Consider the following 143307-nt stretch of genomic DNA (forward strand, 5'->3'; position numbering starts at 1 on the left):
TAGCATCATGGTTCACGGGCAGAATCGCACTGGACCCAGATTCTATATACCGCGTGTGCGCGATCGCGAAGCACACGACTAATATTAGAATAGTCTTCATCCTGGAAGAGTCGACACCTGTCTGAATGAAATGACACTGTATGCTAGTACTTAAGTGACCATTGACTGGCGTTTTGTTCGTCAATACGCATTCTTTCCGGGAACACGTAAGCCTGGTTGAAATGGGGTTGACGTATGCAGAGGAGGTGATAGACTAAAAGGTGACCAAAAGGAATTATGGAGTTAAAATTTTTACATAATAACGAAATTCTTAAATGTCCGCATGAATATGTTGTAAATACTTCGTGGTTTGGCCATATTTTAATTTTAAATTATCATCAGTCTATATTATGTTTCCACTGCAGAGACAGAGATACCACAAAAAGAGATTTCAGACTTAAATCATAAATCAGTTCCTGGTCTTTTATAATGTACACATAACATACCATATTTTGAGATATCGTATCTATACTAATATTATAAAGCTGAAGAGTTTGTTTGCTTCAACGCACTACTCACAGGAACCACGGGCATAGAACATAATATACTGCTACGGATCCGATTGTAAAAATTGAAAAAAAAAAAAAAAAATGAAAATATATTTATTTAAAAACCATATGTTTTTACACAGATACACTTTGATTGACGTTGCACACTTTACACATATTGGCTTAATCTAGGTTTATTAAAAAAGGATTACCTATAGTACCCACACTAGGCAAGCCTGTATCGTGGGCACTGAGACGTTTTACCAAAAAAACAAAATTAGATGTCCTCGGTATGATCAACGCTTATATCTTACACGTACAAACTACAAAGGCATTTTATCACTTATAAGCTACAGGATAATAAATACTGAAGATACTAAATAATACAATTAACATAATATTTTATAAAATAAATAAATATATTTATATATTATACATATATATATATATATATAGATAATGTTTATATAACAATAAATATAATAAAATATATGAAAAAATATAGGTGCCGATTATACTCAAATTAAAATTAAAATAATGATGCAAGAAGATTTTCTGTTGATACGTAGTTCAGAGAATTAAGGTAATTAGTTACGATGATCTTTGCTTTTCTAGAAGTACAGTTTTTAATATTACAATTGGAGCTAATTTTATTATAAATAAATATACCAACAAATGGATTGAAACGCTTAGCAAAAGAAGTATTTACACGAACATTTGAAATTGAATTATTATGTTAATTTATCGATGAAGGCTATAGGGCCTATAGTTATAGCACAGATTAGAGAATAGTTACTGGTTATAGGCTGTAATATATCATCATGCTTAGATCAATGGGAGCGGAGCAATGCGTGTAAAACCAAAGCACAGCTAGTATTTTTGATAAACGTCAGGATAATAAGAAGAGAATGTCATGAGGTAACTGAAATGTCCAAGTTTAACGAAAAGCTCAATGATATAATATGTTACGCTGTAAGATGTTAATAATCTCTCTTGAGTCTTGAAATTGCAAGCTGTCGAATTTAAGAACCGTTACATTTGCATGCAATTTATTGAACCATTTTTCATTTATATTTAGAACTAGTTTTTTGCCCGCAGCTTAGCGAAGTCAAAGGAAAACCCGCATAGTTCTGGTACCCGTGGAATTTTTAGGATAAAATTATCCTATATTTTAATCTGAGTTAGTTACTCTCTATGTGATTGCCAAATTTTATGAAACTCGGTTCATCAGTATTTGCGTAAAGGTGTAACAAACAAACATACAAACTTTCGTATGTATAATATTAGTAGGATTTACTTTTCCCAAACGTTCTGATGCTTGCGTCAGTCATGATGCGTCCCAAATGCTGGTTAAGTTGACGAAGGTCAACTTTGCGAAGCTATTATCTACGCCTGTATAGTTTTTAAGTCGAACCTAATCCAACCATCTCATGATGGAATGCTCATTTTACAATTTAACGATTTCACATTGATAGAAAAATTATATTTGTATATGTACTTATTTGAAAAATAATGCGTTATATTGTCTAAAGTTACGTATCACAAATTTTGGACAGTTATTACTTGTATCTATTTCCACTATTTTTTGTGATTTCCAGTCGAAAATGAAGACAACAAGCTTGAATATCAATGGAATTATACTGAGAAAAATTTCATCGAAATCAAGTTATTTTTTTTTATGAAGTGCGGACAAAATACCAACGGATGAGTATCCTGCTGATGTCAACAACGAAAAGATAATAAGTTTATTCTCTAATGTAATATTACTAACTGTGCCACGCAACTTCGTCTGTTCTCAAAAGTAATATTTTTCTTTTTTTGCACTTTTTCCTGACTACTCCAGTCCTATTATTTGAGTGGTGCTACATCAATCAATCCTAGGGAAGGAACAGGTCCCCTTAATACAGGTTATACCTAGTAAGGGGGCCTGAACCCCAATCTAATGTGACAAATTAATGTATCAATTCAAATAAAGGTTTTATTTATTATTTATCTATATTTATTGTGTAGTATAACTTTCCTGTATGAATGAACATTACGTATTTAGTTAAATAAGGAAACTCTTTAGCTCCATAAGATTATAAAGGATTTCAGAATAAAAATACTCCAATCAGTTTCACTGTATATTTATTTCAAATCTACCACGAAATAATTAATTTTATAAATACGTAGTTTTGTATTAAGGTTAGTTATAACATCTTAACATAACACAATAAATTAACTAGATAATTCATAAATATAATATCACAATTCTTCATTATTGTAATGAATAACATTAATTTCTAAGAAAGTTAGTTATCAAATACTTTAATTATTTAGAACTAGCTCATGTACGCATCTTCACTCCGAAGCGACGTGAAAAATAGACATTTTCACGAATTTTTTACTATACAAGTATGCAGGCTTCATTCGGCACCGTATGCGCATACTTTATAAGTACTGTAATATTTCTCCTTATTGTAATAATACTTCTTCAGGTTTGATCACCGTCGTCATATTAAATAAGTTGACTAGAAGGGTTTGCGTTGCTCGTGGTTTCTGAAAAAAAAGTAAAAGCCCTAATATAATAATGCAGACTTCAAAATATTAAAATTTGAATCACATTTATTTTGCCATAAGTAATTAAAGTTTAAAACTATTTTTGAAGTGAAAACTTCTTTAGCGGCGTTGAGCACTTTTTCTGTAATGGGTATAAAATCTTAAACTCGCGTCAGGACACGTGACCTGATGGAAAAAGCGTAAGACGGATGGATATCAAACATGCTCAACGATAATAATCAAGTTTTCACTTCTGCCATCACTCCCGGAGTGCAACCCGTCTTTTTTGTAAATTAGTTTTAGATCACAAAATATAACGTGGTAAAATTTAACAAACATGGAAGAAAATTTCAATTAAATAAACAAAATTTAGGTACTTTAAAATTTAATGGGGTTTTCGAGTAAATTATACTTACATTACAATCTAATGCACATTATCTTGTACTTTGTATAACCTTTTGGGCAGGGATTGCTTCCACTATTAATTATCTGTCTCCTAACTCTCACAGCACTGGTCAGTCGTACACTTGCACTAACATCGTTGTCCACGGGAATCGCACTGGACCAAGAATCTATATACCGCGCGTGTGCGATCGCGAAACACACGACCAATATTAGAATAGTCTTCATCGTGCGAGAGTCAACACGTGAATGAATGAAAACTCAATTCATTCAAATATTTATACGATCATTGACTCACTACACATGCAAATACAAACTACTAATACGTAATCTGGCGTAGCACGGGGATAAAATCTTTGAGGAAAATTCAAAAGCGTGCCCGTACATGCATGTTATTCAATCACTTAAACGTATGCATATTTTAAGACTATGTTAGGACCAATATAACGATATTATTAAATGTGGTTATGATAGGTCAAGATTTTTCTTTCTTAATTTTTAAGAATTGGAATGCCTTATACTGTGAAAATAACTAAAAACAACAGGTATAAAAAATATATTTATCCAATAAATTGTGAAAGATACTTGTTAGAAGAAAAGATATAACTTTATTAGATACTCTTTTATAATATTTACTTCAAGTTTTATTATTTTGGTACAAAATTTTTTGTGCCGTATGTAGAGATAAAACGCAGATAGACAATTTTCCACAGGAAAAATTAAAAAATTCTCAAAGCAGCAATAACAATCAAATAATAGAGGAGAGTGGTTTCCTCTCGATGAAAACTATAGACATGAAATACATTTTATAAGTTTAAATTGGGAATTACCGTACTATCGTACGGTGGCTTCCACTAGTTATGTGCGTAAAATATTTACGGAAAAAAAAAACTTAATATTCATTAACTTCGTGTAGGTGCTTTAAAATAATCAATAAAATAATGTTGGTGCTCCAGTAGTATGTACGACGAATGAAAACTGTGTGTGCCAAACCATGGGCTTGAGTTTTGATTTTCAAGAAAAACAGGATTCTTATTCAGAGGAAAATTAACATAGTATAGAACAAAGTCGCTTGCTTTGTAAATTATAGATTTTGATAGTGATTTTTTTTAATAGATAGAGTGGTTCTTGAGGAAGGTTTTAGTATATCATTTGTTGCGTTTATTTTCTAGGTAACTATGAAGTTTGAAAGCTTGATATTATGTAGAAAATAAACGACGAAAATCCTTTTATATGAAATGGTTGGTTGAAGGTTTACTATAGTTAAGTATCAAAACTGAGTTACTTAATACCTGAATGTGTGTATAGATAATTGTAACATATAGATTCTCATATTGATCTTTAAGTCAACGTAAGATTTTATGTTATCGACAAGTGAACATTTTGAATAATGGCGAGCATTATCGGACCAATGATTAATTATTATTTAAATATCATTATTTTCCATAATATACAGCTTTTAAGGATTACTATTACAATCATTGCAAAATTTGGTTATAAAGCTTTCAGCATTGTTTTTAGTGCAAAAACAGATAAGTTAAAAGTAAAGTGACGAACGTGTTAGGCTATCTGTGAACCTGACAATAGATATATGTAATAATTATTTTAGCAACCAGAATCGACTCTAGGGCATTTCTCACTCAAACGGAAACATACTATGATTAGAAAGAGATGTGGAAACAAACTATGAGTAGACAAATGTTGTGTTTAAACATGGACCAATATTGGTCCACCAATATTGGACCAATATTGGTCCACCAATATTAGACCAATATTGGTTTAATCCATCAGGCCCCGGAATCACAGACACAATAGAAAATCTATTGTGTCGCGGTCGGATCTGGCCGCTCGGTGGTTGAGAGGTTAATGTAGTTATGTGTTTGTATAAGGAATACATAATTGCATTTTTATTTAAGGCTTATTGACAAATATAAAGAGAATTATAATTATTAAACTTGCTTTTTATTACTGTGCCCAGTAGGCGTAGTAGAAAATATTATGTATAATTTAATTACTTGAATATTTTTTTATGAATCTGTCATCTCACATTGATCATTTTTCACAAAGCTTGGGCAGCATGTATTATAAGACATTTATCACTTGGTCCATGATATAAATAGGTTTCAATAGCAATCACCAATTATTCTTATATATTTTAGGAATGTTTTATAAATAAAGACAAAAAAGTAAACTCACATATTTTTATTTCAAATAAATAAATATTGTTGTATTATTACTACCTATAACATTTGTTTTGGAATCGTTAAAACTTATCAACTCTTTCTATTAACAATTTAATACCGATTTCCTATATTTAATATCACAATACTTAATTCTATTAATAAATAATTTACACACTTGTAGGAATTTCTTAGAAATATCCCCGTAATATTTACACATTATATTATTTACTTAAATGATAGCCTTTTAATTACTTTATACTTAGTTTTACTACAGTTTTACCTAGCTACTTATTTATTACAAAATAAATAATAAATAACTTAACAATCCATTACAGCATAGTCAATTCAATATTAAAAAGTGAAGTCCCGTGTCCCCTAGCGGGGTAAGGGGCAGATGCTCTATGCATACATCTGTTTCACTGATCGATTTTCTTTGGGGGCAAGTAGGTGATCAGCCTTCTGTATCCTACCAGACCGAAACTTTTTTTTTTTCGTCTCCACCGGGTATCGAACCCAGGACCCCTCGGTTCTACGCTCACGCGTCAACCGCTGTACCAAGAAGGCGGTCCAATTAAATATTAACAATAATTACTAGGTATCTTGTAAACAAATCACATTTGCATTTATAGAAATCTAAATAGTACATACATTTAGCGTTTGTATCAAACTAGCATTACACAAAGTAAAGAAAAAACAATCTTATAATACTTCCGATTACTTCATCACCCGTCTATGATTATAATAAATAACTTAAATAATAAAATAAAAAAATAACAAAGTAATTGACTAGACGAAAAGATTTCATCGGCATTGGATCACTGGGCGCAGCAATATTCCAGAAGATATTTTTTTATCGTCGCATTAATTGTATAAATATAATAAACATATTCATAGTACCTAAACCTTCCGTTTGACGATGATAAATCATGACACAATCTTAAAAATTTGTGTGTAAAAAAACCTTAAAGGTCGGGATTTATTTGAATACGCGGAGGTGGTGCTAAGATTCTCTTGTTGTTTTTTCTGGTACCTGGAAGAAGAAACGCACCAATGAATATATATATATATATATATATAGAACATCAAATTTGTAATACCTTCATATAAAAAGAACATGGCACTTAAATTCTTACTAAGCCATCAAAGAACTAAAGTACTAAACGAACGAAGCAATAATAATAAAATCTGTCATGGAAAATAATGTTCCGTAATCGAATCTAAAGTTATTGCCATTTGACTATTTTTACGTAACTATCTAAAAACACATAAGTTAGGTTTATGAAATATTTTGATTGCAATATTGAAAGTATTGTCAATAAGAAAAGCTACTTACAATTTACACGCATCTAATTTTGTACCACACCTGTCCTTTGGGACAGGGATTTCCTCCATTAGTTATTATTCCTCTCTTCATTCTCACACTAGATAGTCGTATACTTGCACTAACATTATGGTCCACGAAAATCGCACTGGACCCAGAATTACCAGAATCTATATACCGCGTGTGTGCGATCGCAACGCACACGACCAATATTAGAATACACGTCTTCATCGTGCAAGAGCCGGCGCTTGAATGAAGTATGAACGAAATTTCAATTGATTGAGTAAATTTAAATCAGCGTTGACTCATGTGCAGGAGTCACTTATAGCGACATATATTAGGTTTGTACTGTTGTAATACTACGATTGATGACGTATTTTGAGGAAAGCCCAAATAAGTACGTACATAGCTAAATTTGAGTATTGAATGAAAATATTCATTAATATTGATAAACATATTACGTTAAACTTCTGTTGTTTGATTTTTGCTTGCTTCGATTTTAAACCTTATATTTTATATTAGAGAATCTTGACATAAAATTTTATAGTATCTTCACCGAGTGTGATGCGCTTAAATGGGCAATGTTATTTTATTAAATAACATTCGACGTATGGGATGACGTCGGTACAGTGTCATAATAAATAAGATACAGGAGAATACGAGGAAAGAATTCAGCTCGTGGTCAAACTAGTATAACTGGTAAAAAGATAGGAATTTATTGCAATTATATGCGTATAACTAGCTTTCCGCCCGCGGCTTTGCCCGCGTTTTCAAAGAAAAACCCGCATAGTTCCCGTCCCCGTGGGATTTCCGGAATAAAACCTATCCAGTATCCTATGTGTTAATCCAAGTTACCCTCTAGGTATATGTGTGCTTGATTTCGTTGTAATCGGTTCAGTATTATTTGCGCAAAAGAGTAACAAACACACACATACACATCCTCACAAACTTTCGCATTTATAATCTTAGTAGGACAAGCTATACCATGTGGTTTCAGGGAAGAATCAAGTATTTCTATTGAACATATTGTGATATTCTGATGTATAACGTATATTACTGTAAAGTTTCATCCAAAACTCTACAGTTGCTTTTTCGTGAAAGAGTTACAAACATACATAGGTGATAGGTACATCTATCTAACGTCACTTACTTTCGCACTTTGTAACAATATTCAATTTGCATATGTAATTATTTCAATAGTAGATAAGTATCTAATAAATAATAATCTAACATAATGTGATCTATATTATGCTCCAATTCATTATTATTGTACCTATTTGTAAAATTTAAAAAACCATATTATGCAATTCTATGAATAAATAATATCTAGACACGCGGCAGCGTGTCAAGCCAAGTTCAAGCGAAGAGAACTGGCGAGCAGCAGCCGTGTGTAATTTTACACGAACCATTTGGAGCCACTTTTCACCCCCTTATAACTCGAAAACTATTTAACTTAAACAAACCAAATTTGGTACATATAAAGAGGACTCTGAAGATGAATCTGTCATCTCATATTGCTCATATTTCACAGGGCTTAGGCAGCATGTATTATGAATTTATGAGTTATTTATCACTTTGTCCATGATGTAAATAAGTACCAATAGCAATGCCAATTACTACAAAAACTTACATTAATTACTATTATAATAAATATTATAGGAATGTAGGCATTAGAAATAAAGACAAAAAAGTAAATTCAAATATTTTTATTTCAAATAAATAAATAATTATTTTTGTATGGTTTCTACCTATAACATTTGTTTATTAATCGTTAAAACTTATCAACTATATCTATTAACAATTTAATACCGATTTCCTATATTTAATATCACAATACTTAATTCTATTCATAAATAATTTACACACTTGTAGGAATTTCTTAGAAATTCCCCCGTAATATTTACACATTATATTATTTACTTAAATAATAATCAAGCATTTTCATCACTATATACGAATACTTAGTTTTACTACAGTTTTACCTAGCTACTTATTTATTACAAAATAATATATAATATAATATAATAATAATAATGCATTAATGCACAGTCAATTAAATATTAAGTAACAATAATTAGTAAGTATCTTGTAAACAAATCACATTTGCATTTATAGAAATCTAAATAGTACATACATTTAGCGTTTGTATCAAACTAGCCTTACACAAAGTAAAGAAAAAACAATCTTATAATAATTCTTCCGATTACTTCATCACCCGTCTATGATTATAATAAATAAATTAAATAATAAAATAAATAAGTTACAAAGTAATTGACTAGACGAAAAGATTTCATCGGCATTGGATACCTGGGCGCAGCAATATTCCAGAAGATATTTTTTTATCGTCGCATTAATTGTATAAATATAATAAACATATTCATAGTACCTAAACCTTCCGTTTGACGATGATAAATCATGACACAATCTTAAAAATTTGTGTGTAAAAAAACCTTAAAGGTCGGGATTTATTTGAATACGCGGAGGTGGTGCTAAGGTTCTCTTGTTGTTTTTTCTGGTACCTGGAAGAAGAAAGGCACCAATGAATATATATATAGAACATCAAATTTGTAATACCTTCATATAAAAAGAACATGACACTTAAATTCTTACTAAGCCATCAAAGAACTAAACGAACGAAGCAATAATAATAAAATCTGTCATGGAAAACAATGTTCCATAATCGAATCTAAAGTTATTGGCATTTGAATATTTTTACGTAACTATCTAAAAACATATAAGTTAGGTTTATGAAATATTTTGATTGCAATATTGAAAGTATTGTCAATAAGAAAAACTACTTACAATTTACACGCATCTAATTTTGTACCACACCTGTCCTTTGGGACAGGGATTTCCTCCATTAGTTATTATTGCTCTCTTCATTCTCAAACTAGATAGTCGTACACTTGCACTAACATTATGGTCCACGAAAATCGCTCTGGACCCAGAATTAACAGAATCTAAATACCGCGTGTGTGCGATCGCGACGCACACGACCAATATCAGAATACACGTCTTCATCGTGCAAGAGCCGGCGCTTGAATGAAGTATGAACGAAATTTCAATTGATTGAGATTTGAGTAGGTATTTAAATCAGCGTTGACTCTTGTGCAGGAGTCACTTATAGCGACATATATTAGAACTTGTACTGTTGTAATACTACGATTGATGACGTATTTTGGGGAAAGCCCATATAAGTACGTACATAGCTAAATTTGAGTATTGAATGAAAATGTTCATTAATATTGATAAACATAATATTACGTAAAACTTCTGTTGTTTGATTTTTGCTTGCTTCTATTTTAAGCATCAATTTATGCCTTATAAAGCCAAATGACTTCTATTTAATTAAAACAGCCTCATTATACTAGGTATTTAATAAGATTTTCTACAAAGGAAGGAAGGCGCTCTATATTTTGCTTCTTAGATAATTTACCTTCTTATTTTTTCTCAAACTAATATAACAATTAAACAACCTATTTAATCAAACTTATAAAATGAGTGGAAACTGAAAGATTCACTATACTTTAATACCTTATATAATGGCACTAGTGTATTTTTTTATGTAAAATTATTGTTATAAAACACTAGCAATGCCCTGCGGTTTCACCCGCATAGATAGTGATATCGTGACAGTGAAAAGTCTACTATAGGTTGGACTATAGGTTTAATTTTTAATCACATGAAAATCACCTTTACCCCCTCCCGCACTACGGCGCGGCCTGCTCATTGTATTGAACAGTATACCTACTATTTTCTCCAGATTGACACTTTTAAAAATTCGTTAGGTATATCTTTTGAATGGAATATGCAATTTGTTTTCATTTAAAAAGTATTTTGCTGGTATTGAAACAGTCTATAATAAAAAAAAATGCAGGGACAAATTGAGGGCAAAAGATCACGGGGCCGCTCACCTACACGTTGGACCGACCTTATCGGTAAAACGACCCAGTCCAGCCTTGTAGAATGTGCTCGTAATGCTACCGATCGTCAGAAATGGAGACGTATTGTTGGACAGGGAGCGAACAAAGAAGTGACCACATCTAACAGGAATAGAGCACCATCACCATAACCACGACCACTCTGTCAAGAGTGCACGACTAAGAAGAAGATAATAAAACATCATTTAATGGGATAAGGATTAATATATGTGTATGGATAACATGGTTTGATTACTGTCGGCACTTCTATTTACTTTGAAAACGTAAAAAAGTTGTTGTAGTAATAACTACTGAAGATGGACATATGGTATCGCGGACTTTCTTGTAGATATTGATCCATTCTATGATACCGTAGAACATTTTTTTGTTCTATCTTCAATAGATTCCGAAGCGCACGCGATGACAGAAGTTTTATTGAGGTATTTTTTACACCTTGGGTTACATCGTAGTATATTATTATTAGTCTGTGGTTACATTATTGCATTTCTGGTAAAGAACTCTAATTTTTGTTGAAATTAATATTTATTGTTTTATGGCATTCAAATGTTAAAAAATTTATGGTGTGTCCTTAGACACATAAAACTGAAAGAATAGAATAAATTCGATTGCTCTGGCGGGTCACGAGTGGCTGAATTGGTCAGGCATCCGCCCCGGAATGGCGCGAAAGGATGCGGGTTCGAGTCCCGCCTTGTGATCGAATTTTTTCTATTCTTTATAAATTTATAACTCTAATTTTTTTCAAAATACAATATAGCCTATGTTGCTCAGTGAAGATGCAACTTTCTAATGGTGAAAGAATTTTTGAAATCGGTCCAGTAGTTTATGCGTGAAAACCATACATACATACATAATTACAAAATTTTCCTCTTTATAATATTAGTATAGAATATAGATAATACCTGGATCAAGGTACAGCATCGCCTATGTATCTAAATAAATAAATACCAATTTATGTATTTGTGATAATATTTAAACTAATAATTACACTGTACAATATATGTAACCCCATTTTCAATTATATTTAACGCACAAAATAATTGCACCAATACATCATTTATAATGAAAAACACAGCCAGAACGTCTCCATATTCCCTTTACCCTGAAAATTAACCATTAATAATTAAGGAGGAGCTGGTGTGCCGAGCGCACGTGTCAGAAGTGAAACTTCTTTAGCAAAATTCAAAGATACGTAAATTGTCACCTTACTTCATGACGTGAAGGTATTGTCATGATGCGACCTTGAAATTCTATTCTCAACGTGCCTAAAGAAGTTTCACTTCAAAAAACACGATTAAACTCATGAAATTATTCTATTGTCAACGATCCTTGGTAAAAAAAAAATAAGGTAAGTGTACAAAGTTTCAATTAAATCTGTCCGTTTAAAGTGGGTCATTATCGAGTCTAAAGGAGTCGGTTACATACAAACATATTATATGTGAAACTTCTAAAAGCTTGTTAAAAACGAACGTTTTCTACCTCACCAATGATATTAACCTATACAAAAACAAAAAATTAACAGCAGAAAACATTTTTGTTGCTAAACGCAAAAACTGCTCTATCAATTTTTAAAATGCTTTACCATTTGAAAGCATATAGACTATATTATATACTATATATACTAGCCCCTATTAAGGCCTTAATGTAGTTATGTGTTTGTATTCCTTATTTGCATTTTTATTTAAGGCTTATTGACAAATATAAAGAGAATTATAATTAAACTTGCTTTAATTACTGTGCCCAGTAGGCGTAGTAGATATGTATAATTTAATTACTTGAATATTTTTTTATGAATCTGTCATCTCACATTGATCATTTTTCACAAAGCTTGGGCAACATGTAATAAGAGACATTTATCTCTTGGTCCATGATATAAAATAGGTTTCAATAGCAATCAACAATTACTCTTATATATTTTAGGAATGTTTTATAAATAAAGACAAAAAGTAAACTCACATTTTTATTTCAAATAAATAAATATTGTTGTATTGTTACTACCTATAACATTTGTTTGCGAATCGTTAAAACTTATCAACTCTATCTATTAACAATTTAATACCGATTTCCTATATTTAATATCACAATACTTAATTCTATTAATAAATAATTTACACATTTGTAGGAATTTCTTAGAAATTTCCCCGTAATATTTACACATTATATTATTTACTTAAATGATAGCCTTTTCATTACTTTATACTTAGTTTTACTACAGTTTTACCTAGCTACTTATTTATTACAAAATAAATAATAAATAACTTAACAATCCATTACAGCATAGTCAATTCAATATTAAAAAGTGAAGTCCCGTGTCCCCTAGCGGGGTAAGGGGCAGATGCTCTATGCATACATCTGTTTCACTGATCGATTTTCTTTGGGGGCAAGTAGGTGATCAGCCTTCTGTATCCTACCAGACCGAAACTTTTTTTTTTTTCGTCTCCACCGGGTATCGAACCCAGGACCCCTCGGTTCTACGCTCACGCGTCAACCGCTGTACCAAGAAGGCGGTCCAATTAAATATTAACAATAATTACTAGGTAGGGTAGACTGGGTACGATTGAAACAAAGGACGGTTGAAACAACACGAATATCTCGCAAACCGTTGGTGGGGGGGTTAGGGGTCCAAGGGGAAAATGAAGCGCACAACTGTTCTAAACACGAACCACAATGTTGCGTCGATCTCCGCGCGCTTCAGCTGATTTTATAAGACCCTATTATGTTTTTATGACCAAAAGTAAGTATTTTTGCTTGGAGATTTTTCCAATTATTGGCGTTTCTATTTATGTGACAGTATTAAGTGTGCGTTTTTGTTTGAAGTGAATCTTGTGGAATATGACATTGTGACTAGTTTTTGTGTATCATTGTTGTTACAATTACTAGAACTGTATTTTACCTAAAGTAGGAGTTGGGGACGGTTGAAACATTTTTTTTGGGTACGGTTGAAACATTGTTTTAATTATTTTTTTGTATTTTTAGATGCCGATAGTACGTGTAAGAGAGATTTCGGGAAGATAAATAGACTTATCAAAGTACAAAGACGCATATGAGGAAGTGAAAACCGGAGATCATTGCGAAAAGCGGCAAAGAAGCACAATTAATCGCTTCTAAGGTAAATTCGAATGCGAGATGACTCTGGCGAGCAAGAAAATAAAAGAATTGGATGTAATAGAGGATATAACAATAGAAGGTATAATAATAGAGGGCGAAAACTCAGGAAGTCTACTATTTACATTGACACATCAGATAAGGACTTTTCTTATTGACACATCAGATAAGAAAAGAGCAAGAATTAATATTGAAACGAACAAGAGCTCAGTAAGTGAAGAAGCGATTGGATAGAGGAAAAAGGAAGAAATTTGATGGAAGAAAATGTAAAAGTAACACCGAAGAAGCAAAAAAGAAAAAATACAAGAGGAGATATCATCAGAAGATGAGGAGTAGGTACTTCTGTCTTGATTGTATGTCACCATATTTAGAGAGCAGACCTTATTGTAATAGAGTTACTTAATTATTGTTAGATTTAAAATAAACAATCAATAAAACATATTTTAATACTATATTTTGTATTATTCGCATATTTTTTAACTGACCCCAATCACTGTTTCAACCGCCCCTGGTATGGGGACGGTTGAAACAAATCGGATTCATTTTTTTAATTTGATCTGCTATAAAAAATAATACACATGGAACTAAAATCATAGCTCCTATTAGTAGACAGATACATGCTCTTTTATTTAACATATATTTTTCATCGCTCGGATTATAAAGAGCAAAGTTATGGTCGTTATAAGCGAAATTGTTTCAACCGTACCCAGTCTACCCTATCTTGTAAACAAATCACATTTGCATTTATAGAAATCTAAATAGTACATACATTTAGCGTTTGTATCAAACTAGCATTACACAAAGTAAAGAAAAAACAATCTTATAATACTTCCGATTACTTCATCACCCGTCTATGATTATAATAAATAACTTAAATAATAAAATAAAAAAATAACAAAGTAATTGACTAGACGAAAAGATTTCATCGGCATTGGATCACTGGGCGCAGCAATATTCCAGAAGATATTTTTTTATCGTCGCATTAATTGTATAAATATAATAAACATATTCATAGTACCTAAACCTTCCGTTTGACGATGATAAATCATGACACAATCTTAAAAATTTGTGTGTAAAAAAACCTTAAAGGTCGGCATTTATTTGAATACGCGGAGGTGGTGCTAAGGTTCTCTTGTTGTTTTTTCTGGTACCTGGAAGAAGAAACGCACCAATGAATATATATATATATAGAACATCAAATTTGTAATACCTTCATATAAAAAGAACATGGCACTTAAATTCTTACTAAGCCATCAAAGAACTAAAGTACTAAACGAACGAAGCAATAATAATAAAATCTGTCATGGAAAATAATGTTCCGTAATCGAATCTAAAGTTATTGGCATTTGACTATTTTTACGTAACTATCTAAAAACATATAAGTTAGGTTTATGAAATATTTTGATTGCAATATTGAAAGTATTGTCAATAAGAAAAGCTACTTACAATTTACACGCATCTAATTTTGTACCACACCTGTCCTTTGGGACAGGGATTTCCTCCATTAGTTATTATTCCTCTCTTCATTCTCACACTAGATAGTCGTATACTTGCACTAACATTATGGTCCACGAAAATCGCACTGGACCCAGAATTACCAGAATCTATATACCGCGTGTGTGCGATCGCGACGCACACGACCAATATTAGAATACACGTCTTCATCGTGCAAGAGCCGACGCTTGAATGAAGTATGAACGAAATTTCAATTGATTGAGTAAATTTAAATCAGCGTTGACTCATGTGCAGGAGTCACTTATAGCGACATATATTAGGTTTGTACTGTTGTAATACTACGATTGATGACGTATTTTGAGGAAAGCCCAAATAAGTACGTACATAGCTAAATTTGAGTATTGAATGAAAATATTCATTAATATTGATAAACATATTACGTAAAACTTCTGTTGTTTGATTTTGCTTGCTTCGATTTTAAACCTTATATTTTATATTATAGAATCTTGACATAAAATTTTATAGTATCTTCACCGAGTGTGATGCGCTTAAATGGGCAATGTTATTTTATTAAATAACATTCGACGTATGGGATGACGTCGGTACAGTGTCATAATAAATAAGATACAGGAGAATACGAGGAAAGAATTCAGCTCGTGGTCAAACTAGTATAACTGGTAAAAAGATAGGAATTTATTGCAATTATATGCGTATAACTAGCTTTCCGCCCGCGGCTTTGCCCGCGTTTTCAAAGAAAAACCCGCATAGTTCCCGTCCCCGTGGGATTTCCGGAATAAAACCTATCCAGTATCCTATGTGTTAATCCAAGTTACCCTCTATATGTGTGCTTGATTTCGTTGTAATCGGTTCAGTATTATTTGCGCAAAAGAGTAACAAACACACACATACACATCCTCACAAACTTTCGCATTTATAATCTTAGTAGGACAAGCTATACCGTGTGGTTTCAGGGAAGAATCAAGTATTTCTATTGAACATTTTTTTTTTTTTTTTTTTTTTATGTCAGAGCAAGCAAAGGGGAAGGTGGGCCACCTGATGGTAAGTGGTCACCACCGCCCATAAACACTTGCAACACTAGAAGTGTTGCAGGTGCTTTGCCGGCCTTTTATGGACAAATAAGCTCTTTTCTTGAAGGCCCCAATGTCGTAGTTGTTCGGAAACACCGCAGGTGGCAAATTGTTCCACAGTTTCACCGTACGCGGAAGGAAGTTGCGGGTGAAGCGGACAGTGGTGGAGCGCCAACCATCCAGATGGTGCGGATGGAACAGATTTTTACGGCGTGTGGTCCGGTGGTGGAACTGTGCGGCTGGTAGTAGATGGAACAATTCCTCAGAGCACTCCCCATAGTAGATTCTGTACAGTATACAGAGAGACGCAACGTCTCTTCGCACTGACAGAGGATCGAGCCTATCGGAAAGCCTACGGTCATCGACAATTCGAGCTGCTCGACGTTGGATGCGGTCAAGAGGAAGGAGTTGGTACTGTGGAGCTCCGGCCCAGAGATGAGAACAGTACTCCATATGCGGTCGCACCTGAGCCTTGTACAGCTGAAGTCTATTGAACATATTGTGATATTCTGATGTATAACGTATATTACTGTAAAGTTTCATCCAAAACTCTACAGTTGCTTTTTCGTGAAAGAGTTACAAACATACATAGGTGATAGGTACATCTATCTAACGTCACTTACTTTCGCACTTTGTAACAATATTCAATTTGCATATGTAATTATTTCAATAGTAGATAAGTATCTAATAAATAATAATCTAACATAATGTGATCTATATTATGCTCCAATTCATTATTATTGTACCTATTTGTAAAATTTAAAAAACCATATTATGCAATTCTATGAATAAATAATATCTAGACACGCGGCAGCGTGTCAAGCCAAGTTCAAGCGAAGAGAACTGGCGAGCAGCAGCCGTGTGTAATTTTACACGAACCATTTGGAGCCACTTTTCACCCCCTTATAACTCGAAAACTATTTAACTTAAACAAACCAAATTTGGTACATATAAAGAGGACTCTGAAGATGAATCTGTCATCTCATATTGCTCATATTTCACAGGGCTTAGGCAGCATGTATTATGAATTTATGAGTTATTTATCACTTTGTCCATGATGTAAATAAGTACCAATAGCAATGCCAATTACTACAAAAACTTACATTAATTACTCTTATAATAAATATTATAGGAATGTAGGCATTAGAAATAAAGACAAAAAAGTAAATTCAAATATTTTTATTTCAAATAAATAAATAATTATTTTTGTATGGTTTCTACCTATAACATTTGTTTATTAATCGTTAAAACTTATCAACTATATCTATTAACAATTTAATACCGATTTCCTATATTTAATATCACAATACTTAATTCTATATTACACACCTGTAGGAATTTCTTAGAAATTCCCTCGTAATAGTAACACACTAAATATAGTGTAAATAATAATTTACTTAAATAATAATCAAGCATTTTCATCACTATATACGAATACTTAGTTTTACTACAGTTTTACCTAGCTACTTATTTATTACAAAATAATATATAATATAATATAATAATAATAATGCATTAATGCACAGTCAATTAAATATTAAGTAACAATAATTAGTAAGTATCTTGTAAACAAATCACATTTGCATTTATAGAAATCTAAATAGTACATACATTTAGCGTTTGTATCAAACTAGCCTTACACAAAGTAAAGAAAAAACAATCTTATAATAATTCTTCCGATTACTTCATCACCCGTCTATGATTATAATAAATAAATTAAATAATAAAATAAATAAGTTACAAAGTAATTGACTAGACGAAAAGATTTCATCGGCATTGGATCACTGGGCGCAGCAATATTCCAGAAGATATTTTTTTATCGTCGCATTAATTGTATAAATATAATAAACATATTCAAAGCCAACATAAACCTTCCGTTTGACGATGATAAATCATGACACAATCTTAAAAATTTGTGTGTAAAAAAACCTTAAAGGTCGGCATTTATTTGAATACGCGGAGGTGGTGCTAAGGTTCTCTTGTTGTTTTTTCTGGTACCTGGAAGAAGAAACGCACCAATGAATATATATATATATAGAACATCAAATTTGTAATACCTTCATATAAAAAGAACATGGCACTTAAATTCTTACTAAGCCATCAAAGAACTAAAGTACTAAACGAACGAAGCAATAATAATAAAATCTGTCATGGAAAATAATGTTCCGTAATCGAATCTAAAGTTATTGGCATTTGACTATTTTTACGTAACTATCTAAAAACATATAAGTTAGGTTTATGAAATATTTTGATTGCAATATTGAAAGTATTGTCAATAAGAAAAGCTACTTACAATTTACACGCATCTAATTTTGTACCACACCTGTCCTTTGGGACAGGGATTTCCTCCATTAGTTATTATTCCTCTCTTCATTCTCACACTAGATAGTCGTATACTTGCACTAACATTATGGTCCACGAAAATCGCACTGGACCCAGAATTACCAGAATCTATATACCGCGTGTGTGCGATCGCGACGCACACGACCAATATTAGAATACACGTCTTCATCGTGCAAGAGCCGACGCTTGAATGAAGTATGAACGAAATTTCAATTGATTGAGTAAATTTAAATCAGCGTTGACTCATGGCTGGTTCACACTTTGATTAGTGCGAGTGCAGGTGATGAGTAGTACTACGTGTGGACAGCGACTGTTTAGTGCGAGTGTTTAGTAGGCTGTGTAGTAAAGTGAATAGAAGCGTGTTCTATTTTTTTGCGAGTGGACTGCGAGTAGCCACGTCCCGCGCGCCCTCCCTTCCCCCTCACTCGCAGCGTGCCTGCACTCGCACTAATCACCTGCACTCGCAGTCAATTGGACACTACTCGCACTACACACCTGCACTCGCACTAATCACCTGCACTCGCAGTCAATTGGACACTACTCGCACTACACACCTGCACTCGCACTAATCACCTGCACTCACACTAATCAAAGTGTGAACCAGCCATCATGTGCAGGAGTCACTTATAGCGACATATATTAGGTTTGTACTGTTGTAATACTACGATTGATGACGTATTTTGAGGAAAGCCCAAATAAGTACGTACATAGCTAAATTTGAGTATTGAATGAAAATATTCATTAATATTGATAAACATATTACGTAAAACTTCTGTTGTTTGATTTTGCTTGCTTCGATTTTAAACCTTATATTTTATATTATAGAATCTTGACATAAAATTTTATAGTATCTTCACCGAGTGTGATGCGCTTAAATGGGCAATGTTATTTTATTAAATAACATTCGACGTATGGGATGACGTCGGTACAGTGTCATAATAAATAAGATACAGGAGAATACGAGGAAAGAATTCAGCTCGTGGTCAAACTAGTATAACTGGTAAAAAGATAGGAATTTATTGCAATTATATGCGTATAACTAGCTTTCCGCCCGCGGCTTTGCCCGCGTTTTCAAAGAAAAACCCGCATAGTTCCCGTCCCCGTGGGATTTCCGGAATAAAACCTATCCAGTATCCTATGTGTTAATCCAAGTTACCCTCTATATGTGTGCTTGATTTCGTTGTAATCGGTTCAGTATTATTTGCGCAAAAGAGTAACAAACACACACATACACATCCTCACAAACTTTCGCATTTATAATCTTAGTAGGACAAGCTATACCGTGTGGTTTCAGGGAAGAATCAAGTATTTCTATTGAACATTTTTTTTTTTTTTTTTTTTTTATGTCAGAGCAAGCAAAGGGGAAGGTGGGCCACCTGATGGTAAGTGGTCACCACCGCCCATAAACACTTGCAACACTAGAAGTGTTGCAGGTGCTTTGCCGGCCTTTTATGGACAAATAAGCTCTTTTCTTGAAGGCCCCAATGTCGTAGTTGTTCGGAAACACCGCAGGTGGCAAATTGTTCCACAGTTTCACCGTACGCGGAAGGAAGTTGCGGGTGAAGCGGACAGTGGTGGAGCGCCAACCATCCAGATGGTGCGGATGGAACAGATTTTTACGGCGTGTGGTCCGGTGGTGGAACTGTGCGGCTGGTAGTAGATGGAACAATTCCTCAGAGCACTCCCCATAGTAGATTCTGTACAGTATACAGAGAGACGCAACGTCTCTTCGCACTGACAGAGGATCGAGCCTATCGGAAAGCCTACGGTCATCGACAATTCGAGCTGCTCGACGTTGGATGCGGTCAAGAGGAAGGAGTTGGTACTGTGGAGCTCCGGCCCAGAGATGAGAACAGTACTCCATATGCGGTCGCACCTGAGCCTTGTACAGCTGAAGTCTATTGAACATATTGTGATATTCTGATGTATAACGTATATTACTGTAAAGTTTCATCCAAAACTCTACAGTTGCTTTTTCGTGAAAGAGTTACAAACATACATAGGTGATAGGTACATCTATCTAACGTCACTTACTTTCGCACTTTGTAACAATATTCAATTTGCATATGTAATTATTTCAATAGTAGATAAGTATCTAATAAATAATAATCTAACATAATGTGATCTATATTATGCTCCAATTCATTATTATTGTACCTATTTGTAAAATTTAAAAAACCATATTATGCAATTCTATGAATAAATAATATCTAGACACGCGGCAGCGTGTCAAGCCAAGTTCAAGCGAAGAGAACTGGCGAGCAGCAGCCGTGTGTAATTTTACACGAACCATTTGGAGCCACTTTTCACCCCCTTATAACTCGAAAACTATTTAACTTAAACAAACCAAATTTGGTACATATAAAGAGGACTCTGAAGATGAATCTGTCATCTCATATTGCTCATATTTCACAGGGCTTAGGCAGCATGTATTATGAATTTATGAGTTATTTATCACTTTGTCCATGATGTAAATAAGTACCAATAGCAATGCCAATTACTACAAAAACTTACATTAATTACTCTTATAATAAATATTATAGGAATGTAGGCATTAGAAATAAAGACAAAAAAGTAAATTCAAATATTTTTATTTCAAATAAATAAATAATTATTTTTGTATGGTTTCTACCTATAACATTTGTTTATTAATCGTTAAAACTTATCAACTATATCTATTAACAATTTAATACCGATTTCCTATATTTAATATCACAATACTTAATTCTATATTACACACCTGTAGGAATTTCTTAGAAATTCCCTCGTAATAGTAACACACTAAATATAGTGTAAATAATAATTTACTTAAATAATAATCAAGCATTTTCATCACTATATACGAATACTTAGTTTTACTACAGTTTTACCTAGCTACTTATTTATTACAAAATAATATATAATATAATATAATAATAATAATGCATTAATGCACAGTCAATTAAATATTAAGTAACAATAATTAGTAAGTATCTTGTAAACAAATCACATTTGCATTTATAGAAATCTAAATAGTACATACATTTAGCGTTTGTATCAAACTAGCCTTACACAAAGTAAAGAAAAAACAATCTTATAATAATTCTTCCGATTACTTCATCACCCGTCTATGATTATAATAAATAAATTAAATAATAAAATAAATAAGTTACAAAGTAATTGACTAGACGAAAAGATTTCATCGGCATTGGATCACTGGGCGCAGCAATATTCCAGAAGATATTTTTTTATCGTCGCATTAATTGTATAAATATAATAAACATATTCAAAGCCAACATAAACCTTCCGTTTGACGATGATAAATCATGACACAATCTTAAAAATTTGTGTGTAAAAAAACCTTAAAGGTCGGGATTTATTTGAATACGCGGAGGTGGTGCTAAGGTTCTCTTGTTGTTTTTTCTGGTACCTGGAAGAAGAAAGGCACCAATGAATATATATATAGAACATCAAATTTGTAATACCTCGAACGAAGCAATAATAATAAAATCTGTCATGGAAAACAATGTTCCATAATCGAATCTAAAGTTATTGGCATTTGAATATTTTTACGTAACTATCTAAAAACATATAAGTTAGGTTTACGAAATATTTTGATTGCAATATTGAAAGTATTGTCAATAAGAAAAACTACTTACAATTTACACGCATCTAATTTTGTACCACACCTGTCCTTTGGGACAGGGATTTCCTCCATTAGTTATTATTGCTCTCTTCATTCTCAAACTAGATAGTCGTACACTTGCACTAACATTATGGTCCACGAAAATCGCTCTGGACCCAGAATTAACAGAATCTAAATACCGCGTGTGTGCGATCGCGACGCACACGACCAATATTAGAATACACGTCTTCATCGTGCAAGAGCCGGCGCTTGAATGAAGTATGAACGAAATTTCAATTGATTGAGATTTGAGTAGGTATTTAAATCAGCGTTGACTCTTGTGCAGGAGTCACTTATAGCGACATATTATATTAGAACTTGTACTGTTGTAATACTACGATTGATGACGTATTTTGGGGAAAGCCCATATAAGTACGTACATAGCTAAATTTGAGTATTGAATGAAAATGTTCATTAATATTGATAAACATAATATTACGTAAAACTTCTGTTGTTTGATTTTTGCTTGCTTCTATTTTAAGCATCAATTTATGCCTTATAAAGCCAAATGACTTCTATTTAATTAAAACAGCCTCATTATACTAGGTATTTAATAAGATTTTCTACAAAGGAAGGAAGGCGCTCTATATTTTGCTTCTTAGATAATTTACCTTCTTATTTTTTCTCAGCCTAATATAACAATTAAACACCCTATTTAATCAAACTTATAAAATGAGTGGAAACTGAAAGATTCACTATACTTTAATACCTTATATAATGGCACCAGTGTATTTTTTATGTAAAATTATTGTTATAAAACACTAGCAATGCCCTGCGGTTTCACCCGCATAGATAGTGATATCGTGACAGTGAAAAGTCTACTATAGGTCGGACTATAGGTTTAATTTTTAATCACATGAAAATCACCTTTACCCCCTCCCGCACTACGGCGCGGCCTGCTCATTGTATTGAACAGTATACCTACTATTTTCTCCAGATTGACACTTTTAAAAATTCGTTAGGTATATCTTTTGAATGGAATATGCAATTTGTTTTCATTTAAAAAGTATTTTGCTGGTATTGAAACAGTCTATAATAAAACATCATTTAATGGGATAAGGATTAATATATGTGTATGGATAACATGGTTTGATTACTGTCGGCACTTCTATTTACTTTGAAAACGTAAAAAAGTTGTTGTAGTAACATAACTACTGAAGATGGACATATGGTATCGCGGACTTTCTTGTAGATATTGATCCATTCTATGATACCGTAGAACATTTTTTTGTTCTATCTTCAATAGATTCCGAAGCGCACGCGATGACAGAAGTTTTATTGAGGTATTTTTTACACCTTGGGTTACATCGTAGTATATTATTATTAGTCTGTGGTTACATTATTGCATTTCTGGTAAGGAACTCTAATTTTTGTTGAAATTGATATTTATTGTTTTATGGCATTCAAATGTTAAAAAATTTATGGTGTGTCCTTAGACACATAAAACTGAAAGAATAGAATAAATTCGATTGCTCTGGCGGGTCACGAGTGGCTGAGTTGGTCAGGCATCCGCCCCGGAATGGCGCGAAAGGATGCGGGTTCGAGTCCCGCCTTGTGATCGAATTTTTTCTATTCTTTATAAATTTATAACTCTAATTTTTTTCAAAATACAATATAGCCTATGTTGCTCAGTGAAGATGCAACTTTCTAATGGTGAAAGAATTTTTGAAATCGGTCCAGTAGTTTATGCGTGAAAACCATACATACATACATACATAATTACAAAATTTTCCTCTTTATAATATTAGTATAGATAATACCTGGATCAAGGTACAGCATCGCCTATGTATCTAAATAAATAAATACCAATTTATTTATTTGTGATAATATTTAAACTAATAAGTACACTGTACAATATATGTAACCCCATTTTCAATTATATTTAACGCACAAAATAATTGCACCAATACATCATTTATAATGAAAAACACAGCCAGAACGTCTCCATATTCCCTTTACCCTGAAAATTAACCATTAATAATTAAGGAGGATTTGGTGTACCGAGCGCACGTGTCAGAAGTGAAACTTCTTTAGCAAAATTCAAAGATACGAAATTCGTCACCTTACTTCATGACGTGAAGGTATTGTCATGACGCGACCTTGAAATTCTATTCTCAACGTGCATAAAGAAGTTTCACTTCAAAAAACACGATTAAACTCATGAAATTATTCTATTGTCACCGATCCTTGATAAGTGTACAAAGTTTGAATTAAATCTGTCCGTTTAAAGTGGGTCATTATCGAGTCTAAAGGAGTCGGTTACATACAAACATATTATATGTGAAGCTTCTAAAAGCTTGTTAAAAACGAACGTTTTCTACCTCACCAATGATATTAACCTATACAAAAACAAAAAATTAAGAGCAGAAAACATTTTTGTTGCTAAACGCAAAAACTGCTCTATCAATTTTTAAAATGCTTTACCATTTGAAAGCATATAGACTATACTATAAATACTAGCCCCTATTAAGGCCTTAATGTAGTTATGTGTTTGTATTCCTTATTTGCATTTTTATTTAAGGCTTATTGACAAATATAAAGAGAATTATAATTAAACTTGCTTTAATTACTGTGCCCAGTAGGCGTAGTAGATATGTATAATTTAATTACTTGAATATTTTTTTATGAATCTGTCATCTCACATTGATCATTTTTCACAAAGCTTGGGCAGCATACAGTATTATGAGACATTTATCATTTGTGACTTGGTCCATGATATAAATAGGTTCAAGCAATCACCAATTATCTTAATATATTATATAAATCTCGTGTCGCAATGTTTGTCCTCAATGGACTCCTAAACCACTTAACCGATTATAATAAAATTCGCACACTATGTGCAGTTTGATCCAACTTGAGAGAAGATGACTGGGTGAAGCCGGGGCGGACCGCTAGTTCTTATATATTTTAGGAATGTTTTATAAATAAAGACAAAAAAGTAAACTCATATTTTTATTTCTAATAAATAAATATTGTTGTATTGTTACTACCTATAACATTTGTTTGCGAATCGTTAAAACTTATCAACTCTATCTATTAACAATTTAATACCGATTTCCTATATTTAATATCACAATACTTAATTCTATTAATAAATAATTTACACATTTGTAGGAATTTCTTAGAAATTCCCCCATAATATTAACACATTATATTATTTACTTAAATAATAATCAAGCCTTTTCATTACTTTATACCTACAAATACTTAGTTTTACCAGAGTCTTACCTAGCTACTTATTTATTACAAAATAAATAATAAAAAACACTTAATAATACATTACAGCACCGTGTGTCCCGTGTCCCCTAGTGGGGTAAGGGGCAGATGCTCTATGCATACATGTTTCACTGATCGATTTTCTTTGGGGGCAAGTAGGTGATCAGCCTTCTGTATCCTACCAGACCGAAACATTTTTTTTTCTTCGTCTCCACCGGGAATCGAACCCAGGACCCCTCGGTTCTACGCTCACGCGTCAACCACTGTACCAAGAAGGCGGTCCAATTAAATATTAACAATAATTACTAGGTATCTTGTAAACAAATCACATTTGCATTTATAGAAATCTAAATAGTATTCATACATTTAGCGTTTGTATCAAACTAGCATTACACAAAGTAAAGAAAAAACAATCTTATAATAATACTTCCGATTACTTCATCACCCGTCTATGATTATAATAAATAAATAATAAAATAAAAAAATAACAAAGTAATTGACTAGACGAAAAGATTTCATCGGAATAGGATTTACACTGGTCAGCAATATTCTCGTAGATATTTTTTTATCGTCGCATTAATTATATAAAAATATAATCAACATATTCATAGTACATAAACCTTCCGTTTGACGACGATAGATCATGACACAATCTTAAAAATTTGTCGGAAAAAAACCTTAAAGGTCGGCATGGCATTATTAAAATACGCGGAGGCGGTGCTAAGGTTTTCTTGTTGTTTTTTCTGGTACCTGGAAGAAGAAAGGCACCAATGAATATAATAATATAATATGGAACATCAAATTTGTAATACCTTCATATAAAAAGGACATGGCACTTAAATTCTTATTAAGCCATCTTTATTACGAATGAACTAAACGAACGATAATAACAAAGTCACGGAATAAAATGTTCCGTTATCGAAATCTAAAGTTATTGGCATTTGACTATTTTTACGTAACTATCTAAAAACATATACTTAAGTTAGGTTTATGAAATATTTTGATTGCAATATTGAAAGTATTGTCAATAAGAAAAATAACTTACAATTTACACGCATCTAATTTTGTACCACACCTGTCCTTTGGGACAGGGATTTCCTCCATTATTTATAACTCCTCTCTTCACTCTCACACTAGATAGTCGTTCACTTGCACTAACATCGTGGTCCACGGGAATCACACTGGACACCTCATGACCAGAATCTATATACCGCGTGTGTGCGATCGCGACGCACACGACCAATATTAGAATACACGTCTTCATCGTGCAAGAGCCGGCGCTTGAATGAAGTATGAACTATGAACGAAATTACAATTGATTGAGTATTTAAATCAGCGTTGACTCATGTGCAGGAGTCACATATAGCGACATAATATATTAGGTTTGTACTGTTGTAATACTACGATTGGTGACGTATTTTCGGGAAAGCCCAAATATGTGCATTTGAGTATTGAATGAAAATATTCATTAAAATATTGATAAACATATTACGTAAAACTTCTGATGTTTGATTTTTGCTTGCTTCGATTTAAGCATCAATAAATTATGCCTTATAAGGCCAAATGACTTCTATTTAATTAAAACAGCCTCATTATACTATTCAATAATCTTTTCTACAAAGAAAGGAAGGCGTTTACATTTTGCTTCTTAGACAATTTACCTTCTTATTTTTTCTCAACCTTTATATAACAATTAAACAACCTATTTAATCAAACTTATAAAATGAGTGGAAACTGAAAGATTCACTATACTTTAATACCTTATACAGGGTGGAAGGTTAAGATGGGGCATGAAGGGCAGGTACCTTAACCGTTGTAGCTACATGAAAACGTTCTTAGGAGACTATCCTTAAATTCTTGAGAAATTTTAATCTGCATTCACAGATTTTTGAAAAAATGTACGGTCAGCAAGAAAATCGGCAGTTTTCAAAAAAAATTTTTTTGATGCCAATCGATCCAGTTTCTCATGGGGATCAAAACACTCTAAAAGACCAACTGAGGTATGAGTACTAGAAAAGTCAGAAATCGCGAAAAACTATTTCCACACATTCACTAAGAAAATAAGTGATTCAACAAAAGATGCGCTAATAGAAAACTCATAAAATCATTACCTCTACTAAATTTGCCCCGTAACCATCTGCAAAATGCAACTCTGGGTGCATAGTCCCCAGATTGCAATGCTTGGACTAATCGCCCATGGCGGTAGCATTTGTAGCCGTATTTCTTCTATGTTTTTAAAACTATCCAGTGCAAACAACCAACTTCGACGGCAACTTGTTTTGAAGAAATTTCGGGATATGCTTCCACAATTAGTGCTAAAATTGCTATCACTCATTCACTAAAATTGTATTCTCATTCAATACGCGTGAACGACGCGGACGTGTCATGCTTTTCTTAAATGAGCCACTTTCTGCTAGAATTTTTACAAGATTCGCAATTACCTTTCGCGTCGGTACATGTCGCATTGGGTATTTATTCCTGTACCATTCCAATGCAACTGTTGGGTTTTTGTTATTTAAAAAGTAAGCCTCTAACAGATCTAAACGTTCTAAATTATTTAAGGACATTTTTAGTGAAGACAGAGTGACTTCTGGTAACTTTTGTTTTCTATGTGTTATTGTTTACATAAGCCATAAAAATGTGACGTGTTCGTACGATATTCAAATTTACATAATTTTTTATCTCGTGCACGAGCTGCCAGCCACCGCCCGCTCACGCCCCGCGTCGCTGGCATGTTAAGTTGCTGTGCCTTTGTCTTTATACTTGTTCATGAATGAAAATAGTTTTTCGCGATTTCTGACTTTTCTAGTACTTATACCTCAGTTGGTCTTTTAGAGTGTTTTGATCCCCATGAGAAACTGAATCGATTGGCATCAAAAAAATTTTTTTTGAAAACTGCCGATTTCCTTGCTGACCGTACATTTTTTCAAAAAGCTGTGAATGTAGATTAAAATTTCTCAAGAATTTAAGGATAGTCTCCTAAGAACGTTTTCATGTAGCTACAACGGTTAAGGTACCTGCCCTTCATGCCCCATCTTAACCTTCCACCCTGTATAATGGCACCAGTGTATTTTTTATGTACAATTATTGTTATTAAACATAGTACCTGGATCAAGGTACAGCATTGCCTATGTATCTAAATAAATAAATACCAATTTATTTATTTGTGACTAGATTTCCGCCCGCGGCTTCGCCCGCGTTTTCAAAGGAAAACCCGCATAGATCCCGTTCCCGTGGGATTTCCGGGATAAAACCTATCCTATGTGTTAATCCAAGTTACCCTCTATATGTGTGCTAAATTTCATTGTAATCGGTTCAGTAGTTTTTACGTGAAAGAGTAACAAACATCCATACAAACTTTCGCCTTTATAATAGTATTAAGATAATATTTAAACTACCTAATATAATGTAAGTAAAAAAAATTGTTGCTGCTCACATCGTTCACTGCCACAGTGAACTCTACTCTACTTCCGGTTTCTATTTTGTTGCTGGCTCTGTACACTATGCCAGTGAACGATGTGATGTTTAACTACCGAAAATCGACAGTTAAGCTGACGTGGCCAGTGTTATATTGGCGCTAATGAAAAAAAATCAAAATCTACACTTTTTTTATGCAGCAACAAATTAGCAACAAATTCACCTGTATTTATCCAACGATCCATCCCTTTTTCCGATTTCTTCACGCTACCTTAATGTAAAGCTAGAACTGTTGCTGATTTTCAGCGAACGGGTTGAGCAACAAAATCGTCATTATAGCAACTAATTAAGTTATTGATATAAAGTACCGAATCAAACAGCTGAAATGGAAATGGGTAGGACATTTAACAAGAATTAAGATAGAAAAGTGGACGAGGGAGCTGTGACGGAATGGTGCCCTAGATATAATAAAAGAAGTAAAGGGAGGCAATATAGAAGATGGGAGGATGATATAAAGGAGGTGGCAGGACCATGCTGGACGAGGATAGTAAGAAATAGATCGATGTGGAGAATTCTTGGGGAGGCCTATGCCAAAGAGCAAGACAATCATAAAACCGGTGTCTAATACAAACAATAATATTTTAATTATGTTGCTTTCATAAACTTACATGTTTAATAATACTTAAGTAGTTTTTAAGAAGAAATGTAACATTAGGTTGTTAATAAAGGCTTTATTTATTTATTTAGAATAGAATAGAATAGAAAACACTTTATTGTAAAATGCACACAAAAACAACATTTACAGAAACGATGGGTAACTTAAAATAAATGTACAATTTGGCGGCCTTATCGCTTAAAAGCGATTTCTTCCAGGCAACCTTGGGATGAAGGAAAAATAAATCAGTAAAAAGATAGATAGTGCATAAATACAATAATTTATTTATTTATAACAATAATTACTATGTTTCTTATTATCACATTTGCATTTATATAAATCTAAATAATATTACAGTATTCATACATTTAGCGTTTGTATCAAACTAGCCTTAGACAAAGTAAAGAAAAAACAATCTTATAATAATACTTCCGATTACTTAATCACCCGTCTAAAATTGTAATAAATAACTTAAATAATAAAATAAATAAGTTACACAGTAATTGACTAGACGAAAAGATTTCATCGGCATAGGATTTACACTGGGCAGCAATATTCTCGAATATATTTTTTTATCGTCGCATTAATTACCTATATTAAAATAAAATCAACCTATTCATAACACATAATATATCTTCTGTTGAACGACGATAGATCATGACACAATCTTAAAAATTTGTCGGTAAAAAAACCTTAAAGGTCGGCATTTATTTAAATACGCGGAGGCGGTGCTAACAGCTAAGGTTTTCTAGATCTTGTTGTTTTTTTCTGGTTCCTGGAAGAAGAAATTCACCAATGAATATAATAATTTAATATGGAACATCAAATTTGTAATACCTTCATATAAAAAGGACATGGTACTAAAATTCTTATTAAGCCACCAAATTTTATTATGAATGAACTAAACGAACGAAGCAATAATAATAAAATCATGGAAAACAATGTTCCGTAATCGAATCTAAAGTTATTGGCATTTGACTATTTTTACGTAACTATCTAAAAACATATATAAGTTAGGTTTATGAAATATTTTGATTGCAATATTGAAAGTATTGTCAATAAGAAAAACTACTTACACTGTCCAAGCATATAAATATTATCTTCACCTGTCCTTCGGCACAGCGATTTGTCTCTACTATTGCTCTCTTCATTCTCACACTAGATAGTCGTACACTTGCACTAACATCATGGTCCACGAAAATCGCACTGGACCCAGAATTACCAGAATCTATATACCGCGTGTGTGCGATCGCGACGCACACGACCAATATTAGAATACACGTCTTCATCGTGCAAGAGCAGGCGCTTGAATGAACGAAATTTCAATTGATTGAGTATTTAAATCAGCGTTGACTCATGTGCAATGTGCATGTGCAAATGACAATCACTTATAGCGACATATATTAGGTTTGTACCTACTGTTGTAATATGTACTACGATTGGTGACGTATTTTCGGGAAAGCCCAAATATGTGCATTTGAGTATTGAATTAAAATATTCATTTATATTGTTAAACATATTATGTAAAACTTCTGTTGTTTGATTTTTGCTTGCTTCGATTTTAAGCACTAATAATTTATGCCTTATAAGGCCGAATGACATCTATTTAATTAAAACAACCTCATTATACTATTTAATAAGATTTTCTACAAAGGAAGGAAGGCGCTCTACATATATTTTGCTTCTTAGATAATTTACCTTCTTATTTTTTCTCAACCTAATATAACAATTAAACACCCTATTTAATCAATCTTATAAAATGAGTGGAAACTGAAAGATTCACTATACTTTAATACCTTATACAGGGTGTCCCTCTGTTGGTATACTAAGCTCAAAGGAGGTTATAGTTTTGCATACCCTGAGTACGTAAAAAATACTTATAAAATTCCAGACGCATTTTTTTTTCAAATAGATGAATTCTTAAAACTCTATGTGTACACCCATAACAAGCAACCCGCCTAACTTTGCTACCAGAACGTGAGCTATCGTTTAAGATTATGTTTTGATAGACAAAATGCTCACATTAGAGAAGCGGTATATGCCGGCTGCGCGAAGCTAGAGAAGAAAACATGAATTTTCAGGAAAAATTGAGCAAAAAATTTTTGACGTAATTTTGTTGTTTAAATATTTTTTACGTGATCAGTGTATGCAAAACTACAAATCCCTTCGCGCTTAGTATACCAATAGTGGGACACCCTGTATAATGGCACCAGTGTATTTTTTATACGTACAATTATTGTTATTAAACATAGTACCTGGATCAAGGTACAGCATTGCCTATGTATCTAAATAAATAAATACCAATTTATTTATTTGTGATAATATTTAAACTAATATAATGTAAGTCACCCCATTTTCAATTATATTTAACGCACAAATAATTGCACCAATAAATCATTTATAATGAAAAACACATCGATTTTCAACCTGTTTATTGAAACAAAATCTTAAACTATGACCTAATTAATAATTCTAGAACATTCTGATCATAATCCTGCAACCGCACACATCTGGGGCTCTCAATCTTTTCGTCTGTCCGTCCCACGAGCCAGAACGTCTCCATAATCCCTTTACCCTGAAAATTAACCATTAATAATAATTAAGAAAGAGCTGGTGTGCCGAGCGCACGTGTCAGAAGTGAAACTTCTTTAGCAAAATTCAAAGATACGAAAATCGTCACCTTACTTCATGACGTGAAGGTATTGTCATGACGCGACCTTGAAATTATATTCTCAACGTGCCTAAAGAAGTTTCACTTCAAAAAACACGATTAAACTCATGAAATTATTCTATTGTCAACGATCCTTGATAAGTGTACACAGTTTGAATTAAATCTGTCCGTTTAAAGTGGGTCATTATCGAGTCTAAAGGAGTCGGTTACATACAAACATATTATAGGTGAAGCTCCTAAAATCTTGTTAAAAACGAACGTTTTCTACCTCACCAATGATATTAACCTTTTTGTTGAAAACATTTTTGTTGCTAAACGCAAAAACTGCTCTATCAATTTTTAAAATGCTTTACCATTTGAAAGCTATATCTCTACTGAGTAATATAGACCCAATATATATTGCGTCAATCCAGATAGAACCGGGTAAAACTAAAATTATATAAAAGGCCTCTTTAAGTTGAACTATTTATTTTAAAATTTTTTATTTTAGTAGAAACTTCACGTTAGTAAAATAACGAAGATGATAAACATACCTGAATATCAACAAGACCTCGGGACTCTACAATATAATTTCCTATCGCATCTAATGCTTCTTTGGTCGTTGGTGAAATGTGTATTTTCATTGCTGTAAAATAGAAAATAAAAACTTTAAGCTTTAAATGGCGTAAAAAGTGTATCATCATCATCAATCAATGTATATAATGATATACCTACATTTTTTTCTACATTAAAAAATAATTAGGGGATACTGGCAATTTTAGAATTGTTTTTTTTGCTCCTAACCAATTCCAGTGTATAGGTAAAGTAAGTAAGGTAGGATTGTAAAAAAAAGCTTTATTACAAGCGCTGTATTATGTTTTTAATCAAACGTTGTAAGACGCTCTATATATTTCTTATTCAAACTTTGTAAGAAGAGCTTGTTAAAATCACCCTCTCCCGTGCTCTCCATGCGGCTGGCCGTGTTGATAGCGTCGCCGAACAGACAGTAGCGCGGCATGGTGGTGCCCACCACGCCGGCGACACACGGGCCCGTGTTGACGCCGGCCCGTAGCGCTATTGTGTGTGACTCACCCTCTCCCGTGCTCTCCATGCGGCTGGCCGTGTTGATAGCGTCGCCGAACAGACAGTAGCGCGGCATGGTGGTGCCCACCACGCCGGCGACACACGGGCCCGTGTTGACGCCGGCCCGTAGCGCTATTGTGTGTGACTCACCCTCTCCCGTGCTCTCCATGCGGCTGGCCGTGTTGATAGCGTCGCCGAACAGACAGTAGCGCGGCATGGTGGTGCCCACCACGCCGGCGACACACGGGCCCGTGTTGACGCCGGCCCGTAGCGCTATTGTGTGTGACTCACCCTCTCCCGTGCTCTCCATGCGGCTGGCCGTGTTGATAGCGTCGCCGAACAGACAGTAGCGCGGCATGGTGGTGCCCACCACGCCGGCGACACACGGGCCCGTGTTGACGCCGGCCCGTAGCGCTATTGTGTGTGACTCACCCTCTCCCGTGCTCTCCATGCGGCTGGCCGTGTTGATAGCGTCGCCGAACAGACAGTAGCGCGGCATGGTGGTGCCCACCACGCCGGCGACACACGGGCCCGTGTTGACGCCGGCCCGTAGCGCTATTGTGTGTGACTCACCCTCTCCCGTGCTCTCCATGCGGCTGGCCGTGTTGATAGCGTCACCGAACAGACAGTAGCGCGGCATGGTGGTGCCCACCACGCCGGCGACACACGGGCCCGTGTTGACGCCGGCCCGTATGCGCAGGAACTCGTCGGGCCGGTGCGGCACGCGCGCGCCCTCCAGACTGCGCATGAGCGACAGCGACATGTCCGCTATTTCGGACGCGTGCAGGTTGCCTTGAACGCAATCTTATGTTTACATAATTATTTTGAACACTTTATTGTGCTGCAATTATGAACAAAAGGTAAAACAAAAACACATGTTATTATAAGGTACATACAGCACAGAAGGCGGCCTTGTTACTTACAAATTGCAATATACAATTGTTTTGCCCGTCTGATCTCATATACTTCTAAATTCTGTTCGTATTCTACTAATTTGTCCCAAATATCCTGTTTATAACCAACTTATGTTAAACTTTATATCCTTCTAATATTCTATTAGTATCTTACTAATGTGTCACAAGTGCCCTTAATAATATCCTTCTAAGATGCTATTCATATCCTACTAATATTAGGATTTTGAAATTTTACGGAGCAGGAAATTTAGTACACAATTTATCTATTTCTATACATATGTATTATGTATAAATATACCTACAGATGATAGAGATTCGTTTGATTGTAGATTGATTAAAAATCTAAGAAAAAGTTTCATCCATTTTGTTAAAAAAAATTATTATATCTTAACAAACTTTGTATAGACTCTCGAGACTGTTATAGTTTGTGTACGTAATTTTACGAATGAAAAGCGTTCCAACTGACTTGCCATGATGCACGTTCATGATGGCAAGTTCCAAATAACATATACATAGCTATAAATAACATAAACAAATCAATTTAAAGATTTGACACTAATATTTTCAAAAAATGGATACAAGGCAACATAAATTTGAACAAAACATGAATAAATTAATATCATTCACTATAAATGGGCAATGTTATTTTAGTAACATAACACACGACGGTGGGTATGTGATGACGTCAGAACAGCACCATAATAAAATACAGGAGAATACGAGGAAAGAAATCAGCTCGTGGTCAAACCAGTAAAACTGGCAAAAAGATGGGAATTTATTGCAATTATGTATAACTAAAACCTATCCTATGTGTTAATCCAAGTTACTCTCGATATGTGTGCTAAATTTCATTGTAATCGGTTCAGTAGTATTTGCGTGAAAGAGTAACAAACACACACATACACATCCATCCTCACAAACTTTCGCATTTATAATATTATTAGTAGGACAAGCTATACCGCGTGGTTTCAGGGAAACATCAAGTATTTCTATTGCACATATTGTGATATACTGATGTACAACCTATATTAGTGTAAAGTTTCACACAAAACAGTTGCTTTTTCGTGAAAGAGTTACAAACATACATACATCTATCTAACGTCACAAACTTTCGCATTTTGTAATAATATGCAATTTGGACAATTATTTTAATAGTAGATAAGTATCTAGTAAATAATAATTTAACATAATGTGATCATATTATGCTACAATTCATTATTATTGTACCTATTTCTAAAATTTAAAAAACCATAGGTATTATGCAATTCTATGAATAAATAATATTATGAAAGAGAGTTTTCATTTCACATTATTGCAATGTCATTCGTTCTAAAAAATAAATAATAAATTACCTATTGACTTGAATTACTTAATAATTACTATAGGAAAAACCTGTTTATTGGAGTCATCGCCCATAGTTCAGTGTTAAAAAAAAAACAAAATATGTGAGTAATTAATTTCATGGTAAAATGGACTTTGAAATGTGAAAGTGCTGTTTTTAAAAAATTTCCAGCTTAAATTATTTGTGGTAACGGTTTGAACATAAATGGGCAAAGTACACATTCATTGTCATTCTAAGAACAAATTATTATCCTTCCTGTTCGGAATAGGTAGAAATAAAATATAATTATTATGTCGAGGGTAGCGTGTGACGCGAATGAATATACCTAATATTCATCGGCCGACGGACTCGGCAGTCGTCAAGAAGTCGTCATTCGGTCGCCGTTAGATTTTGCACTGGTAGCAATCACGCGCGGATCGCGATTTATTTAATTTGATACGGATTATCGAAAGCACTTCTCGGGAAGTTTTGGTTGCTTCTAATTGTTTTATATTTAACTAGCGGTCCGCCCCGGCTTCGCCCGTGGTACATATTTCGCAATAAAGGGTAGCCTATGTTCTTTCTCAGGGTCTAAAGATTGTCTGTGCCAAATTTCATCAAAATCGGTTGAGAGGTTTAAGCGGGAAAGCGTAACAGACAGACAGACAGTTACTTTCGCATTTATAATACATATTAGTAGGGCTTTGTTGTAACAATGATACGTCTATAATAAAACATCATTTAATGGGATAAGGATTAATATATTTGTATGGATAACATGGTTTGATTACTGTCGGCACTTCTATTTACTTTGAAAACGTAAAAAAGTTGTTGTAGTAACATAACTACTGAAGATGGACATATGGTATCGCAGACTTTCTTGTAGATATTGATCCATTCTATAATACCGTAGAACATTTTTTTGTTCTATCTTCAATAGATTCCGCAGCGCACGCAATGACAGAATTTTTATTAAGGAATTTTTTACGCCTTGGGTTACATTATTGCATTTTTGGTAAGGATCTCTAATTTTTTTTGAAAATGCAATATAGCCTATGTTGCTCAGTGAAGATGCAGCTTTCTAATGGTGAAAGAATTTTTGAAATCGGTCCAGCAGTTTATGCGTGAAAACCATAACATACAAAAATACATACATAATTACAAACCTTTCCTCTTTATAATATTATTAATAGTATAGATTGTGATATTCATAATAACGCCGCGAATTGTACATATTATCGCGAGAATTGAACGTTATATGAAACAAGTATTTAATGGCGACGCGACGTAGTGTGCCTGATTGTACAACGGTGGTGACGTACATCGTAAATTGTATCCTTTTATATAATAATTTGTTTAATCTATTATTCCCGAAAATTTAGTTTTCCTCACCAAGGGTGCCCTATTGTCTTTAATCTTTATATATTATATTTGATACACATAATATGTACCTGCCTATGTTCTACGCAACGTGGTATCAGGTATGTACCTAGGGTTTGATTTCGGTAATATTTAATTACTAGCTCTCCGCCCGCAGCTTCGCCCGCGTTTTCAACGAAAAACCCGCATAGTTCCCGTTCCCGTGAGATTTCCGGGATAAAACCTATCCTATGTTAATCCAAGTTACCCTCTATATGTGTGTTTAATTTCATTGTAATCGGTTCAGTAGTATTTGCGTGAAAGAGTAACAAGCACACACATACACATCCTCACAAACTTTCGCATTTATAATATTACTAGCTGTCCCGGCGAACTTTGTACCGCCCTGTCAATGAATGTTGTGTTACCTTTTAGCTGAACTAATTTAGGCTTTGATGAATATAATACAATGATACAAAATAAATATTTATATGGATTGATATGTAATAGTATTTTAATTTATTACTTCAAACACGTCTCAGAGAAAAATGATTGAACTGTGCAGCATGGATTAACTCTTTTCATTCTTTAACTGTTATCGACCACGCCATCGTTTCGTTTCACTTTAGTTGTGATAATAATTCTACCATTATCATTAGGCGATCGACGCTGATACAGTGGGTAACCATCGTTGCTTGTGATGGTCTTTGCCATCAATTTTCGTGGATACCTTTTCGTACACTCGCTGTCAAGCATGCATGGTGTTTGTTGGTTGATGGTTTCACACGGTCCATGAATCATATTCGTGATAAAAACGTCATGTCGGTCTGGATCGGTTTTAGGATTAGCAATCCCCACACACTCATATATTTTATTCTTTCGACTAACCAAATTAAAATGTGTGCATGCTGCAAGCCAGATTTTCGTCATTCGATTGAATACATCCATCATTGAATAATCCCAAAGATGTGTTCCTTTAATGTAACTCATCAGTGATCGGATTATTTTCTTGAAAACACGTGTGGTGATGACGTGCCGATCACTTGATATTTGTCCGGGAAGCAACAGTTGAATAATTTCCATCCATTTCGGATTACATATAAATGTATTGAATAGATCTGGCCGACCATAATGACGAACATATTATTATGTCATTGCATCTTGCACATATTCACTTGGGCTACCTGTGTATGTCGCCGGTAAAATAATCAATAGACCAACATTTTCTGCATCTTCTTCTGTGCTTATTGCATGGCGTAAATGGATGCAATCTTCAAAACGCAATTTAACTTGTTTATAGCTACGCAATATTGTTGACGCAGTCGACGAAATCGCAACAAATTATTTTAATTTTTTACATTTTTATTGAATTTTTTTTTAATTTTAATTTTTTCTAGCTGGCCCGGCGAACTTCGTACCGCCCAGTCAATGAATGTCGTGTTACCTTTGGGCTATTGGGCTTGGAACTAATTTAGGCTTTGATGAATGGAATACAATGATACAAAATAAATAAAGATATATAACAGCATTTTATTTCGATGAATAACACATAGGTATAGGAAAAAGAATAAAAAAAAAACAATAATTAGATACTTGATTACTTCATACACGTGCCAGAGAAAAATTATCGAATTAAACTACGTTTTGCAGCCTGGGATGCATTCGGATTAACTCTTTTCATTCTTTAACTGGTGTCGACCACGAAATCGTTTCCTTTCACTTTAGTTATGATAGTTCTACCACTATCATCTTGTTGCCTGTGATAGTTTCTACAGTAAATTTTCGTGGATTCCTTTTGGAACACTCGCTGTCAACCATGCATGGTGATTGGCGGTTGATGGTGCCACACGGTCCATCAATCATATTCGTGATTACCTACAACATAATGTCGGTCTGGATCGATTGAATACATCCATCATTGAATAATCCGAAAGATGTGTTGCTTTAATGTAACTCATTGCTTGAAAACACGTGTGGTAATGTCGAGCCGATCACTTGATAATAATTGTCCGGGACGCAGCAGTAGAATAATTTCCATCCATTTTGGATTTCATGTAAATGTAATGAATAGATCCAGGCCGACCATAATGACGAACATATGTCATTGCATCTTGCGCATATTCATGCGTATGACTTGGCGCCGGTAAAATAGCACCTAAGCACCTAAATAGCCCAATATTTTCTGCATCTTCTTCTCTGTGCTAATTGCATCGCGTAAATGGATGTAATCTTCAAAACGCAATTTAGCTTGGTTCAATCGAATGAGCCAGGGCCTCCGTTTCAATTTTAACGTTATACATAATATTATTTCAACGCAATATTGTTGAAGCAGTCGACGAAATCGCGACAAATAGTTGTCAGAATTTTTACATTTTTAGAGATTTTTTTTTAATAATTAATCGAACTATCCTTCTTGGTTAGTTTCCTCACCGAAAATACCTTATCAATTTCTGAAAGCACGCGTAAACACAAATATTTGAGGAATTTTTATGTATCTGCTTTTGCACTTTTCAATAATTGATTTTAAAAAAATACAGACAATAGTTTATTCACCCTTTTTACTTTTTAATTATTTTACACAAAATACATTTTTGAACGCATGAATGTCAAACAATATTTTGACCGTATTCAACCGTATTTGACAGGATTGACAACTAATGATTGACATCAATTGACATGTACGAAAATCAAAATTATTTTTATATAGTGGCCCGCCCCGGCTTCGGCCGTGGTACATATTTTGCAATAAAAGGTAGCCTATGTCCTTTCTCGGGTATCAAAATATCTCCATACCAAATTTCATGCAAATTGGTTCAGTAGTTTAGGCGTGATTGAGTAACAGACAGACAGACAGACAGAGTTACTTTCGCATTTATAATATTAAGTATGGATTGTTATTTTGGAAAGTGTGTATCAACGGCCGCCGATCCGTTCTTTGCGATACACTTACTTAATATTATAAACAAGAAAAACACTTTCTTCTTTTTGTTTTTCTTCTTTCTCAACGCAACGGAGTGATTATATTGTACTAGTGCCGCCCCGCGCTTTCACCCGCGTGGCTCCGCTCCTGTTGGTCTTAGCGTGATGATATGTTATAGCTAGGGCATGCAGAACCGAGTCCGGTTCCAAGTTTCTGAAACCCGGTTCCAAATCGAGCTCAGAACCGGGTAGAACCGGGTTACCCGGTTCTTTTATAATACCTCGGAAAAAAATACGAAATTAAACAAAAGTAACTGTAAAAGTACCTGATGGGCCTTTTATTTTACGCGGCTTGTGTCTTATTTTATTAAATTAATAAAGAAACAAAATTTCAACACTTCTCTTTATTTATCAGTCTTATAAAAGTACCTTGTTATCATAATATCACATATAAACTTAAACCTTAATTATTAACTGCAAACTGTAAAGAAAAAAACCGGCCAAGTGCGAGTCGGACTCGCGCTCCGAGGGCATCGAACAAACCTATTTTGCACGCCTCATAAGCGAAGCGTTGAGGTGGGTACTACTGTCACTTCGCGCAAAACATCTGATTTTTCAAACTTAAAATGTCTTTATGTTTCATACATTGCACTTGTAAGATAATACATACACACACATATTAAGAAAAAACACTATTTTTAACGTTCATGATATTTTTGATGTCATTTCTGTTATTTAAACTAGTTAAAAAACAGTTTAAAAAAGTTCTGTCTTGGACGTCCGTGTGTCTGTATGTGCGGATCCTTTTTCTTGTTAACACGATAGCGACCGAAATACTTTACTAATCGAGTCTTTTTTTTTTCTGTTACGCTTGAGTATGCTCAGGAATAGAACCCTTTCATTTTTCAGGGTCTGATTCGATGTGGTTTAATTGTTATTAAATAAACAAAAATAATAATTAATAAATATTTATTAAAAAAAAATTATGAGGCGTGCACTTTTGGATTTTCCAATTTTTATAATGTTGTAACTTTAAAATTTATGTTTCTAGCAATTTTTCCTATATCTGTGTTATAAGACGTTACTTTTACCAAATTTAAAGGCTCTGTGTTCATGAGAATTACCCTGTTGGTTTTGAGTCCCATGCGAATGTCGAAATTTGCGAAAATTTTCAGCATTTACGGCTGTATCTTTTGATGCGTTGGCTTGTGAGTTTGACTTTTTCACAGCATCAAGGAACCGAAGACTTGAGTATTCGATATAAATTTCAGCTTGATACCAAAAACAAAAACATGACTGGATCATTATATGAAACAGTAAAATCAACAGCTTTTCAAATTCACGACAAATCTAATAAAAATATTTCTGTAGCCTAATTTGTCATTTTCGAAGCCTAATTTTTTTTTGGTACATACACCCGTAGGAAACTTATTATAGCATCTAAGGTTAGAGAACCAATCAGAGCCACGCTTGAGGCGCGGCACGAAAATTCGCGATGCACGTGAGTCTGACGTTGCCAGATAGAATAAATTTGTTAAAATAATGCAGCAAGATATAAATAATACTTCATATTTTAATATTTTGGTCGGAACCGGGAGAACCGGGTTTCATACTATTCAGACCCGGTTCTCAAGATCATCAAAAAACCCGGGTTTACCCGGGTTTTTCGGAACCGGGTAAACCCGGGTGCATGCCCTAGTTATAGCCTAATCGAACGCGCTAATCTCAGGAACTACTGGTCCGAATTGAAAAATTCTTTCGGTGTTAGACAGCCCATTTATCGAGGAATATATTAAGAACTCGTTTAATCAATAATCACATATACAGTATTGCGAACACTAGATGAATTAAAAAAATTCATGTACATACAATTTAATCCAATTTCTTGTTTTAGTTCAAACACCAACATCATTATTTAGTTCTCGATAACTAATTTAAATTGACATATTTAATTAGTTATTTGGTCATCTGTCTGAATCTAAAAATCTCTCTAATAAATTTCTGATAGGCAATATTGCTGCAATAACGAAGCCTTACATTGCGGTTATACATGGTAAAGATTCTTGCACAGCAACAATTTGGTATATTAGGACGTCATTAAGAAAACGTCATGACGTTGGAATACGTCATATCACCTCTTTTCCTTGAGGAAGGTTGAAATTGTACGTCTTTGACCTAGTGAAGTAGGTATGAAGGGTCAAAGTTCAATGTGGTTACAACATCGTTGTAATTCAATAAACTCACACAAGCAGAACTTTACATAGAATACAAAAAACTCAATACAAAATACTTAAGTCAAAATTTTTTGCAGTGCAGTATATGGAACTGGAATTTACTGTGTATGGAAATATTTTTGCTAAGCTAAATTTTAACTGGGCTGGACACCACAGACAAAAACGTTTTTCAATTTCTATTCCTAGTGTAATATACTTACTTTAACTAAGTACTTAGTAGTAGTATATAAATACGAACTAACCGATTTGTATTTTTAAGTAAATTTTAATAAGAATACAAAATGCCAAAAAAGGAAACACGGCCCTGTACAAAAACTCTAAAATAGAGCACAAAATTGTTGTTATTAGTAAATTCAAGGAAAACAACGAAACGATCCTGTTTTCGACATTCATACACGTGATTGTAATAAGCGCTAGAATTTGTATATATAATTAATATTCTTAGTATTCCGAATGGATGGTATCCGCAAATAATTGCTCGAATTAGATTTAAAAATATGGCTATCATATATTTTTTTTTGTATTCGTTATCGTAACGATTAACGTATAATTTCTCGTAAAATCTTCTGTATAATGCATCAAATATTATATTATACATAAGGCATTAAAGTAAATATTATGAGTTCTTGACACTTGTATAAGCAAGCCGTTATTTATTACGTACTAAGTTCCGTAACCTAGGCATTGTTGCTTGTTATAATCGTCATTCATTTTTTAACGGTTCCAATTTTTTATACACTTGAATTAAACGGTTATTATAAGCAACCTTACCCTAAGAAACTTGGCACAGAACTAAGATTACATAAGGATGTAGTTTAATTTGTTTTAGTTTGTAAAAACAGAAGAAATGCAGTAGCTTACCGTTTCGCTGTGGAAGCCCTGACACAACCATATATGCATCTCCTATTGTCTCCACTTTATATACATTATACTGCATTATTTTGTCATCAAACATTCTGAAATAAAAAATAATATTAATTAAAAAAATTTTGTTCTACATCTATTTATCTACTGCTTTCCGAATCGGTGGTAAATATTATAATTAATATGTAATGACGATTCGAAAGTGCTTTTTAAAGAAGTCTAATTGAATAAATAAATGTTTAAGTTTGATCTACACGACTTGTTATGATGCACAATTTTGGTGAAATAATCACTTGTTATTTATCATGTTAAGGGCCGATTTTTCAATCCTTGGTTAAAATTTATCCGTCCAATAAAGTATTACACGAACATTTTAAAATGTCACCTGTAAACTGTCATATACGGACAATTAGAATAAATTTTTGAAATGGTAGTTTAATACGTTATTCGATGAATAAGTTTTAACCAAGGATTCAAAAATCAGCCCTAAATAGTATATTTTCATATTATCTTTAACACGGAAACATAAAAATAAGTAAATCGATATAAATTTTTAGAGAGTAGAAGAAATTCTATCATGAGGCGGGATTTGAATCCGCGTCTTCTGCCTGGGCACAACGCGTGCATATAGACAAACAGAACACAACAAGCACAGAGACAACAGAGCCAACTCACTTGTACAGCATGTTGAGCATATTGATGACTTCCATGGGTGTGCTATTGGCGGCTATGTTCGTAAATCCCACAATATCACTGAAGTATATAGTGACAGCGTCGAACGCCTCCGCGGGCACGGTGCGCTGCGCGCGGAGCCGCCGCAGCACGGGGAGGGGGAGCATGCGGGAGAGGAGCAAGTCGCTCTTTTGTTTTTCGGCTACTAGCTTTTGGGTACTTATTTCTATTGATTCTGTGAATTTCTGGAACAAGAGTATTAATACGAACGTCAAATATTCAAGCAAATATATAGATAATAATATATTGATAACATTGGAAATAAATAATAGGTAATATCACGGGGAGGGGGAGCATGCGAGAGAGGAGTAGATCGCTCTTCTGTTTTTCTGCTACGAGCTTTTGGGTACTTATTTCTATTGATTCTGTGAATTTCTGGAACAAGAGTATTAATATGAACGTCAAATATTCAAGCAAATATATAATAATACAAAAAAGACGTGTGGCACTCGGGGACTACCGCGGTAAAGCTATTGCATAGCATGCCTTCAAGCCACACCTCCGAGCCCGTCTGAGTGGGGAGCTTGAGGGTTTTTCGTTACGGAATTTCTCGATTCGGTCCCCGCGCTCAAGGCCCGCGATAGAAACTATGCAATAGCTTAATATATTGATAACATTGGAAATAAATAATAGGTAATATCACGGGGAGGGGGAGCACGCGAGGGAGGAGTAGATCACTCTTCTGTTTTTCGGCTACTAACTTTTGGGTACTTATTTCTATTGATTCTGTGAATTTCTGAAAGCAAAATAGGTTTGTTGAATACTTTTGAAGTTAAACTTCTTTAACGGGGTTGGAAAAAAATGTAGTGTAACATTTTTTCGTTACGCGTGACATTTATTCGTTACGCGCCACCTTTTTCTTATCCCTACCACGCGTGATTCGACGTATTTCTGTAAAGTTGCATATAGTAAATAATTTTTTGAAAAATAAGGTCATAAGTTTCACTTCTTACGTGTGTACATGCACACATTTTTTATAGGCATATAATTTGAAAAGGCTCTTTAAAACATCAAAATGGGAAAGGCCATATTGATAACAGTCCAGATAGTTATAGCACGGGTAAGGGGAGTTTTGAGTTTGAGTTTGCGAGAGAGGAACAGGGTCGATTTTTGCTTCCCTGCTACGAGAGGAGGTATGTACTTATTTCTATTGATTCTGTGAATTTCTGGAAAGGAGTAAGTTGGTAAGGGTGGTAAGGTTTAATTAACATCAGCATTAACTTTTGGTATAATTTATATTATATAACCCTCGGGGTTCACTCGCGGAGTCGCCCGCGTAATTAAAAAATACGGTAGTTCTATTATGGAGATTTTTAGTGAATATAGGAACTTAGAAAACTAATAAAATTATTGAACTTAATGAACTCGTACTATAATATAAAAAGAAACTAATAGAAATCTCACCTGTATAGTATTTATAGTATATCTCAACAACAATATTAACAACGGTGAAACAAGAAGAACTAATATAAGAATAACGATCCCAAACACCAGAGTCTGCCTCGCTGACCACACTTCGCGGTTCACTGATGACCTGAAAATGGGAAAAAATAACATTTATATTATTGAACAGGATGATAAAAATAATACCAGTGACTTTGTAGGAACTATTTTGTTATTTCTGATATTATAAAGCCGTGTATGTATGTTTTTTATCAACGCAAAATGAAACAAACTGAACTTTCTACCTAGATAATTAAATTAAAATCTATGTAATGATGATACAAAAATTTCATGATTTTATAGCAGTGCAAAAGAGCTGTAAGTGTGCCCTCATGAAGTTCTTGTATAATAATAATAATAAGGCGTAAATAAGTAAAATGCAATACATTTAATACGACTACATTTAATCTTTTATTTGATCTTATTCGTGGACATCATACAACAAATCAAATAACAGAACTCCTCATTATTTACATTCAATTCCCTTAGTTACAGAATGCCTGACTCAACGAGGATTACATTATATTATGTAACAAGTGAAGTTTCCTTACCGTACGTAAGTCCACAGATCCAACTGAACAGTCCGGAGACGATCTAAGTGGTTCAATGCCGTCTCTAGGTGATACTGCTCTGTGCCCTCTTCGTTAAACTTTAATCCCTCTTGCGATTTATAACTGAAAGTCAATGTGTTTTGTTGTAAGTATTAATTAAAATGGGTATTGTTTGCGAATAACGATAGTATGTATTACGATACAAACTTAACTACGAAATAAAAGAAAAAGCCTGATTACCCGATATAACAATTTATATTAATACTATGCTTGTAAAGAACGAGCGCACTTTAAGAAGGAAACTAAAGAAACACTAATGGTTATGAATAAAGAAATATTTTAAAACTTATATTTGTACTCTTATTCTATAGAAATTACGTATTTGTAAAATGTAGAGTACGCATTTGTAAAATACTTGAAAGTGTAAATTTGACGCGAAGTACAATAAAATTACAAAGTATAATAGTCGTAATTTATGGAGAAAGGACTAAATAAAAGCGCGGGAAACATCTACGCAAAACCAACTACGAAATTGTTGCATCATAGAGAGTTCTCGAAAATTTTCAAACTTCACAAGCTACAATAATTGTTGACAAACGCTATAATAGTGCTTAAAAAGTCTTAAGTTTGTAAGATTTTATTAAAGTAAATATGCACATACAATAACGTAATAGGTACCTATTCAAACAGGAAAACTGTTGCAATTTATGTTTGATATTTCCCTCGCAGGTGCGTTAGTGTCTTCCCAGCGAATGACAATTAGTCACATTTTTAATAATCATACATTTATCTGTCTAGATCTTTAGATTAGATGGAATTTCTAGATTCAAAAATGTAAGCCAAAGTTTGATTCCTTTAGTTTTGACTTACACAGAGAAAATTGGACTTGCAGTTAAAGTTAAGTTTACCTTACTATATAATATGTATTTGCATACGATATGAAACTTCTGTGTCATAGGGTAACCAACCTTCCTCGAAACGGATGGCTTGATCGATTTGTATAAAAAATAGTATCTTCGTTAGTTCGGTAAATACGTCGTAAAGTAAAATTCATTTCAGAACATGATTAAAACGTCAAATGTAAGAAAATAAAATTTGGTTTGTTTGTGATACATTGATAGCTCATAGATACATATTAGATACTCATATCAATTGTTATTATTATTACTTCAAAGTCAGTATCATTATTTATAAATATAGTCAGTGTCACAAGATATAATTATAGATATAGGTAACATTACATAATACTAAATATCGTTAGTGTAGTGATAGGTCAGGCGCATGGGTATTTCCAAACGGAATTCCTTACTAACTAATAGCCTGCGTATAATTTTATTTTATTATTTTGTAAATTCTTAATCTACTCGTTTATTTGCATATTCTGGGTATATTTTATAATCCGTGTTATTCGTGTACTTTACATCTAACTTGCCCTTATTAGTGTCATATTTCGTATTCAATATTTTGAATAACTCAACATTTCGTTTTTCATCTAAATATTAAATCTTTCATCTAAGTTTTAAAATAAATAGCCTATCTATATAATAGCTTTTTAAACCATTTTGTGGTGACACTTTTGTAAGACATGTGTTTAGCACAGGTTTATCTTTTTGTTGTAAGTCTTTTACGCTTCTAAAAGCTTTGTTGTATTTCCAAGTCTATTTAGATATAATGACGTATGTATAATTCAAAAGTATAATTATTCAATAAAATAAAAAATAATCGTAGATATTGAAATATTAACGTGGAATCGAATCTTGAATTTTATTGTTCATCAAATAATAAACAAAAATACAAAGCAACACTATATACTGACCTTAACAACACATCTTCTAACACATCTACATCCAAATTTTCTAACTTAAGGTACTGTTTCGTAGACTCTAAATATTCCATAGATAATTTCAAATGTAACTGTGTCACAAAGTTCTTTGTTTGAGCATCTACCACAATTGGTTGAAGGAACGCCATTGACAGTTCCTCTCTTGTCTTCAGAATCTCGTAACAGGCTGTTAACTGTCTGGAAATTAAATAAAATATTATTAATTATTAAAGAATAAGATTGCATTAATTTAGAATACATATTACTGGGCAATATTTCTATGTTCACTTATCGCTTTCACGTCCTAAATTCAACGAATCTTATGGGACAGTAACTAGAAAATTTACCTTTAAACAATTTTATTCATTCAGTAAATAACATAATTTTATGAATACCAAAACATTACACAACGTTTATTAAATAGCATTTATTTGTATCCAGAATCGAACCGACACTCTCTAGGACTATAAATAATAAATAAATAAAAATCGTTTATTTCGAAACAATACATAAATACAAAAACAAATTAGACACGACGATCGCCTCAACTAGGAACATACCTGTGCTAGAGACGATCGACGCCTTCCTCTCCAGACTTAGCCAGTATTGTTTAGTTAACTTATATACTAGTAGACTTTACATATTTTATAAAGTACAGAATAATAAGAAACAAATTGATTTTTTAAATAAGGTTAATAATAACATTTCGGGCATGCAGTTTGTGTGGGTGTGTGTGTGTGTGTGTGTGTAAGTGTGTGTGTGTGTAAGTGTTGGTGTTTGTGAGTTTGCGTGTGTGTTGTGTATGTTCGGTTATTTGAGAGATTGTGTGAATATGCGGATTCTTTGTATATATTTTATGCGTGATTGGGATTAAACTTTCATAAAATCTTCAGCTTCGCTGTAAGAGAAGGTAAGTAACAAATTGGTAATTTTAATTTTCAATTCTGATAAGGTCAAATTACGAACGTTTAATATTTTATTAATTTTATTATATAGAAGTGGGCTCAAAAAGTCATGGAATCGTTTTGCAGCTGCAGTGCGGACAAATGGTAAGTTGAAAACTTTATCCTTGCGCCTTTTTTCAACTTTTATTTCATGCCAATTTGTCTGCTTATGGAAAGCAATATATACTATAATCAAACTGACAATACATAATGCGAACAGATCATCAAAATTATATCATACAAAGCTGACCATTACTATCATGATTGTAATCTCATTTCCGTCGAATGTTCGAGAAGATTCATTAGGATTTAGTTCGATAGTAAATCCCTTGTTAATTAACATGCCATACATTCTGGGTATTTAGTAACATTGTCTCGTGACCTTTGTAGAAACAGAACAGACATGTTTTGAAGATCTTAACTCTTATATAAATCTCGTGTCACAATGTTTGTCCTCAATGGACTCCTAAGGCGCGGGTCAAACACAAGTGGCGCGGGCGCGGGCGTGCCATAAGCGCACCTCTTGAATCTGTTTTGCACCACGTCCTTCTTATACATTTTGTATGAAAGAATTTTGGACAGGCGTCGAGACGGCACGCCACGGTTGTGCCAAGCTTGCGCCAAGGTTGCGCCTTTCCAAAATTATTTCATACAAAATGCCAATAGCGCACCCGATACACGCCGGCAGCGCGCCCGCGGCGCGCCCGCGGCGCTTGTATATGTCCCGCGCCTTAACCACTGTGCAGGTCGATCCAACTTGAGAGATAGGATAGTTTAAACATGTAGGTACCACGCGAAGCCGGGGCGGACCGCTAGTATATTATATTATAATGCAAGTTAAACGTTGGAAACTTCATCTTCCCGGAATATATAATAGTGTACGTAAATTAAAAATAAAACTAACCTAATATTTGCTACTAATGTAGCCCTCAAGAATCATGTGGAGAAATTAATAATTTGATTTGTCATCGCTTACAATAAAACTATACTAACAATAGAAATAATCAAATAAATCATTGAATAACTACGTGATCCATTATGATCCGTACTATTCGTACAATTTTATCAGAAATCAAATAGTCTTTAGGAAAATAAGTTAAAAAATCTGTCATATGCAATTCAGCATAACAATTTGGTAGAAAGATAGCCAAACGAAATACGATTAAAATTTTCTATTTCAAAAATGTCTTTCTGAATAAAAATAGAGGAATTTGTAATCAGAATAAAGAATTGCATTCAAAGCTCGTTTACAAACGCCACTGGAGTTTCAAACGTAAGCTCAATTTCACTTTAGGTATTCAATTTAAAAATTCTCATTTTCCTAATTTTAGGAAATCTTACTAATATTATAAATGCGAAAGTTTGTGAGGATGTGTGTGTGTGTGTTGTGTATTTATTACTCTTTCACGCAAATACTACTGAACCGATTACAATGAAATTTACTTAGCACACATATAGAGGGAAACTTGGATTAACACATAGTATAGGTTTTATCCCGGAAATCCCACGGGAACGGGAACTATGCGGGTTTTGCCTTTGAAAATGCGGGCGAAGCCGCGGGCTCAAATCTAGTAAGGTTATAATCGAGCATATATCAAAGTGGATCATACATTGGTTGGATAAAAACAGTAAAAGCCTTCAATGGAATAAAACATTAATACCACAATATATCAGTTAAATTCATATTTAATATATTGCAGAATATTCAGCGTCATGATAAATCACATATGGTATTTTTCGCATAAAAGTAAAGATTTTTAAAATATAATTAACATAGCTGTGCTGTTAAACGAAGGTAATTTATAGGTATTACAAAGTGAAGGTCAAATTTCGACCACCGAGTGATCTTATTCTTTAACTTGCTTTGCCGCGCTGTTTTACCAGCATTGCTCCCCTCCTGCTTTTCTCAGCTTGATGACATATAGCCTATAGCCTTCTTCGATAAATGTGCCATCTAACACCGAGAGAATTTTTAAAATCGGACCAGTAGTTTCTGAGATTAGCGCATTCAAACAAACGAACAAATAAACTCTTCAGCTTTACAGTATTATATATAGTAAAGATGATATAGTATAGATAATGCTTTAAATATTATAGCCCTTTTGTTGACTGCTGGTATCTAATTTCGAACGAGCATCCTTTTATATTCCCGTCAACACCACTATTTTATCACCAAGCTGGAGTACATTCTGAACTTTTACAAGTATCTTTAAAGAAATAGTTCAGCACTTACACTTAACCTTAATAGAAATCTTTTGTTCCAAAACACACGAGTTCGTCTCTAATCAAAAACTTTAGTAATTCTGTTACTATTTGTTTGATGAATGGCCCAAATCACTAGCCGTTCATCATTTTGTGACGCAATGCAAAATATACCCTTTGAATGGGCAATAGAATTGATTGTTGCTGAGCTATTGAGGTATTGTGTGAGGTGTCAATGTATGCCTATTTCGGATAAATTACATACCTACTGTGAATAGTTCAGTGCTACAGAAGAGATTGGTGTTCCGATCAAAAGGTAAGGCAGAGTTGAAAAAGTACTTTATTGAGTGTAGGACAAATATAAACCATAGAAGCAAGCTTACTTTTAAAATGTGGAAATATTAAACGCATATTCAATTTTCTTATTTTTCAATTTAGATAATAAAATTGCCGCACATATTTACGATTCTATAATATAAACACACATTACATATATCTAGTCCATTGAATAAAAAGTTCTAGAGTGCGTGAGTTAGTAACGTAAGATGTTTCTTCGGAAACATGTCAAGAGTCCCTAGGTAATAAACATACTAAAACCCCGGGACACTAGGAGGAGCCCCGGAGTGGGGGGAGGGGGGAAATGGGTCCATTTTTTCATTTTTCGCTTAAATCTCAAAAACGGTACATGTTAGAGAAAAACTTTCAAGGAAAAGTTGAAAAGCCATAAAATTATTTACAAGTTGTACCTGAATCATTTTTTCCTATATCCTACCGTTTCTGAGTATAACACAGTAAAACATGATTTTGACTCAAACAATTTCCACATCAATCGATCAAAAAATATTTCTTTCTTCCAAAAAACTAAAATGTGCAACTTGTGACCGGTACTGATAGATTGCTCTTAATTAGGTCTATAATTGGTAAAATAAACACATTCCTCCATGGAAGCCTTTAGGAGGAATCGATTGTCAAAATATTATATTACGGTAGTTTGAGTTACTGAACTTGATCTTTTTATTTTTTTCTTCCAAAAAACTCAAAAGTGCAACTTGTGACCGGTACAGATAAATTGCTCATAATTAGGTCTATAATTGCTAAAAATACCAGATTCAACCACGGAGGCATTTACGGGGAATTGAATTTTATTAGGGTAGTTACGATACTTGAACTTTTTATTTTTTTTCTCCAAAAAAATTCAAAAGTGCAACTTGTGACTGATACTGATAGATTGCTCTTAATTAGGTCTATAATTGGTAAAATAAACACATTCCTCCATGGAAGCCTTTAGGAGGAATCGATTGTCAAAATATTATATTACGGTAGTTTGAGTTACTGAACTTGATCTTTTTATTTTTTTCTTCCAAAAAACTCAAAAGTGCAACTTGTGACCGGTACAGATAAATTGCTCATAATTAGGTCTATAATTGCTAAAAATACCAGATTCAACCACGGAGGCATTTACGGGGAATTGAATTTTATTAGGGTAGTTACGATACTTGAACTTTTTATTTTTTTTCTCCAAAAAAATTCAAAAGTGCAACTTGTGACTGATACTGATAGATTGCTCTTAATTAGGTCTATAATTGGTAAAATAAACACATTCCTCCATGGAAGCCTTTAGGAGGAATCGATTGTCAAAATACTATATAAGGGTAGTTTGAGTTACTGAACTTTATCTTTTTATTTTTTTCTTCCAAAGAACTCAAAAGTGCAACTTGTGACCGGTACTGATAGATTGCTCTTAATTAGGTCTATAATTGGTAAAATAAACACATTCCTCCATGGAAGCCTTTAGGAGGAATCGATTGTCAAAATATTATATTAGGGTAGTTTGAGTTACTGAACTTGATCTTTTTATTTTTTTCTTCCAAAAAACTCAATAGTGCAACTTGTGACCGGTACAGATAGATTGCTCATAATAAGGTCTATCATTGATAAAAATACTAGATTCCACCACGGAGGCGTTTACGGGGAATTGAATTTTATTAGGGTAGATACGATACTTGAACTTTTTATTTTTTTTCTTCCAAAAAAACTCAAAAGTGCAACTTGTGACCGGTACCGATAGATTGCTCATAATTAGGTCTATCATTGATAAAAAAAACCAGATTCCACCATGGAGGCGTTTAGGAGGTATTGAATTTTATTATGGTAGTTACGATACATGAACTTTTTAACTAACTACCCTAATAAAATTCAATTCCCCGTAAACGCCTCCATGGTAGGATCTTGTATTTTTATCAATGATAGACCTAATTATGAGCAATCTATTTGTACCGGTCACAAGTTGCACTTTTGAGCTTTTTGGAAGAAATAAAATAAAAATTTCATGTATCGTAACTACCCTGATAAAATTCAATTCCCCGTAAACGCCTCCGTGGTGGAATCTGGTATTTTTAGCAATGATAGACCTAATTATGATCAATCTATCTGTACCGGTCACAAGTTGCACTTTTGAGTTTTTTGGAAGAAAAAAATAAAAAGATCAAGTTCAGTAACTCAAACTGCCCTAATATAATATTTTGACAATCGATTCCTCCTAAAGGCTTCCATGGAGGAATGTGTTTATTTTACCAATTATAGAACTAATTAAGAGCAATCTATCAGTACTGGTCACAAGTTGCACATTTGAGTTTTTTGGAAGAAAGAAATATTTTTTGATCGATTGATGTGGAAATTGTTTGAGCCAAAATCATGTTTTACTGCGTATAACTCAGAAACGGTAGGATATAGGAAAAAATGATTCAGGTACAACTTGTAGATAATTTTATGGCCTTTCAACTTTTCCTTGAAAGTTTTTCTCTAACATGTACCGTTTTTGAGATTTAAGCGAAAAATGAAAAAATGGACCCATTTCCCCCCTCCCCCCACTCCGGGGCTCCTCCTAGTGGCCCGGGGTTTTAGTATGTTTATTACCTAGGGACTCTTGACATGTTTCCGAAGAAACATCTTACGTTACTAACTCACGCACTCTAGACCCCCCTTGGAGGGACTCATTCAATGGACTAATCTGAAAGATTTAATTTTAATTTATAGGTCAATTGTACCCTCTTAGATCTTCTGATCATAAACTTAAGCTTCTTACTCATAACATACACTCAAGTACATTCCACTAAAAGACCTCACCAATATTTTCTGCTCGCTTCGTATCACAATATGTTAACAAAATAAAGGTCAGATCGCTATCAAAATGTAAGCAATCAGCTGGAATTCGGGATAAGAACCCGAGATTGTTTGGGAAACACAATAGCTCTGTTGAAATTGAAAATAACTATTTTTAATGCAGTCCTTTTTTACCCGACTGCGAAAGGAGGGTTATGTTTTGCGAGTGTATGTGTGTCTGCTTTGGCACGATCTACAGCCCAAACCGCTGAACGCAAATAATTCAACTCCTACGTTAAATAATTATTTTTCAACAAATACTAAGCAGCCTTCATAGGGTCAGAATTGGGCAAAGGCTTAATCAATTGACCCAGTCGAAAGTTTTGAGGTAACAAACCTTAAAAAAGACAGTCTAATAATTGAGAATCTTCTCCTTAAAGTTAGTTCAAAGTGAAGTTCCGCACTTCTTATTTAAATAAAGTCTTTCTTTAACAACCGCGTTAAGTATTTAAAATGAACCATCAGTATTTTATTCAAAGACTCAGTTCCCTCGTTAATTTCTTGTTCAATAGTTTTAAACCAAAGTTCTTGATACTTTGGATGAATTTCTTAATAAACTTTTCCCCGTAGTAACTATAGTTAATGTTGTTTTCCGTCTTTATCGAGTTAATTGAGAATTATGCTCAATTTAGTTTTTATGCCTGTTATCTCTGACATGTTAAATAAATAAAATAATTCATCGCGGTAAAAGTACACTACACACTTGTCCGCGGACTTGTCGCCAGCTACAAATCCAGTGGATGGGCGCGCTTGTGAATGGTGGCCATTACACTCTCCAGTTACAAAAATCACGCTTACAGATAGCTCCGTTTCGACGCGAAAGAAAGACAAACAAACAACATCACTATTGCCTTTCAAATTTGGTTAAACTGTTGGTACGTTATCCTTTACAGTTCTAAAAACTTACATACATACATTTTAAGTGTATACTTTTCCTATTAAAACCACTCTCATAAACATCCTTTGACGTCAAACTTTAGAATAACCTCACGTAGTCAAAATGTGTACAACATGGCTACCTCAAAAGTGAAGTCAAGTGTAAACACATAAATTTGAGAAAAGAGAAAATATCTCATAAAATATTCGGTAGCCGGAACAAAGGCAAGAATCCCCTGAATGTACACAACCGTATAAATTTTGGAAGCGACGAAATGTGCAATTCAGTTTAAAGTTTGCTTGCTATTTTGAACAATTAAAATAATGGTTACCGAAATAGAGTCTGTTTTGTTCTGATTTTATTATTTTCGCGTTTTAGTACGATATTGGCATGTTTAAACCTTGTTACATTTTTAATGGGCTTGTTTTTTAGAATGCAAATCTATACACTTCATAAAAACAACATTTTAATAAAATTTCATTGATCGTGATTTAATAAAACTTAGTTTTAATGCAAGAAATGAAAAGAGATACAACATGATATTCGTAAACTAAGACAATTAAATAGTATTATAATAAACTAGCTTTCCGCCCGCGGCTTCGCCCGCATTTTCAAAGATAAACCCGCATAGTTCCCGTTCCCGTGGGATTTCCGGGATAAAACCTATCCTATGTGTTAATCCAAGTTACCCTCTATATGTGTGCTAAAATTCATTGTAATCGGTTCAGTAGTTTTTGCGTGAAAGAGTAACAAACATCCATACAAACTTTCACATATTTTATAATATTAATAGGATTAATGCATGAATTTCATAAAACAATAACTTTACGTAGGTTAAGAAATACTCTAAATATCTTTACTATAAAAATAGCTTTTTGGGCGGCAATATTCCTTAATGGAACTCATTCATGAAACACGTCATTCGTGTATCATGCGAGACGGATGGCATAAAGAATGTTACATCCGTTTAGTATATTTGTTTTATACATATAGGTAAACAAACTGACTGACTGTCAGTCCGTTCGTTATAAATTCAAAATATACTGCACCAATTTTCATTCTGTTTTTACAAATGAATAGCGGGATTCTCGAGAAAAGTTTTTTATAGTTTGAGTGAAAGCTATAGTCTTTAAATAGAATGTACAATTCCATATTTTTTAAATATAACAACATATAGAACGAAAATAAACACCATTAATACATCAACAAATAGACGTATTTTCAAAGCAATTATTGACGAGAAAGTAGAAACCAATTAGAGGGCATTAAGTTTTAAACGCGAGGCAATTTGTTGTAAAAATAACTTCTTATGTTTCACAGCGTTCTTTAGTAATGTGAGAGACGGGTGGACGGATGGCTTAAAGCTTTGTCAGATAGAACGCGTTGTTAGCGCGCATCAGAGCGCTGAACTATCGCCACGCTATGACGTCAAATTGTGTTGTACTAAGATACCGTCAAACAGAGGCATATCGCTTTGACGCGTGCTGAGTTTACGGTCTTTCTGACAATGCAATGCTTGGTCACATAGAACGTTTACTTAGCGCGAGTTAGAGCGCTAACTTGAAGCCGCACTATGTTGCCGATATGTATCACGATTCACGCGCTATTGGCTTTGTCAGATAAACGCGTACTTAGCAAGCATCAGAGCCTTGGCGCTCTGTATGAGGGTATATTACAGCGTAGTAAATCACAATTGGACATGAAGGAGCGGAGTCAGGTTAGCGTGCTACTTACACGTTCTTTCTGGCAATGCCTTATATAATATTATGACACATCTCATAGAGCAGCATAAGTTTAGAGCTCTCACGTGCGCTAAAAACGCGTTCTATTTGACATGGTCATTATCTTATAAAATCTCACGAGGCCGCAAAAGCAATGTTTCTTAAATAACAGCAATATTGTTAGATGTTTCTTCTGCGATTATTCTGAACGGTGGTAAATCTGAATTAAAAATTAAATCTTATTTTCCTATTTTCATTTTTCATTTTGGTGATGATAGTACAACCTGGCGTCGTGTTATTATTATTTATCTTCATGCGACGTAAATTGGACGTAATACATTTATACACACTTTGTTGGTTGTATGTGTTCGTTTCGCAGAGAAAGGGGATTGACTGAAGATGATTTAGAATTAGTCTTCATTTTTTTGCAATTAAGATAAGGTCTAATATACAACGTACATTTAAATATCATCTTCCATAACTTTTTCGCTAGAAACATGAAATACAATTAACATTGCACACTAGAATATTAAATAAAATGAATTTAATTAAAGCTCCACCTCCAAGTTATGCGTTCAACAATATTTTAGCCGCAATGTCATATCCAACATGAATTTCTACGTTAATTACTTGTTTCGTTGCGTTATTTATATTAAATTGTGTTGTTTTTGATGTCGATATTAAATGTATGTAGTTACAGGCCGTTACTGAAAATCTTGTAATTAAATTATATTTTATGATTGATAATTGTTAATATAAAATTATCCATTTTTCGGTGAAATTTATCGCCATTATCGCCATTATATTATATTCAACAAACATATTATAATAAATAAATATAGCAGTAATAATTTATCACAAACATTTAAATCTTTTGATAAGAAGCAAACTTCATAGAGCAAATATATTTTGAGAATAACTTGAAGATTACAATAAATATGATTAATCTAAATAGGTATCATATATGTATATTGATTATAATAAAAAAGAGTGTGTGCCGCGCACACGTGTCAGAAGTGAAACTTCATGATTCAAAATACCAAAATCGTCGCCTTACTTCATGACGTGACGGTATTTCCATGACGCGACCTTGAAATTTTACTCTCAATAAGCCAAAAGAGGTTTCACTAAAAATCTCTCACCTCCATATATTAGAAGTAGTAGCTTTAACACTCCCCATTATATGCAGTAGAAGAACTGAATTGATTTGATCGTATACTGACGCTTGGCTTAGTTGCTCCGGCTTTTCCGACTTCCTGAAACATAACATAAGTACCTATAGATAATATAAAACATTATTTAATATAAATTTCTCGTATCGCGGTGTTTGTAGTTCCTCCGAAACGGCTTGACCGATTCTCATGAAATTCTGTGTGCATATCTGGGATGTCTGAGAATCGGATATCTATTTTTCATACGCCTGAGTGATAAGAGTAAGGCAGAACAACGTTTTTCGAAACAGCTTGTACTAGTAAAAGCGTATTTTGTTTCATATATTAGGTACACTTAATTTTTAAACAAACTTAACTTCAAAATATTAAAGCAACGTTCCACTTTTTATTTACTTTATGCTAATTTATGTGAATTATCTACTTTTGAATATTAGGCATCAAACCGTAGAGTTATTACTAGCTCTAGTTTTAGAACTGTAATCGGCTATGTTTATAGACGTATTTATTTAGTAGTCGGAGATTGTCCAGTGGGCCCTCTTCACAATGCGCAGCGTTGGCCCAACAAATGATCGTCGATGTTTGCCGCCATTACGGCGATTATGAATAAACATCATGACGACCAAAGACATTTAGGCCCAATACACTATTTTGATTGCTTCTACTCGCCCAACGCTGCCCATTACGAAGATGGCCCATAGGAGTTTTAACAATTTAACTAAAAAATGCCATACTTACACCATATCCAAAACATCTTGTCGAAAGTTACTGCATGTAATATAAAAAGATTTCTATAAAAACAACGATTACAAACTACTGTATACAATGAATTTTAATAAAAAAAATTGATTTCCGTGATCTTCTACATAGATATAGCAAACAATTCCAATGATATAAAAATAAAACGATGCATTGCCTATGCATATTTTATACATTATAAATATGCTTTCCATAAAAAACTTGCATGTCTAATTTGCCTTGTGACAATATATTTAACACTTATCCGTTTCTCTTTTACCTTTTAGAGGAACAATAACGCCTAAAGTATGCCTCTTATAAATTATTATAAAATCCCACACTCAAGATGGTAGTAATGTAACTTCCTTACTTTTACCATCTAAAAGATTATGATTTTACATACACAATTCCACATAAAAAATATCTTACATTCTTAATTCTAACATCCATGAACCCTACGCCTAATTTAATAAACACACTTTGTCATGCGAAATTTATTTAGGCAAGTGAGATTTACATACTGAATTTAAAATAAATTAGACTTAATCTAATATTTTTTATTCACACCGATCCAAACTTTCTTTCATTTCGTTTCAAAGAAAACAACAAATTAATTGTTTTATTATAAACTGAACATCCTCGAGGGAATAAAGTTGTTTTTGTTTTTCTTATCTTCTATTTAACTTCCTAATTATTATTATTTTAAATTAAGTATCTAATATCATACGTATCTATGGAGCTTTTTCATTAATATCTACTAAAAATAAACCCCAATCCACTCAATAACTACGCTCGGCACCAGCTAAAGTATGCGAAAACTAAACTCATAGCCGTCAACAAAATAATACACAATGTAGACCCATTTCAAATAGTTTCGAATATAACAAAGTCCACATATTTCTCAATAAGTCTGGCCTTACATTTCTACTTACCTGAAAGGCATTTGAAACTCATTCGCCTAACAACTCCGTTCTCATTTCTTTATAGTGAAAAATATATTCGCATGACAACACTTTTGTAGCGGGAGTAATGAAATAAGTTTTCTGGTTTTGTAAAAGCTACGTTTTATAAGCTATTATATACCAAGGTATAGTAAAGTATAAAATGTGTGTTATTTCAAATAGGTATGTTAATGACATTGACAGTAATAATGACATTTTTAATTTCAATTAAAAATGTTGTTGTTGTAATTTTTGTTTAAAAACAATGTAATACATATTATAACAATACAGTCCCTGTCCAAATTAATGGTAGTCTGGAAGAGATCGCTGCCTAGCGATAAGGCCGCCATTTGTACATACTTGCATCTGTTTGTCTTTTTCTGTGTTTTATGTAAATCTTGTGTGTGCAATAAAGAATTATCTATCTATCTATCTATCTACAGTAGCCGAATACATATGATGAATAAGTAAAAAATTAAAGAAAATTCGCCTTCTGTATCGTTCCGACTTCCGGCCGTTTATACGATTCTTTAAGCTTTCAAATAAAAAAATAATTTCGAGGCCAAGTCCCAAAAAACATATGTTGCTTGAGGGTTAATTGCACCTGTGCCCGACGGGGTTGTTAGCTATTGAACAATACAATATTTGATAATATGTAGGTAATATTTGTGTCAAATATTATTCAAATATAAATTTTTAAAGAATATAAACATATCGATCTTGAGGCGGGATTCGAACCCGCGTCTTTCGCCATTGACCTCTCGGCCACCTGTGATCCAAATGTTAAAAATTTGTATCAAATGTGTCAAATTTGTGTCAAATATAACAGGAACCAATCCACTCTAAACATATTAACAATATTTTCTAACAGAAAATTTGTAGAGCTTGTTAATGTACCTATGTTTGTATTGAAGTCCCCGTTCGCATTAACTATTAATACTGATTTATACTTTCAATAATTACAATTTACTAAAATTGGCTTATTTAAGATTTACCTGTAGTATTGAAAAGGCTATGTTATTGTGCCATTTGTTCTTTGAGATTTATACTTATATTGTTACTAGTAGCTTTTTCTATTATTGTATTATTTACGTAAAAACTATTTCGTAATCTGTGGTAGGTATTGTTCAGTATCTGGATGTTTTGGGAAATTTAAAAAATCGAAGTCCTTTGTAAGAAAAAACTCTTTTGATTATGGCAAATAGAAAGGAAAAAGGTAAAGAATACAATATAAGAAAGTGTATCTTAGACTCGTAGATAATGTGAGAGAGTACCGAATTGGTGATTTTGAGAACATACTGTAATAATGTCTTGAATGTTAGTGTTTATTTGAGTTAAAAAATGAACGAAGTCGAGGACAAAAGCACTGCTGGTCATAAATATGACATACTAGCTTACAGCCCGCGGCTTCGCCCGCTTTGTCTAAAGCCTAAGAAATTATATACTAAAACCTTCCTCTTGAATCACTCCATCTATTAAAAAAACCGCATCGAAATCCGTTGCGTAGTTTTAAAGATTTAATCATACAAAGGGACATAAGGACAGAGAAAGCGACTTTGTTTTGTACTTTGTAGTGATAATAAAAATACTATGATTAATAATAATAATTAATCATAGTATTTACTTTTATCATCTATAATATCTTTTAGAGTGCTAAGTAACGCTATCAATCCAATATATCAATCCATGTCCATATCATCTTGATTCCTAACAAATAATAATAATAACACAATCCTACAGAACGAATAAACAACAAAAGCTACTTCTGCGCACATTTATTTACTTCGTACAATAATCCGCTATTGTCCTATATTCGTATTCATTCGTCGATTGTCTCTCGCATTGTATTCTTCATTCATATGTCACCTTCGATCAGAGATTCTATTCATAATACAAGAAACACTATTACCATATAACAAGTTTCATCATCACTACTGAAAAGCTGCCGAATATTAAAGTCAATATTAAAGATAATTCAGTACCGACGTACTGAATTATCTTTGGAACCAATAAGTTTCTATATTATTTTGTGTATAATTTTAGTAACTGTGTAGGTAGTCGAAAAATATCTTATTGCAAATAATTGAACTTCCCCATGTAGATATAATTATAAATTTGTGTGTGAAATTTTGTATATATTCTTGGTAGAGTATGAAATTACAGATATATTTATTTGTATCCTTACATTTTTACTTAAAGAATAAGCATAGTTAACATATTCAAATTGTCAGAACCTACCTAATTTCCTTATTTCACTTAACAAACACTGCATAATCTAATAGTACCTACCAATCGGAAAAAATGTCATCAAATGAAATTCAATTGCTTATTTTTCGAAGTAATTATATGAATATTGTATGAATTGCTTGTATTAATGTGATAAACATCTCGCTTATAATAATACAAGATGACGAACAGAACATGGCGCAAAGTAGCATACTATATAATAACGACTATTATCTTATCATTTACGTATACCTAGCATTGCTCCAATTTCAGTTCACACCTTAGGAAAAATACACCCTCTATATAAACCCTCTAGAAAGTTCTCGAAAGTTCAAGAGAATAGCAGAATTTCACACAAAAAACATAAACAAATTTCTATTCCTGTATTGTATAGTCTGTGGTCTAGTTATAACTAGATAGTATAAAACAAAGTCGCTTTTTCTGTCCCTATGTCCCTTTGTATGTGTTATAGGCAAACTCCGAAGCTCCGGCGCTCCTAGGTTGGACTGGTCAATCCTCAGGTCAGACTGAATGACTTAGTCAAAGCCCAAACAAATGTAAATTTTCGGCCTTACTAAACAATTTTCGTCAAACCTGGGAGAGACTAATTTGGTCAGGCAAACGTCAAAACACAATTTTATTAAATCGGGGTTTGACGAGTCAAACTCCGATATAGGTATGAAGTGTCTTATCTTCGTATATTTGGAAGCATTTTATCATTTAAGCAGCTTTCAAGTCTTAAGAACCGCTTAACTCTGCCAGTTCTGACACCTGATTGGTCAGCTTACGTGATTTTCACTTTTATATTTGAGATGCTTTGAGAGAATGCCGTGTGGCATTAGGCCCGCCTTTTGTACGATGTGCAATAAAGTATAAAATAAATAAATAAATGCTTTGGAATATACGGAGGTTAGTTTGTATAAGATTAAGTATAAAAAAATAACATTTTTAAAATTTTGATGTTTATTGTTTTAATAATTTCTTAAGTAAGTAATTAAAATGAAAAATTAATCATTTTTCTGACATGGTGAGGCATTAACTTTAATGTTAACTAGTCGAAGATTTTAACTAGTTGATCGACTAGTTGATGAACGACATTTAACGGTCTAGTCTCGTTGATGAAAAATGCGTCGACGACCCATTCCTAGTCGGAACACCGCGGTCCGCGAGAGACATTATGAACCTGTTTAAACATGTTCAGATCAACGTTTGACCGAGAATTGCAGTCGCTTCTAGGATTGACTAGGCCAAAACCGAAACAGAATAATTTACTTTCGACGTTTGACTGAAAAGTTAGGAGCTCCTGTGTTTGACTAAAAATACTTCAGGTAAAGGGCGAAATTGAAATGTATTTCGGGGATTGCCTGATGGCTTTGGCCAAACCTAGGATAAACCAGTCCTTCCGCGAAGAGACTGTGTATCGGACTTTGACTATAACATATGCATAAATCTTTAAAACTACGCAACGGATTTTGATGCGATTTTTTTAATAGAGTGTTTTAAAAGGAAGGTATATAATTTATTAGGTTTTAGACAAAGCGGGTGAAGCCGGGGGCGGTAAGCTAGTTAACCTATAAAATCCAGTACTGTAAATATAATAAGGACACTAGTTGCTATCTTTTGAAATTTGAATGAAACAACACACATTTATTGCAATTTTAAATATCATAAGCACAGGAAAGCTTTCCGCTCCGGAAACCTTTTTGTTTAAAGCTACTCGAGTCAGTAAAAGCAAAGCGTTTTCCAAACAGTTTAGTGAGATTTTTATTGGCAAATGGTTAATATCATGAAACAAACACTATTTTTATTAAAAAAGAGCGTGTGTGTCGAGCACACGTATCAGAAGTGAAACTTCTAATTGGCAAGATTCAAAGATATCAAAATCATCGCCCTCCGTGACGCGGCCTTGAAATTTTACTCTCAAAGAAGTTTCACTTCAAAAAGAAAATCCATAATAATAGAGTCAAAATCGCGTAAACAAAGAAACCTCACTAATTATCATTAAAGGAAAAAACCTGATAACAGAGTCATTCGTCGTCTTTCATTAATCACTACATAGTATAAAACAAAGTCGCATTCTCTGTCCCTATTTCCCTATGTCCCTATGTCCCTATGTCCCTTTGTACGCTTAAATCTTTGAAACTACGCAACGGATTTTGATGCGGTTTTTTTTAATAGATAGAGTGATTCAAGAGGAAGGTTTATATGTATAATAACATCCATTAAATAGTGGAGAAGTACTGTTATTTTTGAGGTTTCTATTGTGATGTCGTAAATAATTACATTTTTTCCGCTTACATTGCAAACGCAGGCTGAACCCTACGAGTTTTATCAAAATAATGTACTAAGTATTGTACACATTGAAAAGGTCTACAGAAAAGTCCGCGATGGCATATGTCTATCTCTTATGGATAACCCACAATAACATTTTTTTGTCATTTACTTTTTACAACAAATAATGGCTAATTTTCGAAGCGATTTTAACCAATACAACATTAATCCTTAACCAATTAAATAACTTAAATACATTGTTCATTTAATATAGATCTATATGGCCCTTTACACCGTATAATTTAAGTGAATATTTTCGAAGATATTACAGATTTAAAAATTGCGGGACGTAGCGTTTGCGGCGGCACCGGCAGGCCGCGGCCGGGCCGCTATGTTTTCATATACAACGTTAAAATTTTTTCTGTAGTGTATTTAGTATCAGCATTGCACCCAATTGCACCCGTGCGAAGCCGGGGCGGGTCGCTAGTATATAAATAAAACAATAAATACTTACTATAGAATCAACTTCAATCGCTCCGGTATACTAAACTGTAACTCTTGTAATCTTGAGTCTGATATTGAGAAAACTCGCTCGAACGGTACCCTGTAATACCATTTGTTACCTTTGAAAATAATTCAAATAATTTTGCTTTGTTTTGAAGCCATTTTAAAGTCTTTAAAGTTTACTGAATTTCAAATGCAATTTTCTAACAATGAATTAAACAGTTGAATACGAATAAAGTATCTAAAACTTCTCATAATCTAATTGAATCTTCTTTGGCTTTTGATCAATATAGCTAAATTTTAAAATAGATTCGCAAATTCAGATTTACGAATTGTTTTTGATTTATTTATTCGTGCGAAATTGACCCCCAGCATTATCTCTTTTTTTTTCAAAATGGCGGCCGCGGGGCAAGCTCTGTCACCCCAAAAACTTGAAGTCAAATTTAAAATAAAATTGCGTCCTCTGAGAAACGCATGCTAAGTCCTTAAAAATGAACATTTCAACGGACTAATAGGTATATTTCTTTCAAAAACTTCGTTTTTCTAAAACTAGCCCTTATCTATTTCTACTCTATATTATTCACGCTATCCACTCACCGCTCCGCGTTCGCTTCGCTCGCTACCTTCATGACGTATTTTTGTACTGCAATACGTTCATCCTGTATTGATAACACGGCTTCACAACTCGACAGAATCGCAGCCACCTGCAAAAAGCTTTAGGAAAAGTATTCCCATTTTACGGAGATCCCGTGAGTTTTTTACGTTTTGGAAGTGAAACTTCTTTATCGGGGTTGGAAAAAATTGAGTGTAACATTTTTCCGTTACGCGCCATCTTGTTCTTATCCCTACCACACGTGATTCGACGTATTTCTGTCAAGTTGCATACCTATAGTGAATTATTTTTTAAAAAATAAGGTCATAAAGAAGTTTCATTTCTTACGTGTGTACACTCGTACACGCACACATTTTTTTTATACAAGAGTGAATGTATCCGTGAAAATAACGTTACACATAACATGTTTGAATTATTATCTCCAGTAAGTTACATGAAAAGTGCTATAGATAATAAATATTTGTATGGACCAAGAAATAAGAACTGTGCCCCTATTATACTTGTGGAATATGTATATCGGTCCAAAATGAATCCGCTTTACTGCGGTTTTATAGTCGAATTCAATAGCATCTAGTTATAATATCATTCTTTATAGGTCTGACGAAGAAAATAAAGTATTTTTGCAAACTTATCGTGAAATTCTATTTTTTAAATTGATTCAATTTGCAACAATAAAAAATAGAGCCAAGCGCAAATTCATAAGTAATTTATCTCCTTTCGAATTTCATTAGAGAGAAAGATCGCACAGCGAAAAAAAGTTTTAAATATAGGAACAAAATGTTGTTACGATAATATGTAAAATTGTAAATAGTTATGTGAGTATTTTAACCCATGAAAAAAGTCAACGGAAGAGTTACAACCTTTCATTTACAATTTACATAAATCAGTAAATTAGGTAAATCAGTAGTATTTGCCACACCAAGTGACATGTATATACAATTATATTGTAATGAAAACTTACCTTATGGTCCAAGAAAAGTGAAGCGTCCACCGTGTGCGAAAGATGGGCCATAATTGTACAGTTCTGTAGAACGAGCGCCGCGTGTGGCACGAAACAAAGGACCAGCATTTGCAGGAGAAATATCTTTCGACCGCGCCTGGTTAAGAAAATATAAAATAAATAAGATTAAATATATTTGTCAGTTTAAATAACACTAATAAAAGTTTTTAAAGTTACAAAAATGAAAAACAAATTCAATTTATTTTATAAATGGCAGTGCTAAACAAAAAAAGAATGTGAAAAAAAACAATTTGACAGCAATGTCATTTTGAAATTAGAATTTCGAATGTCTTTTCAGCCAGGAGCTGGATTTTTGTTTTTTTTTTAACTTTTTAATTAATTATTATCGGATGCTTTCATAAAATGAAAACAAAATAGTAAATAATAAATAATTTTTACATTCTACAGGGTGTCCCACTGTTGGTATACTAAGCTCAAAGGAGGTTATAGTTTTGCATACGCTGAGTACGTAAAAAATACTTAAAAAATTCCAGACGCATTTTTTTTTCAAATAGATGAAATCTTAAAACTCTATGTGTACACCCCTAACAAGCAACCCACCCAGCTTTGCCACCAGCACGTGGGCTATCGTTTAAGATTATGTTTTCATAGACAAAATGCTCACATTAGAGAAGCGTTATATGCCGGCTGCGCGAAGCCAGAGAGGAAAACATGGATTTTCAGGAAAAATTTAGCAAAAAATTTTTGACGTTATTTTGTTTTTTAAGTATTTTTTTCATGATCAGTGTATGCAAACCTATAAGTCCCTTCGCGCTTAGTATACCAATAGTGTGACACCCTGTATATTTAAATGAACATGAATTTAATATTTTAACATGAACATAAAATCAGCTACATCGATTGTTAATTTAATTATTGTGTTTCTGATTAAATTAAATGTCAATACTAGCTTAAAGTAAAATATGTTATTCTTAAGGGCTTGGTCTAGTAGTGCAAACAAATGCATCCTGTCATCCTATATGTAAATAATACAAATGTACTAAGGGAAAGTTGCTCCACTTAATTTTTAAAAATTAAATCATTCGTATGCATAATTTAAAATTCGTAATAAGTACCAAAAATGACAATTTGAAACAATTTTCGTGAAAATTACACCGGGTGATTTTTTTTTTATCAGTACACAAAATTTGCGATTACTTTCTATTGATATCTTCAACTTCATGTTTATATAACTGATCAACTTTTACAAAGAAATTTGGACGAAATATAAAAAAAAATAAGCTTTCCATACAAAATGCATAACTCTATACATTTTTTTCGACCTAAGTTTCTTGGTGAAAGTTGTTCAGTTTAACTAATAAAACGGATAAACAAATTTTGTATATAATAAAAAAAATGTAATGTTTGTGTTAAAAAATTATTAAATAGAAAAATACACAAATGAAAACAAAAGATATTTATTTCTGACTAGCTTCCGCCCGCGACTCCGTCCGCGCGGATGTCAGTCTTCGCGTCTTCTACAGATTTATTATATTATGTATAATATATAGATTTATATTGATAAACCTAATAAATCTTTTGCTAGCGTTCTGATGCTTTATCGGTTGCACTGGATTTATCTCTTTTTTTTCAATCGCTTGAATGATATAGGATGGGTCCTTGATGGACATCGAATGCTGAAGTCTCGAATCAATCAATTCTGACAGTAGGCAATTTATGTAAAATCTTGATAATGGTCCATCATTTTATTTTGCCTAAACGTTACATACTTTTTTATATATTCTATTTTTAACGAATGATTCACTCCAGTCCAAACAGCAAATAAGCAGACTTCTGCTTCTGCAACGTTTAGTTGTCCCTGAATTTGGAAAAAATAGTCATGATTCTTATCTATGACAAAAGTGTTATTTTTTGCATTGTATTTCAAATATTAAATTTTTTTTTAACCGCATCTTCCGCATTCATGTCTTTTGCCGGAATTAGACATTTAACTTCTACTAGTCCCATTTTCCCTTTTTGATATGGGAGTGTATAAAGTAAATTTTTTAGATATTTCTCGTTATACTTTTAAAAAGTTATTATTGTCATTTTGCTCATTAGGTAAAGTAATTTCGATATCAGTTTTAAGTTTTTTGATACCTGCAATAATAACGTCATAATCGCCTTATCGATTACACCCTGTATACAATCCACCATCCACATTCATAATGTTTTCCTGTCCTCCTCTCCTTTACGCTGTTCACCGATACATTTTAAATGAGTAAATCTGCTACCACTGAAGGATGTTTCATTGTGATCAGCAAATTTTCACCACTGTTGTCGATTATTTATTTTTCATTTTTAAACAGCAATTGGGAATCATCAGTTTTGTTTTTTGCAGATTGGTGATGTACCCTAACAATACGTCGAAAAGGGAAAGCATCAACGAATTATCGTTTTCGTCCTCTTTTTTTATTCTTCGCGTCTCTGTTACTTCTGTTTGTTTAGTTCTCAACACCCACTGAATTTTCTATGTTATTGTGATCTTCCATTACGTCTGAGTTTTGATGATGTGATGATAATCCATTCGTTTTAATATTGGTACTTAGAGTTGGTAGACTAAACTAGAAATGGCGGACTAAATTTGTCAGCGCGTCTGTAAGATCAGAATATAAAACCAACATCCTGTATTTAAGTTACAAAATTAATAATCAAACAAAATGCCGCTACGTTGAAAATGACTAGAAGAAAAAACACCTCGGATCAATTTTGGAGTAAACAAATCATTTTCCCCGTATGGGGATTTCCCCGGATGAACTTGGGAAGTTCAAGTTCTCAATACAAGTTTATATTATATTTCGTATTTCTCAAACGAAAAATAAACATTTTTGGAACTTCAAAAAAATTATATTATAAGAAAATTTATGAGCTTATGGTCCGGGAGCCAGCAGCAGATTTTATGACCAAGTTCCTCTCAAGCGGTAATTAGTAAAATGCATCAAAGTATAGTATTATGAAGCCTCGTGAACGTCAGCTGGAGCTCGGTTGGGGGGAAGAGCGGTTGTAGCCTCCCGTATCAGCTGACGGTTTTTCCACCAAGATACAGCCAGCTGACATATATATTTATCCACAGTTACATATAAGCTATATAAGCTATATAAGCTAAATAACGGAAAATAAATTTTTCTTTAAATTTAACTTTCATGTTCGAGACACCAGCTGACGTATAATACACCATGTTGTAACCAGCTGACTATTTTTTTTCGTTGAGATATTGGGTTAGCTACAATTTGACAAATTTTTAGCTGAGAGGAAATGAATGAATGAATGTATTTTTTTTCCTATGTGCGTGGGAGGCTACAACCGTTCACCCCCCCAACCGAGCGCCAGCTGACGTTCACGAGGCTTTATAATACTATACTCTCATGCGTCTGACGAATTATCTCTTGAGAGGAAATAGTTAACCAAATTTGCACCTGGCTCCCTAACTAGTTTTAAAGAAATATACATCCCTTTACTGACACCCCGTAAAATAAAGAAATTGTTGCCAATCACCTTTGCAATCTATTTGGTTTCATTAACTTTATGTTCGAAGATAATTTTTTTTCTAGTAGTTACACGCGTATTTTTTTCGTTTATTTTCCATATCGAAATCAAATGTTTAAAAATACGAATATTTGCACAAAGCTAAGATAAAAATAATCAATTAACAAAAATATTAAATTTAATGAAGTAGAGCAACTTTCACTTCGGTATGAAGGAAAATCGAGCGTAGAGCACACGTCAGAACGCTCCGGCCCAAGGAGCGCGACTAAAGAAATTCGCTAGGATTTTTCCTAATTATTTTAAATATTTTTTTAATATTTAAAGAATTATCAAAATTCAAAAAAAAATTTTTTTTAAAGGATAAATACTCATTGGTCTTCAACCAACTCGAATAAATTAATGGAAAAAATAACTTTTAGCAGTTTTTATCAATAGATTTTGTAAGGCAAAAAATGGGAAATTTAATGAATTTATAACGTTCTAATTAAGAAAATCATAAGTTTTTCGGCAATTGTATTCAGCAGTTTTTAATAACGACTATATAAGGATAATAATGCGCTGATCAGATTGTGTAAATTGTAATCGGTTGCAACGTAGTGAGTGCACAAACTTAGCTCGAAATGTCTTTGGGGGAAAGAGACTTATCTTGAAGGCCTGATTAAGGTAACATAAAGTAACTTTATAAATGTGAAAAAATTCACGCGCATTGCGTATATAACACTAATTGATAAACAAGAAAAAAAAATTCAGTTTATCATTTCATTAGCCGGGAAAAAATTGTCAAATAACTTGTTGAAAACGCAATTTTGCTAGACTGCAGCCTTAAATAGGTAATAAAAATAAAATCCGTTGTAAAAAAGAGAATTCTAAGTAAAAGAAACAGAATTCTTACCCTAAAGATTAAAGCCCTAATCACGACAACAATATTCAAGCACAAATATCAAACGAGTTTTGATTTCCTCTTAGTGAACAATAAAAGATTTTAAAACCAAATTGAATTCGCAGAAAACGAAGAGAAAACTGATAATTACATGTTTGCTTTAAAATAAAAATGGCTAAAGGATATTCTTTGTTCAATGTTTAATCCAGCTTCTATTTTTCCTACATGTTGATTTTTATTTATTTACAACTAGAGGTCCGCCCCGGCTTCGCCCGTGGTACATATTTCGCCATGAAAGGTAGCCTTTGTCCTTTCTCGGGTATCAAAATATCTCCATACCAAATTTCATGCAAATTGGCTCAGTAGTTTAGGCATGATTGAGTAACAGACAGACAGACAGAGTTACTTTCGCATTTATAATATTAGTATGGATTAGCATGAAAACTACCTCAACGTTTAACTAACTATTTAGCAATCTGTGCTTTAACTCTTAATATATCATTAATACACAATATACTTTTACTGAGAACATAATATAATAATGATGCACAATTTAAAATATATTTTTTACACAAAATATAAAAACATCAGTTCCCTGCACTGCAACGATAAAAATAGCCCACAGGCCCATTTTCTGATAAATAAATAACCGATTGCGTGCACATTATTTCGTATAATGGCACATTGCCCGCCTGAGATAATGTCCACTCAGCCTTATCCTCTGCGACCAAATAAATAAAAGAGGTTGAAAACCTCTTTGTCTCCTCTTTGTATTCCACACGTTCCTATTTTAAATATTTGTTTTTTTTTATGATATTCCATAAGCTATGGTCAACAGCTTATATAATACATGTTGGGGTTTTTTTTATTTATGGCAAGTCATTTATTACCTTGTTATAATATAATGTTCAAATAACAAGAAATAGACTTTATATTTTACACTAGTAAAATGTACATCTTTATTGGATAAATTTGAGATAAATACAAGTATTTCAAATTATAATATTCACTTATTCAAGTGCCAAATTTCCCTTTCCTTGAAATATTAAAATTAACATAACAAGTACAAAGTGTAAATGCTTTAATGCTTGCTGTTTCAATAAGATTAAACTCGCTCAAATCTCCGAGGTGCATTTACATTCCGTCAGTTCTCTGGCTACGTACGAGTAGGTACAAATAGATAATTCAATATTCACTCTGCTGGATTTCAGGTAGGATTTCCATTTTGAATAATTTAAATTCACTTTAGTGGACGTATTTTCTAAAATTTGAGTTTTTTTTAGAAAAACGTCAAAACGTTGAGCATTTGTTGTCTATGGTAAAAATGGCAGGAAAATATAAAAACAGTAAGACAGTAGAACACTCAGATATATTTCCTAAATTGCATGTATTTTGTTTAATCATTCATATATTATTACGTAAGGTTAAAAATAGTTTAGTACGGGTTGGTACAAAAACAGCGCATTTCGTATTATTTTCGCTTACCGCAAATAAAAAACTATCCGAACTTGTAAACCTCAAAAAGTACTTTCTCGTTCGATTTTCCATTCAACAAGTTAGTACCTACCTAATCTTTAACTATGCTACAAATAAAAAGCGGAAACATTCCTTCTTGCCATTGCAAAGATTTTTGAGTCTTTCGCTAACAGAGAGCTACTTACAGCTATTTCCTGAGCGTCGTATTTTAATTTTGCTTTTATTCCGTATAAAGCCATGGCAACGGCTAGCTATATTTGATAAATCTTACATCTAAATATATAAAACTCAAAGGATTGACTGACTGACTGACATAGTGATCTATCAACGCACAGCCCAAACCACTGAACGGATAAGGCTGAAATTTGGCATGATCGTAGGCATCTGCTAAGAAAGGATCAATCTACCCCCAAGGGGATAAAAGTTTTTACCATGAAAATTTATCTTTTGCACGTGAAGCTGCGGACAACAGCTAGTTTAATATATGGTTCTAATACTCACTCGGTAGCTAGGTTAATGTGCATACAACCAACTTTGACGGGCACCAGTTGGGGACCGTTTCGATCTGAGGGCGTGGTACAGTGCGACGAGTTATCTATCCGAAGCGTGTTTGATATCATTGTGCTGGAACAAAAATTATACAATTATAACAATATTGTATGATATAAGCAAATAAAATAGACAATAATGTCGCTGTTGAAAACATATTCTAATGAATATAACAACGCTCAAATGTACTGTACGAATTACGCGTTAATACACAGCATATTATGATAAACATTCGACAGCATTTCAACTGCAATAACATTTTTTGAGTAATTTTAAATAGATGTAAAAGATAACCCACAATTCTTTTTGTATAGATATCTAAACATACATAATCAAATTATCTCTAAACCCAATTATAATATCTAATTAATAGTCAATGTGTGATACATTTATATTGCTACATAGTATAAAATAAAGTCGCTTTCCGTTTCTGGAGTTCTGGAGGAGGTTTTAGCATAAAATTTATTAGGTTTTAGACAAAGCGGGCGAAGCCGCGGGCGCACAGTGAGTGTAATGACGTAAAGTTGAAAAAATACGTATGTATTTAGATTGTCACGTTACTACAAAGGTATGTACCTACCTTTATTTTGTAGAGTACCTAATCTACGTAATAAATGCTAGTACTAAACGTCGTTTATGGTAATTTTAAGAAACTCATGAGACAGGGAGGAACCGATTAATAAGAACGAGGGAAAATTCACGTCCCTTTGCTCTAACAGGAAATTTTTAACCAAAAATGCGTCATTAACTGGGTTCTTTTAAGAACATTTTAATGGTGTCATTTCTCGTTTAATCACGCACGTGATTTGCATCAATTTTATTTGCAAATTATTCTAAACTATTAACGCACTCATACGTTATCCTTATAATTTACTTTGGTTTACTTAAATATAAAAATACCAAATGTCTACTTTTTAAATTATTTTAAACACGATTTATGCATGATGATTTTTATCCCGATGCGATGATTCTCTTTACTTACACGCGGTTACCGAGAGACTAAATAATATAATACTTGCATATAATCGAACAGAAGAAATTACTACCTGTAATAATATTATCATGCTTCATTTAACAAACCGCAAATAAAACATAAAATAATAAAATATATTGGATTGCAATTAAAAAAACAATTTTCGCAACCCAAAAAACTTCCCAAACTGATTATACAGAAAAACCAATAGAAATTTATCTTTGCAGAATAAAATAAATGTTACATAATGTATTTTCGTAATGAGCAATCTCGACATGGGATAATGGAGATTTATGAACTCGCTCGGTTACTTAAAAATCTTACTGAAAGAATTTTATTTTCATCTTACAGTTCATGAGACGCTTTAACAAATTAGAGTTTTAAAACTAATAGAGTTAAGTACATTTTTGTTTGGCGAACGCTGAACAACAAATGAAATATCAAAATTGTGGAATAAAAAATATACCGAGATGAATCTATACTAATACTAACGGTCCGCCCCGGCTTCGCCCGTGGTACATGTTTACGTTTTCTCTACATAAGAACCATCCTCGTACTTCAAGGAATATAATAAAAAAAGAATTATCGAAATCGGTTCAGCCGTTCTCGAATTATGCGCTTACCAACACATTTTGCGATTCATTTTTATATATAAGATTATAAGGCTGAAGAGTTTGTTTATGAAAATTTTAATATTCCATAAGCAAATAATATTTTTTTATGATATAATAAAAATTATATAAATACTCTAGAAAAGCTATGATGAGCAAAAGTCTTTTCTCTTTATAATTATTAAGCATGTAAATTACGAAGCAAAAATTTAATTAGGCTTTATACATTTTTGTTTTAATCTGTTAAGCCTTTGCTTTATGAAATCGCATTAGTTTTCAAAATATTTTTATTCTGAGAAAACTTAGTCTTGCTATTTTTTTTACATACAACTTATAACTCGTGGCTTTGGTTGTGTTCAGCAAATAAATAGTAAAATAAATTTGGAAAATCCAAAAGTGCACGCCTCATAATTTTTTTTTAATAATTATTTATTAATTATTATTTTTGTTTATTTAATAACAATTAAACCACATCGAATCAGACCCTGAAAAATGAAAGGGTTCTATTCCTGAGCATACTCAAGCGTAAGAGAAAAAAAAAGACTCGATTAGTAAAGTATTTCGGTCGCTATCGTGTTAACAAGAAAATCCTCCGCACATACAGACACACGGACGTCCAAGACAGAACTTTTTTAAACTGTTTTTTAACTAGTTTAAATAACAAAAATGACATCAAAAATATCATGAATGTTAAAAATAGTGTTTTTTCTTAATATGTGTGTGTATGTATTATCTTACAAGTGCAATGTATGATACATAAAGACATTTTAAGTTTGAAAAATCTGATGTTTTGCGCGAAGTGACAGTAGTACCCACCTCAACGCTTCGCTTATGAGGCGTGCAAAAAAATTCTCGTATATTATTGCTAAATATATAGTTAGAGTCAAATGTAAGTTACTCAGTTTATAATATATATGTAGCAAATCCAATAATTAATTTAAAAAAAACGTTTTCAAGTGGATACTGCTGATTTTATTTCTTATTTCAGCATAGTTCCCTTAGAATATGAATCTCAAAATTCAAAGGTCAAAATGACGTCACTATCCGATTTGATTAAATTCTACGTACTATATAAATATTTTATGGTCTTTAAGTTAACAAGCCTCATTATTAAGTTGAAATAACTTGAATCGCGGCATTTCAAGAATTTCTGAAGTGTGCCTCGACTTAAACTTTAGACTTAATATAAATACTGGAGGTTTCAGCATTTATGATGTTTTTAGAGATAAATAAAGAGAAATAAAGATTGTATATATGTAGTTAGTAACTTCTAGTTACGCATAGAATATATATATGTGTATTAAAATAAAATCTACAGAGCCAAAATATTTATTAATAATGATACATTTATTGTCTACTAGCTTTCCGCCCGCGGCTTCGCCTGCGTTTTCAAAGAATAATCCGCATAGTTCCCGTTCCCGTGGGATTTCCGGGATAAAACCTATCCTATGTATTAATCCAAGTTACCCACTATGTGTGCTAAATTTCATTGAAATCGGTTCAGTAGTATTTACGTGAAAGAGTAACAAAGACGCACATACACATCCTCACAAACTTTAGCATTTATAATATTATTAATTAATTAATTATTAATAGTAGGACAGTGTAGAACCCTCAGAAGGAATTCTTAATCAACAATATTCACACCAAACATAAGAAATGCCTTTATAAATATGCACACAAATTAGTAAAAAATATTATCAAAAAGCTTTGAAAAATCGTTTTTTTATACGTTCGTAAAATCCAGATGCCGAGAATGCCTGTGACAAACAGAATACATTGAAATGTTACATTTTTTCAGCTTAGCATGCAGAATTCAACGCATGCAATGTAATAACTGACGTTAAAAAATGTACATGCACAGCATTTTTGCAACTCCAAAGTTTTTATAGGTAAAAAGTTAAGTTTTAACACTAAAATTGAATTCATAAAGTAAATAATTACCATTTATTGTAATTATGTACAACGGTATCAACTCATATACAAAGATCATAATATCATCTTTTAACAAAATTCATACCTACTATTTGCATTTTCTGCAATATCGGGAACATGAGGAAACCTCACCACTTTTTCTTGTAAAATGAATAAGGAAAACAATTCTCGATTTCAACACCCACTTGTCAAATCACCCCTACACAAAACGAGTCGTAAATTATAAAGATAATTGTTTAAAAGAGCGAAAAATAAAACATTTCATAAATTCAACGCCATTTCAAATTACACCGTTCGTTTAGCAGCTGTTAGCAACGCATTCAATTAATGGCTGATTTGAATGGTAATATAAGTCAGTTACAATCTTTTACCTATAATAATAATATGATACCGTACTCTTGAAGTTTTGCTAATTTATTCCTTCATATTAAACTTATGAATGGCACAATCAATGTCACAATCTTCTAGTTGAATTCCCTATTTGATTGAATGATTAGCGCCTTCATTAAATGACGACATTGAATTGAATGCCTAGGCCGTTGATTCTATGCCGAACGTTGATTTAACACATGTCACTCAACGTCCAACTAGAGTGACATGAACATATTGGTAACTCATATCGCTCATGATATCTACTAAATATAGTTTTATCATTGGATAATGTATAGTAATCTCTATCTCTATCTCTATAATCTTATATATAAAATTCTCGTGTCACAATGTTAGTCTGCATACTCCTCCGAAACGGGTGGACCGATTCTCATGAAATTTTCTGTGCATATCGGGTAAGTCTGAGAATCAGCCAACATCTATTTTTCATATGTACCACGGGCGAAGCCGGGGCGGACCGCTAGTATACATATAAAAATGTATCCCTATTTACCTTGGTCACGGCATCACGCATAAACGGGTGGACCGATTTCGATAATTCTTTTTTATAATAATATATTCCTTGAAGTACGAGAATTGTTCTTATGGAAAGAAAACATAAACATGTACCACGGGCGAAGCCGGGGCGGACATTGGAATATTATTATAAACCTTAATATCATCATTTCAAATTCTAGATGAAACATTGAACATTAAAGATACAATTTCTACCACCTGGCGAAGCGATTCTGTTACAATATGAATTTCTAATGTTTTATACATTGATCACGAAACTTGGCAAAGATTTAAGGAATCGAATCGAGATTTGAAGTCTTGAAATCAGTAAGATAAAGTTTGATTTTATACATCAGTAAATATGGCATCAAATATTTTTCACTGCAAATTTTCCATTTTCTTTTATATTGAACTAGCGGTCCGCCCCGGCTTCGCCCGTGGTACATGTTTACGTTTTCTCTACATAAGAACCATCCTCGTACTTCAAGGAATATAATAAAAAAAGAATTACCGAAATCGGTTCAGCCGTTCTCGAGTTATGCGCTTACCAACACATTTTGCGATTCATTTTTATATATAAGAAGATACAGAATATGATTTAATAAAGTATATTTCAATAAAAATATCTAGATTGCCAACCAGTATCAGAGGCTTAGTACATCGTTCAACATAAGCTTTGCTTTCAATAGATTCCAGAGATAGTCAACATAGTACTTGAAAATTATGTAGCATAAAATGAGCTTCATAATCATTCTGAAGTAAATATTTAAAATATTTGCCTCGTGGCACTATACTGCGACGTATTCACGAGTTTGGTTTTGTAAATTTAACTATTATATTATTGCTAGATGAAATAATTTTAATTAATTCATAATTATTGGCGTCCTAAATTTTTAGGTACTATCCGATTTGGTTGATATTTGTTAAAGAGATAGCTTAAGACCTGAGAAATTACATATTAAGTTTTATCCTAAAAATCCCACGAAACGGTAACATGCGGATTTTCTTTGACTACGCGGGCAAAGCCGCGGGCGGAAAGCTAGCTGTCTATAAAAAACATAATATCGTAGTATCTATTTGATATCTGTAATAATTTATTTTCTGCTTTCGCTAACAACTGCGAAATTACCTAAAATACAACAAACTTTACAAAATGAAACCAGTGCACATAATCACTACATAGTATAAAACAAAGTCGCTTTCTCTGTCCCTATGTCCCTTTGTATGCTTAAATCTTTAAAACTACGCAACGGATTTTGATGCGGTTTTATTTAATAGATAGAGTGATTCAAGAGGAAGGTTTTAGTATATAATTTATTAGGTTTAAGACAAAGCGGGCGAAGCCGCGGGCGGTAATCTAGTAGTAATATAAGCAAAACCACAAGTAACACAAATTACTATTTAAAATTAATACAGGTAATAATCAAATAGTTAAATTTCAATTGCATTAGCGAAGCAATTAATAATATTCAATGCAAAATTAACGGCCCATAACACGGTCATAAAATAATGACCGATCACAATGGCTAATTAAGATTTACGGTTGCAAGCAAGCTTAATGGAAGAAGATATCTAGTGTTATAAAGAATTGTTATTTAAAGCACTCTGTTGTTATTTATTATGAAAAATGTTATCGTCTATTCTATAGTGCTGAGATGTAAATAAAAATTGTTTGTTTTACAGCAGTTAAGAATCTGTAATAATTAGATTGTCTTGAATATTGTATCGTACAAAAATATATCTTCTACTAATAGGATGGATAGATAGATGTTTGTTACTCCTTTACGCAAATACTACTGAACCGATTGCAATGAAATTTTGGTATGTAGGTAGCTTAAGTCATAGGTTTTTATCCCAAAAACTCTACAGGTACGAGAACTATACGGTTAAGCCGCGGGTGGAATTATAAACTTCTATGTAGAGAAAATATATTTTGATATTTCAACAACAAACACTATCGTTTTAAATGTCGTGTTTCTCTCTGGGGAAATAACAGCATGGTTTACATAAATAACTAGCGGTCCGCCCCGGCTTCGCCCGTGATACATATTTACGTTTTCTCTACATAAGAACCATCCGCGTACTCCAAGGAATATAATAAAAAAAGAATTATCGAAATCGGTCCACCCGTTCACACATGATGCCGTGACAACGCGAAACGGGTTTCATTTTTATATATATAGATAAGTATCATTTATACTGCTCTATGCAATCAATTTTCAATTTGAATGTTTTATTAAATCGTATTTATCCTTCAATTCCATTACAATTATTCGTAAAAAAATTGCAAATTAAAGAATAACATCGTTAATAAAACAGCTTATTGAATTGGAAATAATTTTCACAACCGAAACATTTTTAATTGAATCATAATTACTAAGCAATAAAAATGAATGGACCAAACCGACCAGGAAATAGCCGAGCATTGCGTAAAATTTATTCACTTTATTGCACGCCTCATAAGCGAAGCGTTGAGGTGGGTACTACTGTCACTTCGCGCAAAACATCTGATTTTTCAAACTTAAAATGTCTTTATGTATCATACATTGCACTTGTAAGATAATACATACACACACATATTAAGAAAAAACACTATTTTTAACGTTCATGATATTTTTGATGTCATTTTTGTTATTTAAACTAGTTAAAAAACAGTTTAAAAAAGTTCTGTCTTGGACGTCCGTGTGTCTGTATGTGCGGATCCTTTTTCTTGTTAACACGATAGCGACCGAAATACTTTACTAATCGAGTCTTTTTTTTTCTCTTACGCTTGAGTATGCTCAGGAATAGAACCCTTTCATTTTTCAGGGTCTGATTCGATGTGGTTTAATTGTTATTAAATAAACAAAAATAATAATTAATAAATATTTATTAAAAAAAATTATGAGGCGTGCACTTTTGGATTTTCCAAATTATTTTATACTATACTAGCTGTGCCCTGCGGTTTTACCCGCAGTGCTCCGCTCCTGTTGGTCTTAGCGTGATGATATATAGCCTATATAGCCTTCCTCGATAAATGAGCTGTCTAACAACGAAAGAATTTTTCAAATCGGACCAGTAGTTCCCGAGATTAGCGCGTTTAAACAAACAAACAAACAAGCAAACTCTTCAGCTTTATAATCCTACTAATATTATAAATGCGAAAGTTTGTGAGGATGTGTGTGTGTTTGTTACTCTTTCACGCAAATACTACTGAACCAATTACAATGAAATTAAGCACACATATAGAGGGTAACTTGGATTAACACATAAGATAGGTTTTATCCCGAAAATCAACCACGGGAACGGGAACTATGCGGGTTTTTCTTTGAAAACGCGGGCGAAGCCGCGGGCGGAAAGCTAGTATTAGTATAAAGTTCGTGGTTTCAACCGTGGTTTTACCACGAACAAAAAACCTCCCATTTTTATTAAAAAGTAGCCTATGTTTAACCCTGGGTGTTGACCTATTTTCGTTCCAAATTTCATCAAATCAATGCTGCGGTTTTGGCTATGAAAACATATAGACTTTCGCATTATATTTTTTTATAATATGAGTATGGATGTATCACGAAAAGAACTAAATTCGAATGACTTGTATAGATAGCGATATATAACATTAAGTTACCTCTACGACTCGATTCGAAATCGCTTCGACATCAAATATTAAATTCAACCGATAAACTATGTACTTTACGTTAGCTAGTGGCACGTACGAAGTTCTCAATTTTGCAGCTATAAAAGTAACAAGAACGAATATTTTAAATTATTCAAAATAACTATTTTAACCGAAGATACGTCTTAAACCAGAATAACAAAGTGAATTGAAAAAAAAACATAATTTTTAAAGAATTTTAAATGAAGACTAAATATAATATCTCATCCTTTAGTATTATGAAGTTAATATTTATCATTGTTTTGGATTATTCTTCATTTCCAAAATAGTATTGAACAAAAATAAAACAAAATTGTGCTATAACTTCGAATTAGAATTTTAATAATATGTATATTCAATAAATAAGTATTATTAATTCATAGTAACAGTTTTTTTGCATGTAAAATTACACCCACAGAAACAAATACAAGTACCATTTAATTTTTCTCTCAATATAATAAAACCGCAAATACCAATAAACTAAATTCCACTCTAACCTCATATTATATTAATTCAAAGTTAACAATGACAAAGGCGTGAACATAGCTTTTAATCCAATATAGGTATTGACAAAATAAATAGTAGGTATTTTATGATTGTAGCTGGTAGAGCTTTTGCCTACACATTTTGCATGTGTTTTGTTGCAGCGATAAGGCCGCCTGTTGTGCTCAACCTTTGTTTTTTTTTGACGTGACAACGTCTTATAATTCGATAGAGCCGGCTGCACGCACGAAAAAACATGACTCATGCGGCGTTACCTCGCTCTGAGGCGTTCCATGTAAGGCTTGAAGTGCAAGCGAGAGCGCGGAACGAGAGACAAAGAAGCACAATCGGCCGTTGTGACGTTCAACTATCGTCAGTAAACCGACTTTACGAACAACCAATTTTTTTCTGTACTTCTAAGTTAAACCATTTTGGTGCACAATTGAGTATTTTTGTCGTTGTTGTAGTGTTTCACCAATAATCAAATGAGTAAATCAATTTTAACTTTTATTCAAAAAAATATTTGATAACTAGTTGACCCGACAGACGTTGTCCTGTCTGAAATAGGGATTCATTTCTATATATAAAAGTTTGTACTCTAGTTAACAGAAAGTAAATAAAATGAACACATCTTTGGCATTTATAATGTAACGATAATTCAACCTGTAATAAAAGATGAATACATACCATAGTGACATCCAACCCTTGTACTGATCTGACATAAATAATATCCCTTTCGACTCATACCCAAAATAATCAAAACAAATACATTATGTTTCATCTCACTGGGAAACTTTCCCCCATACGATGCAATACAAACATTCATCATCCACCAACATCCATATCTATACTAATATTATAAAGCTGTAGTTTGTTTGAACGCACTAATCTCAGGAACGAAGTGTCCAATTTGAAATATTATTTCAGTGTTAGATAGCCTATATATCACGCTGAAACCAATGGTAGCGAAGCAATGCGGGTGAAACCGCGGGGCACAGCTAGTATAACATAATATTAGATATGGGTGTTATGTGGACTAATGTCACTGTCGTCAAGTCAATACAAGAAAGTCATCGTCTCATAAGTTGTCTTCATTCGAGAATCACTCCACCTCGGCCGCCATCAAAACCATTTTCTCTGATTTTTAACCTACTTTAAAGGGACAGTTTTAAATCAAACTGAAGTACATGTGAGTAAAATTAAAAATAAGATTCAAACATACGAAACTATAAACGATTACGGATTATATTAAATAACTAGCGGTCCGCCCCGGCTTCGCCCGTGGTACATATTTGCGTTTTCTCTACATAAGAACCATCCTCGTACTTCAAGCAATATAATAAAAAAAGAATTATCGAAATCGGTTCAGCCGTTCACACGTGATGCCGTGACAACGCGAAACGGGTTTCATTTTTATATACATATACTAGCGGTCCGCCCCGGCTTCGCCCGTGGTACATTTTTACGTTTTCTCTACATAAGAACCATCCTCGTACTTCAAGGAATATAATAAAAAAAGAATTATCGAAATCGGTTCAGCCGTTCTCGAGTTATGCGCTTACCAACACATTTTGCGATTCATTTTTATATAATAGACTAGCGGTCCGCCCCGGCTTCGCCCGTGGTACATATGAAAAATAGATGTTGGCCGATTCTCAGACTTACCCGATATGCACAGAAAATTTCATGAGAATCGGTCCACCCGTTTCGGAGGAGTATGCAGACTAACATTGTGACACGAGAATTTTATATATAAGATATAGATATTATTTATATCGCAGTATACAACAATTAGAGGGAAAGCCAAGAGTCCTGTTTTATATTTATAAAGCAAAGAGATTTTCAAATTAGGCCAATTTTAAGCTGGGTCACTTGAGTACTCTTTATACCCTCTGTTCCTTAAGGATGTTAAAATCTTTTTGTTTCAACAGTCCCTCTTATTTTTTATACGAAAGCGTTTTCCAAAAATAACTTGGCAATAAAATAACATGAAAGTTGAAGCGTTTTATGAGATGTTTTTCATGTACACAACGATTATTATTTGTTTTATCTTTTATCTTCTACTGTATATAATAAAAATGAATCGCTAAATGTGTTGGTAAGCGCAAAACTGAGAACGTCTGGACCGATTTCGTTAATTCTTTTTTTTTTTTTTAATATTCCTTGACGTACGAGGATGGTTCTTATGGTGAGAAGCGTAAACATGTATCGCGGGTGAAGCCGGGGCAGTCCACTAGTTACATATAAATTGTCATACATTTGCCCGTTATTTTTAACGACGATCATAAGGGTTTGTACGGTCTGTTGGCAAAGGGTTAAACTATTGTGAAAATCTCACCTTACATTGTGAGGGAAAACCGTAAAATAATTGTGAAACCTCTTCAAGAACAGGTATTCGACACATTCTATTATATGCGAAATCCAATTATATTCTGCTATGTATTTCTTATTATATTGTGACTGAAATAATACTCAGTAAATATTATATTATTTTAACCCTCCTAACTAAACAAATATTATTTTTATCAAATAACGAAACTAAGACTTCAAAAATACAGTATCTTTGGACGAATCGGGAAATAAATTATCTTTTTTTTCAATTAAGAACAACAATCACAGACTAAAAAAAGCACAGAAAAAACATCATTTCTCTAAAACAATACATCTTGAATTCAAGTAGAAGATGCCTAGAATAAACTTGGACAGATAATGAGCGCTATTTTTACAACTTCCAAGTCACAGAGACATTTTATTATGTAGACCAAAGATTTCTCATTTATTTAATGTAACAAGGTTTTTATTATATTCCTAAAATATGCGAAAAGTTATTTTTAGAGCAATAAAGATAGACCTAAGAGAATAATATTATCTTTTAGTTAAATATCAAATAAGCTACATTAACAAAAATTATGAAATATATAACATAATGCGAACGAAAATATTGAAGAGAACTTTCAAGCAGTAATATATATATATATATATATCTATAAATATATTTTTGAGAAAGCAAATCTGTTGTAGCAACGAGTATCATCATAAAGTTATTTCAAGACATTGAAACGAATTATAGATTCCTCAATAATCATACAGCCTTATATATAACTAGAGGTCCGCCCCGGCTTCGCCCGTCGTACATATTTCGCAATAAAAGGTAGCCTATGTCCTTTCTTGGGTATCAAAATATCTCCATACCAAATTTCATGCAAATTGGTTCAGTAGTTTAGGCGTGATTGAGTAACAGACAGACAGACAGAGTTACTTTCGCATTTATTAGTATGGATTATATTTCCAAAGTACGACTAATCATGGCCGCTTCGATTTGATGTCGAATATCTCAAAACAGTCAAGAATCCCGCAAATATCAAAGTTACGAGAAATCACTAATGAAAGACGGCTTCGTAACATTTGAGTTTTAATTAAAAATTCTTTGTGCATTCCTCTGTGATGTAGACCATTCGCACGGTGGAATATTGCTTGCTTATTGCTAATAACTTGATAATGGTTAACATCTGTCAGTATGGTCATTATACCCAGAATTCAATTAACCGAACGAGCAGACGGCATATATTTTATTTGGCTTATTATTAGGGTGCATTTCCACCAGAGAGCGATCGAAATTTGTCGTGCGAGGCTAGCTGTGCTGTGACGTGTAGGGGTTTCCATCAAAGCTGTGCGAGGATGCGTTGCGAAGCTGTGAAATATATTTCATTGCTCAAAATTATACAACTAATAAACATACCTCGTTCACGTTCCTCGCACACATCTCTCGCTTGTTTTGTATGTGCAAAAACCTAGCACCGCTGAGCCGTTTCCACAAGAGCTGTGCTGAGCGAGGCGAGGTAAATGAAGCGATATTATTGGTTCTTTAAAAAGACATCCCTCGCTTCGCATCATCGCACATCTCTGGTGGAAACGCAGCCTTAGGTTAGTGATATTATGTAGCGGAGGCTGTGTACTTACGGTATTTAATATAATGGAATATGTATATGTAAATCTGTGAGACACATTTGTATGTCAAGGGGTATTAAACTTGTAGAAATCACTCAATAAAAACTCGTGTAGGTGGTTTTATACGAATACTAGGTTTCCACCCGCGGCTTCGCCCGCGCAGTCAAAGAAAAACCCGCATAGTTCCCGTTCCCTTGGGATTCCCGGGATTGCGTCATTTTCCCGGGATAAAAAGTAGCCTATGTCCTTTCCCGGGTAACAATATATCTCTATACCAAATTTCATGAAAATGGGTTCAGTAGTTTAGGCGTGATTGAGTAACAGACAGACAGAGTTACTTTCGCATTTATAATATTAGTATGGATATAGCAACGCCAAATTGTATAGCTGTTTTCCAATAACTTAAATAATACATTTCTTAGATTTGAAAATACGGAACATTTATTATCTTTTTCTTCATAGGATATTATGAAGGAAGAACGTATACGTAACGAAAAAGGGTAACCGTACTTTTAAAATCTTCGCACTAAGCTTTCATGACAACATGTCCCTTTTCTTACCCATTAAGCGCGTCACACACGGTGAAGATACTATAATATTTTATCTTAAGATACTGTAATATTTTGTATTACATTATGTTAAGGTATCCGGTATCAGCGTTCTGACCATCATTTTTCTTTTTGTCATTGCGTACTAAGACCCCTGTAGAACCGCCATCCTGTTACAAATGACCCACAAAATTTTGGGTCGGATACCTTAACATAATGTATTACAAAATATTACAGTATCTTAAGATAAAATATCTAGTATCTTCATTCATATAATAGTATCTTCACCGTGTGTGACGCACTTTATCTATACATATAATAAAATCGTAGGAAAGTCAAAACTGTACATTGAATATTTTTTTAAAAGAATACATAATCCATGATCTATAATCGATATAGAAGCCAAAAACATAGTTTTTAGAATTTTTGTCTGTTTGTCTGTTTGTCTGTTTGTCTGTTTGTCTGTTTGTCTGTTTGTCTGTATGTTTGTCCAGGCTAATCTCAGAAAGTACTGCACGGATTTACTTCAAATTTTGCATGAATATTACCATATATTACTAACAGGTCGGGTCAGGCTGTTATATACATATTATCATGCTATCACCTTCGGGGGAGGAGCTGTGAACCTTTATTTTTCTTACGTATTCCGTGTACTACGACAGCGTACAATATAAAGACTCATGTTTAAATGTTGTTTTTGAGTAAGCCATGCTATTGTCTACCTTTACACTATAAAAACTACGTCATTTAAGTAATTTTGGCATAGAAACAGTTTAATGAATCTTAGTAGTATAAAGACAAATTTAAAACAGCGCCATCTATGAGATTTCATTAAAATTAAATCAATTTACATAATATTAACGCTCCTTGGAAATTCATAATTCAAATATTATGATGTTGGTGAGTTTGTTTTTTTTTAAGTTAAATAAATAATTCATATCTTCCCAGAGTAAATTTCAGGTGCGCTTAAATTTCATGTGAATATACTAAATTTTTATAAGTGAGGGTAGATGTTTATTATTTGATGTTAGTTACAGTTATATAGGTAATAGACGTAGTATTTGTATTCTCTTTGGGTAATAGTAGATAACAGTGATTGTGTTCATTGGTTACATTTTTAAAAATCTTCGGCTTTTTTTTAATTTTCGCCTTCTTGCGTTCCCACAAAAGGTAAGTTGTAGCTTTTATATTTATTGTTTATTATAATTATATAGTTAGACTCATGTTTTAATTAGTTAAAGTTATGACAAAATAAGAAAATGATGAAATTTTATTTTTATCATGTATACCTTTTACAAGACTATATTATACGCCCAAAGAAGGTCACTTTAGTTCTTGATAAAACTTTATTTGTTAGTAGCTTTTTATTAAAATTAGGTACACTTATCTTTTGATTTTTTTTTATTTACAGATTCAATGTTCATAAAAATTGACGATTTGCGTGAGGATGTAGTGGAAATTAGTAACCTTGCGCGTGGTCAATCAATATTCAATACATATTATAATAAAATTCTAGAAAAGTGATGTCTGTACAATGAAAATATGTAAAAAAAATAGCAGGGGTTATTATTAAATCGATCTCAAACCCAAAACTGTAGTTATAATTTTTTTTGTCTGTTTGTCTGTATGTTTGTGCACGCTAATCTCAGAAACGGCTTATCCGATTTAGATGCGGTTTTCACTAATATATTGTGGTAATCTTCATTTAACATTAAGTGTTTATTTCATGTTAATCGGTTTGTAAATAAAAAAGTTATGACCATTTAAGTATTCACGGCGAACATTTGCAAAGGCATTCTATTGTACACTATACAGTGTACGATAAAACGTAAGTTATCTGTTATACGCTACAGTAATTATTCCTTATAAATGTCCAGGTGATCATATCGAAAGTCCCCAAGGGTGGGGGGGTAATCTGAGGTAGTAGGGGGGGAAGGGGTCAAATTAGAATTATGCTTACTTCTAGGTAAATTTTATACATAAAATGTCCTTTAAATTATGTCGTATTATATTTTTAACCCCTTTTAACCATTTTTAACCATCAAAAAGATGGGTGATAAGTGTTTGACCGCTATGTTTGTCTGTTTGTGCCACCGTAGCTCGCTAACAGGTAATACGAATTAGATGCGTGTTAGGCAGCATATTTTCCGACGCTGGTTCTTAGATAAAGTGTATCAAAATCGGTTCATCCATTTATTATACCTAGGTATATAGAGGTAAAAGTGGGAATGTGGGAAAAAATATTAGTTATATTTTTATCCAATTCGGTTTATCCATTTATTAGATTACAGCGGTGAAAGTGGGAATGAACAATAATCGAATGTGGTCAAATAATATACTCAAGCGGCATATCAAAATATAAAAGAGCAACGTGTTTTATCGAAATCGGTTCATCCGTTTATTACATTTAGGGGTGACAGTGGTTAGATAAATAAACCAAATGGAGCATCAAACGACAGGATATGACGTGTACATATAGGTATAATTAGATAATATGGTTTACATCAAAATCGGTTCTGCCATTTACTAGGTGTGGAAAGAGAAGGGTTGAAAGTCTGTGAAAGAAGAGGGGGATATGGGAGCGAGAGGATAGCCACACCCTGGAAATTTTGAACTCTGCTCAAAGCCACATAGGCCTGGCTCTTGGCAATTTTTTTTCCTAAAGATACCACTTCTTTTGCCACTGTGATCCATTACAATTTGTGCACGGTTACGGCCCAACTTAAAAGATGTCAAGGAGCAACAAACTTATAGATATCAATATGATGTAGGAATGTAATATGGAGGTAGAGGTAGGTCTCGCTCACTTGAAAATATCACATGAAAATAAGAAACCGAAGTTAAAAATTTAAAAATTAAAAAGAAAAACCCAACGCAACGAAGGAAAAGGAATAAATAATAATTTTACAAACTTCCCGACGATCTTTAAAATTAAGTACCATTATAAAAAAAATATAATTGTATATATGATAATGATGGTATGGCAGCCCCGATGACTTTGTTTTTTTATTTTTATAAATATTTAAAATGGTATTTATTTTTAAAGATCTTCGGGAAGTTTGTAAAATTAGTGAAACTTTTATTACATCGTCTCAAACTTTTTGGTCTGTGTAGCGCATGTCGCGTGACGGTCGGCTGCCGAGTAGGTATAAAGCAGTGTTCGGAGTCATTATCGTACAAATACGATAATTTTGTGCCTAAGTTTCACTTTTACCGTGGTTTCATAAAACCACACAACATTTTTTCCTTTTTCTATGCACTTTTCTTCGTTGCGTTGAGTTTTTTTTTTATTTAATTTTTATTGCACGGTCTAAACGGTTTAGTTACTACGGCGTGAGACAGGAAAGATCTGAGCGCTGAGACAAACGTCAAAACGCAAAGGAATAGAATCCGCTATCGATACTAATTATTGTCTTAAGCGTATGATGTTTTGATAAGGATTTGTTCACCTTACCAACGACGACGACGACCACGAACAAAATTTTCATTCAGTCGTAATTTAACAAAATTGTGCAAAACACAATTAAAAATAAATTATTAAAATTTCCTGTCGTTCTGGTGATTGGAATTTTTATTTTTGAGATCAACGAATGAAAAAATAGATTTTTCGTAGAAACGGTTATATATATTGTCAAAAGCATACATACAAGGAAGGAAGAAAAATAAATTTGCTCCCTTCCCTCCTGGTGCCTAAAAATAATATGACATAATTTAAAATAAATTTTACGTGGAAAATTAACTAGGTATTTATTTTTATTTTTTAGCTCAGTTTAGTAATAAATTTTACTAACAGTTCGTTTAATTATTTATGGTAGTACGTGTTTATTCAATAAAAGTTAAGTAGTAACTACCTACTATGCAGTCACTATTCCACGCGGACGAAGTCGCGGGCACAGCTAGTTGTATAATAAACCTTATACTTTACATATACGAAAGCATACTTATATTGAAGATATATTAGTCGTTGAAGAAAAACATAGGCTTCCTTTTACTTAAATAAAGGGTGGAAATTTATGGCGAATGCTTGTCGTACGCTAAAACTTTCAGAGACTTTGCAGTGATACGGAATCGAGAAATGTTTTCGACTTTGTTACAAACATGCTAAGGTAAATCAATTTAACCCTGAAACTTCCGAGACTTCAAGTTTATATACTTAAAAGAAAATAACACCCACTTACTGTTTTTCCATATTAGTTGGAATGCAGAAAACATGTTTTTCCATCGATTTGAATGTATTTTTTTTTTGTTTTGGCTTTGTTACCTCAGGACTTCTAATTAGATGAACCTATTCTAATGATTATTTTTTATTAGAAAGTTCGTGCCTCGCATGTTGATATGATACCATTTAAATTTCATCTATTTCTCACAATTTGTAGGTGATTTAATTTTTGTTAACAATAATTATATTCTAATAAAATTTTATTAATTCCAATAATTATATTTCATTCTAATAATAATTAAACCCACCAGTGTCTGGAATTATTTACTACAGCTAAACTAAGCCGTAAAAATAATACCATCCTATAACATTAAAAAGTCTCCTAATCCCAAATCCCATACCTTAATGTACCTACCTAACATCAAGATGGGAGCATCACGTCAAATGCATCACCTAGTAATTAATGTTAATTCGCTCGGCTCGTATACGACTTAACGGTGAAGTATGCAATCCCATCCCTGGAACAATTTTCTCTTAACAATTTAGGTCTATCATTTTTAAATACCAATTTTACGTAATTGTACTCTTCATAGTTAATACTAGCTGTGCTCCGTGGTTTCACCCACAGTGCTCCGATCCTGTTGGTCTTAGCGTGCATGATTTATAGCCTATATATAGCCTTCCTTGATAAATGGGCTATCTCACACTGAAATAATTTTTCAAAGCTTTCAGCTTTATAATATTATAGTATATAATATAATCCATTTATAATTTGACAGTAGGTATACCTACCTACTAAATAATCTGTAAACATAAAAATATCGAAAGCTAAAAAATTGCTTCCTATAATAATAAATAGACGGAAAAATAGAAAAGAACAAATCTTTCTTTCTTTCTACTAAATTGTTATCCCATACTTTATAAGAGTATCACTAAAAATCTTAAAATAACTAAATAGCTATCAAAACAATCTAAAGCCAAAGATTCCCTAACTAAAACTCAACGAGCACTCAATACAGAAAAGTAAACAAAACGAATGAATGGAAACAAAAACGTATCCGATTGATATTTCTTTTATACCATTCATATTGAATCACTAAAAACCTACTGGAGTTAAAAAAAAACTAGCTTTCGTAATGCAAATCCTGTTTAAAATAGCATACTGGAAACCTGAATTATTTAATCACATTATAGCAACCAACAAACTACCATTGGACTAACACAACTTGCTGAAAATCGTTCCTGACCTAGAGAAGGTAATCCGATCAATACTGAAGTGGTAAATCTTAAGAACGAGACATATAGCTAAAGACTGAGTTAATGGTTATATGGGCATTTATAAGTATCGCTGCCATTGTTGGAGCGGAATACAAATGTGTTTCGCTTCCATTTCATTGAGCAATTTTCATGAACGTAGCGTACCTTTAGCGCCTTCTGCTATACGGATTTTTTATAATTATTACTGTTTTAGTATTAGGTACTACTTGAACCCGAGGTTCAAGGTTCTAACCGAGAGGCTAAGCACTCTACCAAGGATGCGGCAGTTAAATACACTTGTTATATAAATAGGCATATAAATAATATAATATAAATAGTCCTGTAAACAAATACTACTTCACGCAGACGCAATCGGCTAATTCCAATACAAACCGACATCCTTTATCCAGTTCTAACAACATTAAAACATACTGTAAATGCACGCCAGTACATACAAGTGCAAGCAATTTAAATAATATAAAGAAGCCATTCACCAACCGCCGGAATTCCTGCCAAATCCATTCAAAGATTAAACACACAAATAGATTTTTTTCACACGTGGAGCGCCAAACGTGATTTCATTGAAATCGACATTCGCATTCTCGAATATTCGAAATTTCCCGGTATGAATTTATATTCGGCGTAAATTGGTAAAACAATTAGTGAAAATATTACATATTCGTGATCCAAATTCGGAAATGTGCAGAACGTTTAATTATCCTTTATTCATTAAAATGAAAAACATTCGATATGGAACTGATTTTAGTTATGACAAAGGGAATAAATTCGAACATAATAATTAATACACACGTAAAAATTTACATTTCGTTTAATTAACGAAATGAATAAATTGTTTTTATATAAAACAAAATTCGGATTTTATTAAAGGCTTAGCTGAAGATAAATGTAAGTTTCTTAAATTGTCTTAAAAGTGTTTCTAAGGAATAGAAAGTTTGTTATATATGTCTAGATGTTTTCTAAAAATTGCATTTTTTCAACATTTTTTGACGTGAACTTTCTTTAGGCGCGTTAGAAGTAAAATGTCAAGGTCGCGTCATGACAATGCTGTCACGTCATGGTGTTAGGCGACGATTTTGTTATCTTTGAATCTTGAAAAGTAGTTTCACTTCTGACACGTGTGCTCGGCACACTCGCTCTTTTTTTCTACTATATTCCCACAAATAAATGCTCTAGTTCTAGCAACTACAAATTGTAAGGGTTTCTATAGCACTGTACCTACTCTAAAACGCTCAGCCAAAACGATTTAAGAAAATGCAGTACACACCAGGAATTCGCACCAGCAAACACAAATAATGATGTCAAATTTCTCACGCTTTTAATTCTACTCTTTGTTTGGGGATTTTTTTTGTTGTTTATTGAAAGCATTTTTTGCACACAAGAAAAAAATAAAGTTAAATACAAACATTTTAACTCGCATCAAAATTCACTTATAACGAAGTGCTCCTAGCTCTTAAAAGAAAATGACAATATTGTTTCAAATTGTAAATTTACTTTCAGAATAAAATATGTACATGTTTATTGTTATAATGGCAAAAGATTTTGCTACTAAAACTTTTATATTTACGTTGTATCTCGCTAAAAAGCTATGATTTAAATTGGCCTTTATAATAAGTTGGTATTTGTAGTGTATATTTGTATACGCTGTGTTTCAAGTAAATTATTATACTATCTGTAATTTCAATATCGAACTCTGATCCGTAATCTGTGGATTATATGTAGATGCAGTTTCGAATACATTGTAACTTTTGGTCGCCCTCTCGTTGTTACACGTTTAAATAAGGAAGCTATGCACACCAAACTATCTAATCTATAGATTTTGGAATAATATCTGTTTTTGAAACCGCCTATTAGAGAATATATTATTAAAACTTTTCTATACACATACCATATTGAAAGTGGAATTATCGTAAACATTGGAGTGCTGCTGTTGGAGTGAAGACTTTAAAATATGCAGTTGTTTACTTCACGTCAGAGAAGATATAAGTCTGATAAGCTTATCTGTCAGTTAAAATTAAAATTTATAGCGTAATGCACAAATAAAAATTGGACATCATGAATTGTTTGCCTACCGAATATCACACCTCAACCAATGACATTATAAAACACCTTAATTTAACTATCTACCATTAAATTACTCAATAATATAAAAAGTCACAATACAAATAAAATAAATCAATGCGAACGTTATGGCCTATTTTCTACGATACGATGTGATTTATACCGTGTTTAATGTCGGGCTTCATATTGCAGACATTGTTATCAGAAAATAGGCGCTCCAATTTAAAATATAAATTCTAATAGATATAAACTGCATTCAATGCATTTGCTTGAAGCTGTTGTAAACAATCGGCTAATATATTTTAATGTTTTACATCAAAACTGCTAAGTAGCCGACGCAGCGAAAGTCGAACGTCTAAATAAGTAATAAGTAGTATTCCTAAGATCAAATTCAACAATATTATAATGAAAATTCTATAAACGGATTAATATAATTTACTTAAACAATATGAATAAATCCTACTACTATTATAAAGGCGAAAGTTTGTAAGTATGGATGTATGGATGTTTGTTACTCTTTCACGTAAAAACTACTGAATGGATTTGAATGAAACTTTACCACAATATAGCTTATACATCAGAATAACACATACGATAGGTTTTATCCTGGAAATCCCACGGGAACGGGAACTATGCGGGTTTTTCTTTGAAAACGCGGGCGAAGCCGCGGGTGGAAAGCTAGTTACCTATAAATACATCAAATACGTATAAGTCATGTCTCCAAAACTAGTTTCATTTTTCAAATATCATTATTTTTTAGTTCAAACTTCAAAGTAATTAATTCGCATGTTAAAATAGAAAATCGCTTTATTTCAGCGTGTACGATCTTAATCCGTGTAAACTTAGTAAACACTAGTTCATTTTAAACTCTAGATTGATGCATTGGTTACATATCGCTTTTCTGGCTTAACCGTTGTTTGGTAACGAGCCAATTTAAATACCGATGATATTCAAGGCATCTAGCTACAAAATATTAACCATTTTACTTAGGAATATTTCATTAAATGCATTGGTAACATAAAAGACTATAAAAAAAAATCGAGTCAAAAAATGTGTAGAATAAACTGCGAAAAGTATTTACTAGTCGTGCGTTTTTTTTTTCATTATTTCAACATCATATCTATAAAATCTTAGAAAACACATTCTCAAAAAAATAATGTAAATAGACAATTATTATTAATTATTTTAGTAAAATTTAAATTCCTTTGGTGACAAACGTAGTTTTAACACGATTTAACAGTATTAGGTACAATTATATTATAATTTACTAGCGACCCGCCCCGGCTTCGCACGGGTGCAATGCTGATACTAAATACACTACAGAAAAACTGTGAACGTTGTATATAAAATCACACGGGTATAAAATAGATAGCCGGGCGGCCGGCCGGTGCCGCCGCAAACGCTACGTCCCGCAATTTTTAAATCTGTAATATCTTCGAAAATATTCACTTAAATCATACGGTGTAAAGGGCCATATAGATCTATATTAAATGAACAATATATTCAAGGTATTTAATTGGTTAAGGATTAATGCTGTATTGGTTAAAATCGCATCGAAAATTAGCCATTATTTGTCGTAAAAAGTAAATGACAAAAAAAAGTTATTGTGGGTTATCCATAAGAGATAGACATATACCATCGCGGACTTTTCTGTAGACCTTTTCAATGTGTATAATACTTAGTACATTATTTTGATAAAACTCGTAGGGTTCAGCCTGCGTTTTCAATGTAAGCGGAAAAGATGTAATTTTTTACGACATCACATTAGAAACCTCAAAAATAACAGTACTTGTCCACTATTTAATGGATGTTTTTATACATATAAACCTTCCTCTTGAATCACTCTATCTATTAAAAAAAACCGCATCAAAATCCGTTGCGTAGTTTCAAAGATTTAAGCGTACAAAGGGACATAGGGACATAGGGACATAGGGACAGGGAAAGCGACTTTGTTTTATACTATGTAGTGAGTAGTGATAGTGATTTACATTATTATTGCACAGCAAAACAGCAAAAGCTGGAAATAAAGTCCACATGAATAAGTAATATTTCACGTTGAATCCTCACAAGTTTTCCAATCAAATTATAAAGATCCTTATCGTATTTGAATTATTCATCATTTAAGACCTCTGTCTGGAACTTATTATCAGTTTGTGTCACTCCCTGTGACAGTGCCGATTATTTTCAAACAATCTTTTATATATTTTTTTGGAATTTCCAACAGAATCTCCGAATATGACAGAATCTTGCTGCAATCTATTGAACCTGCCAAAAAGAGCAAATTTTTCATTATGTTTTACGAGTAACAATTTTTCGTATATACGCCAGAAAGAAGCCAAATTATTAAATGCTATTTAGTGGATGATTAACTGATGATCAATGGTATGGCTGGGATACAAAGATCTTCACTAAACTAACGTATTAGCTCATTTGGAAACCATCCCCTCTATCACGTGAAATTTTCACATTTTACAATTTTTCGTATTATTATTAAGCTATTGCATAGCTTCTATCGCGGGCCTTGAGCGCGAGGACCGAATCCAGAAATTTTGTAATGAAAAACCTCACGCTCCGACATATAAAATATTACAATCAGCACTTGGCCAGAAGTAGAGAGTTGTCACAGAACATAATAGTAGCTGAGTTGTTAACCAAAATATTTAGATACCTTCGCAGTTTTATAATAATTGAGACTAAAACAAAAATGCATTGCGTGAAAATTAACCCATAAAAAGTAAATAAAAAAAATGTTGTATGGTTTTATGAAACCACGGTAAAAGTGAAACTAAATGTGAAAGTTTGTGAGGATGTGTGTGTGTTTGTTACTCTTTCACGCAAATACTACTGAGCCGATTACAATGAAATTTAGCACACATATAGAGGGTAACTTGGATTAACACATAGAATAGGTTTTATCCCGGAAATCCTACGGGAACGGGATTTCCCTTGAAAACGCGGGCGAAGCCGCGGGCGGAAATCTAGTATTATTATATAAAGAAAAAATAATTTTCTTTTTACTTGTAGAAATACCTAATATAAAATGTAGAGATTAATTCCTCAAGCCAATTTTAATTTTTCACCTTAAACCCACACAACCTACAATACTTCGGCCATAAAAGAGAAAGAACTATAAAGTGGTATTGCCATTATTAAACTAAAACTTTATTTTATTATCTGGAACAATTTTAAACGTTATTTTTAATATCGTAAGTAATCTACATAATCAACGAATATCGAGATTCAAAAAATCATGAGTTTTACTTTTTAGTAGATAATTCAAATAATTTATATGTTCATATTATATTTAGTAAATAATTCAAATAATATATATTGTACTAGCTTTCCGCCCGCGGCTTCGCCCGCCTTTTGCAACGAAAAACTCGCATAGTTCCCGTTCCCGTGAGATTTCCGGGATGAAACCTATCCTATGTGTTAATCCAAGTTACCCTCTATATGTGTGCTTAATTTAATTGTAATCGGTTCAGTAGTATTTGCGTGATAGAGTAACAAACACACACATACACACCCTCACAAACTTTCGCATTTATAATATTAGTGATGATGATAGTGATGATATGTGTTCTTATGCCACAGATAATATAATACTAAACTATAATATTCTTTGTTAGGTACCACAAAAAATAGATTCTGTAATAAATACAACACTCCCATATAAAGATTACCTTTAAATACTTTTAAAAGGCCCATTGTTAAAGATCTAAAGAGGATAAGTATACAGCTTTCTTTAAAATTGCTTCCCTTTACGAATACCCTATATTTCTACCTCAACCAATAATTGCTCTGGCTTTCAATACACATTGTAAGAAAAATATACGTTCTTATACGAGTTTTGGCTTACTTCGATAATGTTAGATTAATATTTTAGGTACAAAGTATCTATTAAAATGTTATCGCGGAGGCTATTAAAATATACTTTAGAGGATTATATCAGTAGAGAATATAATAATATTTAATCAGGAAGTTCCTAAAATTTCCTAAATAAGTTCCTAAAATAACAATATTTAAAGCTAAAATAACATATTTTAGGTATCTACTACAAAGCTTTACCTAGATGATATTCAGTAGATAAAACAATCAGCAAGTTTCTAAAATTTCTCAACCCGAGATTATATTATAGACGTTGTATTGAAATTTATAATTTTTTAAAGCTAAAAACATTTATACGTACATTTTAGCAATGAGTAAACTATCTTATTACATACTAGATTTCCGCCCACAGCTTCGCCCGCGTTTTCAAAGGAAAACCCGCATAGTTCCCGTTCCCGTGGGATTTCCGGGATAAAACCTATCCTATGTGTTAATCCAAGTTACCCTCTATATGTGTGCTAAATTTCATTGTAATCGGTTCAGTAGAATTTGCGTGAAAGAGTAACAAACACACACCCACACACACATCCTCACAAACTTTCGCATTTATAATATTAGTAAGAAAGACTAGTAAGATACCGTAAAAGGTTCACAATCTTTAACTATTTCAAAGTTCTGAATGAAAATTATTTCTCAATAAAAAGAACATAATAAAGTTTCCTCTCCAACATTAAGAAATGACAATTATTTCAAGTAAAGTTTATTGTACTTGTCGGTTTAAGATGTTTTTAAATTCATTTATTGTTTCAGAGTACTAGAGTGGAATGATAAAAATAGATTTTGTATCATATAAATTGGTCTAGACGGAATATAAGAATTCAATTATATTTTTCACACGTAGTCACGATATTATGAAATATCCTAGACGTCTCTATGTACGAAATTATCTGCTCTCATATGAAAGTATTTAATAATATGCTTGGTTATATTTGCAAGCCTATTAAGAGGACATCTAACTGACAATTTGTAGAGTTTTACACGTTTTAGTGGAATATCACAAATGCTAAACAATCTTTGTTATAGGTGACTAGCTGTGCATCCTGACTTCGCCTGTATACTGTTGAAGGTTTGTCGTACAACTAAGAAGCATTCTCACTTTCCTGAAGATCATCACATCATCAAATGCATTGTTTACGATTTTATAATTTCATAATTAACTCGTATATATTTTAGACATTCTTTTTAATACATACCTAAAAGGAGACCAAATATTTTTACAATATTTCAAAATAAAATACTTCAAAACAGGTGTAAAGGATGATACATCGCTAACTTAATTTAAATCAACAACAAATAAATAACTATAATTATTATAAAACATTTTCCTTTCCATTCTTTCAGTTGTCCACAAAATCACATGAATGAGAAAGTCAGATTAGTAAGTACCTACACCCGTAGTATTTTTTAATAACAGGTATGCCTCTTCTTTTTAAAAGCCCTATAAAAACACATCTATTCGAACGACTCCGAAACAAGAAACGAGTGACATAAAATAAACAGCAATATAAACATGCACATCAATCAGAATTCATGGAATCTCACAAAATAAACGAAAACCACAATAAACCACGTCACTCTCCTTTACAGGGGACAAATTGACAAACTTCCAGATTTAATATGGCGGAAATAGGGATAGAAAACTTCAATCAAAGTTGATATAGATGAGAGAGAAGTATTTGTGGCTGTCCAATCATAAAGTTATATGGAAAGCGTTGCAAGAAAAAATAACAGAAATAAATCCATGGAATATGTAAAACGACCATCATTATAACAGGATTAAAACGGGGTTTAATATTCTAAAAATACTTTTCAAAATGTCAGATTTGTTTAGTGATTTGTCTAAATACTGAAAGAAGATTAAACTTATTACGAATAAATTACCAACACATACTTGATATTACCATGTTTTTTTTTTATATTGTAAAGATTTATAAACCATAAATACTGCAGTTGAATGAACCTTCTACGAGATATATTAAAACCCAACCTAGCGTTAACAAAAGGAATTCTTATTTATAGAACGTATCTGAAAATAAAATCCCAAACAAACATAATAAATACGAAAATTGCTAAACATTTAACAATGAACATTCGTTTCCGACAACCGATAAGATGTCAAACTAACTTCACAAAATTTATATCAATACTAAGATTGTAGAAGCGAGAAACTTCCATATATTTCTAGAACTTTTATATAGATTACCTGCAACGTAGCTTTTAAATTACATCGCGTATTGAAGGTTACTCAATTACTGCTTAATCTATACTATAATATTATAAAGCTGAAGAGTTTGTTTGTTTGTTTGAACGCGCTAATCTCAGGAACTACTGGTCCGATTTGAAAAATTCGTTCGGTGTTAGATAGCCCATTTATCGAGGAAGGCTATAGGCTATACATCATCATGCTAAGACCAACAGGAACGGAGCAATGCGGGTGAAACCGCGGAGCACAGCTAGTTTTAATATATTTCTCACTAGCCTATCACACGCGGATTCGCCCGCTTTAGCTAAATTATATAAAAAAAACCTATTGAAAGTACCACTCTCTATCTATTATACCGATGCGTAGTTTTAAAGATCTAAATATACATAGGTACAGACAGACGGACAGCGGGAAGCTGTTTTGTTTTATATTACGTAGCGACGATATTTAAATAAAAGTACATTTCCTTCATTAAAGCATCAAGATGGTGAAATTATTTCTGAATTGAAAATCATAGGCTTGGAGAAATCAATTCTACAGTCGAAGCCAAGCCTGCGTTTGTCAACTGTAGATTGGAATTTAGTACGATTCGAACCAAAGATGAATTCACAAGGGAACGTGGTTAAGGTCTTGATAACATGGCTGAATTATTCTTGGAATCAGTGTGATTGTTAATTATTTGATTTAGTATTCGTACCTATATTATATTTCTCTTCCCCTTTCTCTATTTATTATCAATAACAATATAAATATATGTATGTGTATGTTTTCCCTACTATTATTATTTATTATTGCACTACCCATTTATTAAGCGATAAGACGCCCATGTACCCTTTTTTATTCTCTTTAAGTGCAATAAAGGATTGATAAATAAATAAATAAATAAAATTATTAATGGTGTTTCATATTCCTTTTTATGTGGAATATTTAGATCCAAATATAAAAAGTCAAATTTGTACAATAGAAACTTATAGAATGCTAGGTTTCCGCCCGCGGCTTCGCCTGCGCAGTCAAAGAAAAACCCGCATAGTTCCCGTTCCCGTGGGATTACCGGGATTGCGTCATTTTCCCGGGATAAAAAGTAGCCTATGTCCTTTCTGGGGTATCAAAATATCACTATACCAAATTTCATGAAAATTGGTTCAGTAGTTTATGCGTGATTGAGTAACAGACAGACAGACAGAGTTACTATCGCATTTATAATATTAATAAAGTATGGATTGTGAAGTTTTATTTCTTTTATCCTTTCCTATAAAGTCTAAATATAATTTTCATACTAACATTGTATTGAGAATTTCGAAAATTCGAACATTGTATTGAGAATCTTTCGGTATATAATTTGGAAACAATATGATTATATACGGCTTCAGACTTCTGTCTTGTAATGCTTATTGCCTTGAACTTGAATAAATCGTTAATCAATATATTATTTGTGTGATGACACCAATTCTTAATGTATTTTCTGCTTATCTATACTAATATTATAAAGAGGAAAGGTTTGTATGTATGTATGTATGGTTTTCATGCATAAACTACTGGACCGATTTTGATGAAATTTGGCACAGATAATATTTAGACCCTGAGAAAGAATATACGCTACCTTTTATTGCGAAATATGTACCACGGGCGAAGCCGGGGCGGACCAATAGTAATGTAAAAATATCTACGCAACAACTGTTCTCAAAAGGTTTATTTTTTCAAAGCTTACAACTTTCAATGATGCTCTTCTCCTATCCGTCGTACCTAATTAATTCCTGAGATTTGTGCGTTCAAACAAACGAACTCTTCAGCTTTAATATAGGTATAGATAGTAAAAAAATATATACTTTGAAGAATATAGCGAATATACATAGTTCCGAATTAAATGAAGTAAATTTAATCATATTAAGGGCTGATTTTTCAATCCTTGGTTAAAACTGATTCGTCGAATAATGTATAAAACTACCATTTTAAAAACGTATTCTAATTGCCCGTATTTGACAGTTTACGTGACATTTTAATATTATCGTGTACTTTATTGGACGGATAAGTTTTATCCAAGCGTTGAAAAATCGGCCCTTAATCATCATAATCTCAGTAATATATGTATATGTTTAATAAAAATAATAATTTATAATACCTGTTTTGCTAACCGTACAGCAAGAAATAGAAGCCATTTAAGTTAGGTATCTTCTTTAATGGCGGGACTTATACAGCAAAGTGCCAGTTATTCAAATTTGAATAATATTTTGCTGTTATGTATCATGTTAAATAGTTAAATTCAATGACCATTTATTTTTCATTTTGTATACTTTTTCGGTATTACTTATCTATACTATCTATATCTATATATGCTGAAGAGCTTGTTTGATGGTTTGAACGCGCTATCTCGGGAACTACTTGTATAATTTCAAAATTAATTTCAGTGTTAGGTAATATACTCTTATCGAGTACCTATAGGCTGCATGCAGGCTCAGACCAATTGAAGTGGAAAAATGCAGGTTAAACCGCGGGTTGCTGGTTTTTATTTGTAGGGGTTGAGTAATAGAAAACATTATGGGTCCGAAAACAAACTTTTAAGTTTGTACTTCATTGTGTTCACGCTAGAACGGCTGCACCTATTTTAATGAATTTTAAAGGACAATGGGTTTTTGAAGTGAGGAAATAAGCTATTATTATTATACTTATTTAACACCCTACAGGGTGTTAAAGTGAAGCGATAAATTGGTATTAGTGGGAGTTGTTTTGTTATAACAAAACTAACTAATTATAACTCAGCTTCAGTCTAAGGTTAATTTTCAACCGATTTCCAAAAAAGGAGAAGATACTCAAACCGACTGTATTTATTTTGGATTGTTACCTTAGTACTTTGGACTGGGTGAACTGATTTTGAAGATTCTTTTTTTATTTGAAAACGAGTGTCTTCTGGTTGGTCCCATAAAATTTTTCAGTTCTGACAATTTAAAATAGGTTTAATGTTTAATATATATCTACATTTGAACAACATTATATTAACTTTGAAACTACATGTAGGTAATATACAGGGTGTCCCACTATTGGTATACTAAGCGCGAAGGGACTTGTAGTTTTGCATACACTGATCACGTAATAAAGTACAACAAAATTACATCAAAAAAATTTTGCTAAACTTTTCCTGAAAATCCATGTTTTCTTCTCTAGCTTCGCGCAGCCGGCATATATCGCTTCGCTAATGTGAGCATTTCGTCTATGAAAACATAATCTTAAACGATAGGTCACGTGCTGGTAGCAAAGTTGGGCGGGTTGCTTGTTATGGGTGTACACATTGAGTTCATCTATTTGAAAAAAAACTGCGTCTGGATAAGTATATTATAAGTATTTTTTAACGTACTCAGCGTATGCAAAACTATAACCTCCTTTGAGCTTAGTATACCAACAGTGGGACACCCTGTATATGTACATATATATTATACGAGAGTTTCGATATCCATGTCATGAAAACGTGTTTCTACTATACTGATACAGTTTGAAAGTTACCGATATTCTTTGGTATATAATATCACTTTAGCATTGAATTTAAAATGGTACTCCTTATCGAATATCAGGTACGACGTAAAGTTACGAACTGGAGGAGGTCTTTATATCTATACTAATATTAAAAAGATGAAGAGTTTGTCTATTTGATTTTTTGGTTGGTTAAATGCGGTAAGCTCAGGATCTGCTGGTCCAATTTGGAAAATTCTTTCAGTGTAAGATAGCTATCGAGGAAGGCTATAGGCTATTTATCATTATGCTAAGACAAACAGAAGCTCATAAATGCGGACAAAACCGCGAAGCAGGGCTAGTATTCAATAATGCAATACAGGCGAAGCCGGAGTACACAGCTAGTCATTACAATCTATACTATCCGTTAAAGAGGTCATCAATAAAAACATTTATGCCGGTAAAATTAAACGAAATATGTTACTCTTAAATTAAAAATTATTTACAGGAATAAATAATTAAAAAAAATTCATCGTTCATCCTTCCAACACAGTTTAGTACGAGACCCTTGAAGCGCTGTAATAAAAACTATATTTTACAAACTTCTTCAAGTCCCAGGTCGATCCGGAACCTATTATGCCTAAAAAACAAAGAAGATCCGACTAAATAAAACCCCAAAGAAAGCAAAAACAACAATCATACAATTAACTTTTCTAATTTTCTTCATACTACGTTACATCTGCTGTTTTCAATGGAAAACTGCCAGTTACTCACAAACTTAATGTTTATTAGTCTTGAGTCTCGCGTTTATACTGTTTTGTTTTGTTAAATTACATATAACAATAACAATTTACATACTCATCCTACAACCCGCTCGGTTTTATGTTTTTGTACAAGTTTATAAGGCTCTTACTCCTGGCTAGTCGTTTTCGCTCCGAATTCATGGTAAGTAGCAAAAAATAATTTTGCTGCATGTAATATTTACCTACATTCTTTACAATACGTATTAGCTCCACTACTCCAAGTTGACTCCACGGCATGTTACTATTTCCGTATACTAAATATGTTATTGCTACATTGTCGTATATATAATTAAATCTGAATAAATGCGAAAGTTTGTGAGGATGTGTGAATATGAAATTTAGCACACATATAGAGGGTAACTTGGATTAACACATAGGATAGGTTTTATCCCGGAAATCCCACGGAAACGCGAACTATGCGGGGTTATCTTTGAAAGCGCGGGCGAAGCCGCGGGCGGAAAGCTAGTAAATATATATTATTAATGTCTTACTACTTTATAATTAAAGCTTAAATTCAAACCGTTTAAAACATAAACATAAGTTAAAATGTGTAACTAGATTTTCATTTAACAGAACTTTAATCAATACTAATAACCCAGTTGTATTAATTAAACATTTTGCGTGTACAAATTCTCCAAATGCGAAACAACAAAATTGCATTGAAATGAATGGACTATGGAGCTACAGCGGGAATTGCTTAGTATACAATTATACAACAATACAATTAATATAATTATACAATTAGCGGTATAACTGCCCTTGTATTGTAAAATTGCAGGCGTAAAAGAAACTACGCTCTGAGTTCGTTTACTTTGTGAAAAATGAAGCGTGCGATGAACTTGACCCGTTTGTATCAAAAAGAAATATTCACATTTTTTTAAAAAATGATTTAATGTAAAAGTACCATGTTGTATAATATGCTTGAGTTTGTATCAGTAGAATGTTAAAGATGTTTGCCAGAACGTCATCAAAATATTTTTTGCATTGTTTTTATATTTTCCCCATATTACTAAAGTGTGCGGTTGGTTTTAACCTTAGAGGTTTTAACTGGTAGTAATTAGTAATAGTTCACCGACCCAGTGTTGCTATAATTCCCTGAACCTGATTTACTATGAATTCATTTTTATGTAACATACCTATATTATGCAAATATACGTATTTACAGAATTTTATTTCAGTGTGTGTAATAAGAACTTGCTTTCTTTGCATTAATTTTTATTAAATTTAAATTGTAATTAAGAAAACCTTTGATCTTTTTTTTCATAGCTTAATTTGACTGTATACGTGTTTTTAGTATGATAATTATCACTAAAAATCACTGTGAACATCAATCTTCTAAGCGCAAAATGACATAAAATGTATCCAACTTCCTACGAAACCGAGCCAAGTCGCTTCATGATTGTAACATCATTGTAATAAAGAGCTAAATAATTTAACAAGAAACATATGTTCGTATAAATGTAAAATTCACACGTAAATATTTTACCATGTAAGCCACAGTTCTTGAACATTTATCATACAGTTCGCAACACACTTTGCACATAAAATAACTCGATTTTCCCAAAGGATATGTTTTTTAAACACTGAGTGAGTATGTGATATTTAGTTATAGTTTATGATGTGACTTTGTTTGTGTTATATATTTTGTTATCTTGTTGACAAATGACAACGCATGTTTGTTTTCGTAAAAGTGTAACTCTGTTTTTAGAACATCAGCTAACTGCCTCTGAAAGTTCAGTCGAGTCGATAAAACCGTTTCAGAGATTAGCAGATAAAAAGTGCAAACATGTATTTTGATATTGTTGATTATAGGTATCGTTCTAGTATATGAATGTTATTTTCTAACTGAAAAATGAATGTATATGAGCTTATTTCAAAGCAGTTTCAAATACCAATTGTATTGATTTTAATTTATATATTTTTTCTCAATAATAGCAGGTGTCGTGTACGATTTTACATTTACCGTACATTCTTGAAAATGTAAATGTATCTCTCTCTACATACGTTTTCAGTCTGATGCAATGTACTGTTTTGGATAAATTTAAATATCAAAACACGACTTATGGAATGTAAGTTAAAACGTAATACGAGGCAAAGGAACGTCTATAATGCGATAAGAGGAAGTGAAGGACTCGTACTCAATAAATAATCGATTAATATTCACCCTTTTTTCACGACATTCTTCGCAAAATGTCACAGCGGAGTGGCATTTTGTTCCACGGGAACTGAGGACGTTCCCGTCCTAAGAACTTATCTTACACAAACTTTTATATGTATGCCTTATTCATTTATACTCAAACATTTCCACGTCTCATAGTAATACCAACAAGAGTAATATATAAATATGAAAGTTATATTTCGACATTAGTTATTCAATTCACAAACATTGATAACATAAAACTTGATAGAAAGAATCTGTTATCTTTCATTGAACAAATAACCCGGTCTACCTAGCAAAAATACTAAGAAAAAGCAGTACACATCTGTTATTGCAAAATAAACAATTTCATAAGAAAAAAGGTGTACTAAATAGTTATTTAATAAGGAACAAGATTAGACAAGATCGCAGACAGATGCCGTCAATCCGTCGCCAGGTTCGCGATAAAAATATATCTAGTGAGTGACCTGGAAGCTTATCATTGCGTAATCTATACGATTTATTCAGTAGCAACCCTTGCAATATGTTTTTATTAACCAGGTAAAAAGACTTCAAACTTTGTTGCATATTTGATGGTCGAAAAATAGCGAAATATGTCTGTTTTTCTTTGACTTATGAAATAATTGCTTTCCACCCGCGACTTCGCCCGCGTTTTCAAAGAAAAACCCGCATAGTTCCAGTTCCCGTGGGATTTCCGAGATAAAACCTATCCTATGTGTTCCAAGTTACCCTCTATATGTGTGCTAGGATATAGAGTAAACTAGTATTCGCAGACATATTTTTGTTGGTATATGTTTCAGTCATGTATAATATGGTTCAAGGAGTAACTTCAATTCTAAAGTTGAACCCCTATAAAGAAAATGCGTAACCCGCGTAGGATGAATGATCGTCAAAAGGGGTGTTGATATTTATCAGCCTTGTGTATCTAATGAAGATTTCAAGAAAAATTCAGACACAAGAATTGTTACGCTACTCCTATAATACTAGTTACTGTCTTAGTAGTTAGAACACTATACGAAATGTACAATTAGTATAGTTTCCTACTAGTAACTCTTTCTAAGCACCCTATACTAAAATAACTTTAACTTTAAAGTTAAAGTTGATACATTACGTGTGGCGTGTCAATCTTATTCTCGTCACTGAAGACGACATTTATTCGACTTGCAACAAAATTCAATATGACAACAACAGATTGATAATAATAAAATTACAGTTGACATTTGAATAAATAATTGAATAGCTATTAAAATTGAAATGGTGAAGAAAATCATCTTGAACTGAAGTAAACCATTATTTTAAAAGATTGCATTTCCTCTAAAATCCATGTTTTTTCTTATCAATTGATGAAAGATTTCATATCCGTGAATCGTGATCATATCCTTTTATTCTATTACTATATATTATATTATTAGCTCATTTTGTATCTGTGGTAATGCACAATAAACTACCTTCTTATGGTGGTAACTACATCTGCGTCACACTGTAACTCTATACACAGCACATTTAAAATGTTTATTTTTAGAGACTTTTAGCGTCTACATACGTTCTCTTTATACTATGTACATATTCAGTCCTATCATACATTGACCTTAACTCATAAATCGTTAAAGTAGATAGAATGGGATCGTCATTTCTATTGAGAAAAGCTTTCACCTCAATAAGGCATTGATTTTTGAACAAGTTTTATCAAAACGTAATAACCGTGAAAAGGATTTATATTTATTTCATTATGAAATTTAACTTTTTCATGTTAATTTTAATCTTTGGTTATAATATTTATTTAGTTATAATATTTGATTGCTTTAATGTAATAAATTTTGTGTTCAAATAGTTTAATAATTCATTTCATACGAATTTCCATACGAAATATAAAATACAATGTTTTTAAATTTGTAAATGTATAAAACTCATTTAAAATCAAAACACAAGAATATGAAACATATTTTAATTGTTTTTCTTTAGAAATATAACGTGAAAAGTATTCGCGCCTCTATTTAAATCTGATAGCGCTTTCAAAGTTTGAATTTACAAAGTTTAAATTTACCTCTGGAAAATGGAAATGTAACTCAAACAAAATTGACATTTACTTTAATATATTCTTCATTTCCCACTTCGAACTGTTCGATAATGTGTAATTTAAGAATAATTTTGAAACTAAATTATTTCTTTAGAACCAATAATAGTAATATAAATTAAATTCATACGAATAAGTTCAAAACATGATGAACCAACGTGATTTTAAATAATTATTGGCTTTACAACGCTATCTGCGTAATATCTATTTCTCTTATTCTTTTTTTTTATGAATAAAATGCCTAAGTATCGATCCTCAGACCCTGTTGAAATATTAATGCGATAAACACTATACCCGGGAGACAAAATTCCAATTTTTTTTTTGATATTATAGTTAATTAATAAAATACTTTCAAATCCTTAACCCATCTACAAAGTTATTCCAATTAGGTAAAACAAAACACTGACTTTAATATTTTCTAAACAACAGGTTAAAATGATAATACGATTAGATAAGATGTCCCTAATCATTAAAATGGGAATGAGATCCCGACTCAAACAATTCTTTTTAATATTTATGTCAAATTATATTTTATAATAACATTTTTCGAATATAACTATTGGATTATTATCTTTCCTTTCGGTAGTAACATTCCGCTCGTTTGGAATCTTATAAAATATTAACAACGTTGTGAATATTTTTCGAGACAAAACTCTTGACAAAATCTTTCGGAAACTGATATATTGTATTTCATAAGTATTCGTATAGTTAAAATGTGAATTTATATAAAGCAAGATTTCTGTTATGATAAATTGATGTTCTATTTTGAAATTATCACTTATAATACCTCCTTATTAGAGTCGTCAAGGTTTTCAGGAAAAATCACTCGCGCTTCGCGCTCGTGATTTTTTAACCTGAAAAACTTGACTCCTTCATTTGTTTGCAACGAACCTATCGGAAAATACCCGATAATTTTGAAGCTCTTGTGGTATTCGGGGGATTATTTTTCCGACCCAAATATCGACCAATAGAATTGCACCATTCGACGTCACGTGGTACAACCTACATGGTATTATACTGATAATTTTTTGAAAATTTTCTCTGGTCGTTGACGTCAAACTGACAGGTTCAATTCAATTGTGAAATTATTGGCCGACATATCCCTCAAGGTTCCCTGCAAACAAAAAAAGTCGTCAAGTTTTTCAGGAAAAATCACTCGCGCTTCGCGCTCGTGATTTTTTACCTTGACTAAAAACTTGACTCCTTCATTTGTTTGCAACGAACCTATCGGAAAATACCCGATAATTTTGAAGCTCTTGTGGTATTATAAGTGATTATTTTTCCGTCCCAAATGTCGGCCAATAATTTCACAATTGAATTTAACCTGTCAGTTTGACGTCAACTACCAGAGAAAATTTTCAAAAAAATATCAGTATAATACCATGTAGGTTGTACCACGTGACGTCGAATGGTGCAATTCCATTGGTCGATATTTGGGTCGGAAAAATAATCACAGATAATAAAAGAATACAAACATCTATTTAAAATATTTTTTTTGCATGATAAAAACAAGTTATCAGGGAAGCGCGTTCCATCTTAGACCACATCTCAGCTTAACATGAGGCGAGATTGTGGTCAATCGCTTCCCTATCGACAATAAAAAAAAATTCAGGCAAAAATCAGTATAATTTTTGATTGAAATTAAAAACTATTTTATTCAAACCTATAAAACTCCACCCACACAAGCATAAATACTATAGATACTTGCAAGAAGTTATAAACTATCATAAATCATGTCACCCACACATGTGCAATTAGTTCGTCGACTAATCTCCACTCATGTGTTTGTCGAGATTTGCAGTTAATTTATAAGTGTAATATAAGTTCTTTAATAAAAAATTATAATATGAATCCATTTTAGGCATTATCGACTTAAATAGCTATAATATTAGTATGAATTTTACTTAAAAAATTGACTCTAATATTTGTTCTCTATTTTTATGTATATTCTGAAGACTTCTTACTTTTTTGTTACTGAAATCGTACCCCTGTATTAGGATAAAAACTACTCAAATTTCACGAATATAAAAAAGAAAAATATATTCAGAACAAAAGTAAATGTGACCTTTCGTGAAAATAAGTTATTAATTCTATTATGAATTCAATTTAAAACTAATGTAATGAATACTCTCAAGTCGCGATTTCTCTTACAAATGAAACCTAATCCATACTATATTATTACCTATAATATTATAAATCTGAAGAGTTTGTTTGTTTGAACGCGCTAATTTGAGAAACTACTGGTCCGATTTGTAAAATTATTTAGCCCATTTATCGAGGAAGGCTATATCATCACGCTAAGACTAACAGGAGCGGAGCAATGCGGGTAAAACCGCGGGGCACAGCTAGTAATCATTGTAAAATATATCTATAGTTACAAAGTAGGAAAAATACCTGAACTTTCGCGACTAATGTCTGAACTTCGCATTTATCTATATAAGGTTTTGTTTGTCTATAAAATGCCTCAATCACGTCAAATTGTGATTGATCGAAGAGACAATTTTAGAAAGAAACAAGAAAAGTAGTTTACTATATTCTCGCAAGATATACATTACCTTCGTCGTTTATCTTTTTAATGTACATATAGTTTACAAAAGTAGAGGTTTATTACCTATACAATTTCTTGAAAATTTTTTGAATTCTCATTTATAAAGCATTTGAATGCTATAACTAAAATAAATATATTATGTAAGAATAGTTACACTATTTTTGTGTCAACTTTAATAAATTAAATAAAGTAATATTCAAAATTATTTTGGATCGATTAATCTAATTTTGATTTACAACCAGAAGGATTATCCCTTAGCATCTTAACACAGTAATTTCTCCTCTAAGTGGATAAAGTTTTCACTGATTAACCAACTTGGGATCGACCGCAGAAATCTACGAAAAAAGAAAGAAAGCTGATTACTTTCCCGTTAGGTACATCAATCATTAGAGCGAAGTAAATGGACAATGCATCCGCCCCATGCCCCACGAGGGGACAGGACTTCTCAATCATAGTATCTAGTTATTAAGTAATATAATATAAGTAATATTATAAAGCTGAAAGGTTTGTTTGTTTGTTTAAACGCGCTAATCTCAGGAACTACTGGTCCGATTTGAAAAATTCTTTCAGTGTTAGATAGCCCATTTATCGAGGAAGGCTATATATTATTACGCTAAGACCAACAGGAGCGGAGGAACGCGGGTGAATCTGCGAAGCGCAGTTAGTGTATCATAATATATCCGTAAAATTATTATCTTTAGGTATCCTTCATACATTGAACGATCGTTTTATTTCCCAATAAACATAAGAGAGGCAGTAAATATTTATGTATTTAAACACAAAGCGTGTAAATACTATGTATGATTTTTGATTGCAATTCTCTTTTAGTATTGACTTCTGCACTCTACACTAAATATTGACTTACGACGATTAAATTACGACAAATATTTCCATCTATTTCTGCCAAAGCAAACGGACACATAACATGAAATAAAAATGTAAAATCCCCTTTTTATCAAACATTTAAAAACTTTCTAACAATATTGATCTGAGCATTTCCTTTGAAACCGTAATTCAAATTTCAAGACGCCATATCCACAAGGGAATGTAATTAGTGCTTTAGCTGTGCTCAAGAAGCATTAGATATACATGTGTGTGTATAAATAGATTATAATAGTACATGCTCACATACAAAGGACCTTTAAAATCGTTATCTCTTTGTAACAAAATGTATAGAAAGTTTTCTAATTAATTTGGCGAATCGATCGCAGGGGAGCATGTATTCCTAAGAGGGTGATATGGTCGTGGTTATAAGAAACATTGATGAGATTTATGTTTATTTAGTTACTGGATGTTTTAGCAGTTATGGATTTATAGAAGATGGAAATTCATGTTGTCGCTATAACACCACATGACTGTACCCAAGCATGATTATTATTTAAACATGTAGTAAATCTTGTTACATTGAGATTTTAACAGAGTTTTAACAGAGTAGAAACTGCTTTCCAAACCCGTGGTAAGTTATTATTTTTCTGTATTTTAACGATTCAAAAGCTCTTCTACATGAAGTCTATTTGAATATATAATTGTTTGACTTTGAGTTTATTTATAGGCATGATTTACAAAGCAAAATATTTCTGAGAATGTTTATGGGCTGTCCAAATTTGTACTTTCTTTGATAGACTTCGTTTTGTTATATTTATGTAACTTTGATATCTTAATTGTATTCTTCTTAAGCTTGAATTAACATAAATAAGCCTAACAATTATTCTTAAACAAGTGATAACTGCGTTAAAAACAACCGACTTCAAACTTGCACTTGCAACATTTTCAAATACAGACAAAAATGCTCATAAAATAAAAACTACTGGGCCTATCCGAATAAAATTTTTATGGGACCAATTCGACACCATCCCGCATCGAACAAAAAAAGAATCACGTAAATCGGTTCAGAAACCTCGGAGAAATCGGTGTACATACATAAAAAAAAATCCTTTTTTTTGAAGTCGGTTAACAAAGGACACTAAACTTACCTACCTATCCTAACTAATGTTTACAACTAAGGCACCTGATACACATAGTATTTACCATGTACCGCCAATGAATACTAATGCATCGTGGTTTCCTGAATAGCTGGATGATTGATGTCAGTATTTTTAATAATACATTTCTAGATTTGTTGGTTCTACGTTGACCTATGTGGTTAGGCGGGTCCCATCAGAGCGAGCAGCTTCGCGAAGCAATTGCTGCGCGAAGCAGCTCGGTCAGTGCGGACATGGCGGTCGAGTAAAATAGTGACACATGCGCTTTCGTCGGCCAGGCGACGTTCACACTTATCGAGGTTGCTCGCTCTATGTGGAACCGCCTAATAAGTACTAGAGTGACGAATCACATTATCTATATGAACATGTAACAGGCCTCTAGCGATGGCCATACAGGCATTATTTCGGAGATTTAAATGTCACAGTAGAATAAGAAAACTCATGAACACTGAATGTTTCCATCCCATTTAGACAGTCGATTGTGTATATATCAGTGATTCTTTATTTGTTACAAGCCGCTCATCTTGACACACTTTATGATTTATTTATTTTATATATTTCATCGTCCAATAAAGACATATTTTTGATATCGTTTCCGTAGGTTTTGAGTTTGTTCGTTTACATGTATCCTATTCCTACTAATATTACATACTTTTAACAGTACCTATGTATAAACCAGTGTAACACGTTCCTAAATTATGTCATCGACTTGGAGATCTATTTTAATTCGCAAATCAATACAAATAGCAATTATGTATATTCAATTGAGAGTCACGACGGCATTAGCATTAGGCTTGTCGAATTTAGGAATTATTATCGACATTTGGTACTGAATTCATCAATATTAATATAATCGAGTTTGGGTAAATCTGTGTCACTATTTAAAGACACTTTTAAGTAGGTCAATTAATTTAAATTAATATTTTGTCCCAAAATATAAATTTTTAGGTCCGTTTTCTTTTCATCGATCACTTTATGTTTTACATTTACATTTTATTTTTATATGAATCTTTAAACTTTGTCTTTTAATATTAAATACGGTTAATAATGTTATCTAGGATACGACATTGAAATTCTTGCTTTCACGTTTATGTTTCTGTGCTGGTTTTTTATTTTACCATTACCTACATATATATGACTACGTATTTACCTTCAATTGTCTCAGTAGTAAAAAGACAAATACTGAGTTAATCCGATTTGTACCTGTTTTTAAATAATTACCCCATATAAAGCAAAAATTAATTAACACACAACAAAGTATCCAGCGAGTGACCGATCCTTCACGTTTGAACCCAAAAGTTGACCTTATTCGAACTTCCCGTCAGCATTCACGAAAACCAGATTAGCAAAATTCATTCAAATTATCACTGAATCCCGGCTATTTGATTATAAAACGTGACGTCACGGCGCTCGTTAAAGTGTCATGAATTTAACTTGATTTATTGGGAATTTGAGGAGACGCGTATTTATTTTGAAGACCCTATTAGTATATTGACTAGAGGAATAGAATGAAAGGTCAGGCCTATTGAGATGTTCCTGCATAGCCTATTTGAAACTCGATCATGATGTGTATTGTGAACAAAAAATACATAATATGCTACCATATAACAGCACATGTGTAAGTCTTTTTTTCTTGAAAACTAAAAAAACATAAGTGAAATTATAGCACCAATTTTCTAGTAAAATACCCACGATAGCTATTCAATTATGACATGAAAAAAGAAATTGAGATGATTGAAGATGTGTACAAGAAAAATAACTGAAGTCTCATCAAAGTCAATAATACTTAACATCGGAAAAAGTTCCACGTTTAACATTTCCTAAGAACAATTACCTTCAGCAATGAGAAGGCTTCTAACCTCTTGCATATTCACACTAATAGGTATTGAAAGATGTCAAAGGTTCTAATATAAAAGCGGACGTGATCAGGAACTCATGATCGGCTACGGCACGTAGGCGTTACGAACGTAAATCGTAGACGTATCGTAGAGTTATTTACTACATGTGCTACGAGATGCTGTGACACGCAATTTTTAACTTCGTAACATGTTGGAGTAAATTTCAGAATGAGATTAGTTCGTTTTATTTACGATACTGCAATATTTGTTACGATAATGTTTGACCTAATTATACTTAAACGGCTGGTTGATTTTGAAATGAAATGAAATGAAATGAAATGAAATGAAATGAAATATGTTTATTGTGGATACATAGAAAATACAAATAAAATAAAACAAGAAACTTAATTCTAACTTAAATCTATGTTTGCCACAAAAGGCCTGCCACTCAGTGCGATACACTGATTTTCAGTGGTTGCCTTAGAATGCCCTGCTGACAGCGGATGTATGTTTTGCTCAAAACTGCGTAATGTTATTAAAAAATAAAAAATAAAAATATATATATACATATATCTATTTTAATATTATGATAATATACATATACTTCAAAATACTATAATTATTAATTTTAATATTATAAATTATAATATATACTTATACTTAGGAAATAAATAATATTTACACATTAGTAACGAGATTATTGGATAAATACTTAAATAATAAATAAACACATAGGAACACTATTGGGGATGCTAAATTTTATCTTGTTAACGTTTTTGAAAATCGAGAAGATATGACTTTAATTTTTTTTTAAAAGAAGATAAGCTTTGTTGTGAACGAATAGGCGGCGGTAAGTCGTTCCAACATTTTGAGGCTCGATACCTAAAACTGCCTCTAAATGTAGATGTTCTATGCAGGGGAATTTCCAACAAAGAACATGCGTGTCTAGTCTGGTAGGTTGTATTATTTTCCGCCAACCATTTCAATTTATTGTACAAATATACAGGTACTCTATATTTTATAACATTAAATAGAAGCGTAGCAAGGTGTAAGTGGGTACGATATTCCATTTTAAGTGAGTTGTGTTTGATCAAGTACGGTGTGACATGATCACGATAGGGAATATTGTAACAATAGCGGGCACACGCATTTTGCACCCGTTGCACTATTTTTTTCGTTGATGCCAGCATTTTGAATGGTATTTTACAAATGGATAGACATAAATTAGAAAGGATTCACTTTTTGGTTATTAATGTGCAAATTTCGTCACAGTAAACAGCGGGTGCTATCACTTGGACGCTTAAAAACATTTGCAACTCTATGCGTAAAATATATAAAACATTTTTTATTTGACAAAAAATACTGGAAAAATGAATACTTCCTATAAAAAGTCGGCCGTTTTTAATAATTCAGAACCATACCAAAAACACAATGAACTCGATCGTCCAATTTCCACCTAAATTGCAGAATAGTAATTGTCTAAATATAAGTTTATTTGCATGAAAGTACACTATGATGCAAATGCATGAAGGGAAAGCCATTCAAAATCAATTTCGAATCGTTAACCCTAACATATTATTTAGATACTCTTTTTAACTGTGATACGAAACGCCATATTGTAAAAGAAAACAACCAATGTTATATAATATTAACTTATTACCCCTCCGGCATTGTTTGCCATTTTTCTTTCCTTCATTTGATATTTTTTTGCCACAAAAAGTATCTTATATCACAAATGAATGTTTTATCAATTTATGAAAATTAACATAAATCCCTTCAGAGGTTTTAGCGTGAAATCATAACAAACGGACAGTGTTACTTTTGTATTTATAATGAGAGTAAGGATATGATTTTTACGCACCCGCATAAATGGGGATTTTTATATATATTTGTATTTTTGTCTCTAACATGTGAAATCATTATACGTTAGAAAGAAAACCTTTATGTTTTAAAATGAGTATTTTCAATCGAGACCAGAAAATAATATATAGATTAACGATATTTACTTTAAATAGAGATATTGCTTCTGTTTGCAAGACAATAAAATCACGCAAGTAAACAATGTCTATAGATAGATATAAGCAATTGCTTATAGTGATTAGCTCTTTAGAACTAAGTTATTAAATACTTGCCCCTATATTATGGGGCAATCATTGAAATAACTTTAACTTAATTAAGATTAAATTTCTGCTTCAAACTAGAGAGCTTTATCAAAGCTGAACTGGCAAAATGCCTTGTATCAAAATTTATGCTTGAATTGAATTTACAGTTACATTTCTAGGGCTGGCAATGAATCATATTATTGTATAAATAGTATTTAATGTTGTACTATTACTTTTGATAGCGAGAAAATCGATTTTCATATTAATAACTCAGGCCCCGGAATCACAGACACAATAGAAAATCTATTGTGTCGTGGACCGATCGGGCCGTTCGGGGCTCAATGGGTTAAGATTGACTCTAGAAAGTAGAATACTTAAACAAAAGTTGATCTAGATGTGTATAATATTTAAGTTGCCATGTTGGCATTGTATCTCAAGACTACTGTCTTAACTGATTTCTACACAATATTTAAAATTTCAACAACGATTTGATAGTTATGTGTCAATGAACAAAAATCATTCGACATTTTTAATAAAGCTTATGCTCACTAAACACAACCCCAAACAAGCTATCGATCATCAAATATTTTCTGAATACATAGTACAATAAATTGCGCATTCCAATCAACGTCCGAAATGCCCTTCCTTTTACCTCCTAAATCCTCTGATATGATGCTTCGTCACGATTTGAGTCACGTGAACACCAAGGAGGCTACCTTACTCTTGATTGACGTTATAATAGCAACCAGCAATTTGTTACATGTGTTGTCACGTTTCAAACACTGTATAAATGATACGAACCCTTATCCCAACCTTCCTGTTTCACGCTGTTTTCTAAATAATGCCTATTGCCTTTTGAACACGAAAATAAGGTTGTGAATGTTCTTGTTATGGTCGTGTCGTTTAATATATGGCAAGTCATTTGCTATTTGTCAAGACATGTTATAAGAACAACACACTATCTTAAGGTTGGAATTATCTTATCCCTTAAATTATGAAATATAATGCCATCTAGCAAGCCTTGAAATAAATGGTCATGACAGACTGGCGGGCGAAACGTACCGATAAGGGTTCTTATCATTTGAGGTTCCATTTTCTCACAAAGACTAAATAATGGACGGATTGCAAAAAAGGTTGCGAAAGAAGCCTTAAAATTCCGTTCTAACAACCAATTACGAAACGGCAAAGAAATTTTCTTTTCCCTTTATCTGATTTCGAAACATGGTTGCGAAAGAAAAATGATGTTTGAAGAGACTTTTATAAGAACAAAGTATTACAAAATTTCAGCAGACTTTATCACTTTAATTTAAGGATATCTCAGGGATTAATAAGTTGATAAAGCCGGTTGATCATCGTAGGCGATCGCGTAGCTCGTAGCTCGTAGCCGCGTAGCTCCGTAGCTGTAAATGTTTGTATTATAGTTTCTATTCAATTTCTCTTGTGGTTGTTTCTAAAAGATGACTTATCGGTAATATCTCCGACTTCCGTGAAAACTCGTGTGTAGCTCGCAGACATGATTGCTATGTTTGTTTTCAATGAAAAGGTATTCATGTATAACATTATGAGGTTTAAAAAATGAATTTCTAAGGAATAATAATTGCTATTATTTTTGTTTTCCGTCTTCCACCATCCTTACATTAATTAAAAATTGTTATAAATTATACAACAACGTTTATTCATAAAACCAATCGCTTTAATTGGCTGTCTATGTGAATCAATTAGAATGCTTATTTTGATATACCTATGGTATAAGATCGTTCTGAGAACATTCTTAAATAGCGTAAAAAGACTATACCTAACATAAAAAAGTAAACACATTACTCCAATTTTGTGTCAAAATAAACATGAAATAATTATTATACATTGGGTATTTCGAGTTAACGTTCCGGTCGCTAGCAATAGCGAATATTCACGTCATCAAATTGCAATAACAATTCATAGCACATACAAGCCACGCCTCGCAGATCTCCCTGTCTCTCGGGAAACGATAATTAACTTCCAAAGTTTATAAAATTAGATGAAATTTCAACGTACAATATATCAAATGTAATTTATTATCAAACAAACCATAAAAGCTTAATTTAGCGAACTTATTATACTTATCATTCTTAAATTTTCAAATAATCCAAAATAATCATGAAACCCTTCAGCTTCAGCATTTTTGAAATTCAAGAATAACCACTTCTTGTTTTTTCACTTACAATAATAGTACGAATATATTTTCATTCAACATTACAACAATTTCCACACAAAAAAACCATAGCGAAGACACACCGACTATCTCTTTCCCCTCACAAAGCTTTTTAAATATTAAACGGATTCACATTCAGCTAAAAATTGCAGACGCTTAAACGCCGTTCAAAAACCCGCTTTCTCAAACTGTTACACACGAAAATAACCTACATCTTATAAATAGAACACCAAACTACTACACCAAATCAAATAAGCCCAATCAATGAAAGGTAAATGAAATCATTAATTCGATTGGCCATAAATTACTTAGGACTACCTACTAACGTACCACAAAAATACTTACTCAGATGTTCACATTTGTAAACAGCAAAACGATTTGAACCAAGGACACTATTTTCAAAACTTTACGCCCATAAAGCGTTCGAATAATGTATATTCCACATTTTAGACTGAATTCGTTAATTTAATGGTACGCCGCGTGTTTTGAGAGCTATTTTAATTAATACTTTATGGTAAAACAACAGCATTTCATTAAATTTTGCGAACGCCGCAAACACGTGCGCCTGCCGTAGGAGTCTGAGCAAAACTGACGTAAAATGAATGGAGTCAGCCTCCGGGCGAGGAACTTGGTCGAGCAAACATTATGCGTATAGTATAGAGATATACGCAATGGCTTACTTGTTGAAAGTGAATTTTTTATTAGCGTAACGAATTTCCGCCCTATAACAGAGCACGCTTAAGAGTCATAAGTAGCCATTTGTTATTATTAAATACACATTTGGTGTATGGAAATATGCCAAATGTTCGCTGTGTGTGGTTTTGGATACACTATTGGTATATCATGAACAAATAATGCTTTATGTAAAATATTTGATAAAAGTCCGTTTTACCAGTAATTAAAAACAGCGTAATATGACTCTTTTTGCTTTAATTAAAATTGTGCTCTCCTAAACATTTTACCACATACATTTTTAATAACCCTTTTGCTGTATACTGTTTTAGCCATCGTTTTAGCTAATAACCTTTTGAACAACTCCTCGCTACATTTAGCATTATTTCAATGGGACATAACATTATCCGAAAACGGCAAACATTGAAGGTTTATAAAAGTGTTTTGAAGGAAACAAATTTATATTATCCTCTTATTTTGTATACAAAATGGAAAAGAACATTTCATACCCATATCAAAAATGTTTTCTAAGATTAGATTTTCAACCGCCTGCTTTCGCTCCGCATACATACTTATATTCTTATGCTTTAAACTAAATAAAATTATTCATATGAGCTTAATAAATATTTTATAAACTGAAATACGTTCCATTTTTGCTGGGTATGATAGTATGATACGTATGTTACCATTGGTAAATTGTAGAAGCAATCAAAAGTAGACGTTAGACACTTAAAATCTTTATGCAGAAGAATGTTCATTATTGAAACAAATCGTATTTTGAAATAACATACAAACATACTTTCTCTCTTTTAATTCTAAGACATAAGTATAAAAATCTTAAAATTTTTAACTTTACCCATTATAGTGAAGTTATTTCTGAGAGTTTATTATATAGTATCAAAATGAAAATGTAAAATGATGAATTTATATCAACGACAATACATCTTCTAATCAGAAAACATCAAAAATATTAATACAAAATTTGTCAGAAACAAAAATTTATCATATACTTTCCTTTGGCCAATACACAAACTTATTGTATTGAATACAGCGTCAAAAAAGTGATACAAAACTAACAGAAAGATATTTTGTAGAAAATAAAAGTAAAACTAAAACACAAAGCTTTGTCACAGCGGAGACTGGTCAAGTATGAAATATTTTCGGTTCAACTTTTATTCGTACAAAATTATTGTCCATTTTAACGACACGTGCCTTCTGACTCCAAACAAACACCGAAGTGAAACCTGAAAAACACTTAAAAAACTTTTTACACGTTATAATGATGATTTATGTTTGCATTTGGTAATTAATAAACAGTAAAGTTAAGAAAATCTAGTCAAATACATCGTTAAGATTAATATTTAAAATGACTTCCTTTGTGAAGATCAAAAATTCTCAATTCAAATAATATAATACATTATACAGCTCAGTAAAAGTAAAAATGGAGTTAATATTGTAAAATACGACGGAACCCTCTCATATTTTAATAATATTTATTACAAGGTTTCGCTTGCTCAACCGTTCCCATACAAATTTCCATAACCCATTTCACAATCTTCAACTTTTTTTTCACGTCAAAACGTAGCCTACGTCATTCGCTGAAGTATTTTAGATCTACTAGCTTTCCGCCCGCGGCTTCGCCCGCGTTTTCAAAGAAAAACCCGCAAAGTTCCCGTTCCCGTGGGATTTCCGGGATAAAACCTATCCTATGTGTTAAACCAAGTTACCCTCTACATGTGGGCTAAATTTCATTGTAATCGGTTCAGTAGTATTTGTGAGAAAGAGTAACAAACATACATACAACTTTCTCATTTATAATATTAGTAGGATTATTAGGATAGGATTTACCTTTATACTTGCAATATGTACGAACATACCCACCTAATTTTGTGGTATTATCTTCAATATAATAATCAATTATATTTAAATTAAAAAGGTATAGATAGGTTACCAACACAACATTCAATCTTTAAAAACGACACAAAGTAAGATGGCATGATTAAATTAACGTATGCTAAAAAGAGACAACTAAAGTCTGGCTAATTAGCCACATTTGGACGTACTCCTGGATAACAACCTATCTACATCTTCTTACTTAAATAATATTATCGATAATAACTATAAAACATAAGTATAATTTAAAACACCACTCTTTATTACTTAAAGATCTCCATATAAAATTTATGCGTTAACTGCTTTATCGTGACATTTTGGACAGACTTTTTAGACTCCTATACTTAAGCTTGTATAGGAGATGATTTATAACCCAGTGAAATGTCTTTTTGCGTAACAAATTAGCATATAATGTACTAATCTAATAGGTACTATCTTTTCTTCGATTTTTAATTTTCATATCGAAAAGAGCTGAGGCTACCTTAATCTTACCTTTTAACTTTTCTTCTTTAAACTTATCTTTTAAAATAACCTTATTCTTAATTCCAATCATAAAAATTATAATCTTACTTTTTATTTAAAATCAATGTTTATTATTAGTCAATAGATTCAAATAAAAACGTTAATTAACACTATCCGATAAACGTACAATCCATAGACACTGAGTTCATCAAATTGCCAAACTTTTTGTCTGCTAACTTTTGATGTTATGCAGAATAATAATTTACGTAACTATAGGAGTTAATGAATTCAATTTGAACAAAAAAAGCTATAGTTAGTGACTCTACATATAATATTATTTATAAGATTTATCAAACCGTCAGTGTAAGTAGTGTTCTGTACCAAGATTTTACGCAAAAGAAAAATTTGACAACATGACATATAATTTTTCCAAAATATTACATTTATGTAAGAGTAGTATAGAAGATAGCCTTAGATAGATAGCATATTTGTCCGTACGATAATATAAGTAATTAAAATACAAGGCTTATCACACGAAAACCATGTACCTATATAGTATATTAATATTAAACGCTAGATACACAGCAGCCAGTAGGTACATAACAGAGAAAGTTTCACCATTCCATCATATTTCCCAATTCATACACACAAAAGCAAAGGTACCCTTTATTTGTCCAATATTTTCCTTCACGACACGCTTTCATCAACAAAATTTATACGAGTTCCCCGCAAAACTTTCGTAACTCCGAAAAGTCGGAGTGCTAAAAAGAAATTATTTCTTTAATTAAGTGTAAGCGTGTCGCAGAATCTCAACCATCATTTCTTTTAGTATAATTCCTTTGGAAATTATACGAAGACTCAAGAAACTGAACTTAAGAATTGTGTAAACACATATTTAATTGTTCGGATTCTTTCGTGTTTTGATTACATTGCAAACAATAATAAATGAAATATTTTTTCACAGCTTCTTCTCAGGTTTCTCTAAAGAAGAATAAGTACTTGGCCGAGTTCGTGGAGTCTTTATGGTATCCAGTTTTTTATTGAAGAACAGATTAAAACATCTGAAAGGATAAGGATTTAATTTGAAAATTAAATTACGATGTATGGCATAAATATCGATAATATTAATAGTGCAACAAATTCAAGTTTAGCAGGAGACGCGTAGAGTTAAAGGTTATAATATCAATATTCTATTTATTACATTACATATATCCATACTAATATTATAAATGCGTAAAAGTAACTCTGTCTGTCTGTCTGTTACTCAATCACGCTTAAACTACTGAACCAATTTTCATGAAATTTGGTATGGAGACATTTTGATACCCGAGAAAGGACATAGGCTACTTTTTATCCCGGGAAAATGACGCAATCCCGGAAATCCCACGGGAACGGGAACTATGCGGGTTTTTCTTTGAATGCGCGGGCGAAGCCGCGGGCGGAAACCTAGTTATTCTATAAAGCATGCAGAATGTAAGTTCACTGTTAAAACATTGTTCACATTTCCAATTCCTCAAAACAAGATTCCTAAACGTACCTGCAGTAAAATTATCCTTTGGGATTCATCTTTCATTCCACGCCTCCGACTTCGGACCCTAAAAAATAATTTATTTATAATAGCCACCGTCCTATTTCTGCAATTTCTTTCATACAAATAACACTCCCGTAGGAACGTAAAAATCTTTCGCCGTGAGTAACTTATGAGAGAAATATAACGGCATTTTTAGTATCGATAAACTTTTTATAGTTAACCGTACGACGTAACCTACCAGAATATAGGATTTGGTAATATGAAAATGTTTTTAATGAAATAATTTAAAATGGAAGTTAATGGTATTAAATTGCTACTAATGTAGACCGAAACGTTTGATTCCTGAGCTAGATTATAAACACAATGTTAACGAACTGTTAAGTTGTTGCGTAAATGTGTTAAAAAAAAACACAATTATAATAAAAAATAATTAATTTATACGATACACAACACAACTTTTAATTCACTATATAATTCACACACAGAAATAGCACTTTCAATAGGGATTCGTCCCCTGTACCCCGCGCGGTACTGGTTCTTCTCTCAAGATAAGCCGGTAGATCTGACCCTTCCGGTAGCTTAAGTGGTTATGCGACCATTAAGAGAGAAGCCCGTAAACTAAAAAATCAAGTCATTATATACATACAATATTGCTGATACCGCTATATAGGCCGGTGGGGTTTAAAGCCCAAGTCAGCAATATTGGACAGTGTAACAGAACGTTTCAATGAGAGCTTAATATTCAAGATATTGTTTATATTTACACAAAAAATGCTATTAACAGTCTTATTGAAAACTGCGTTTAAATCGCTTCAAACGTTTAAGAGTATAAGCACATGGATACGATATATCACTATTAATCTTTTCAGTGGAGCTTAAAGAATTGTGTTCAAGTACGTAATCTCTACTTCCAATCCTAGCTTAAAAATATAACGTTAGAAAAATATAAGGTTAAAAACATTTAATTTCCTGAACTACTTGAAAGTCTTTATATTATGTACAAAACAAACAGTAGGTATATTGTTTACAATCGACTATAATATTATAATCGAGTATAGTATATTTATTAGAAGCAGTATTGGTATAAAAAGTATTTTTTGTTAAGATTAATAAAAACATTGATAGGTATTTTCAAGTTACATAAAACATCAATAGTTGAATAACGGTGTTTAGTAAAATATAAAATAATTTAAAATTTAATTCATAATAATACTAAAAATGTTATAATCAAAGTAGCTACGGTACGTAGATAAAGCGGCCTAAAGTAATTGCTCAAACGTGACCATGTACACGTGCTATTTAAGGAACTTTATTAATTTTAAGGTTCACATAAAACGCTGAAAGCAGTGTACTTTTCATCACAGTTTAAACTAATATACACCTAAACAAGATTTATTTATTATTTGTTGTAAAACTGAAGAAATATACTCAAACTGTAAAAAAGATCATTTAATATAGAAAATAATACGAAAGTACATACATACGAAAAGCTGTGTTATTGCGTAAAAGCAATAGCTTCCAAGCAACCCAGTTCTTATATTAAATTTCTATGAATAAATTCGTCTCTATAATATAATCCATACTAATATTATAAATGCGAAAGTAACTCTGTCTGTCTGTCTGCTACTCAATCACGCCTAAACTACTGAACCAATTTGCATGAAATTTGGTATGGAGATATTTTTATACCCGAGAAAGGACATAGGCTACCTTTTATTGCGAAATATGTACCACGGGCGAAGCCGGGGCGGACCTCTAGTTTATAATAAACAAACTATATATTATACAGCTATACACGGCCTTGTCTGAAACCCTCTCTTCAAAGCTAGTTGGGAATTCTGAGCATTATTTGTCTTTGATGTGAGCAATTAATAAATAATTAGATCTTCTCTGAGGCTTCTGTCTTTGGTAATTTAATAGAATTATAGGAGTTTTTGTCAATAGAATTAGGCCCAAATCCGTGTCAAAGGAATCGTAAATTTTCTGGGACAATCCCTACGTCAAATAAGAATCTTTATCCGAAAAGAATCACATAAATCGATTCTCCTTTGCCTCTGTAAATGTAACATAAACCTACCTTTTGATTTTGATTAAAAAAAGGTTTATTACATTAGTAAGTCTTTTCTACATTATATCGAATTGGTATAAAACAATATTTAATCTAAGATCTATTTATTTAATTACTAGCTTTCCGCCCACGGCTTCGCCCGTGTTTTCAAAGAAAATCTGCGTAACTCCCGTTCCCGTGGGATTTCCGGGATAAAACCTAGCCTATGTGTTAATCCAAGTTACCCTCTATATGTGTGCTAAATTTCATTGAAATCGGTCAAGTAGTTTATGCGTGAAAACTATACATACATACATAATTACAAACCTTTCCTCTTTATAATATTAGTATAGATAGATAGAAGGCACAGTTACAGAATATAATCCAAAAACATTTAGGTACATTAACTTACTAAATTATAATGTAAAAGTAGACAATTAAATTAATGTTTATTCTGATGTTACAATGTTTTTGTTGTCAGAAATAATATTATGTGCAAAGTCATACTTGTTGTTCATAATAAGTTGAAAAGCCGATTAATCAAAGCAAGGTCTCATAACTCTACCAACCGTTTAGATTTGTCTTTACCATTAATTCTTCCTTATATCGTTAACACTATATAATTACCGAAAACAACCTCTTTCCTCCATCACATTCCTAAGTGACAAACAAATACCTTAACTATACACATTACGCTTAATGATCGTGTCATATAATAAACTTAGAAAGCCTATGGTTTGATGTTCACTAATATAATCGACTATGTACTTGAATACGTACATTGTAAGTAACAATGTACAATGTACATACAATACTTCAACTTCATTACAACCTGTATAGAGTTATGTTTACTTTGGGTTCTTATAGATAGTCCATATCAATTTGAAAAAAAGTGAAGAGAAAAATTAACGTAAACATTAATGCTTTGTTATCTATAAAATACACATAAATAAGTAATAACACTTCCAACTAAAGGAAGGGGAAAATTTACACTGATAACTCTAATCGAAATCGCTCAAACAGACTAAAACAAACTATCCAGTAATCACATCCCAATGGATCAAAACATTAATTTAACTTAACATAGGAGTTCCGTCACTATAAAGTTGAAACTCAGAAACGGCACGACCCTCGACGCCAAGTCCAAATTCCCGGGTCAAAAACGATCAATAGCACGCCAGAGCGTGTCAGAATATTTCAATCGTGATCATATCCTACTATCCTACTAATATTATAAATGATAAAGTTTGTGAGAATGGATGTGTGTTACTCTATCACGAAAAAACTATTCGACGGATTTGAATGAAACTTTACAATCATATAGGTTACTAGCTGCGCTTCGCGGTTTCACCCGCGTGGCGTCGGTCTTAGCGTAATGATATAATATAGCCTATAGCCTTCTTCGATAAATGCGCTATCTAACACCGAAAGAATTTTTGAAATCGTACCAGTAGTTCCTGAGCTCGAACTCTTCAGCTTTATAATATTAGTATAGATACATCAGAATAACACATGAGCTAGAAATAAATGAATTTTCAGGCTGGTTCATCCGCAAGTGAAACCGCGCGGTATAGCAAGTACCATTATATTATGGAGCAATGACGACGCCTAACCAACTGTGTGGTGAAATGTGACAAGAATTATAGGTACTTTTTCATTTAAGCTATAATTTTAAACATTGTTATACGCATTGGGAGTTATAATTTATGATAGGGTTTAAGATATTACCCGCAGCTGTCAAGTCTATAATTTTAAAGTTATTGGCGTATATGTTCGCTGAAAAGTAGGGCTGCTGCTACGTAATAAATTATGATTGGACCGAGTTCTCCTTTTCACAATGTACGGCAGTAAAACCGACATATGGTTCTAACAAATTAAATCATAGGTACTTTATCACAGACTATCCAAAAAACGACGGAAACTTGTAAATTTCGAGTGTTTTTCCTTTTTTTTCACATGTAGGCTAGGGCTGTTACCAATAAATTGAACTGTTAGCTGAATAATTATAAATCGAAATCTATATAAATTTATATAATATCATAGATATGTAAATTAATATATTCTATATTTGATAATGAATTTGCCACACATTTACGTAAAAAATTTTAATGACCAATTGTATCTTATTGGCCCATACCATTACAACAACATATAATTATAAAAATAATGACATCTAATTTAATTAAACAGAAGTTATACATCACCTACAAATCACCATATGTGAAATATAATCCGAATCAACATAATGGCGAGGATGAGCCCGGGAGCGTCAAATAAAGACAGCAGCCCACTTTAAGTGGAGACTATCATGACTTTCATGGCTATCAATTAGAAGGTACATTTACTTCATATTACTTTTAGCTTCTGCTGGTTTTCGACTTAATTATCCCGAACATTAGTGCCATAGTATAATATAAGCCAGAAATCAACTGGCAAAATGCTATAGCATGTAATGTTTTATATTTTCTCTTTTTAATTTCACAGTTATAATTTTTTTTACTTAAATATTTGTATTTTTTATCTATGGTATCGACGATCCTCACACAAATATGGTTCTCGTACGAGCACATAACTAAAACATGACTCTACCTTTGAATTAAAATATTATGATCCTACAAGATATCACTCTTCAAAGAAACTCAATTTCCCTTACACTATAATATCCCTTCGAAATTTCTAAACTCAGGCAATATTTAACCTACAAATAAGGCTATTTCCAAACAGTGTATCAGATTTTGAATTGTAACCTTTCAGCAGTGGAGAGGCAGCTTACTTTTATTTGACATCAATATACCCAACCTTGACACCAGAGAAACGCTTTTGACGAAAATAGGCGTATCGTGGTTTGTTTCATTGCAAAGAGCCGGATGAATTTTTAACTGTCTTTGTGACTTATACAAGATGGAATACATTTAAATTGAAAGAAAAAAAGCTTATTCTACAAGAAATCAAATAAATAAATAAATATTTCAGGACAATTTTCACACACGGCACGAACTGATCCCATACTAAGCTTTCGCTTGTGTTATGGAAACCAGACGGCTGATAAACATACATATATGTATAATAGAAAAGCAAGGACTTAAAACTGAACAAATGAAGAAATGAAAAAAATAGAGCAAAAATAACTTTAAACTAAAATTGGACAAGAACTTTATAATTTTATTATTCAAACAAAAAAACCTGACTGCTAATTAATGTAGCCTATGTTATCACAATTCTGATGGTTGCAACGACACCTTGGCTTATAAAACAAAATCCGTCCAACAGTTTCGGAGGTAGGGCGTGCCAACGAAATATACATAACTACATACACACTCACGAAGAACTTAGAACACTTTTTTACCCTCCTTTTTGCATGATCGGGTAAAAAAGTGTTAAAAATATGACATTTAAAACTGCTAGCAATTTGGGGTTGTCAATAGTGGCATAGTTAATACTTTTTTGTTTTAACGTTTCAAAAGTTAGCGAAGGTTTTACAGGCCGTTTTATAACTGTGTTAAAATTAAATCAAGCGCGTTGGTTGGTTGGCTTTACAAAAAGAGAGAAGTTTTTTGTATACATTTTGAATGTAACATATAAAGAGCGTCTGTGCCGAGTATACGTGTCAGAAGTGAAACGCCTTCGCAAGATTCAAAAATAACTTACTCCATGATATCTCCTCCTCATAGGCTCTCTGCGTGGCATACTATGATATTAATGATGATTACTAAGTATACTATGACAAATATATTCTAATATATAAGTTTATATGTATTTCATTACCAGCAAACGCATAATTTAACGATACTAAAACCACAGATAATATAATAATATACTAGTACTATAACATAATTATTTTATGTAATATATTAGATAGAGTTTCTGAAACAAATACATCACATTCAACTACAAAACGAGATAGTATAAATCTCAATTGCTTTAAAACATTCACAAACTGCAGACATTCAAATAGGAAAGCAGGTGAACAACGATATTGTAGCGAATCTACAAGGATTCCTAAACTTTGACAATATTTGAACAGTTGACTGTTCCCTGTTCCTAAACTATGCAACATCCATGCAACGATATCGTCGAGGTATTGTTAAACCGAGACGATGTACTGATGTTTGGGAATTTACGGAAATGTATGTAATATGTATATAATGGGACCTATTATTTTGTTTAAGTGCTGCGTAGGTGTGTTTTATTAGAGGTTTATTAGGATGCTTTTCCACCAATAATGTGCGAGGAATGTGTTTAAAATAATCAATCATGTCGCTCCCAATCCTCGCATACTATTAGTGGAAAAGCGCCCTAAATGTACAAATCGATTATTCAATATGTAATTAAAATCTTCTCTTAAATGTTTTTTAATGTGAATGTTAAAAAAATGCCCATTGTAAGAGTACAATTCCCATCCCATTTCATTATAATTTATGCCTCAGGGCATTCGGTTTGAGTAAATTCGTTTAAGAACTGGATAGAATATGATTAAGTTTTGTTATAATATGTCTCTACATATTATAACAAAACTTAATCATATTCTATCCAGTTCTTAAACGAATTTATTCAAACCGAATGCCCTGAGGCATAAATTATAATGAAATGGGAGTCAAGATGAAAAGTAAATAGACGAAACCTTTAGGAAATTTAAAAGTTAAACTTTTCTAAACAAAGGAATGAGGAAAATTCAATCGACGGACGTGAGACCGAATAGCTTTGCGTTGATAGCAAATAGAAAACAAAGGTATAACCCGACCAATTGTGAATGTGACGAATGATTGTATATTGCCTTCATATTTTATGCTTTTAAGTTTTATGTAGATAATAAAAGATATAGGGATGTGTTGGGTGATTTTTTATTTTTATTTTTAAAGGAGTGGAGTGTTTTATCATAATTTATCTGGCTAGTTCTAAGGCTCCTTTTGTTTCTTATGAATTTAGTCGCGAAACTACATAGCTCAGTATCAGTTGAAATGGTCACGTAGTTTCATAGCATACCTAATTCATTTTCGTAGCGTAGCTGCATAGTACATCTCATTGTTTAATTATTTAGAATTTTAGAGATTTTCCCCTAATTTAAATTAAATAAATAAAAATCTATGTTACACGTTAGATAAGTAACCATACATAGAAATCTAAATAACAAGAGTAGCACAGATTTTTTTTCTACTGTGAAAGATTGTTCTGTTAGATTGACAAACTTTTGAATCATAAAATCGTTTTATCCATAGGTACCATAAAGAAATAATGACGAATTTCATGGTATCATTTTATCAAAGTTTTATCACCGATGATTTTAATACTCTATTGCTAACAATAAAAATTGACATAATCCATTAGAAAACTATAAAAAGTTCAATCAATGTAATGTTCACCCTTTAATAATAAAACTGAATGGCACAATAAATGTAGTATATCATAAAGGGTGAAACTTTAGGGTTGTAATAAATGTACCTCTTACTGTAATTGCAGGTTAAAAGTTATGAAATACGGCTATTTGGAACATTTAATTATTTTCAAACTGAACATTTGTTAAGTCGCGTTATCTACTATATAAAAAAGTCGGGTTTTCCTTCCTGACGCTATAACTCCACAACGCACGAACCGATTTCCACGGTTTTGCATTCGTTGGAAAGGTCTCGGGCTCCGTAAGGTTTATAGCAAAGAAAAGGTGTCTCTGGTGGCGAAACGGAGTTCGCCCGGTTTACTAGTACTATATATTTTTGATATGTGAAGGTCCTACAGTTTATAATAAAAACAATAAATGACGTCTCTTTATACGTCATGGTGAATATTTATTAATGGTTCGTGTTTGTGGTATGTTTACCTACGTGAGAATCAAGCACGCAATAAAGAAGCTGTTATTAAAAAGCGTGTGTGCCGAGCACACTCGTCAGAAGTGAAACTTCTTTAGCAAGATTGAAAGATACCAAAATCGTTGCCTTACTCCATGTCGTATTGCCATGATGCGAAATTTTACTCTCAACACACCTAAAGAAGTTTCACTACAAAAAGGTATCTGAAAGTCCTGACTATAATATGTACTATTAACAGCGTATTTATGGCTTCATACTATAACTAAGTTAATTCTCATCCTAATTTTTTCACCCAATTAATTAAAAAATACTTTCAAAAATAGAGTAAAATGCTGACTTTAAAAGCGCGCTACAAAAACATGGCCTTGTTTTATTTTAATGGTCACAGCTGTTACAACATACGGAACAGAAAACAAAATGAAAAGTTTGTAAAAATTAAAAAGAACCGATGCGATGCATAAAGTTTTTTTTTTCCTAGCAATTGAATGCATCTCTTGAAAAAAAGGGAAATGAATTAAAAAGATCTGCTGCATCTATGCTATTACATCACTACATACCTAGTATAAAACAAAGTCGTCTTTTCTGTCCCTATGTCCCCATGTATGCTTAAATCTTTAAAACTTCGCAACGGATTTTGATGCGGTTTTTTTTAAAGATAGAGTGTTTCAAGAGCTTCCTCTTTTAGTATATAATTTATTAGGTTTTAGACAAAGCGGGTGAAGCCGCGGGCTGTGCGCTTACTCTTCTAATTTTTGTTGAATAACACTAAATACATAATAACTATAAATAGCAACGAAAAATACAGTACAATAAAAACCATCCAAAAGTACCTAATCGTTTATTATTTTATGTTTACAATGTACAACTCAACACATAAAAAAGCACCTCAGTGGTCATTACAACTTAGTTAAGCAAATTAGGCCTCAGGGACTCATGTCAAACAGAAATTCATACAAGTTTAATTCGTCGTTTAATTTGTAATTATGATGTTATTAAATAGTTGTAAACTTTATTTATGTTTTAATTGTATTTGAGGTTTTTGGACTATTTCGTCTCTGGAGGAAGGATCATCAAAATGAAGTCCCGTGTCACCTAGTGGGGTAAAGGGCAGATGCATTATGCATACATCTGTTACACTGATCAATTTTTCTTTATGTACAGGTAGGTGATCAGCCTTCTGTGTCCTGCCAGACCGAGACTTTTTTATTTCCTTCGTCTCCACCGGGAATCGAACCCAGGACCCCTCGGTTCTACGCTCACGAGTCAACTACTGTACCAAGGAGGCGGTTGTTGAAAGATAACAATATAAATAGTGAAATATGATCATCCAATTAACTAAATGTGTATCAGAGCACAGAATCGAAGATCTTTGTTTATTTTGAAGAAGTGCAAATAAATGTTTGCTTTATTTCCTCCATTTTCAATACAATCAAGACCTAACCATAGACACAATAAACATATAGAACAAATAAGAAATACATCTACCATTTAAAATCTATACTAATATTATAAAGCTGAAGAGTTTGTTTGTTTGTTTGAACGCGCTAATCTCGGGAACTACTGGTCCGATTTGAAAAATTCTTTCGGTGTTAGATAGCCCATTTATCGAGGAAGGTTATAGGCTATATATCATCAGTCATCACGCTACGACCAACAGGGGTGGAGCCACGGGGGTGAAACCGCGTGGAGCAGCTAGTGACTTTATATTTCACTTCATATATTTTATATTTCATTTATATTTCACTTTCTTTTCACTTAATTTTGTGTCTATAAAAACTGGCATTCACAATCAATGGTAATTTTAAAATATCATAGGCATTTGTAAAAGGTTACGCAAAAAAAAAATCATATATTTTCGTATAATAACCCATTTTTTGTCAAAAGGTTCGTCCCAATAATTGCCGTCAAAACTTGAGAAAATCAAACAACGCAGGTTTTCAGACCTCTTACAATATAATTAAAACCATATTAAAACTTATAATTATAATTTGAAGTTGTAATTAAAACGCAAAGAACATGACAAAAACGCGTCTTTCCAAACTATACAAGGCCAGTACGCAACGGTGTGAAACTAATCACGTATAGTTTGGAAATAACTTTTTTACAAAGTTCTTCCAATCTATACATCAGCAGTACGCAAATACTCGCGTATACTTTGTAGTGAAGTCAGTAAGAATAGCGCTCCAAAATATACAGCGCCAGTACGCATGCGGACTAATCGTGTATGTTTCGGAGTAAGCGCGGCGCGGCGTCTTTCCATTGCTCGCGTTTATATTATTGTATTGCTGTTTTGAAATCTATTATTAAAATGCATGTGTGTTGCGCATATAATGTTGCGAACTGATCGTATATTTTTTGTATCGAGGATGCTTGCGTCTTCGTTCCCGACTATACTGCACGACTTACAATAATAATTGACAATAGTGCTAAAATGTAAGAATCTAATAAGTCCAGAAGAAGACGGTTGCGAGGCGACGGAGCCCCGCTTCGCGGGGCTCCTTTTTTTGTGTAGTTAAAAAAAACACGAACCTAACCTAACCCATAGGTAACCCTTATATCTGTTACCTATTTATTTTTCTAAGCTTATCTAATAATATTTTTATTCCATATTTTACTGAATCAATCAAGAATAAAAGTAGATAGATATAGCTGTACATGTACAAGTCTTTGATTGCGTATACCTTAATATTATATAAATCTCATGTCACAATGTTTGTCCTCAATGGACTCCTAAACCACTTAACCGATTATAATAAAATTCGCACACCATGTGCAGTTCGATCCAACTTGAGAGATAGGATAGTTTAAACATGTAGGTACCACGGGCGAAGCCGGGGCGGACCACTAGTATTTATTATTTCGCTCAAGCGTAAGTGGTGTAGTAGCTATATTTATTTAGTTATACATATTTTGCGTACTGATCGTGTATAGTTTGGAACGAAGAAGCAAGCATCCGCGTTACAAAGTATACACGATCAGTACGCAAAATTCGTGTATATATTGTAATAACAAACTTAAAAACAGCATTACAAAGTATACACGAGCAGTTTCCTATGGTTGCGTTCTGGCTATGTATAGTTTGGAAATACGCGACAAAAACACAATTTTAATCAATTCCTTTGAAGTGAGTAAATCGTCAACTTATTTTCTTAGATATTACAAGTCCGCTCGGATAAAAGGGGATAGAATAAGCTTGTCCTAAGAAATTCACCCTTGGCTTACCGTTTCAACTAGCTAGTAATCTCGACTTAAAACTATATTCTTCAAGAAGTAGTAGCAACTAAAATAAGGTAGAAATACCTTGCACATAAAGCTAATGTATAAAATTCTCCGGTCACGGTGTTTTAAGTCAACTTTTCTGGAACGACTTGGCCGATTCTCATGAAATTTTGTGTTTGTATCGGGTAAGAAAGAATCGAACAAAATTAGTATTCATACTCGAAGTGATAAGAAAAGGCAGAATAACGTTTTCCAGAACTATAGTCTTAGTATAAATTAAAGAAATTATCATGATAAAAGAATACTTAGATATACTTTATAGAAAAGTTAATTAGTTGATGTTTTCGAAGCTCAAGAAAGTACACCACTGGGAGATAACGGTTCCCATAATAATTATGGGAAATTAATTATTCATAGCAACCCGCGGCCATGATTCTGTATTTCTCAGAAATGTAACCCTGTGTGTTATTGCGTATCATCATCAATATGGTAATTCCGGTAATTGTTTCAGTAGTTCTTGAGTCAAAAGATCAACAAATGTATCGACAAGTTATCGGATTTTCGTAAGTAGCTTGAGCAATATAAATATTATAATTATGTATACATTGATATCTATACTAATACTATAAAGCTAAAGAGTTTGTTTGTTTGTTTGAACGCGCTAATCTCAGGAACTACAGGTCAGGTTTGAAAAATTATTTCGGTGTTAGATAGCCCATTTATCGAGGAAGGCTATATCATCACGCTAAGACCAACAGGAGCGGAGCAATGCGGGTAAAACCGCGAGGCACAGCTAGTGTTCGTATATATACAAATCTACATTCAACGTATTTAAGGTTAGTACGTAGCTAGTACCTACTTAGTAACTATGATATTTTAGAAATTAAAATGGTTATTATTACAAAAAAAAAACCTTTTTTGCATCGTAGAGTATTCTGAAGGAGTGCAATTAACTATTTGCTACTCCGTTTTCAATACCAAGATCTCTTTGACGTCTAGTTGAAGCTAAGTTCAATAGAAAATCGGGATCGATCCAGTCCAACCCGTAATTTGCTAACCACGAGCCCAACGAGTCGAATTTAGAGCTACAAGTTACGATATATTTTGTAGTCTATTTCAATTAGAGCATCATTGCCTGTACGTAGCGCGTTACTAATGTATAGCGATAAATTTAGCTTAGCCACGATTTATTGCGTCACACAGTTCCATGGTATTACTTGGTGTACTGGAAGCTGGATACTGGAGTCCATCCTGGCTCTAGCGTCGTGACAAATACTAGAACATACGTGCGACCGTATTTTATTATTTGTTAAATACACGTGGTAACACTATATAAAAAGATAGTATAAAACAAGAAAAAAGTACAGACAAAACTTGATAGTAATCCATGAGTAATCCTATTTTTATTCTGTGGTTAATAGCTACGATAAATGCTACAAACTTTATGCTTGTGTGCATTTCCACACATACGCACGAAACTGATTTATATTCGGTCAATCATTGGATGGCTGTGTGCGGTGGTTTTACTTCTTTTTTTTATGTCACGCTATTGGCGGGAAGAGGTTAATACGTCTCTACTTTCTTTTTTGCGCAAACACGCTTGTGCTGGGTTGATAATAATTTGTTACGACTGGACGTTTACCAAGTTCAAGTCTATGTAGTGATGAGGGCGTTTGAAGGGTGAGATCGACTCTCCTTCTAAATGGTAGCTGAAAAGTTTACGTTTATCTAAGCGTAGTATACAAGTGGGGTAATTTTTATAATTTGGTTCCTACATTATTTCGTATCGTTAACTGTACAGTGTTTATGAATAAAACTATGAAGAAGAATAAGAATATTATAATATAGTAGTGTATATAAATATTATGGACTTACTTTTGTTATCTATATTCTAAAGTCTAGTTTGAAAACACAAAGAACTTTACATCTCATGCAGAGACGCAGAATCCTTTGTTTTTATTCAACCTTACTTTACTACTATTCAACTTCACGATCTTATAATAAAAAGCAAAGCATTAAAAATTGGAATAGATTTTACTATCCACTTTCATATCTTCTTCACAGAAATATTAAAGTAATGACGCAGATTAAATATCGCTTAATTTCTTCTGAAACTACTAAAATTTTACAATCACCATCACTATCATCACTACATAGTATAAAACAAAGTCACTTTCTTTGTCCCTATGTCCCTATGTCCCTTTGTATGCTTAAATCTTTAAAACTACGCAACGGATTTTGATGCGGTTTTTTTAATAGATAGGGTGATTCAAGAGGAAGGTTTTAGTATATAATTTATTAGGTTTTAGACAAAGCAGGCGAAGCCGCGGGCGGTAATCTAGTTAACTATAAAATATATTTCTGTATTTTAAGAAGATTTCAGTTTAAGGAACTAAATAGAATGAAATTGTTCTGAAAAAGAACATTTCAGTACCTATACAAGCTTTGCCCTGAAAAGAAAATATCAAAGTTTGTATTACTGAAACTATCTGCAAATAGGTTGCATTATAAGTATTCATACCACTACATGCACATTACAATGCATTACCTACACACTCATACATATAAATTGAATATTACTCAATGCAAATTAACATGTTTGTATTACAATCTGATGCTGTGTCTAGACTTTATATAGCTTATCTGGTTAAGAGAATAGAAATTGTTTTAAAGGTAAGTATATTAAAATTCAACTTTCAGTTGTGCACCACCTACTCCGTTTGTCTGCAGCTTTCCTTTGCTGTGGTTGTCTAGCAGAAATCGCTCGAAGCTATAAGACCGCCCTCTGTACTTGTTCTGTACTTTTGCTGTATAATTGTTTTATCCTCTCTCTTTGTGTACAATAAAGAATTTTTATTATTATTATCTCCATAATACACGGGCATCGCCTTATGGAAGATACCCGGTCCTTTGGAAGGCTTACGTGGGGACACAGGTCCAACACGCAGAGGCCCTTTATTATTATAAATTAATTCAGCCACGGTCAATATTCTATTGACGGATTATACACTAACGAACATAGGTAATTAAAAAAAGTGTGTGCGTGTAACCTTTACGCGCGATTGAAGTAAAACTTCTTTGGCGTTGACGACATATATCACTGAAATGATTAAATATTAACTTAAATAAATAAATATATTATATTATAATTTAATTATATTTATTATTCATGTGCTTTACAAAGATTATTTAAATGTTATATTAATATTATTCATTCGAAACAGGTAATTGAATGTCATCATAATTTCTTACGTACGAAATTATAGGTTTGTGGTAACTATAATGTGAAACATAAATTTTACTCTCTAAATTTGCTACTTTTCTTGAAAATACAGCATCTATCGTTGTACCGAAACGCGTTGTTGAATGAAGTCGAGAAGTATTCATAGATAAATCAAATTTTTCTTCTAAAAAATCAATTAACGGCTGAGATTCCTGAGAGCGAAAATTAACATTAAAATCTCCAGTTAGAATCATCGGTAATTCATGATAATTACTATTTAAAAGTCGAGAACCTTCAATTGTGAAGTGAAGTAATTGCTGATGAATAAATTTTATGATATTTGTCAGGCTAGTATTTGTAGAAATATAAATAACAACGATAATCACAGGTTGGTCATTCGTATTAACACATCGAACCAAGGCGATGTCACCAATTTGTGAAACCTCATCGGAAATTTGTGATAATATAGTTGGTGAAATATTTTGAATTGGTGTTACATTGTTCAGTGTATCTGTAGATGAATGATATACAGCTACTCCACCAGCAGTTGAGTTGGGTCGTTTGTATTGGGTAACGCAATAAAAATTTTCAATAAGAATTTGTTCGTCATTTTTCATCCAAGTTTCGGAAAATAACAGCAATGTGGACCTTTTTAATACTTTATCATTCAGATCAGAAACATGAGCACGTAAACTTTGGCAGTTGAAGGAAAATAGTGTAATGTTACTCTCATTTACAAGGTTATATAATTCTTCCTGTTGTGTTATTAGGCGAGAATTTGAAAGTCTTTCAAATTCACACTGTAAATCAACTATTCCCCCTGGACGCTTTCTTCCATGATAAAATTTGTTGTCATCGGTGTTTGAGACAATGAACAATCCATTTATATCAGTTACTCGTGATAATGCTACATATAACAGCTGCTGACTGTGACTTTTATTGTATTCATAAACGATTTGATCAAAAGTACCACCTTGAGACTTATGTATTGTAAGCGCACAAGCAGATACTAATGGAAAGTGATTTCTCTTTGCAAATATTGTCTTATTTCTATTAATTGGTACAGATGACGATCTTCGTAAAATTGGGACTGCTGTTCTACTAATGTTTAGAGTTTGAATATGATGGGCAGCTTTTTTCCTAATTTTCTCTCCTATCTTACCAGGAAACTCAAGCCATAAGCGTATGATGTTATCACTGTCATCACGTTCAATATACACTAACTTTCCAACACAACCGTTGGCTAAGCCATCAGATACATCAATATTGGTTGTAATAATGTAAAATTTGTTAAGAACTAATATGATTTCATAAGGCGATCCTCCTGTATCAATAACTGACATTTTATGAAATTGTTGGCGTACATATGCTTCTTGTTCAACTGAATGACAACCTATATACATATATATCTGTTGCTATGGATACTACTTTGTCTTCAGCAATATTTAAAATAGATTGATTATAATCCGCAACATGTTTATTTTTATTTTTAATTTACTTATTTTAAAAGTAATAAATAAACAAGTATATTTAGAGATTTTCAAAAAATTTTGCAATTTAAAATAATGTTTTTAAAACTGTTGAATTTTTCATTCACTTTGCTATTCACAATTGATCCGTTTGAAAATTTGAAAATAAATAATCCTAATTGATTATGATATTTGCCACTAGCTGGCGTATAAGTCAAGAAGCGTGTAGTATATGACATATACTTACAACCAATCAGAATTATTATTTTTAAATGGCGGAAACTACGCAGACTATAGTAAGCGTTACTTCCGTCAGAAAAAAAATCTGAGTTACTCCCTAGTCGCGCCTAAAGAAGTTTTACTTCAATAAAACATTGATCTATACTAATATTAAAAAATAATTAAAACATTGATCTATATTACTTAATATTAAAAAATAATTAAAAAAACATTAAGTTTTAGTTAAAATTGATATTTTTGATTTTATGGCATTCAAATGCTTTATAAATATAAGTGTTAGTTAGCCAATTTACTTATATGTATATTGTATAGCTATAAGAGCGGAGCAATGCGGGTAAAACCGCGGGGCACAGCTAGTACCTATAGTAATCACTAAACATCATTTTCATAAAAAAATTAACTTTCTTGTAGAAACCTATGACGCTCTCAAAATAAATACTTATTTTCCTGTTAGTATTTTTTTTTCTATTTTAACAAAACGTTTGACATAATAATGCTTATATACTCGTTAAGTGAACTGTGAACTGTTACGTAGATAATAAATATTCATAAATGTACCCTTATAACAAGGACAGTATTCAAACATTATTTCAAAGAGAATCGTTCCACCTCAAGCGTTATTAGCACTTTCAAAAGAGATGAGATTTCGTCTTATCCTGTACGAATCTCTTTCGTTGATTAAAATAATGAAAATATCAAAGTAATTTCACACCTTTGATATTCCTTTGCTTTTGTTTAGGATGATATTCAAAATTCATTACTCTTTTTCTCTTCGAGTTAAATGAAACGGAACGTTTTATGACAAATTTTGATACAGATAATATAAAAATTAGAATTTAGGTATTAAGGTATAATGTCTTCAATTTTGTAAACTTGAAATTATGTTATATTTTGTTATGTTAATTGTTAACGATATGTATGAAAATTTAAGCTTATTCATACTGGACCCGATCGTGAAAACACAGTGACGTTAGTTTTTCTAAATTTCTAAGTATCACTTTTTTTGATAATTCTAAACCAACATAATTCTAACACGCCTTTGTTATGTTTTGATTGGCGTTAGACGCCTATAACGCCTATAACACAGTATTAACAACTATGTTCCAATAAACACTAGTGTATTGTATTTATGTGACTTGTAACTAGCGTAGATGAATGTAATCGAATTGATCAATAAAAGCAGACGTCTATCAATAAATACTGAACGTATCACGATTTATAAAAGACGACTAAAGTTTCACCGCTAGGAACAGCGTGTTTTTTACCGAAAAAGAAGTGTTGCTTTTGCTAATTTCCTCAGAGATTTATCTCTCTAATTAAAACGAAACCTAAATAAAATACATATAAAAGAAAGTTCTCAATTTGACTTTTTTGGTGTTGTCACGTTAGAACTTTCACGGGTGAACCGATTTTGACGATTCTTTTCGGTATTATTTTTTGGTCAATTTCTGACAATTTGATGACTTAATAAAAATAATTATCACATATCCTTTTTTTATATTATAATGTCCTATAATATTTAAAAATAATATTTAAAAAAAATCCTTAGTTACTGAGCATTGAATAACATAATTGTACAGAAATTATCAATACATTGCCTGCATTGTTTAAAATAAATAAAATATACGTAGATAAAAAAAGAAAGTGTGGCGATGATCTACGGATAAATAAATCCATGGAACTAAACTAGTCTAACATAATATTATTTTACCTCTATCCAAGGATAGCTGTTGTAGTTAGTACTTTATCATTATTTACCATCGGGTCAATGTCCACTATATAAACTGGACGATAAGAAAATTAAATTATCATAATTCTAGTGTAAATGTTAGCCCGATTAACGTTGTATATAGGTACATAGGTACTTATTAGCGACAGTCATTATAAACTTGAAGAAAATTATTAAAATACATGGTAGAGAACAAAATATAAGAAAATCATTCAAAAAAGTATTTTGCATTGTGATTTTCTATTCCAATATATAATAATATTATAAAGCCGATGAGTATGTTTGTTTGCTAATTTCGGGTCCGATTAGAAAAATTATTTCACTGTTAAAAGTCCATTTATTGAGGAGCAGAGCAAAGCGGATAAAACCGCGAGGCACAACTAGTATAGCTAATGAATATACGGCAATTACTTTCACAAGCATTTATAAAATATTAATTAATTATACCTATAACGAGTTAATGAAACGAAATAATTTGTTAATAAAAGCTACATATTTTAATCAAGTTCGTACAATAAAGTACAAAAAGTAAGTGACCCAATATTATGTACACTAGGTATTATTATATCCAACGTCACCAATTCTTATATTATCTGTGGTTATACCTACTTCGCATTTCTAAGATTCTTTTTCCAGAATTCCACGTTCTAAATTTGAAGCAACAAAACGCAAAAAATATTATAAATAAATTACTTGAGCGTGAACAATTATTATACATTTCTTTTTATTTCCAAATATATCCCAATTCGTTTCGGAAAATCGAACATATTTATTTCCGATTGAGTTACTTTATTGTATTCAGTATGAATGAAGTAAAAGGCTATAAATAACTGTTCTACGAGTTAAATTTGATACTAACATATATTTGATAGGAAACAATACATAACAATAAATTATTTACTTTTAGAACGACTGTTACCTCAGTTTTATGGCTTTAGCGACCATTTTATTGTATCCCCGATCATTAAATGTATTATACAGGGCAATGAAAATATTTTTAATTATAGAAGAAAGTACATAAACTGCGAATACTTACTCTGCGAATTGTTTTGGAATTATACCTATTTCCAGTTTTCAAAATGACGTCACTACATTTTCGCCCACTTACCTAAAATTTTACTCTTAATTTTAAGATTTTATTTAATATTAATTGTCAATTTGTGTAAATCTTTACCTTAAACTTTAACCTTTATGTAAGTACTTACTTTTATATGAAGTCGGTTAAAAATAATAAAAAAGCATATAATTACTTACTGTCTTGCTGAATTGTGGTATGATAACATAATATTACTTTACCTGTTTAATTTATAGCGGACTTATATAAATTAACTCCACACAAACTGTTACACAGATCTTTTGTAGAGAAAATACAAGAAGGTGTAACATCTGGTGCGCTTGTCATCTCTAGCAACAGGCTGCTATCCTGGTACAGACAACGGGACCATAAAATATTTGCAAAGAAGTCAATTGCGTCATTTTAATGTACAGTATGAAGAATCTTCCAGAAGGTATCTATGACGTCATAGAACCTTCATAAAACTGATTTTGCTCATCATATCTTTGAATAGGCTCATGCCCTGGTACAAATACCAACAATACAATATGAAAGAAATGTGTTCTCCTTCTGATGTACCAGTATTGCAGAAGCTTTCTAAACTATGACGTCATTATGTTTATATCCCAAAAAGTTAATAATGTAATTCTGTTTGCATTGATGTAATAACATATTATATTACAAGTCGTATGATTAAATACCTATACTTAGACACATTCAAACCACTAAAATTTTCATTATGTCACATACCACATAAGTTTCTTGAACTTGTAACTTAGTGTAGATGCCTGCCAAAAATCCTGTTTCAACTACATTCACGATTTTGAACTTGAAAATAATTTGTCATTGCCCATAACTGTACATTAACTACCCAACTCTATTTTTCATTAATTTTTTTCGCAGCCTCTACTAAAATTTTGTACCATAAATAATAACAGCTTTGCGAATGACAGTTCAAATAATTTTCGCGGCAAAGTAATTTTGGCAAAGCTACCAATCCATTAAAGTGAACATCGGGAATGTCAACAACACAAATTAATTCGATCAGAATTTATTCAATTGAAATATATTTTATTCTCATCTTTATACGTTTATTATGTTTAATTAAGGAGGGAATAAATTTGAAAACAAAACGTACTTACAATTATAAATCTGTTTGGGACATAATCGTCGTTTTATTGTACCCAATTATTCATGAATATCGGAGATATACAAATTCAATTTGTTTCGAAATTCTTGTTTTACAAATTAATATTATTTGTTATGAATTATTGTATCTCTTCGAGATTTCAGACAACAAAGGTTCAAAAGGATGTCAACTTGAAACTGAATAAAGACTAGTCAAGTACAATTTAGAATATCGAAGTGAGCTTTCTTTAGTGTTTTCTATAATTTTATTCAATTTTAAAACTGATAAAATATCCATTATCTTTTGTTACTTTTCTTTATAAAATCGCTGTGCAGTGATTGTGAAAAATTTGTGTAACAACCGACTTTCTGTGAATGTAAGTATAAGGCTATAAGGGTACATCTACATCACTACATAGTATAAAACAAAGTCGCTTTCTCTGTCCCTATGTATGCTGAAATCTTAAAAACTACGCAACGGATTTTGATGCGGCTTTTTTAATAGATAGAGTGATTCAAGAGGAAGGTTTTAGTATATACTTTATTAGGTTTTAGACAAAGCGGGCAATAATTAGGTGAAACACCGCGTAATAACTAAC

At 32.6% G+C, this 143307-nt stretch overlaps 1 protein-coding gene and 1 long non-coding RNA gene across 2 annotated transcripts; both read right to left on the bottom strand.

Moving 5' to 3' along the window:
- Positions 1–30212: 30212 nt before the first annotated feature.
- LOC149483603 (uncharacterized) lies at positions 30213–31141 on the bottom strand. Its single transcript, XR_016316523.1, has 2 exons — positions 30929–31141; positions 30213–30627 (listed from the first exon to the last, which is right to left on the bottom strand). It is a non-coding gene; the product is annotated as an uncharacterized LOC149483603 (long non-coding RNA).
- Positions 31142–32275: 1134 nt separating this feature from the next.
- On the bottom strand, positions 32276–118802 carry LOC149483604 (uncharacterized). Its single transcript, XM_089702781.1, has 15 exons — positions 118586–118802; positions 72456–72578; positions 66074–66209; positions 65097–65203; positions 64510–64599; positions 58558–58587; positions 57793–57906; positions 47739–47942; positions 45923–46045; positions 45333–45462; positions 43872–44113; positions 43194–43288; positions 34159–34377; positions 33057–33148; positions 32276–32427 (listed from the first exon to the last, which is right to left on the bottom strand). Exons 2-15 carry the CDS (start codon positions 72572–72574, stop codon positions 32305–32307), a joined length of 1824 nt encoding a protein of 607 aa, XP_089558907.1. The 5' UTR covers positions 72575–72578; positions 118586–118802; the 3' UTR covers positions 32276–32304.
- Between the last annotated feature and the right edge of the window lie 24505 nt (positions 118803–143307).

Source organism: Colias philodice, chromosome 13 (assembly GCF_061535455.1).
Source record: "Colias philodice isolate Cphi_HAF_F1 chromosome 13, ilColPhil1 Martin Lab GWU primary, whole genome shotgun sequence".
Lineage (NCBI taxonomy): Eukaryota > Metazoa > Arthropoda > Insecta > Lepidoptera > Pieridae > Colias > Colias philodice.

Coding starts and splice junctions, on each gene's coding strand:
- LOC149483604 (XM_089702781.1), bottom strand. CDS start 72,574: ATGATATCAAACACGCTTCGGATAGATAACTCGTCGCACTGTACCACG. Junction 47,943..57,792: donor ACTACTTCTAATATATGGAG/GTGAGAGATTTT, acceptor TTTAATTTCCAG/ACAGTTAACAGCCTGTTACG. Junction 43,289..43,871: donor ATGCTCAACATGCTGTACAA/GTGAGTTGGCTC, acceptor TTTTTATTTCAG/AATGTTTGATGACAAAATAA.